Source organism: Lissotriton helveticus, chromosome 9, assembly GCF_964261635.1.
Source record: "Lissotriton helveticus chromosome 9, aLisHel1.1, whole genome shotgun sequence".
Lineage (NCBI taxonomy): Eukaryota > Metazoa > Chordata > Amphibia > Caudata > Salamandridae > Lissotriton > Lissotriton helveticus.
In genome coordinates, this window is record NC_136070.1 from 1,182,675,248 (window position 1) to 1,182,819,426 (window position 144,179).

A 144,179-nucleotide genomic window follows, 5' to 3' on the forward strand; every position below is an offset into this window, starting at 1 on the left:
GTGAACAAATTACGCAGGAATATCCAGCACATCTGTGGCAGTATTATCTTGCTATTTTGCCGTTTTAACACACAATGAAAGATCTCAAAGTAAAAGACAAAGGTTTCTTAAGAACATTACTTATGTTCATGCAATTCAGTTTACTTGTAGAAAATAATTTTATGCTTTATGGAAGAACAGGAACACGATTGTTTAGTCTATGGGCCCGATTCAGAAAGGTAAACTTGGGGCCTTGTGGCGGGAACTCATTACTGCAGTTATTCATTGCGGGGCCTCTGCCATGAGTTCTGGCCTCCTCAACATGACTGCAGGACCTCTGCCACAAATGCAGAGGCCCTTTATGAATCAGCCTCAGATTTCCAGTCTAAACCTAGGGCCCGATTCGTAGCTAGGAAGCCTATGTTTAGACCTGAAGCCTAAGTTTAGACCTAAAGTCTAACTTTAAGTCTAAAGTTAGGCTTCTGGTCTAAAGACAGACTTCAGGTCTAAAGTTAGATTTTGGGTCTAAAGTTAGACTTCAGGTCTAAAGTTAGACGATAGGTCTAAACTTGGACTTCAGGTCTAGGTTTACATTTGTCAGGGCCACTGGAATTATGCAGCAGAAGAGGGACAAATAATGTGGCATGGTTGAGTAAATTATGTGGCAAGAAAAACTAAGTTATGCAGCATTATGCAGTATATTTTGTAATAGTCTTGCTTCATTAGATTGTGATTTTTAACTTGGTAACACTCTCTGAGCATTGGTTGCATCTCATTAGTACCAGTTTAACATCCAAGTATAGAAATAAGCAACAGAAAGGGGACTAGTCCAGCTTTCCAAAGGGCCTTTCACTGCACAGCAACAAGCATTGTCGCATTTTTAGTAACTTTGGAACTGTTTGAGCTTCAAACAAATATTTATTCTGAAGATTATGTGGCAGATGATGGATATTTTTTTGCAAATGTGGCAAACCTATAATTAGGCAAAAACCACTGAGGCTGCACAATCACAAAATTCCAGTGGCCCGACCTTTGTGAATCGGGTCCAAGTCTAGAGTTAGACTTCAGGTTTAAACTTCTACTTGAAGTCCACATTTTGACTTAAGACCTAAATTTAGACTTCAGATCTAAACCTAGACTTCAATTCTAAGTTTACTTTTGTGAATTAGGTCCTCAGTCTTTAAATTACTGCTGTAAAATAGCTTTTGGAGCATATTTTAGACATTTAAGGTAAACTTGCAGACTAAGTGTTCTTTTCAACACTTCATATAATAAAAAGGCTTTCTTCCTGTATTTAATGTATCCTGCTTATATTTTAGAACAAGTATTTACCTTTAGGTGTAGTTTACTCTGTGTCCACAATATAGGCAGCACCTAAGTCTATTAAGAAATTACTGTGAAGAACAGAATTTTAAATTGCACACATCCATATAAAAGACGTGTCTCACTAGAAGGTGCTGAAGATTCAAGATCTTAAATTAAAAACAGTTAGATGTTTTCCATGTATCTACACTCTCGGTGCCCTCAACCAATAATTTCTGTTTTGAGAGCATTGCCTTTTCTATAACATATAGTGGGAGAAATAAATGTCCCTTCAGCAGTTGCTAATACGAAGGATGTGGCGGCATCTCTGCAACTACACACTGTAGCAACCCCTTTAACTGCAGCGCCGAACTGTATTAAGAACTCAGTTTTAGAGATTGAGGAAGAAAATAAATCCATCTCTGGTCCTAAAGAGGTTCATGACCTATTTCCCATCTTTACGTCCGAGAATAGAAAAGACGCGAATGTTCCTAAACATGAGGTAAAAGTAAAAATCAGCAAACAAGGAAAAAATAAAGGGAATAAAAAGAAACCAATTCGAAAATATAGGAAGAAAAGGCAGCGTCGAATAATTTTCCAAAATTGTTCGGCCGAAGTGGAGAATGAAGTAGTTGATTTGGAACTCGGCTCATTATCCGCAAAGGCGGATGCTGAGTTGAACTCCTTCATTCCCTCACCTTTAGAGGGTGAAAGCGAACCATGTCCCGTAACATCTCAGGAAGTTTTGTCACAAATAGGGGGTCATTTTCCAAGTCAGTCTCTACCGCCTGTGAGTGGAGATCTAAATTTTTTTTCCATCTGGGCCTCTTAATCCCCTGGCCCCCCCTTTCTCTATAGCTCTAGAGACGGATGAGGGCCCTATAGCGGATTACCCCCAAATAACATTAAAAGCTCCAGTGAACACTCTTGTCTTAGACTTTCTACCTCTATTTGATGTGGATCTTCCCTTAAACAGAGCCTGGCTACTTAAGCGCTTCAGTGAGAGTGAAAGTCTTCATCATATCCAAACCAGGGACATTGAGTTGGTCACCCTGTTTGGTGAAGTCAAGGTCTCTAGTATAAGGGTTACATTTTATTCACCTATTATTGTAAACCTGATATTGCAGCAAGCCGAGATCTTTCAACGCACAGGTATTGATATTCTACCGATTTTTAACCTGGGCAATATTAATCACTCCATTGGGGAGGTACCTGGAAGAGATAAGATTAAGGGGGTAGCCTCTTCCCTTGGGGATCTGAAGATTCGGGTCTCTAAGGGAAAACGCTCGGTCCTGCAAGTGAAGCCACTTCCGCTAACGCAGACTTCCTCTCTTAAAGAGGATAATGATCGGTGGAACTGGCTGCATAGTGCCTTAATTACAAAAACTAAAGATAACCCCAGATTGTTTCAGCATCTTTAACACCTCGCTGAAAATTATTTCCTGGAACGCGTCAGGGATTCATAGCAGCCCAGAGAAATTTGGATTCCTTTTTTCGTTAGGAGCTAATGTGATTTGTTTACAGGAAACTTGGTGTGTCAATACGTTGAATGTTTCTAAGGACTATTATGTCTTGGAAGTACCTGCTGCCCCTTCCAAGAAAGGGCACGCCAGGGGGGGAATCGCCTGTTTATTATCTAACAAATTGCAATGGAGATTCTCCCATTATATTGATTCCAGTAAACTCTTCCATGCTATAACTATTGAAAACCTGTTTAATGTTGGCATAAAGGTCCCCACTGTGATTTTAAATGTGTATATTCCTCCAGAAGAGTGTTTTAATGTGTTATTGAAGCAGGTTTTTCGTTATGTAGATCAAATTAAAAATGTTCCATCTCCCCCGGAAGTTATGATTGTGGGCGATTTGAATTGCAAGATTTCTAACGTTAGTCTGGAGCTCTTTAGGAATAAATCTAAAGAAGAGGCGTTTTTTGTTCCTCAAGCTCTCTTCCCGGAAAAGTCAGTGACAAATAAAAGAGGGAAGATCCTGCTAAAAGAATTAGTGGCCGCCGACGGGCTTATATTAAATGGTAGATTCCCGTCGGACGTCCCTGCAAAATTCACTCATAAGTCTCCCTTTGGGTCTTCCATCTTGGACTATGTCATTACTGACTATGGCCTGTTTCCATTTATCCTTGACCTTAAGACTATACCTACCCCTCTGAGCGATCATACTATATTATTTGTAACTATTTCCTTAAATTCCTCGCCTACCGCACCTTGGTCCCTCAATGGCAGCGACGCTGCCTTTCATGTTTCTTCGGGAAGGTGCTATTGGAATTCCTCAGCCATCAATGGGGTGCAGGACCTTTTATCCGATACCCTTTTAGTTCTTAATGAGTGGCGCGGAAACGAAATAGTATACTTTGAAGAATTCTTGCGGAAGATCATCTCTTGCGCTAATAAATCTTCAAGATTGAGAAGAGGGGCTGTAGTTCCCAGTACACTGTGTATCCTAAACAAGGAAATTAATAATCTAGTTCGGGAACAATATTTAGATAGAGGCATGGAACGTGGAAAAGAGATTTCCAGGCTAAAAAGAAAGAGAAGTAGACTTAGGTTAAAAATAAAAAAGGTTGAGGAAGACAATGTCTGGATTGACTTAAGGGAATCTGTTGTTCACGGTAGGATTAGAGATTTCTGGGCAATAATTGGTAAGGGGTGTGGGTCTAGATTAAGCCCCTCCCCTATCCCTATAGCGGAAGAGGTATGGACCACTTATATTCGGGATCTTTATGCAGGGAATTGTACATCTGATACTATCACCTCTGATGTTACTTCAGGTGATGATATCACTATTGGTCTGAGTGCGGATGGCCTTATGAACTATCCTTCAGAAAAGGAAATTGAAACGGCCATAAAAAACATGCGTGTCTCCGGGGCTATGGGCCCAGATGAACTCCCCATGACGGTCCTTAAACAGGATCCTGTAAAGTGGAGTAAAATTCTGTACCCCGTGTACAGGGCCTGTTTTACGTCTAAAATGGTACCTGCCTCTTGGAGGGGAAGTATCCTGGTCCCCATTTTTAAGAAGGGAACTAGGGATTGCCCAAGTAACTATCGTTTGATTGCTCTCCTCGACTCAATCGGAAAGGTTTTTGCAAAATGTCTTCTAGGATCCCTCTCCGCTTGGGTCGAGGAGAACAACATCCTGCCGCCGGAACAGACTGGCTTCCGCAGGAACCATGGAACGTTAGACAATCTTACCGCTCTTCATGTGGTCACGGATAAATATGTACAGGTGAGACGGGGGGCAGTGTATGCAGCTTTTATAGATTTCTCCACCGCATTCGACAAAGTGGATCGCGGAATGCTGTGGAGAAAATTGGCTGCGCTTGGTCTCCCGTCTTATCTGTTGGAGTTGGTGCGGGCTCTCCATACAGAGACTTGGTGTAGGGTCTTGCTGGGGGGTGAAAGGGGGCTATCGGATCCAATTCCATCGGGTAATGGCCTCAAACAAGGTTGTTTATTGGCCCCCCTTTTGTTCTCCTTATACACGGCTGACCTGCCCGCCGCTTTGTCTGCCACAGAGGGCATCGCCCCTTTAGTGGGGGGGGCCCCAATATCTTGCCTGATGTATGCCGATGATGTCCTTATTCTTGATCTAACCCCTAAAGGACTCTCAAATCGGCTACATGCTCTCCATAGTTATGCTGTGGCTCATTGCATGAAGATTAACATAACCAAAAGTAAAGTCATGTGTATAGTAGGCAAGAAGAGGTGTCGAGCCGAAGATTTTGGTTGGTTTATCGGGGGGCAAAAATTGGAGGTTGTAAAGTCTTATATTTTTCTGGGGAAAATTGTTACGGCCAATTTAAGTGAGAAGCTCCATATAGAGCATTGCTCTCGCAAAGCTCTTGCCCATGGCAGAGGTTTAAACTCACTATACCATGCTACGGGGAAACGGCACTTTCCAATTTTATTGGAAGTGTACAGATCTAAAATCCCCGCAACAATTCTTTATGGCATTGAGTTAATAGAGGTGAAAAAGTGGGACTTCTGCCATAAGATTGAGGGGAAACTCTTAAGATCTCTCTCTTCCCTTAATACTGCCTGCTCTCTGGCCGCCTGTAGGCTTGACTTTGGCCTAAGGAGTAGTTGGGTACAGGGACTATGTGCACTAGTAAGATGGGTGGCCTGTCTTGCGAGAGCGGAAGTTGGGACATTGAGAGCTCTCCTTAAAAGTGAATTATTGGGTAATTTTAATGAGTTCTCTCAACTTGTTCGTAATTTTAGAAAAGCCGTAACCTTATTAAAATTAGATGAAAGTACTCTTTTTGTCTATTCCCCTTTGCAATTAAAACTTGTTTTAAAAGCTGCCTCTTGGGACCTCTGCTTTCAATCGGATAAAAAGTTAATTTGTGGAAAAAGGAATGCAGATATCCTTTTTGACACCTATCTGATGAAGCATCCACAACCTTATGTGCGATGGTCCCTCCCACACGGTATTCGTAGATTTTGGTTCCTTCTACGTTACGACCTAATACCCGTAAATCTTTTGTTATCTAAATGGTATGGCTCCTCTTCTCTGTGTAATTTATGTAATTTGTACATTCAGGACTGTATGCATGTTTTACTGATTTGCCCGGCGCTATGTAAATTGCGCTTTAGATGGATAAAAGTTATTTGTCTCCGTCTTGGCATTGTCACTTTGAATGACTTTCTTCATGCACTTTATTATCCCCCTAATGAAATGTTCTGCTTCCACATTTTTAACTTTTTTAAAGGTTTTTTAGCTATTTATTAATAATCCTTGGAGATGCTTTTTGAACTGCCAATATTCTACAGTTTTGTTTTGTAGGTCAGTTTGTATTTAATCTATGTATTCTATCGGGCAGACATTGTTTGTATAAATGCATTTTATTGTCTGTATTTCTGTATATTTTATGTGGCCCTCTGCTGAGAGCCAAAACATAATAAAATAAAATTGAATTATAACATATATTTACAGGAAGAATGAAGTGAGGTCAGCAGTTACCAGCCCCATTGTGTCATCATCGGTCATTCACCTCTGGTGTTTTTGGGCTTCTGTGCCATGGATTCGTCAAACTGGGAACCAAGTACTCTTTCAGCATGTGACTGCTAGGGTAGTGAGGCAGAGCAGCCGAAGGCGGTGCAGTCAGTTAGAAATTCAGCATTAATCAATACACAAAATAGCACTCAATAAATAATAGTCAAGGTCAGAGTACAACATCACTAAAACATATTGGCAAGCCATTGGCGAGACCTATTGGCTATGCCAATGCTTGTTTTGTGTTACTAGTGAAAAACAGAAAAGTCCTTTATCCTGGGTGGAATGCAACCTGCGCCAAAAAACAGTGGTTTGTGTGTAACAGATGCTAGTATCTTGAATTGCACCACTCACTTTTTGAGGGTTATTCAATGCTTTGCGATCTGAAAAAGGTAGTGAAAAATGGCTTCTAACAGGCACCCGCAGTACAGAATTCAGAATACTGCTGAAAGGAGCTTGTTTTACAAGACCATCTCAAGTGTGAACACTCCACTGTCTACTTGATTGACAGAAAAGTGACAAGGCACATTAATCATTGCAGCCACAGCAGCTAAGCATCCTGGAAAGCAGTTAATTGTCTGTGTTTTTTGGTATACCACCTTGGGGAAGCATCAACAATTCACTATCTCAATGAATGCCATCTAAATAAACAACGAGGCGGTACCTGAAACTTACAGATAAAGGGCTTTCATAGCCTGGGTGTTAAGGGGCGAAGCTTTCGCTTAATCAGCAGAAACGCTTCTGTGATATCAGGTAACTAAGTCACAAAGTTAAGCAGGAACATCACTAGAAAGGCAGTGAACTGCCATTGTGTTCTTAATTCATCCTGCTCTCCTCCCCTGGACACAACCTGTAATAATCAAATATGAAGCACGAACACCCTAACAGCTTATCTATTATTCGACATAGAGCTGACCCGAGGTAAAGTACCATTCAAAACATTCATCTGACCTCAGCAGCAGGTTGATTTCCAAACATACTTACCCAAGCACACATTGGGCATGTTGCAGTTGAAGTGGCCAGCCACACTTTACCATGGTCTTTATGAGAGGTCTGAGAGGGACCTGGCAGGAGTTGCTGAGATGTCTGCTGGTTTACCAGGCTTGAGAGACACAACTGCGACCTGTTAGTAACAGAAGTGGAGAAATGGGAGACCTTCAGGCATATGATACCGCAGCTGCACATTCTTTTATGGTGTCCCTGTTATGCTTACAAATACTACAACCTGTTTCTTCACATTACCCCCAGTTTCCGCGTCTGAATCTCTGCTGCATTTCTAAGTACCATCCCTACTGTGGTGGTGTTGTGATACCTTTAGGGCCTCATTTTTGAGGTTCTTGCAGCCGCAGTGCATGCAGGTAACAGCGGTAGAGCATTAGGGCCGGGTAAGGTTTTTTTTTGAGGGTCGATGCTGAGGGAAAATTAATTATTTATTTCATTTTCCCTCTGCATGGTCCCTCGAAATCCCCCATTACCCGGCCCCACCGCCCTACCGTTGTTACCTGCCCGTACCGCAGCTGGGTTCTTGTAATAGGGCAGTCTTGCAGGCCTTTGTGCGACGCGGCCCTACGGCAAAAGAAAGAGGCAGGAATGCTCCGTATCAATCCGATACAGCGCATTCCTGTCCTTTTCCCCTGTGCCAGTGCACAATGGGCTGCCGTACGCCAACACAGGCACCTTTGCGCAAGGGTGCCTGCATTGCGGGGATGATTATTTTTCTGCAGGAAGGCAAACCTTCCTTTACAAAAAACAATCACAAGAGGCTTTTTCCTCTTTCTATGTTTACAGTAGAATATAGCACACAATGAAAAAGGAAAAACGAGGAGAAATAAAGATATTTCTCCTCGTTGTGCCTCACTTACTCCTTGCCTGGGGAGGCGTATGTTTTTGGCGCTGCCTCAGATTTACGATTTCTTGCAAATCTGGGTCAGTGTCAAAAAGCCATGGATGTTGCAGGGAATGCCCCCAGCAACACCCATTGCACACCCCTTTCATGTAGAAAACTGCTTCAAAGGGAACAATATTTACGAGGCAGCATTAAGCCAAAAAAAGTGGCTTAGTGCTGCCTCGTAAATAGGGAGCAGGCTCTTGCGTCATGGATCATCACAAAATGTGACATTCCAGCAGCCCAAGGGGCCTCATAAATGAGGCCCTTTGGTGGAGATTTACTACTTTTTCACACAGGGCAGTGAAGCAGCCGTAAAAGTTGCACTGCATGAAAAGGAGGGAGGAGGAGAGTGCCAAATTTCCTAAAATAAGGCACTCTCCTCCCCTCTCTCTAGCGCCGGTGCTGAAATCAGCTGCCGCGCGCCACGGAGACACCTTTGCGCCATGGTGCAAGGGTGTCTCCGCGAGTCTAGCCTAGGTTTTGTACTGGAAGGGTCTATGCTGAGACTTACTTGAAGCCTTTTCCCTCTTTGTATGCATGCTGTACAGTGTAGCACACATGCAAAGTTGGAAAAGGAAGGAGAAATGAAAGGATTTCACCTTTGTGGTGCCTACTTTGAAAGGGTGCAGTTTTCTGACGCTAAACCCAGTCTACTTTGTTTAGTTAATTGGGTTTAGTGTTGGAGACCTTGGGTGGTTGCATGGGAAAGCCCATGCTGCAACCATGGTACGCCCCCTTGGCATTAAGTAATGCAATGCAGCATCATGCTCTGCTTTCATTAATTTCATGTTACTTACAGCACTTAAGAAGTTTAGGTCTAAAAAGTAAATTGTGAAAAAAGATTTGTACCGATTTTCGCCACTTTTGTGATGCAAACATGGCGTAACAACTTAGTAAATCTTCGCTTTGTTTTTTTTTGTGAATTTCATTTTTTTATCCTATTTCAAATGGACCTGTGTTTTTTGCACCTCAACATCTGTTTATAGATAGCCATCACTGCCTGCAGAGTTGGGATAGGGAATGGCTGCAGCCCCTATACACTACTTGTAAAAGGCAACTTACTTCTAAACACATACTTTAAACATGGGAAGCAGGGTTTGCCTGCAAAGCAGGACCTACCGCAAGGCTCTATATCCTACTAGTTCATTCTAGAGCCTCTAATTGTGAATAAACTCCACTGCAAAAAGCAGCAGTGCATAGTAGGGTGAGTATCCTCAACCGATGGCATTCTCACCCTCTGAGGTCAAGTGACCACACAACTGCACATGACAGTAGGGCTGGCAGCAAGGTCTATCCTCCAACCACACCTTTTGGCTCAATGCAGCAGATGTTGTTCATTGGGCCTAGCCTTGACAAAAAACATGTGAATAACATGGCACAGTAGTCATACTGCAAAACAACTTGTTGATAAGTAGCCTCCATCATTATTTCCATAATATTTCATGAATTATATACTTGAGGAGAGATGAATGACTGATTGCATGAAAATACGCGGATGTACGATGTTACAACGCATACTTTTACAACGCCTACCTTTACATCGCAAGTTTTACAACGCATACAATTACAACGCATAATGCTTTTGGGCGCTGGATAGTGAATAGTTTAATTTACTATTCCAACTCCAGTCCCCGTGGATAGTAGGGAAGGTGTTGGATAGTACATTAAACCTATTCCCTATTCTAGAGCGCCCCCCAGCGCTATGCGTTGTAATAGTTTGCGTTGTAAAAGTTGCGTTGTAATGGTAGTTCGTTGTAAAAGTTTTGTTGTAAAGGTTGTATACCAAATACGCAAGTGAGGAAGAGGGATTGTACTGCAGAGGTTGCAAGCATAGCCTGCTTTCTAACCAAACACTGCATCTCATGCACAACAGGTGACAGTCCTTGATGTGCGTTGTGAGAAATTGGATTGCTGGTTGAGGGGGGTGAAACCCTACTCAAGTCACTGCCACAATCGTTGCCAGGGTGAACCACAAAAATTAACTAAGTTAATCTGTGTTTGGCCCTCTGCAATCAAGCATAATTCAGACTGGCTGCGATAGAGCACAGACCAGACACAGGTCCAAGTATGGCCTGCTGAGAATTGTAGTTTATAGCCTTGGCTTGCAGCCTGCGCAGCATTGCTTTGCGAGGGGTTGCATCGTCTGATGTCTGTTCTGATGAGAAGCTGTGAGGGCTGTGATTCTAGAGTGGGTCTGAGGGTTCCCATTTTATACCTGATGCCCACTTTGAAGTGGAAGAAGCTTTTTCAATTTTCACCCCAAAGAGGTGTCTAGAATGTCCTGCCTCCCTGTCATAGTCCCAGTCTGCATTGGGGCATAATACGCTGGTGTGAAGTCCCTTGTGTGGGAGCCCGGCCAGTGCCTTTGAAAAGCAAGTGAAGTAGGTGACAGCTCCCCCCACTCCATCCTCCCAAAGATGCCCCATCCTGCCAACACTCAAACTCTCTGCTAGAAATGGGTGTCTATAGTTGGCACAGGTATGCACATTTGTCCAAGTAGAGAAACTTGCTTCTAGTCAGTGTAAGGGAATTACACACTTTAGATAACCCCTGCTCACCCCTTGGTAGCTTGGCATGACAGGCTTATCCCACAAGCAATGTGTAAAGTATTTGCACACTAACATAGTGTAAACACCACAAATGGACACCACGCCAGTTTAGAAAAATAAAGTATCTTTTATCTAAACCAAACAAGCCCAAAAGACAATTATCCAACTGCAGGTATCAAGATATCACTTTTAGAATAGTTATTTCAAACATAGAACTTGTAGAAACAAAAGAGCTCAACCTGAGGCTTCAGACGACATTGTGATAGGCATAAATCCAAAGTACGGTGCCAATCACAAGGTGCGTGGCGTCGTGCATGGAATCACAAGGACCGCCAAACAACCGTCCACTGGAAACGAAGTCTATAAACGAATCATGTCATCATGGAGGTGAGGCATCGGTGCAAAGGTTGAGCCCAGTTCTCTGGTTGCCACAGGGGAGGGGAGGCATTGAGTCCATGAGGAGGGGAGGCATCAAATCCATGACAGGGAAAGTTAGGCAGCGTCGGCGGTGAGGCGTCATTTCCAGTGAGGCGATGAGCAGTTGAAGAGTTTGTGAAGTCACCCTCATCAGTTATTGGCTGCACCATGCTGACGCCAGCGGTAACAGCATCTGTGCGAGTGCTGGCGATAGGAAGGCCGATAACTGGAGGCGTCGGAGCTGCGGTGCAGGCGGGGCGTTGCGTCATGCACTTCATGAGCATGACCCCAGCCTTGGTGCAGGTCGCCGCATCACTGGCGGCAGAGCTGATGGTGTCAGAGTTGTTTTTCTTGCTTTGCAGCACCAACCACACAATTATCAGGGCCTAGGATTTGGAATTGGAGCCCTTTGAATGCACGAGTCCACACAGGAGTCCAGGTGCTGGTCAGTGGGTTGCAGGTGAATTATGAATGTCCCTGAGACTTCAGAACAGGAGGCCAGCACACACAAGCCCTTGGAGATTCCTCCTCAAGCAGGTTCACAGCACAGTTTCAGTCTCTGTCCTCTCCTTGGCAGAAGCAGCAACTGCAGGCCAACCCAGCAAGGCACACACAGCACAGCGCTCCTCCTTACAGCCCTCCAGCTCCTCTCCTTGGCAGAGGTACCTCTTGAGTCAAGAAGTGATCTTGTTCACTGGGGTTTAAGGTCCGATACTTATACCCCATCTGCTCATTGTTCTCTTAGTGGCAAGGGTCTCTGAGCCCAGCTCAAACCAGTTCTGCTCTCTCTGGAGGTAGAGACAGCATAGTGCAGAAGAGACACTGCCTATTCAGGTGCTAGTGAAAACTCCTCCCACCACTCTAAATGCAGACCAGGACCATTCAGCCCAAGAAATGCAGAACACACCTTATCCCCCCGTTGTAGCTGTCTGCAGTGAAGGCACATCTCCAGCCATGCCAAAACCAGACAGTCAGTTCACAAAACAGCAGAGGCACACAGAATGTTTTTATTTATTTATTTATTTATTTATGTATTTAAATCTTTTTATTGATGTTTCATCAAAATGAACACAGTACATCCAGTCAATAGAACTAAGGCCAGCACACTTCTGCATTCATCATCCATGTGTTTTCGTTACATACACAGCATATAAGATAGAGTCAACCAAGGTATAATACATAAAGGTCGGTCACAATGTAATAAAGGATAGAGACATCGTCACTTACAGTATTGCATTCATGTCATTATCCTGCAGAAAAGCGGTAAGGTACCTCCAAAAGTCTTTTGGTCGTGATCTGGCAGGCAGTTCCTCTTCGTACATTAGTAATCTTTCCCTGCAACAAGTCATGTCCCGCAACCATTGTTTAATACTAGATGTCGTCGTACCGCACCAACATTGAGATATTTGACGTTTGGCTATTAGGAGCGCAATAACACAAAATGTACGTTTCTCAGCTCTCACTGTTGACAAAAGTCCCAATAGACATGTTTTTATAGAGCATTCAATCTCCGCCCCCACCATATCTGTAAGCAAGGCAGTTATTTCCCCCCAGTACTCATGTATTTTCACACAATACCAAGCCAGATGTATAAAATCAGCCTCCTGTATCCCGCACCTTCTACAGTGCGTGTCATCTCGTAACCCATACTTATGAAGTCTCACAGGGGTGTGATATGTTTGGTGGATATATTTGAAGTGTAAGATTCGTAAGTTGCCATTTGGTGTGAGCAGTTTAATTAACCCGCAAGTGTTGTACCACTCTTTCGCGGTTAACGGGTCCATGAGTACCCCATTCCACCTTGCAATTGCTCTAGAAGTGGTGTATGGGATCTCGTTTTGAGCCACTGCATATAGTCGCGATACTAAGTGTGTAGTATTTGAGGATGTCAATATAAGCTGAAACGTATCTAAGCCTGCTGGTTCCGCAGGATAGTCTGGGTATAATTCCTGAATAGCCCTTTGCAGTCTGTAATACGTGAATCGGAATAACGTGGTCTGATTACTTATACAAGTTAGTTCGTCTAGTTGGCAAAACCGACCGTCGTGATATAGATCTCCAAATGTGTCAATTCCTACCTGTGTTAAGAGATCCATGCCTACCTTTTCCCTAGTAACTGATAGCTCAGGGTGATGGTGTACAGGCAGTGCCGGGGCATAAAGCAGGAACTTGTGAGCCAGCTGGCCTAGTTTTCTCCAAGCGTGTACGGTGGTGTCAATTGTGTTGATATCTTCAAAATGTAGGGGCGGCCTTTGGTGTGTGAGTATGGCCGTCAATGGTCACTGCAGTGTGCGTTAAGTAAGGTATCTTATGAAACCAGGATGCGGCATATTGTGCCTGTGCACTAATACAAGAAGAAGTCCGGGAGACAATAACCCCCTTTTTCGTAGAGTAATGTCAATGTTCTGAGTTCTATATGTGCCTGTTTGCCCGCCCAAATTAGTTTCAGGACTAAGGACGTTATGTTTTTAAAAACTGCATTCGGAGGTGGGATAGGGAAATTATTAAACAGGCAAAGGAATTTAGGTAGGATGTTCATTTTCACAATTGCAATCCAGTCTGCCAAAGAGAGCGGTTGATGTAGCCATCTATTTATCTTTTCCTCTAGCCTGGCTATCACTTTCCCATAATTGGTACGTATGACCTCTTCCGGGTTTCTGCTATACCACACCCCTAAATATCTGATTAGATCAGTTTGCCAATCTAAAGGGAATTCCGTGGTATGTGGTTTAGTGAGTATCAGTTAGTGGGATAATTGAGGATTTATTCCAATTTATCTGCAGACCAGAGTTTTGTCCAAATTGTGTGTACTCCCTTAATAATGGGTCTAGATTTTGTTCTGGATTCTGGACATATAAAAGCATGTCTTCCGCATATAAGGATATGTGTAACGGGCGTCCTGGAAAGTGTAAGGCGGAATGATTGTGTGTTTGTCTGATGATACAGGCCAACGGTTCCAGGGCGAGCGCGAAGAGCAGTGGTGAGAGAGGGCACCCCTGTCGTGTGCCCCTCTCCACAGGGAAGGCGTCCAAGATATATCCATTCACTCGTACCCTGGCTGGCGGGTTCGTGTATAACAGTCTCACCCACTGTACGAATATCGGGGGGAATCCCATCCGTTCCAGTATCGTGAGGAGATAGGGTCATTCTATTGAATCGAAAGCCTTGGCGGCATCCAGCATGACCGCCTTGGCCCTAGTGTTTGGTGTTAAATAGTGGGCAAAAAGTGTTCTGGTGTTGTGAGATGTGGCCCTCGAGGGTATGAAACCTGCTTGATCCGGTAGGATCAGGTTTGTCATAAGAGGCTTTAACCCAACCGCCAGGAGTTTGGCCAGTATCTTAGAGTCAACGTTAATCAGTGACAGCGGTCTGTACGACTCACATACTTCAGGATCTTTATTTGGCTTCAGGAGGGCGATTATCACTAGCTCCCGCAGCGACGGAGGTAGTATTGCCTGATCGAAGGCGTTGCCATACATAGCAACTAAATGGGGGCTAGAATATCAACGTATGTTTTATAGAATTCGCCATTAAACCCATCAGGGCCCGGTGCCTTCCCATTAGGTAGTGTTTGAATAATTTCTGTAACTTCCTCCACCGTTACTGGCAGCGACAACTATTCCCGCTGATTGTCTGATAGCAATGCAATGGCTGTATCGTTTAGGTAACAGAATATTTCCTCTGGGGGTGCTGTTTGTTTGGATTCATACAATTTGCCATAGTTATGTACAAAACTGCATAGGATACCCTCCATATGCGTGATCAAAGTGCCTTCCTTGTCTCGTATTTGTAAAATTGTTTGTGGGCCTTTCCCTTCGCAAATCTTGGCAGCAAGGACTTTACCTGGCCTGCCTTCCCCAAATTGTCTGGCTGCCGGTCTTTTGGAGACATATTTGAGCTCATCGAATGTGTGCATTTGGTGTTCTATGTATACCTGCCTCAATTCCCCCAATAAAGCCGTGTTTTGTGTTTGCTCATATACAGTTTCAAGTTCTTTCATTCAGGTTTCACATCTAGTGATTTGTCCCCTGATATCCCTCAGAATACCTACTGTGGTACACATGCATGTCCCTCTTAGTGTTGCTTTAAATGCCTCCCATAGAGTGCCTGGGTCGTCGACAGTGCATACATTAAGCTGGAAATAATCTTTTATGGCTGCGGCTATGGTGTCCGCATATATCGGGTCTGTGAGCGCTTTGGCATTAAATCTCCAGCTAAAGGGAGGAGGGGTATAATGTGGTATTTGGAGTGTCAACAATATCGGATTGTGATCTGAGAGGGTTCTAGGTAGTGTTTTCAGTATCTCTGCCCATAGTAAAACGTTGTCTGATCCTAACCAATAATCTATATGGGACCAGCTACTATGTGCCATATTAATGTGTGTCGCCCCTGTTACGTCTGGATTTCTGGCCCTCCAGAGATCCTTAAGTGGAAGTTCCTCCATAATATCCAACATTTTTGCCCGGGCCTGCCTATGTGGTTCCATAGATGCTGTTGATCGATCCAGGCAATCACTTAACGCTACATTAAAATCTCCACCCCATATAATGTTGGTGTCAGTGAATTCATGCATATGATACCAAAGTTCCTGGAAGAAATCGGGGGAGTCTACATTTGGACCGTATATGTTGGCTAGTGTCATACGTTGTCCCCTCAGCATCCCTGTCAAGATAACATACCTCCCATTTGGATCTAGTATCGTTCGATTTATTTTAAAATGTACACCTATCCTGATTAATGTCATCACCCCTCTTGAATATGAAGAGTAGTTAGCAGCGTGTGTGGATTCTGCCCATCTCGCCCCAATTTTCTTGTTCATAGTTGGTGCTATGTGAGTTTCTTGTAATAAAGCTATATCTATGTCCCATCTATCGAGACATGCAAATATCTGTCGTATTTTCCTTGGATTCGTGAACCCTCGCACATTCCAAGTGAGGAGGTTCAGACTCTTTTTACCTAAGGCGCCTTTTCCCTACAGCATCATACACATGATAACACTGTCTTTGTAAGCCTGTGTCAACAATGTCTACTCCCTTACCCTTAGTTGACCCTTTGCATAGTAACCAGATTAACACATGAATATCAGCAATGCATCTTAAATGCCCTGGCCCATTCATAAGAACAAAACCGCAACTCCACCCAACCCCACCCACTTCGGCAACCCATTCCTGCCGAAGCCATATCCCCCAAGTAACATCATCAGATAACATAACTGTTTGGGGATCACCCATGTAGAGGTTCACCGGGGGTACACCACACCACCCAACTGAATGGATGGGGGCAGACTCTATGCAGTTAAACAGATATGTCGTTGTAGAAAAACATCCAAGTGTACAAACTCGATACTTTAAAGTTCATATCATATCATGAGCCTAAAAAAAACATTAACCCATATTGCTCTGTCTTCGCGTCTCATCCAGCATTCCTTAAGTTTGACAATTTAGGTGAGTGCAATTTCAACCAACATTTGCATGCCTAATACCATATCATGTATAACTTGATACATATTGCAATTATGGAGGCAGTCATCTAGACATCACTAATATTTGTCCCAATTAACTCGTAACTGCCGACTGGACTATTGTTCGTGCGCCCTGCCGCCATAGTCTGTTGATAGAGGCAGCTTGACCTTACTCAGCTTGCCCTTTTGTCTGCTATTGTCACCTCGCGTAACAGGCCATCAACATCCACCTTAGTAGTCCCAATGCAGTACCAACGTCCAACTGCTGTTACCTTTGTGGATGATAAATCTGCGATGTGTACGCACAACCTCCTTGTGCATCATGTTGTGTAATCGTTTTGTCTACTGTTGTATTCATCCACACGTAAAACAAATGGTCAGAATCAGTCATGGAATTACAGAGTACTCTTCAATCGACTACCAACCATTCTCACCCATGACCTATATAGTTGGTCATCGTACTACACAGTTGGAGGTCGTCGCCGCCATCTCATTCAGTCAGTGTTCCAGTACCTTAACGTCAATCAGAGTCCTGTTGCCTTTCCTTTCTGTTCGGTTTCTTGCCTGTACCTGCCACTTTGTTAGTGAATTCTAGTGAAGCTTTAGGAGTGGTGAGAATAACCGTTTTTTCTTCCCAGGTCACCTTTAGACGAGCGGGATAGAGCAGGGCGTAGGGTATTTGTAAGTCAAGTAATTTACCTTTTACTGTGGTGAATTCTCATCTTGCCTGCTGTGCTGCTACAGTATAGTCCGGATAAAATTCTAGCTTATTCCCTTGATAATGGATCACTCCCTTTTCTCGTGCCAGTTGGAGGATGTTGTCACAATCCCTATAGTTCAAGACACGGGCTACTATGGGCCTTGGCGCCGCACCTGGTGGAGGTTTTCGGTGCTAGGGATCGATGTGCCCTCTCGATTATGAAAATCGGTGACATTGCGCCTTCACCAAAGATGTCCTTGCATAGCTGCTCAATGTACGATTCCATACGGCCTGTATTTGTTGATTCAGGTAGTCCCGCTATTCGCACATTATTCCGGCGGGAACGTGCCTCCATGCCTGTACATTTGGTTGCTGTTGAATGCGCTTCATCTTCCACCGCCGAGATGCGTTTTTCAGCGGTTTCCAAGCGCTCCCCTTGTTTATCCATTTTTGCAGCCATGATGTCCATCCGCCCTGTTAGTTGGTCGAGTTTTCAATTTATATTGTGTAGGTTGGTCTGTATTGCTTTGAGGATGCTTTCCATACTGTTCTCCGCTGTGGTTTCTGTCTCAGAGTTGTCCTCTACCGGTCCGGGCTGGCCCTTTCGCGCTCTCCGAGCTTCAAAAGTGAGCTTCGGTTGCTGCTTGTCTGGCTTACCCATTTTGTGTTGTTTTGTAGAGCACTATAACTGACCGTCCAGTAGTAGCCCCTTCCCTTCGCCTAAGTAACAAGTACTTACAATCACGTATAAGCTACCCCAAGCCCAGATCACAGGTGTGGTCAATGGTATGGCCCCTCTTCTGTATCTTATGGCTGGAACATCCCGTCCACGACGCATACGCGGTATATTGGCAGTTTGTGCTTGTCGGTTGCGTTTCACCAAGTATGGCAGTCCCACCTCAGAACAGTGCATTCAATGTGTCTTGTGTAGTCAAGCCTGCCGCTGTCGGTTAGTTGTGACTTGCAGTTGCACTCTCTCATCTAATCACTCCCCACGTGTATAGCTCAAGGTACCGCACCTCCTGTTGTAAATGGTAGCAATATGGCGTCGCGACTGCTCCAACGCTGTTTCTCCACCTACATCTGCACCCCTCTTATAGTTAGGCGCTATGTCGGGCTATGTCCTCAGTGCACATTGGGGTCGATGGGCTAAACAATAACCAACAGATGCCCGCATGTATATTGTTCCTGCCACGTCAGGGTGCCAGTACCTGCAGCATGATATAACCTGGTCGCTGGTACTCCACGCTTTGTTTAAGGAGGTGTTAGCATGTGAACTAAAACTCTAGCTTTGCGCTTTTATTCCTCACCTCCGATGACCGCTACAGCTTTCTGAACCGCCACTGCCCACCATCTTACGCACACAATGCACCGGCAGCTCTTGCATACAGTCCGGCGGCGTCCTCTATGTGTGTTATTCCATACCCTTGCTTCTGTCTCAGTACTTTGCCCTCCGCTGCACAGGGGACGTATTGTACCCGCGTTGGTAGGGTTATTTCAGGAGGCAAGGATCTTTCGTACCATACGCGCTGTGTCTCAGCAGCGGGTCTGGGACATTGGCGCCGCCATTTTGCACATCGCAACCCGCCAGCGCTCGTGACCAATATCGGGCGTGTTTTTTTAACTTCACCACTTACTTGGACGCCAGAGTCTAACCTGTGGAGGCGTAATGTCCGAATTCAATGCTTTAGAGCAGCCGGAGGGAGCAGGTGTATCGCGTGCCCAGTGCAGCTGGTCAGTCCCTTGAGAGTAGCTCCGTTATCCGCCATCTTGCCACTCTTCTGACTCAGGGTGCTGCGGCTTGTTTTCCACCAGTATTCACGGCTATCGAAGCAGTTTAAACTCCGCTTTCATTCCTGGATGATTCCCATCACTTATTCTGCGCTCGGAATACCCTTTGAGATCCATTTGAGATCTTAAAACACGCCAGGCTGTAGTCTGCCCAGCGGAGCTGTCGGATCAGGCAGCCATCCTGCTGTGCGCCCCCTAGCGCCTCCGCACACAGAATGGTTAAACAAGAAAAGGCCTACTTTCTAAAAGGGGCATTTTCATACACACAATTAAAACAAGCATTAGAAATGCAATAGGTCTCGCAGCATTAGAGTTAGTGCTTTTAGAATTGTTAATGGTTTTTTTTGTAAATCTTTAGCATGAGGTTGAGGGTGAGTGAGGGTGAGTGAGGGTGAGGGTGAGGGGTTGAGGGTGAGTGAGGGTGAGGCTGAGGGTGAGGGTGAGTGAGGGTGGGTGAGGGGTTGAGGGTGAGGGGTTGAGGGTGAGGGGTTGAGGGTGGGTGAGGGGTTGAGGGTGAGTGAGGGTGAGGGGTTGTTCCTGTTGGGCCAGCCCTGCTGCTGGCTGGGGGAGGGCTGGTGAGACTGGTGGAGGGAGTTGATGGAGAAGGGGTCGAGGTGTGAGTAGGGGTCTGCCGACTGGGAATACGACAGGGGCTGGTAGGGGGGCGGGAAGTACGGAGGCTGAAAGTCAGACGAGCCAGAATGAGAGAGAGGAGGGGCCGGGCTGTACAGGTGCTGGCTCATGGCCGAAAGGTGAGGTAACCTCGGGTTCCCGTTGCTGCTGCCATCATGTCGGTCCAGAGGAGAGAGGAAAAACACAAGATGTAGGTAATTGAGAAAGAAAAAGGACTCAAAATCCGCGCGCATGCTTCGTATATTCAGTTTTGCGCTTTTCACTTCAATTATCGAGTTTTAAAAAAAAGAAATTATATAGCTATATTTAACAGATTAATCGTAAGTCAAAATCGCTGGGAAAAAATATGCATCAATAAAATCAATTATCCATCTAAAAATGCACTATGGAATGGACTCCTTGCGTTTTTTTAGCGCCGGATACTTCCTATCCAATACCTGCGCACTATTGGAAGTTCGTAGAATAAAGACAGAAACACGATTTGCCCAGGATCACACAATTTTTATGGCGCTGGAAAACATTGTAAAACTCTGGACTCAGGATTGCGTAAACTACAATGTAGCCTTGATCACATGTATGACAGCTCGTTCCATGTGCATTAATGCTCAAACAGTGCTTCTCCAACACAAATGACATCCCCAGCTCACGGTAATCACCACAGGCACGCCACATCAGTCAAACAGAGCACGTACCCGAGATTTTAAAGGCATTTGAGCACCAGTTTCCGGGTGAAAAGAATCAATTAATGACAGCGAGATATGTATGAGGAAAAACACATTTGGCAAGCAATGCAATTCAGCGGTGTGCTTTGTATATTAGAAGAAGTACGGGGAAAGCTGCAAAGTGTGTTTTTTTTGTTTTGTTTTTTAGGGGTGAGGGGTCCCACTGCGGAAAAATACATAGATGTTTTTGAAAACGATTGCTGAATTTTAAAACATAGACGGGTTGCCTAAAGCAAAACGTGAGTCACCAGTGGCACAGCCTGTCATCCGAGGGCAAGGCGCTTCCAGTGCGAAGAAAAACAGATTAACATATTTTCTCACAGAAAGAAACTGTGCCGTGATTTTACCGCTCCATGCTTGCTGGAATTACACAAATACTTAATTAAAGATAGTCGCACACATACTGCCGTTACGACGCTTGAAAACGACCGTTTCTAAATTCGTTTTACGCAAGCACCAACCAGCTGACTAACAGCTCCGCGACGAAGAAATCGCAGTTTTGTGCACCCACTGGCGTCCCCGCGTTACACTGTTCATGTGGTTCAAAAGCAGCTGACATAAGCAAAGTTCTGCGTTTAGATTCCACCCTGACAAGCACATTTATCAAGTTAATGCAAATTGTTATAGTGCGTGCCAGTTTTTAAGTGCGGCTGCGAGTGAAGTGGGCTTTATGTTAATAAATAAAAGTATTTGCGGCCGTGCACATTCTAGGTATTGTGTGGCTGTGAATATTATAGGTATTGCAAGGCTCTTAATAAAGCGGGCGCCATGTTAATAAATAAAAGTTTTCAGCAGCCATGCATATTATAGGTATTGCAGGGCTGTGAATAAAGCGGGCATCATGTTAATAAAATAAAAGTATTCGGCGACCGTGCACACTGTAGGTATTGCGTGGCTGAGAACATTATAGGTATTCACTCAGCATGGTGCCCTTGTTCACATTGCCCTGAAACTGCGCTTTAGATCTTGTTTAATTTTACATACACAGGCTGATCAAAATTATTTGAATAAACAACTTACCTCTGGTTAACTGTGCAGTTGTGCATTTATTTCATGTAACACAGTTTTAACCAGTCTTTTTTAAAAGCAAATAAACCATTGAAACAGGGCTGTCTACGGGATAACATGATTAGTCTACATCATACAGTGTGTTTGAAATATGCGTTACAGCAGTTTATCTAAGTACTGCCTTGTGAAAAACTAACTACAGAACCACTGAGAGCTTTATATTGTCCAGCATTTAAATCCGGCCGTCATCCATAATGCTTGGTAGCAGGCTCTGCACTCTGATTACAGAACGCCGGTGTCATTAAGTGAGCAAATTAAAGACGTGAATAATTCACTGGTGCGGCTGATTGTTGTGCTGTTTGCACGCAAGATATAAAAGAAGAGAGGGAAGTTGGGCGCGCCAGAGCTGGATGGGGCTAGGAACTTGTTCACTTCACAGGCGAGCATGTACGTCGGGCACAAACTGTGCAACTTCTATTGCCCGGCGGGTGTCTGTATGTTCCAGGCTTACCGGTACTTTTATTGCGTGGTGGAGCGGTGAGGCGCCCGCGAGCGGAGGGAGGAAGTTGGGCAGAGCAGCAAATGCTGCAGAGGGAAGTGTGTATTAAAGAAGCGTTGCAACCTTAAGGGAAAGATTGCATGTGTGCCAAGCGTGGGGGAAGAGAGGGGATTCAATGCGAAGGGCAGGGGAGCTTGAAGGAGCACGCCGCGGCGTATAAAACAAAAGAAAGGAGGCGCCTGCTTCATGCCGGGTGAAACTGCCACGCATTAATGCACACTGCCCGGGCGAAACTGCCACGCATTAATGCACACTGCCTGGGTGATACTGCCACGCATTAATGCACACTGTGAGAGCCATCTCCCTCCCTGGCTTCATTCCCATATGAAGAGAAGCACAGGGGAAGAGCAAATTAAGTTGTGCGAGCCGGCCTAAAAGACAAGACGGAGGGAAGAGAGGGGAGGGGGGAGGAGAAATGCGACACGGCGGGAAGGGGCAGGCAGGATGACTCAGGGGAGGGGGCGGAGCGGGGCAGAGCGGCATGTGGGTGTGAAGAAGCCGGGCCTTTGAAGTGAAGCTAAGCTTCACTTCAAAGGTGTCGGAGGAATGCGGGCGGCTGTGCACGCGCTTTTAAGCTCAATGCACATGCGCATTGAGCTTAAAAGTCACGGGCACTGCAAGGAATCGCCACGATTCCTTGCAAGTTAGATAAAGAGTCGATGAGCCCCTATAGTCTCGCTTGCTCGATGCGCATGCGCATCGACAGGCGAGACCTAAAAAACCATCTTTGTTAAAAGATGTGTTATGAAATTCTGAGTTCAGAGAACCTAAATTTTATTTCCCCATCTGGTCCCAATGGAAAGTTAACTTGTAAGATTTTACAAAGTAACTTCAATGTTAGCCTATGGGAATGATAGCAATCAATAGTGACAAACTAAATACACAGTATTTCACTTTCAGGACACGTAACACACACCAGTACATGTCCTACCTTTCAAATACACTGCACTCTCCTCATGGGGTACTTTGGACCTACATGAGGTGTGCCATACATGTAAGAAAAGGAAAGGTTACTGCCTGACCAGTGTGTGCTCCTGCCAGGTCGACACGGCAGTTTAAAACAGTGCGTACAGACACTTTGCAGGTTTGAGACACATTTACAGTGCTACTTATGTGGGTGGCACAATCAGTTCTGCAGGCCTACTAGTAGCATTTGATTTACAGGCCCTGGGAACACACAGTGCACTCTACTAGGGAGTTATCAGTGAATCAAATATACCCATCATGGATAACAAATCATAGTAACAATTTGCACTGGGAGCACTTGCACTTTGACACTGACCAGCAGTGTCAAAGTGCCCAAAGCATCTAAGCCAGTAAAAAAGAAATCCAGCATACCATAAAAAATACTGGAGGTAGAGGCACAAAGTCAGCAGATGCCAAGGATTCCAAGTCTAACACACTCTATTGTAGTGATATCTGAAAGTAATCCACAAAGGCCAACTGCCAACTACAGTTAGTCATGTGAAACAGGAACAGGCTGCAAGCACCAAATGGTTAGGACAGGAAAATGCCTACTTTCTAATAGCGCAAAACCAACAGTTGATGGACAGAATGCAGAACATTGTCATACATTCACCCCAGTACAGAGATCTGGGCCTAAATCCATCGGTTTTTTTGCACTGCACACCACCCCAGTTCAGACATGGCCATATGCAAATCAGCCTTGACCCTGTGCCTCATGGGAACAGTCCAGCCCGAACTGCCAAGCCACGTCTGAGGATACCCATCCCACTCTGGGTGACAAATGCAAAACCAACAGTTGATGGACAGAATGCAGAACAATGTCATACATTCACCCCAGTACAGAGATCTGGGCCTAAATCCATAGTTTTTTTGCACTCCACACCACCCCAGTCCAGACATGGCCATATGCAAATCAGCCTTGACCCTGTGCCTCATGGGAACAGTCCAGCCCGAACTGCCAAGCCATGTCTTTCCTGGACCGGAATCAAGCATCCTAGGACCGGTTTCTGGCTATCAGCCGTCTTCAGCCAGGATAGCTTGACTCCAGTGGTGTGGAGAGCATGGGACACAAGTCTGAGCATACCCATCCCACTCGGGGTGACAAATGCAAAACCCACAGTTGATGGACAGAATGCAGAACAATGTCATACATTCACCCCAGTACAGAGATCTGGGCCTAAATCCATTGTTTTTTTGCACTCTACACCACCCCAGTTCAGACATGGCCATATGCAAATCAGCCTTGACCCTGTGCCTCATGGGAACAGTCTAGCCCGAACTGCCAAGCCATGTCTTTCCTGGACCAGAATTAAGCATCCTAGGACTGGTTTCTGGCTATCAGCCGTCTTCAGCCAGGATAGCTTGACTCCAGTGGTGTGGAGAGCATGGGACTCACGTCTGAGCATACCCATCCCACTCGGGGTGACAAATGCAAAACCAACAGTTGATGGACAGAATGCAGAACAATGTCATACATTCACCCCAGTACAGAGATCTGGGCCTAAATCCATCGTTTTTTTGCACTCCACACCACCCCAGTTCAGACATGGCCGTATGCAAGTCAGCCTTGACCCTGTGCCTCATGGGAACAGTCCAGCCCGAACAGCCAAGCCATGTCTTTCCTGGACCGGAATCAAGCATCCTAGGACCGGTTTCTGGCTATCAGCCGTCTTCAGCCAGGATAGCTTGACTCCAGTGGTGTGGAGAGCATGGGACTCACGTCTGAGCATACCCATCCCACTCGGGGTGACAAATGCAAAACCAACAGTTGATGGACAGAATGCAGAACAATGTCATACATTCACCCAAGTACAGAGATCTGGGCCTAAATCCATCGTTTTTTTGCACTCCACACCACCCCAGTTCAGACATGGCCATATGCAAGTCAGCCTTGACCCTGCGCCTCATGGGAACAGTCCAGCCCAAACTGCCAAGCCATGTCTTTCCTGGACCGGAATCAAGCATCCTAGGACCGGTTTCTGGCTATCAGCCGTCTTCAGCCAGGATAGCTTGACTCCAGTGGTGTGGAGAGCATGGGACTCACGTCTGGAGTCAAGCTATCCTGGCTGAAGACCGCTGATAGCCAGAAACCGGTCCTAGGATGCTTGATTCCAGTCCAGGAAAGACATGGCTTGGCAGTTCGGACTGAACTGTTCCCATGAGGCACAGGGTCAAGGCTGATTTGCATATGGCCATATCTGAACTGGGGTGGTGTGGAGTGCAAAAAAATGATGGATTTAGGCCCAGATCTCTGTACTGGGGTGAATGTATGACATTGTTCTGCATTCTGTCCATCAACTGTTGTTTTTGTACTTTCTAATAGTAGCAGAGAGACAACAGTTCATGTATATATTTTCCTCCTCCCGCTATGGAAAAAACCCAGAGGGGATCCAGCGGATCAGGCTAATTATAGGCCCATCTCCCTGTTACCAGCTCCGGTTAAGACGCTGGAAAAACTGGTGCAGCGGCAGCTGACATGTTTTATTGAAAGGGAGGGTCTTTTACATCAATCGGGTTTTAGGGCCGATTTTGTTACAGAGACAGCTCTCCTGGAGGTGGCTGAGCTGGTCAGACAGGTGGCTGACTCAGGGGCATACACGATGCTGGTACTCCTGGATTTGTCAGCGGCATTCGACACCGCCAACCATTCCCTGCTGGCTGGGAGATTGCAGGAATTGGGCATTGGTGGTACGGTATTGGCCTGGCTGAAATCCTTTTTGTGTAACCGCACACAGAAGGTTGCTCTCCAACCATTTCTGTCCAATCCAAAACAGCTCTGGTGCAGAGTTCCCAAGGGGTCAGCCCTGAACCCCCTTCTGTTCAATCTGTACCTGGCCCCTTTGTTCTCTTTGATAGCCAACTGGAGGGTCAGAGCGATCTCCTGCGCAGATGACACCTAGTTGATCTTCACTTTCAAGGAGCAGACCGAGGCCGCTTTTGAGAATATAAGGGGATGCTTAAGGGATATTGCATTATGGATGAATAGCAATATACTTAAGCTAAATGCGGGTAAGTCACAGGTGCTGTTCTTTGGTAAGGAACCTCCCCCTGCTCCAGGCCTCTGGTGGCCTACAGAAATGAGCCCTCCCTCTTCCCTGGGAATTGTATAAAAAACTTGGAGTGAAGTGGGAGGCTGACCTCTCATTCTCGGCACAGATATGCCAGGTGACAGATACCTGCTTTTGCAAATTGAGGAATTTGAAGAAATTTGTTCATCTGCTGTCAGAGGAATGCCGGAAAAGCATAGTTCGTGCCTTAGTGATATCTATGCTGGACTATGCCAATGGCCTCTATTTGGGTCAACTTCAGTATTTGATTAGGCGCCTTCAGATGGTGCAAAATGCGGCTGCGAGGCTGATCAGGCGAGTACCATTTTGTGAACTTGTCTCTCCGCATCTAAAAGCACTACACTGGCTTCCAATAGCCAGTAGAATTGAATTCAAGGCCTTGACACTGGCATTCTGAGCTTTGCATGGAACATGCCTGAATTATCTAAAACAAAGATTATGTGGTTATAAGCAGGCTAGATCCCTGAGGTCCAACTCACAATTGTTACTGTGTATTCCCCGCTTCAAGAAAGCACACTTAATGGGCAGGTCTTTCACGCTTGAAGCAGAAAAACTGTGGAACTCTCTGCCCTATAACTTCCGCTCCATGGAAACTGAGACCCTTTCAGGAAAATGGTTAAATCCTGGCTCTTTGAGGCGAACTAGGGACCGAGATCTGGTCGCTCTTCCCTTCTGCCGCTGCAATACTGATCTCTTCAGCGCCGGGGCACCTCTGTTTGAGGTAGCTGTTGCGCTTTACAAGTGTCCGTATTATTATTATTATTATTATTATTATTATTATTATTATTATTATTATTATTATTATTATGTACAGGATACTTCATACTAACTGTGCACAATGGCAGTTACTATTGGTATCCGAATGCTGAAAGAGGAGACCAATTACACCGACCATATTATAGGGGCCAATTATTGTTAGTGCAAATAGTATATTTATATTGTAATACTGCTGAAAATGTGTTCAGTGTCTCAAGTGAACTTAGAACCTATACAATCGGAGTGACAAATTGTAACATATATTGAAGTTTCATAACCCACAAAAACGGCCATTATTCAATATATAATTGTTGTTTATAGCCTTCAAGAACCTTAGTGACGGCTAAGAAAAGGGTTGTTTGCATGTGTTTCCATGGCGTTTTGACTCTACATCCAATGAGGGATACCTGAAAAATAATGACAAATGACTAAGCAAGTTGATCAAAAACTATAATAGCAACCCAGGAATGTTCCACATGTTTGAAATATGTTACATTGAGTAAAAAAAGTAATGAAGTGTCAGAATTGTATTGTGCGCACCAATCACGTGAGAGAAAAAAGAAGGTGATTACTCACATGGGGCCCAGCTGGGCATTGTCAGGAATGAGGTAAAACAAAGGAGGACATTAAAACCATAGCTCTACATAGATTGATTAGGTATACTGCGATACATTGCAAAAATGGACTACTTACCCCTGTTAGGGGAAGAAGGAGCTGACAGTCCCTATGGCATATGTAGCAGATGCACACTGGCAAAATATAGATAGAGATAAGAGCACTTTTAAATGCATCTCATCATGTCACTAGAATACCAAACAATATAAAGAAAATATAAATAAATGATCTGTATATAAAAAAAAGACTCCCAAGAGTTGGAATTTATGTTTCTAACCTCCTACCTAACCATAAAAAAGGGTTTCAAATTATATTTCTTGAGACACCAAACATGACTTTACATCCTGCTCCCAATCAAATGTTATCACTTTTAATAAGGTATCCCAATGTTATCCTACGGGAAGTTTAGTCTTGCAATAGTAAATATTAATTTAGAAGTTTTACACTACCACGGCATGTAAAACTTTGAAACAAATGTCTAACTTTAAAAATACAATGCACCCTGCCATATGAGAAGTTTAGGTCCTACCATAAGGGTGGCTTGTATGTATTAACAAGCATTTGCAATGCACTAGGTCTTGCATTCGCAAGAGTTTGCAAGAGTTTGAACAATTGGCATTGAAAATTACAATGCATTTTATTTATGTGTTTTGAAAACCTGCAAGCTGGGCGTAAACACCCTCTTTGTAGTTATAGTCCTTGCTTACGAAAAGCAAGGCTGGCAGTAAAAGAGGCACAGTTAGTGCCAGCCTTGCTTCTCGTAAGCAACAACGGTGAGTAAAAAGTACATGTTTATGCACCACTTTTTCAAAACACAGAAATAAAATGCATTGCAATTATAATGCAATTTGCTCAAACTCTCGCAAATGCGATATCTATTGCATTGCAACTGCTTGCATTGTTTCTTGCACTGTACAGTAGCCCATAGACCACATTTCTCTATATTGTTTTCCCTAGTAGTGAGATTTATGAGAATTTTGTCTGCAGAAAGAAGCGGTCCACAATGATGAATTCTCTAGTGTGAAGCAGTTCAGCAGTCCGTTGAGCAAAGAGACAGCCCCTGATTTACCTGCTAAAAAGAAGGGTTTCCTACACCACTGATTAGAGTACACACTGTAATCAAATCATCAATAACAAAAGAGCATCTAACTGACTTTAGGGAGGTGACTAAGGCACCTCAACATTACATGGCACAATAAGTTGAATAGCAGACTACCAAGTTATGCTTAAGTCATGGGTTAACCACTAAAATCAGGCAAAAAGGAGTCATGGTGCAAAGAATGGTTGAACAAAAAGAAGGTATTTGAAATAAAGCTTAGTTTAAGACATTTGCTAAATCAGTTCCTGTGAGCAGTTGAAGCATGCGGGGGTGTTTTTCAGGATTTTCATGCTTGTGGCACATTCCACAGGGGATCAGAGTTTACCCGGGTTAGAAACAGCCGGAGCTTTTAGCTGGTCACTTGATTTGCCCTATTGTATTGCAGGAGGCATAGGTAGGCCCAGTATAGTGTTTGAGGCAGGGTGCAGGAGCTGAGCTGTGTGGAAGCAGCAGTTTGGTTATTTTAGCCACGGGGGAGAGAAAGCGATGTCAGAAACGGTCATTAGGAGAGGGGTTTAGAGAATGTGATGAGCGTCATCCGTGCTGCTGCTGTAACCAACACTGATACTTTAATTGACTAAATCGATGTTGTTGAGGCAGGCAAGCTTGTTAAGTGGACCCAACACCTTGTTGTTTGTAGCTGATGTGTGTAAGGATCACAGGGGGGTCAATAAGCAAATTATGCCCCCTGAGCTGTTTGAGCGGGTGGCACTCTCCAACCTGAAACGTAACGTTTCAAACTTACCAAAACCATTACAATAATTAATTGCCATACTACGCAACCATACATGGTACGTACATTTTGCAAGGTGGGGTAAACTTGTAAGCCTAAGAAAATGCAGAGATCGCCAGTGATTTCATGCAATCGGCTAAAAAACATTTTTTTTGTGGAAAAAAACACTTGGTTTTCTGTTGAATGCATGAAACTACTCTTCTCGGCATTTTCTTTTGGCTTACAGGTTTACCCAATCTTTCAGTTATTTTTGTTACTATGTATGGTGGCATAATGCAATGATCATTTCCATGGCCGGACTGGGATTACAGAAACCGTCCCTAGCACACTGCTCAGCCCCCCCCCCTGGGGTGAGGGGGAGTGCAGCCGAGAAGTTTGCGAGGGGCGGTTTTGCACAATTTTATTACAGGAGGCCGATATTGTCAACCCCCAGTAACAACAACGGCCCGCAAGGGTCAAAATCTGGCCTCCAACCTAGCGGCCCAACGGGGAAACGCCCGGTGCCCGCTATGGCCAGACCGGCCCTGATCATTCCGAAGCATTATTTTATACATGTCAACCCACCCGATTCAGGTGGGAGACTACCGATTTGAAGGCTAGTCACCCACCTCCCGATTCGAGTGGAAAGTAATAATTAAAAAAATTATTCTGGGTGGAGTTGCCAATAGAAGTCTGTGATGGACAGAAAGCAACATTTAAAAAACATAATGGCACACATGTAGCCAAGCAACTTCAAACACGATCCCAACAAACATTGTCCCGAGCTGATTTGAAAGTGAAAGCGCTAATGGCGCTGCAAGTCCTGCCTGCAGGACCAGAAACTCATTAAAAAAAATAGTGCTCAAAGTAAAAAATAAACATACTATGTTGCAACTGAAATAAAAGGGCCAATCGCCATGCGAGGTGTTGAATGAAGACCAGGCGGTACTAAGGAGGGACTGACAAGGCAATTAAAGAATCAAGTAGCCAACATTTACAAAGGACAATGAAAAATATGGGCAGAGAGTGGGCGGGGCTTCAAATCCCTAAATCAATACAGCATGCCTCGCAGCGCATGTGCTGCCTAGGCTTGAACTAAAAATGAGAGCAGGGAAAGAAGTTTAAAACTTGATTGATTGGTTTGTGTTTTTTTAAAGTGCACAATTACCCTACAGGGTGTCCTGGTACTAAGCAGGAGAAGACACTAAAACAGGACAACAATAAGAGTACCATAGAATACTAGCTGCCCCATGCATCAAGCAAAATTGTCCTTGCTAAATTAGAGAATCTGTAAAATAGACCGTTAGCGAACGCCAAACAACAGATTCCAATGCATCAACCTCAATACTGAAAAAACTACAGAATCGCTAAAAAACCCATTAAATTACTGAATCGCAAAATAATTAATCGGAAATAGCGAAAAAAACTATTGCGCTTGCCAATAGTGATTAGCAAACAAAGAATCACAAATGAATGCATCAAAAATGGCTAATACCGAAAATCATCAAAATCGCTATTTAGCATAAGCAGAATAAGGGAAATCACAACCAGAAGGTAAAGTTGCTGTAACACAAAAAAAAGTAAGGTTTTTCACAGGTGTAATGAATCAGACACCCTTCAATAATGGCACTGGAGACCACGTATGTTTTCCAAAATGGCAGTCCTCTACGTGCTTGCAAGGAGGATGAGAATAAATGCAGCAGCACAGTGCAGGAGGAGGATCCAGGAGAGGGTATTCAGAGTGTGTATCACATTGCTGGGCCAAAATGAGGATGAAGTATATGAAAAGAACCGTCTGAATCGTGCCATGTTAATGCGCCTAATTGCTGACCTTGAACCACTACTGCAGCACCAGTCCTGTAGGACCAATGCCATTCCTATGCACGTCCAGGTCCTATGCAGCCTGCACCTACTGATGTCTGGAAGTTTCAGGGGGTCGTAGCAGTAGGGGAAGGCGTCTCACAAAGCGCACTTTCACGCTTCTTCCGTAAATTCATTGATGCCATGCTGACAATGATACATACCCACATCACCTTCCCCAGGACCCCACAGCAGTTGAACCAGACCAAACAGGACTTCTACCAGGTGGCCCAAATCCCCCATGTCATAGGATGCATTGACTGCATGCATGTCCCCATCTGTCCCCCCTCAGCCAACGAGTACATCTTCCATAACAGGAAGTCCTATCACTCGATCAACGTCCAGGTTGTGTGCAATGCCAAGCATAGTGGCACAATTTCCAGGGAGCACACACAACTCATATATATTCCGGCACAGTGGCATCCACAGTCATCTGCCCAACAGTGAATTTGGAGAGGGACACCTACATGATACCTACATATATCTATTTGTTACATCATTATCCCATGTATAATTACATTACTGACAGTGCATACGCCTTGCGGGAATATATCCTCACCACCTACCTCAGCCCAGCAACACCACAGGAGCAACGCTACAATGCGGCACATATTAACACCAGAAATGTGGTTGAGAGAACATTTGGGATCCTGAAAAGTCGCTTCAGGATCTTACATAAGACTGGTGGTGCATTGCAATATAACCCCGAGACCTGCTGCAGGATTGTAGCAGTATGTCCCGTGCTGCACAACATTGCAACCAGAAGGGGGATACCCATTGAAATGGATGGAAATGACAACAATCGGGATGACCAACCACCCGCACAACACCGACAGTCACACGTGCCAAACACAGCTGAAGGTCAAAGGAGGAGGACATACATCACACAACATCACTTCAGAGCCAGGTAAGAATGAGCCATCACAAAATATTGTTGAGTGCAAATGTTTAATTCACATGAGCACTTGTCAAAGTAAATACTCATATTTAGTAAACATGACGGTGATTGAACACATTGTGAAAAGAAACATATCCGTTAACAGCACGGGAGTGCAATCACAATATTTAAGTGGCCCTTGGTTACACCGCCATGGACAAATAGGCGGAACTGCATGTCCAGCGCCTCTTTCCACGTACCCCCACCCACCTGTCGCATGGCTCCTCAACATCACCACGATGTGTGTCTGTGGCTGTAGAGCTGCGTGACCTGCGCCTCCTGCTACTGGTCTCCGGCACGGAGACGCTACTCACGCTCGATGCTGCCTCACTGCCCTCCTCCCCTCCCAAGTTGCTAGCATTAAATGTGACAGACTGTAGATGTTCCACTGCAGTGGTCACCTGGCCTAAGGCCTTCGCTACATCACCGCAGTAATGTCCTAGGTTTATCTGCAGTGACACGCAGATGCATGACAAGACAGCAGTGCTGTTGCAGAGCTTGGTGATGGCTCTAGTAGACGCAGAAGAACGAAGCAAGCTCTGCCGATGCCTCCTGCGCTCACTGTGTTGTCCTGCTAGGACGGCATGGGTGAGCTCCTCTAAGGTCTTGTTGATTTCATGATTCCCCTCTGCTACAACTGTGGTCATGTGACGCACAGCGTCTGTCATCGTGCACATGTGTTTAGCCAGTATTGAGATGTTGAGGTTCTTTGTGCCCATATGTCTTCCCTGCAGGCGCTGAACACGCAGCATCTGGGACTTTACCCCACCATAGACATTTGGAGCCTGTTCGGATCCCGTAGCAATACTGCCCATGGACCTGCGCCACTGTCTAACTCGGCCACGTGCTCGCGTTGGAGCTGATGGAGTGACACTTGTCTGGCTGGGAACCCTTGTGGGTGCTGGGCTCAGCTCTGTTTCCATTACCTGCAGGGCGGGGACATGTGCCCTGCATCTTGGTGGTGGTGGTGGTGATGGTGTTGTCGGTGGTGGCAGTGGTGGTAGTCGTGTGGATTGATGGTCCAGCGGAGTCTCTCCATCTGTCTCTGCCGGTGTTTCCGAAATGATGAGGCGCTCGCTGTCATCTGAGTCCACCAGAGATGCATCTCTGTGTGAAACAGTGCATTGTTATTTTATTTTGTTACTTTATCTGTTTATCATTTAGCCTACATTTAACATAATAAATACCATATTTAGACACACTGTTGGACCTGTACTGCTGATCTCATTTCTTGCACATTAGTGATCATACATGCACACTTGGCTAACATGACTACAACTCCCATGATGCAATTCGTATGTGGGGGTATATGTGTAATGCACTTCTTCCTGCACTCTGTGATTAGCCTGGGGAGATGTGCATGGGTATACAATACACAGCGTATCAGCGCAGGCATGAATCTTACCTTGTTCTGTGGTTGCTGCGCCAGAAGGGTCCATTAGGGTGACTCCCACGACTGCCTCTGGCTCAATAGTCCCCTCAACAAGGTCCTCCAGGGCTATGTTGGCAGGTACTCTGGATGGCCCCCCTCCTGTGCCAGCTGCTTCCTTCACCCTTTCTGCTATGCGCTCCTTCGCCCTTTTCCTGAGGTCATACCACCTCTTCTTCAGGTCGTCAATGCTGCGGTGCGTGACTCCCACAGCATTTACCCTCTCCTTTATGCGCAGCCATATCTTGCGCTTCTCAGCTTCTGGGACCTTGAGGGACAACTTTCCAAAAAGTTTGTCGTGCTTGCTGCTCATCCCCTCAATCAAGTGTTCAAGTTCCCTATCAAAGAACTTTCTCTTCCTCTTCCTGGGCATGGCAGATGGATTTGACACATTGTTGTCCATCCTGGATAGCTGTTGTGTAGCTGGGCTGTGAGGGTGAAGTCGCTCAGCTCAGCTTCTGTGCTCTGCCTCCTCTTCTGTGGTCCTCAGGGCACTGAATGAAGCACGGGCTGGATGACTTCCTGGTTGTGATGTCATCAGCCTGCTTCCAGTGCGACCCGTTTTTTGCAAAATCGCTATTACCGAAATCGCTAATACCGATTTCGGTAATAGCAAATTTTAATTTTAAGGGATAGCTATCGTGTATTCATTTTTTTTAGCGATTTTTACCGATTCGCTAATAATTACCTAATTTGTTCATGCATCCCGAAAAACAAATCTTGGATACCAGAAGAAAGTTAGCAGTAGAGAAGTGTTTTTAGTGCAGGAATGTATCTCTTGAGTTTCTGTTGAATGTAGGTGGTGCTTGTGGTATAAAAGATTTGATGACAAAAGCAGAGGGCTTTAAAGGCACTTTGTGCGCCAGTGAAGCTCAGCTAAGAGGGGCAAAACTGAAGAAAAGTGGCCCGGAACACTGTTTTCTAACAGAATGACGAGTGCCTGAGCAAACACTGAAGAGCACAAGATTTGGCCAACTGGAAATTTTTTATTAACCCCTTCGCTGCTAGGCCTTTTCCCCCTCCTGTGCTAAGGCTTTTTTTGGTGTTTTGGGGTAGTGCGCGCTTAGGCCCTTGTAACTTTTTGACCACATAAGGGATCCGCGCCAAATTTGCGTCCTTTTCTTCCAACATCATGGGGATTCTAAAGGCGCCCAGGGTTTGTGGATTCCCTTGGAGGGGTCCCAGAAATTAACCAAAATATAGTGTTTTTTTTGTTTTTTTCAGAAAAATGGGAAAAACCGGCTGCAAATGAAAGCCTCTGGCTTTTTCCCTGAATATGGTATCAAAAAAGGGTTTGTGGGGCTGAATTCTCCATTTTCTCAGCTTTTAGGGAATGACAGTGTTTTGTCAGAGAACCGAAATTTTTCACTCAGTTTTGGCATTTTTCTGGGACATAGCCTATTTTTGCTATTTTTAGAGCTTTCCACCTCCTTCCAGTTAATGGTAGAAATGAGTTTGAAAGCAATAATGGATCCTGGAAAGCTTTACATTTCCGAAAAATAGACAAAATTCTGAATTCAGAAAGGGGTCATTTGTCTAAATCCATGAAGGGTTCGTTATAGAAACTAACAGTTAGATATTGGAATATTTGAAAATTTGTTGAAAACAACGGCCTTTTGTCTCAACGTTTTCACCTATAACTTTCTCTAATTTTGACAGCTCTTGGAAAGCAATATACCGTTACATCCGTTAGACCTTCCTGGTTGTGGGGATATATGGGACTTGTAGTTTCACCAAGAACCCGACGAACCCAGATCCAAAAACTGAGCAGCAACTTGCAATGGTTTTTTTTCATTTACTGGGTATAGTGCACTTTGTCTTGGAAAATGTACACATGGAATAATCTGCATGAAAGACACCTATGTATGTATGAATTGGGTACAAATTATAGAGTTCAGAAACAGTATATAATTGCACATTTTCAAAGTTGGGAATACTCATACTAGCATGAGAATTATTGGTCATTTTTCATAAAGTTTTTTTTTCTACACAATATCTTTCATTCAAAGGGAGAAATGCAAGAAAGCTCAATTGGTAATAACAGTTGATTTACAAATCTGAATTACCCCAAGTGTCCCGATAAAAACGGTACCTCACTTGTGTGGGTCGGCCTTGTGCCTGCGACAGGAAACGGCGCAAAATGCAACGTGGTCACACCTAAATTTTGCAGTTACAAATTGACCCTTTTTTGGCAAAGTGCCTACCTGTAGTTTTTGCACCCTAGTTCTTCCGGCACCTAGGGAAACCTAGCAAACCTATACATTTTTGAAAAGTAGACACCCAGGGGAATTCAGGATGGGATGACTCGACTGCCTACCACCAGGTTTTGTTACCCAGAATCCCTTGCAAAGCTCAGATTTTGAAAAAAAAAACACATTTTCCTCACATTTCTGTGGTGGAAAGTTCTGGAATCTGCGTGGATCAACAAATTTCCACCCACCCAGCGTGCCCCCAGGTCTCCCGAAAAAAATGGTACCTCACTTGTGTGGGTCGGCCTTGTGCCTACCACGGGAAACGGCACAAAATGCAACGTGGTCGCTCCTCAATTTCCCAGTGAAATCTTAAGCTCTTTGGACAAAGAGACTACCTTTTGTTTTTGAGCCGTAGCTCAACCAGCACCTAGGGAAACCTAGCAAACCTATACATTTTTGAAAACTAGACACCCAGGGCAATTCAGGATGGGGTGACTCGTCTGCCTACCCCCAGGTTTTGTTACCCAGAATCCCTTGCAAACATAAATATTTGACCAAAAAAACACATTTTCCTCACATTTCTGTGGTGGAAAGTTCTGGAATCTGCGTGGATCAACAAATTTGCACCCACCCAGCGTGCCCCTAGGTCTCCCGAAAAAAATGGTACCTCACTTGCGTGGGTAGGCATAGTGGCTGCGACATGAAACCGCGCAAAACGCAGCATGGTCGCATCTCAATTTCCCAGTGAAATTTAGCACGATTCGGACAAAAAGACTACCTTTTGTTTTTACGCCGTAGCTCTGCCAGCACCTAGGGAAACCTAGCAACCCTATACATTTTTGAAAACTAGACAACCAGGGCAATTCAGGATGGGGTGACTCGTCTGCCTACCCCCAGGTTTTGTTACCCAGAATCCCTTTCAAACAAAAAAATTTGACCAAAAAAACACATTTTCCTCACATTTCTGTGGGGGAAAGTTCTGGAATCTGCGTGGATCAACAAATTTCTACCCACCCAGCGTGCCCCCAGGTCTCCCGAAAAAAATGGTACCCCACTTGCGTGGGTAGGCATAGTGGCTGCGACATGAAACAGCGCAAAACGCAGCATGGTCGCACCTCAATTTCCCAGTGAAATTTTGCACGATTCGGACAAAAAGACTACCTTTTGTTTTTGCGCCGTAGCTCTGCCAGCACCTAGGGAAACCTAGCAAACCTATACATTTCTGAAAACTAGACACCCAGGGCAATTCAGGATGGGGTGACTCGTCTGCCTACCCCCAGGTTTTGTCACCCAGAATCCCTTTCAAACAAAACAATTTAACCAAAAAAACACATTTTCCTCACATTTCTGTGGTGGAAAGTTCTGGAATCTGCGTGGATCAACAAATTTCCATCCACCCAGTGTGCCCCCAGGTCTCCCGAAAAAAATGGTACCTCACTTGCGTGGGTAGGCATAGTGGCTGCGACATGAAACAGCGCAAAACGCAGCATGGTCGCACCTCAATTTCCCAGTGAAATTTTGCACGATTCGGACAAAAAGACTACCTTTTGTTTTTGCGCCGTAGCTCTGCCAGCACCTAGGGAAACCTAGCAAACCTATACATTTCTGAAAACTAGACACCCAGGGCAATTCAGGATGGGGTGACTCGTCTGCCTACCCCCAGGTTTTGTTACCCAGAATCCCTTTCAAACAAAAAAATTTGACCAAAAAACCACATTTTCCTCACATTTCTGTAGGGGAAAGTTCTGGAATCTGCGTGGATCAACAAATTTCCATCCACCCAGTGTGCCCCCAGGTCTCCCGAAAAAAATGGTACCTCACTTGCGTGGGTAGGCATAGTGGCTGCAACATGAAACAGCGCAAAACGCAGCATGGTCGCACCTCAATTTCCCAGTGAAATTTTGCACGATTCGGACAAAAAGACTACCTTTTGTTTTTGCGCCGTAGCTCTGCCAGCACCTAGGGAAACCTAGCAAACCTATACATTTCTGAAAACTAGACACCCAGGGCAATTCAGGATGGGGTGACTCGTCTGCCTACCCCCAGGTTTTGTTACCCAGAATCCCTTTCAAACAAAAAAATTTGACCAAAAAACCACATTTTCCTCACATTTCTGTGGGGGAAAGTTCTGGAATCTGCGTGGATCAACAAATTTCCATCCACCCAGTGTGCCCCCAGGTCTCCCGAAAAAAATGGTACCTCACTTGCGTGGGTAGGCATAGTGGCTGCAACATGAAACAGCGCAAAACGCAGCATGGTCGCACCTCAATTTCCCAGTGAAATTTTGCACGATTCGGACAAAAAGACTACCTTTTGTTTTTGCGCCGTAGCTCTGCCAGCACCTAGGGAAACCTAGCAAACCTATACATTTCTGAAAACTAGACACCCAGGGCAATTCAGGATGGGGTGACTCGTCTGCCTACCCCCAGGTTTTGTTACCCAGAATCCCTTTCAAACAAAAAAATTTGACCAAAAAAACACATTTTCCTCACATTTCTGTGGTGGAAAGTTCTGGAATCTGCGTGGATCATCAAATTTCCATGCACCCAGTGTGCCCCCAGGTCTCCCGAAAAAAATGGTACCTCACTTGCGTGGGTAGGCATAGTGGCTGCGACATGAAACAGCGCAAAACGCAGCATGGTCGCACCTCAATTTCCCAGTGAAATTTAGCACGATTCGGACAAAAAGACTACCTTTTGTTTTTACGCCGTAGCTCTGCCAGCACCTAGGGAAACCTAGCAAACCTATACATTTCTGAAAACTAGACACCCAGGGCAATTCAGGATGGGGTGACTCGTCTGCCTACCCCCAGGTTTTGTTACCCAGAATCCCTTTCAAACAAACAAATTTGACCAAAAAAACACATTTTCCTCACATTTCTGTGGTGGAAAGTTCTGGAATCTGCGTGGATCAACAAATTTCCACCCACCCAGCGTGCCCCCAGGTCTCCCGAAAAAAATGGTACCTCACTTGCGTGGGTAGGCATAGTGGCTGCGACATGAAACCGCGCAAAACGCAGCATGGTCGCACCTCAATTTCCCAGTGAAATTTAGCACGATTCGGACAAAAAGACTACCTTTTGTTTTTACGCCATAGCTCTGCCAGCACCTAGGGAAAACTAGCAAACCTATACATTTCTGAAAACTAGACACCCAGGGCAATTCAGGATGGGGTGACTCGTCTGCCTACCCCCAGGTTTTGTTACCCAGAATCCCTTACAAACATAAAAATTTGACCAAAAAAACACATTTTCCTCACATTTCTGTGGTGGAAAGTTCTGGAATCTGCGTGGATCAACAAATTTCCACCCACCCAGCGTGCCCCCAGGTCTCCCGAAAAAAATGATACCTCACTTGCGTGGGTAGGCATAGTGGCTGCGACATGAAACAGCGCAAAACGCAGCATGGTCGCACCTCAATTTCCCAGTGAAATTTTGCACAATTCTGACAAAAAGACTACCTTTTGTTTTTGCGCCGTAGCTCTGCCAGCACCTAGGGAAAACTAGCAAACCTATACATTTCTGAAAACTAGACACCCAGGGCAATTCAGGATGGGGTGACTCGTCTGCCTACCCCCAGGTTTTGTTACCCAGAATCCCTTACAAACATAAAAATGTGACCAAAAAAACACATTTTCCTCACATTTCTGTGGTGGAAAGTTCTGGAATCTGCGTGGATCAACAAATTTCCACCCACCCAGCGTGCCCCCAGGTCTCCCGAAAAAAATGGTACCTCACTTGCGTGGGTAGGCATAGTGGCTGCGACATGAAACAGCGCAAAACGCAGCATGGTCGCACCTCAATTTCCCAGTGAAATTTTGCACTATTCGGACAAAAAGACTACCTTTTGTTTTTGCGCCGTAGCTCTGCCAGCACCTAAGGAAACCTAGCAAACCTATACATTTTTGAAAACTAGACACCCAGGGCAATTCAGGATGGGGTGACTCGTCTGCCTACCCCCAGGTTTTGTTACCCAGAATCCCTTGAAAACATAAATATTTGTCCAAAAAAACACATTTTCCTCACATTTCTGTGGTGGAAAGTTCTGGAATCTGCGTGGATCAACAAATTTCCACTCACCCAGCGTGCCCCCAGGTCTCCCGAAAAAAATGGTACCTCACTTGCGTGGGTAGGCATAGTGGCTGCGACATAAAACAGCGCAAAACGCAGCATGGTCGCACCTCAATTTCCCAGTGAAATTTAGCACGATTCGGACAAAAAGACTACCTTTTGTTTTTGCGCCGTAGCTCTGCCAGCACCTAGGGAAAACTAGCAAACCTATACATTTCTGAAAACTAGACACCCAGGGCAATTCAGGATGGGGTGACTCGTCTGCCTACCCCCAGGTTTTGTTACCCAGAATCCCTTACAAACATAAAAATGTGACCAAAAAAACACATTTTCCTCACATTTCTGTGGTGGAAAGTTCTGGAATCTGCGTGGATCAACAAATTTCCACCCACCCAGCGTGCCCCCAGGTCTCCCGAAAAAAATGGTACCTCACTTGCGTGGGTAGGCATAGTGGCTGCGACATGAAACAGCGCAAAACGCAGCATGGTCGCACCTCAATTTCCCAGTGAAATTTTGCACGATTCGGACAAAAAGACTACCTTTTGTTTTTGCGCCGTAGCTCTGCCAGCACCTAAGGAAACCTAGCAAACCTATACATTTTTGAAAACTAGACACCCAGGGGAATTCAGGATGGGGTGACTCGTCTGCCTACCCCCAGGTTTTGTTACCCAGAATCCCTTGAAAACATAAATATTTGACCAAAAAAACACATTTTCCTCACATTTCTGTGGTGGAAAGTTCTGGAATCTGCGTGGATCAACAAATTTCCACTCACCCAGCGTGCCCCCAGGTCTCCCGAAAAAAACGGTACCTCACTTGCGTGGGTAGACATAGTGGCTGAAACAGGAAACGGTTCAAATCGTACCGTGGTGAATTTACATTACCTTATTGCAAAACTACCTTGATTTTGGGGGGGGGGATCTGAATTTGTGGCCCGGGGCTCGGTGGTATTCTTTGCAAAGTAGCAAACCTAAACAGTTCTGAAAACTAGACACCCGGGGGAGTCCAGGGAGGTATGGCATGCATGGGTCCCCCAATGTTTTCCTACCCAGAACTCTCTGCAAACCTTAAAATTTGGTAAAAATTGCACTTTTCCAAACTTTTTGGCGTGGGATCGCCGTGCCGGCAAAAAAGTCGTACCACCCTGCGTTCCCCTTGTTCTCCCGAGTAAAAGGATACCTCACTTGTGTGGGTGCCCCAAAGCAGAACACCCCAAAAATGAATTTTGAAAAAAGTAGTTTTTACTCATATTTACGTTTTACAAATTAAGCACCCCAGCCTAAGTCACTTGCCTTTGGCCCACCCACACAAGTGAGGTATCATTTTACTCGGGAGAACAAGGGAAACGCTGGGTGGTAGGACATTTGTTCCGGCAGCGAGATCCCACCCAAAAAAGTATGGAAAAGTTGGTTTTTGGACCAAAATTTCAGGTTTGCAGGGGTTTCTGGGTAGGAAAACATTGGGGGACCCACGCATGCCATGCCACCCTGGACTCCCCCGGGTGTCTAGTTCTCAGAACTGTTTGGGTTTGGTAGTTTCCAAAGATGCCTGCCAAGCCCCGGGCCAAAAGCTCAGGTGACCCCCTCAAAAAATAAGATTATTTGGCTAAAGGTAATGTTTTCGTCTCCACAGTATGAATTGGGCCTTTTCCTAAAGCAGCCGCTATGCCTACCCACGCAAGTGAGGTACCATTTTTATCGGGAGACCTTGGGGAACGCTGGGTGGGAGGTAATTTGTGTGAGCCCAGTGATGCCACGCTTTCCCACACTAAAACGTGTGAAAAAAAAAGATTTTTTCCAAGCAAAAAATGAGGTTTGCAAGGGATTCTGGGTAAAGGAACGTTGGAGGATCCACGCAAGCCATACCTCCTTGGAAGCCCCCGGGTGTCTACTTTTCAGAAATGTGTGGGTTTGGTAGGTTTCCCTAGATGGCTGTCTCGCACGGGGCCAAAAACCCGGGTAACCCCTCTTGCAAAAGCTGGTGGACATGAATTCTCCAGCTTTTGCAAGAGGGGTTACCTGGGTTTCTGGCCCCGTGCGAGACAGCCATCTAGGGAAACCTACCAAACCCACACATTTCTGAAAAGTAGACACCCGGGGGAGTCCAGGGAGGTATGGCATGCGTGGGTCCCCCAATGTTTTCCTACCCAGAACTCCTTGAAAACATAAAAATGTGACCAAAAAAACACATTTTCCTCACATTTCTGTGGTGGAAAGTTCTGGAATCTGCGTGGATCAACAAATTTCCACCCACCCAGCGTGCCCCCAGGTCTCCCGAAAAAAACGGTACCTCACTTGCGTGGGTAGACATAGTGGCTGCAACAGGAAACGGTTCAAATCGTACGGTGGTGAATTTACATTACCTTATTGCAAAACTACCTTGATTTTGGGGGGGGGGGATCTGAATTTGTGGCCCGGGGCTCGGTGGTATTCTTTGCAAAGTAGCAAACCCAAACAGTTCTGAAAACTAGACACCTGGGGGAGTCCAGGGAGGTATGGCATGCATGGGTCCCCCAATGTTTTCGTACCCAGAACTCTCTGCAAACCTTAAAATTAGGTAAAAATTGCACTTTTCCAAACTTTTTGGCGTGGGATCGCCGTGCCGGCAAAAAAGTCGTACCACCCTGCGTTCCCCTTGTTCTCCCGAGTAAAAGGATACCTCACTTGTGTGGGTGCCCCAAAGTAGAACACCCCAAAAATGAATTTTGAAAAAGGTAGTTTTTACTCATATTTACGTTCTACAAATTAAGCACCCCAGCCTAAGTCACTTGCCTTTGGCCCACCCACACAAGTGAGGTATCATTTTACTCGGGAGAACAAGGGAAACGCTGGGTGGTAGGACATTTGTTCCGGCAGCGAGATCCCACCCAAAAAAGTATGGAAAAGTTGGTTTTTGGACCAAAATTTCAGGTTTGCAGGGGTTTCTGTGTAGGAAAACATTGGGGGACCCACGCATGCCATACCACCCTGGACTCCCCCGGGTGTCTAGTTCTCAGAACTGTTTGGGTTTGGTAGTTTCCAAAGATGCCTGCCAAGCCCCGGGCCAAAAGCTCAGGTGACCCCCTCAAAAAATAAGATTATTTGGCTAAAGGTAATGTTTTTGTCTCCACAGTATGAATTGGGCCTTTTCCTAAAGCAGCCGCTATGCCTACCCACGCAAGTGAGGTACCATTTTTATCGGGAGACCTTGGGGAACGCTGGGTGGGAGGTAATTTGTGTGAGCCCAGTGATGCCACGCTTTCCCACACTAAAACGTGTGAAAAAAAATGATTATTTCCAAGCAAAAAATGAGGTTTGCAAGGGATTCTGGGTAAAGGAACGTTGGAGGATCCACGCAAGCCATACCTCCTTGGAAGCCCCCGGGTGTCTACTTTTCAGAAATGTGTGGGTTTGGTAGGTTTCCCTAGATGGCTGTCTCGCACGGGGCCAAAAACCCGGGTAACCCCTCTTGCAAAAGCTGGTGGACATGAATTCTCCAGCTTTTGCAAGAGGGGTTACCTGGGTTTCTGGCCCCGTGCAAGACAGCCATCTAGGGAAACCTACCAAACCCACACATTTCTGAAAAGTAGACACCCGGGGGAGTCCAGGGAGGTATGGCATGCGTGGGTCCCCCAATGTTTTCCTACCCAGAACTCCTTGCAAACCTTAATTAGGTAAAAATAGCACTTTTACAAAAATTTTGCCGTGGGATCGCCGTGCCGGCAAAAATGTCCTACCACCCAGCGTTCCCCTTGTTCTCCCGAGTAAAAGGGTACCTCACCTTAACAGAGTTACTCAAAAGACAAACAATCAAGCACGGCTATCTATTCCTCAAAGACACACACATACAGGTTGGATTTGGCACGAGGGCGAGTGATGGTTCAGTATATAAAATTTTATTAACAAGATATTTCAAAAAAATGAAATGCTCTGTCAATAAATAAATGCATAAAAACCGAACTAGTGACTCGCAACTCGTGAGCTGTAAAGCCACGACAAGGCACCAACCGTTTTACAGGCCATTCACGCACCTTTCATACCTGATACAAACAAGACCACTGACACCATCTGGAATAAAAGCAACACATTACAACAATCACAATAAGGGACAAGGTACACCCTAATGCAGAAAGAGAAAAAAAACAATTATTACTGCACACCCATCTAATCCGCAAGCACACACACATACTGGTTGGATTTGGCACGAGGGTGAGTGATGATTCAGTACATACAATTGTATACGCAAGTAATTTCACAAAAATGAAATACACTGTGTATAATTGCAAGTATGATAAACTGAACCACTGACTCACAGCTCGTGAGCTGTAAAGCCACGTCAAGGCACCAACCTCTTTACAGGCCATTCATACACCTTTCGTACATGTGACACATTCAAAACATTCACACCGCCAGCCGCGGACCCATCACATTTCAACACTCACACCAGCAAACAGCGCCATTCAAGGGCCCATCACTTTCACACGCCCACATTTCTGACACTGGAACTACACAAATTGATGGACTGCGTGGAGTGTCACTCAACAAGCAGTGTGTGCAGTGACCAACAGAAAGTAACTACTCACACACCGCCAGCCGAGCGCCAGTCCACCCACACCACCAGCCAAGCACCAGACCATGCACACCGCCAGCCAAACACTCAGCGCACACCACCAGCCAAGCGCCTCTCCACGCACACCGCCAGCCAAGCACCACTCCGTGCACAGACAGCTAAACACCGCTCCACGCACACCCTCCAGCCAAGTACCACTCCGCAAACACCACCAGCCAAGCGCCACTCCACACACACTGCCAGCCAAGCACCATTCCACACACACTGCCAGCAAAGCACCATTCCACACACACTGCCAGCCAAGCACCACTCCACACACACCGCCAGCCAAGCAGCACTCCACACACACCGCCAGCCAAGCACCACTCCACACACACCGCCAGCCAAGCACCACTCCACACACACCGCCAGCCAAGCACCACTCCACACACACCGCCAGCCAAGCACCAGTCCACACACACCGCCAGCCAAGCACCACTCCACGAACACCACCAGCCAAGCGCCACTCCACACACACCGCCAGCAAAGCACCACTCCGTGCACAGACAGCCAAGCACCACTCCACACACACCGCCAGCCAAGCACCACTCCACACACACCGCCAGCCAAGCACCACTCCACACACACCGCCAGCCAAGCGCAACTCCACACACACCGCCAGCCAAGCACCAGCCGGCACACACCACAAACACATTTAGAATTCTTTTTTTGAAAATGACACTAAACAAATGGAAATACCTACAAATCAGGTAACACAAATTCTTAAAATAAAAACTTTGCACTAATGCCAATCCTTGAAACAAACTAAAAATGTTTTACAGAATGCAGACCAAGCAATTCACTTTACAGCTCAATCAAACTCCCAATAGTTCTTTTGCGTGTGGTACGATTTAAAACAAGCTGTCATACACAATGCAGGCTTAGAAGGACAGTCAGGACAGTATATACGAGACTCCTTCCGCACGCCTCTTCGCCAACAGACTCTGCATCTTCTAGTCGGAAAGTCTCTAGCAGTAGTGGAAGGAATAGATTCAGGAAAGTGGCGATCTTGCAATCTAGCCACTTCCTCCACCACTCCAAATCTAGGAACACTTGCCTGCTGCACAAGTACAAGGCTGCCTATTATAGACTCCTGAAACTTAAGAAAAGTCATCTTCGTCCCAGAACAAGACTTCTGGTACACAACGAAAGCATTAAATGATGCCAAGTGGAACAGATGGATAGCCAACTTCTTGTACCAAACGTAAGCCTTTCGAAGAGCAGCATAAGGTTCCAACCTCTGATCTACTCTGTCAACACCACCCATGAACTTATTGTAAGCTAGAATGCACACAGGTTTGCGCACTTCAGCACCCTGACCCCAAACAGGCACAGGGACAGTACTTTCATCGTGGATAGTAGTCAGCATGTACACATCTCTCTTGTCTGAATACTTCACAGCTAAAAGCTCCCCACATCGCAATGCCGTAGACTGTCCCCGCACAAGCCTTTTGCAAACAAGTTCCTTTGGGAAACCTTTACGGTTACTGCGCATTGTGCCACAAGCAACAGTGCCCACTTTGGCCAACTCCTTGAACAACTGCACACCAGTGTAGAAGTTATCTACATATAAATGATGGCCTTTGTTAAATAATCCTCTACCTAGTTCCCACACAATTTTCTCAGTTACTCCAAAAGTAGAAGGACAACCGGGAGGGTTAATGCGGGACTCCTTACCAGTGTACACCCTGAAATTGTAGACATATCCAGTCTCACTGTCACACAGCATATACAGTTTGATTCCATAGCGTGACCTCTTACTAGGAATGTATTGCCTAAAAACCAAGCGGCCCTTGAACAACACCAAAGACTCATCCACTGCAATTTCTTTACCAGGGACAAAAATCTCAGAAAAACGATCAACAAAGTGATCAAGGACAGGCCGAATTTTAAACAAACGGTCACAATCAGGGTGATCGCGTGACAACGCTAAACTATTATCAGCAAAATGCATCATCCGAAGAAGAAGCGTATACCGATCACGACTTATGACTGCTGGAAATACAGCTGTTACCATCAAGGGACTAGTGGACCAATATGAAGTAATTGATGACTTCCTTATCAAGCCCATCAAAAAAGTTAATCCCAGAAACTTCTTCATCTCTTCAACATTGGTGGGAGTCCACCGGATTGCTCTACAATAGGGCTTAAGGCTGGCACTGTTGGCCCTCAAATATTGTTCTGCATATAAATTGGTTTGCTCAACAATCTTTTGCAAAAACACATCGTCAAAAAACAACTGAAAAAAATTAATTGGCAGAAAATTCTCTGTATTCACTCTACACCCAGGAACACCAGTGAACTCTGGCAATGCCGGCTGCACCAAGCCAGGGGGAACCCAGAGGCCATCCCTATCAACGGGGGGAGCAGCCACCCCAGCCTGCAGCACCGAAACATCTTGCTGCTGTTCTCCAACGGGAAGCCTAACAGCCACAGATACTTCTGGCTGCACAACACCAACAGAAGACGTAGCATCCCCAGAGGGCTCTTCCTGCACTACACCAACGGGAAGCCCAGCAGCCTGAGATGCTTCTTGCTGCACTACACCACCGGGAAACCCAGCAGGCCCAGATGCCTCTTGCCGCTCTACACCAATGGGAAGCCTAACAGCCCCAGATGCCTCTTGCTGCACTACACGAGCAGGAAGACGAAAAGCACCAGATGCCCCTTTGCGCACCACAGCAATGTGAAGCCTTTTGGGTGCAGGCTCCAGCCCACATGCCTCTTGCCGACGTAAAAAGAAAGGAAACCTTGCGGCCCTAGGCAGCAGCACAGGTGCCTCTTGGCCCACTACCGGCAACACAATGTCCTCCTGTACCATAGGCCCTTCATCAGCACTAGAAGAAGAGTCATCATCCGATGATGATGATTCCATGCAAAGAGAAAACTCACTGCCTGAATCTTCTGCCACTTCCTGGGAGTCCGAATCGGACTCAGACTCTGAACCATGGTCCGAGGAAGACTCAAAAAGCAAACCAAGAACCTGCTGAGCAGTAATCCTGCGACTAGCCATTATCCTTACAAAGCAAGAAGACTGCACACACAAGTGAACAACAACCTACACTGTGCAAAGTAAGAAGTAAACAAGGTAAGGCTTTCACTAAAAGATAAATACAATCCAAAACAATTTCACTCTTACAAAATATAGCTACACTCACCAGCACCTACTCTGTTGAGACACAGCGAAAAGAAATGAAATCCCACTAGAAAGAAAAAAAGAAATGACATTAGAAAACAAAGTGCACATCAAACACTAATCCTGAAAAAAAAAACACAGAGCCACACAAACTGCTAGAGGTACAACCTTTTTCAAAAAGACAAACATCAAGGAGAAGTAGTACAAAATACATTCACTTACCAAGCACAAGCAACTACACAAGCTGCAAACAGACACGCAACCTACAACAATCCAAACAGCAAAAGCCTGGAACAAGACAAAAATAGAGAAGAAAAAAAAATTACTACCACATTTCACAAACAATATAACAATTAAAAAAACAACACACAAATTTGCCCCCCAAATTAAAATTCGGCCAAATGGGCCATCAATTAGGGCTTAGACCAAATGAGATTAGATGAGTTTTAACATCAAGACACTGGATAATTTTTTGAATTTTTGTAAAGTGCCTGACCACTTTGGTGCCAGTCAGTCTTTTGCTACTACCAGTACCCATATCACACAGGGGCAGTAAGGACATTCATACACCTTTTGTACGTGTGACACATACAAAACATTCACACCGCCAGCCGCCCATCACTTTCACACGCCCACATATCTGACATAGCAACTACAGAAAATGATGGACTGCGTAGAGTGTCACTCAACTAGCAGTGTGTGTAGTGACCAACAGAAAGTAACTACTCACACACCGCCAGCAGAGTTCCAGTCCACCCACACCACCATCCAAGCACCAGACCATGCACACCGCCAGCCAAACCCCACTCAGCGCACACCGACAGCCAAGTACCACTCCACGCACACCATCCAGCCAAGTACCACTCCCCACACACCGCCAGCCAAACACCACTCCCCACACACCGCCAGCCAAACACCACTCCACACACACCGCCAGCCAAGCAGCACTCCGTGCACAGACAGCAAAGTAGCACTCCAGCACACCACCAGCCAAGCGCCACTCCACACACACCGCCAGCCAAGCAGCACTCCGTGCACAGACAGCAAAGTAGCACTCCACGCACACCACCAGCCAAGCGCCACTCCACACACACCGCCAGCCAAGCAGCACTCCGTGCACAGACAGCAAAGTAGCACTCCACGCACGCCACCAGCCAAGCGCCACTCAACACACACCTCCAGCCAAGCAGCACTCCACGCACACCACCAGCCAAGCGCCACTCAACACACACCTCCAGCCAAGCAGCACTCCGTGCACAGACAGCAAAGTAGCACTCCACGCACACCACCAGCCAAGCGCCACTCCACACACACCGCCAGCCAAGCAGCACTCCGTGCACAGACAGCAAAGTAGCACTCCACGCACACCACCAGCCAAGCGCCACTCCACACACACCGCCAGCCAAGCAGCACTCCACACACACCGCCAGCCAAGCAGCACTCCGTGCAGACAGCAAAGTAGCACTCCACGCACACCACCAGCCAAGCGCCACTCCACACACACCGCCAGCCAAGCAGCACTCCGTGCACAGACAGCAAAGTAGCACTCCACGCACACCACCAGCCAAGCGCCACTCCACACACACCGCCAGCCAAGCAGCACTCCGTGCACAGACAGCAAAGTAGCACTCCACGCACACTAACAGCCAAGCGCCACTCCACACACACCGCCAGCAAAGCACCACTCCGTGCACAGACAGCAAAGTAGCACTCCACGCACACCACCTGCCAAGCGCCACTCCACAAGCACCACCAGCCAAGCACCACTCACCGCCAGCCAAGCACCATCCAGCCAAGCGCCACTCCACACACACCGCCAGCCAAGCGCCACTCCACACACACCGCCAGCCAAGCAGCACTCCGTGCACAGACAGCAAAGTAGCACTCCACGCACACCACCAGCCAAGCGCCACTCCACACACACCGCCAGCCAAGCAGCACTCCGTGCACAGACAGCAAAGTAGCACTCCACGCACACCACCAGCCAAGCGCCACTCCACACACACCGCCAGCCAAGCAGCACTCCGTGCACAGACAGCAAAGTAGCACTCCACGCACAACACCAGCCAAGCGCCACTCCACACACACCACCAGCCAAGCAGCACTCCGTGCACAGACAGCAAAGTAGCACTCCACGCACACCACCAGCCAAGCGCCACTCCACACACACCACCAGCCAAGCAGCACTCCGTGCACAGACAGCAAAGTAGCACTCCACGCACACCACCAGCCAAGCGCCACTCCACACACACCGCCAGCCAAGCACCACTCCGTGCACAGACAGCCAAGTACCACTCTACACACACCACCAGCCAAGCGCCACTCCACAAACACCGCCAGCCAAGCACCACTCTGTGCATAGATAGCCAAGTACCCCTCCACGCACACCGCCAGCCAAACACCACTCAGCGCACACCGACAGCCAAGTACCACTCCACACACACCGCCAGCCAAGCACCGCTCCACGCACGCCATCCAGCCAAGTACCACTCCCCACACACACCACCAGCAAACATGCCCAAGGGGTCGCTTCCTAAAAACTTTGTGTTAGTGGGCATTTTCCGCCCCCCCTGGGGGCAAAACGGCAAAAAAAACAGGCCGATTTGCCCCCAGGGTGGACAGAAAAACAAAAACACAATCATGTCCACCTGGAAGCGACCCTTACCCAAGGGGTCGCTTCCCAAAACAAACACATTGCCCCAACAAAAATCCCTGGTTCTAGTGGGTAATTTCTGCCCCCCCTGGGGGCAAAACGGCCGAAAAACGGGCCGATTTCCCCCCAGGGGGGGCAGAAAAACGAAAACATACTCAGACCCCACCTGGAAGCGACCCTTGCCCAAGGGGTCGCTTCCTAAAAACTAAAATTACATCCCTGGTGTCTAGTGGGCATTTTCTGTCCCCCCTGGGGGCAAAACGGCAAAAAAAAACGGGCCGATTTGCCCCCAGGGGGGACAGAAAAACGTAAACAAAATAAATGGCCGCCATCTTTGTACAAATCTATATCCCTGGTGCTAGTGGGGAATTTCTGCCCCCCCTGGGGGCAAAACGGCCGAAAAAACGGGCCGATTTCCCCCCAGGGGGGGCAGAAAAACGAAAACATATTGCCAGCCAGCCTGGAAGTGACCCTTGCCCAAGGGGTCACTTCCTAAAAACTAAAAGTATATCCCTGGTGTCTAGTGGGGGCATTTCCGCCGCACAATCGCGACGCTGTGCGCGATCGTGAGGCAGAAATGCCCTGCAAAGAGACATCAGGGGAAAGGAAAATCTCTTTCCTCTCCCCTGATGCCTCTTCGCTGCCCCAAACCCCCGCCGGAGTCCCAAAACCTACCTTCTTCTGAAGCGCGCAGGAAGCAAATGGCTTCCCGAGCGCTGGGAATCCCTGATGATGTCAGCGCGCGCTGTGCGCGCTGACGTCATCAGGGATTACCATGGGGGGGGGGCGGGGGCGGCAGCGGAAGCTCTTCCACTGCCGCCCCCAGCAAAACAATGACGATCGGAGAGCCAAGGGGGGAGCGCCAGCGCTTCCCCCGAGGGTGGGGCTGATGACGAGCTGGCCTTGTCATCCGCGCAGGACAGGTAAGCGCGATGACGAGCCCAGCTCGTCATTAGCCCCGAAGGGGTTAAAAAACATTTATTCTTGTTCCATAGTTTCCAGCTAGCCCACTAGAACATTACTAAGGTATGAGTGATACTGATAGCCAGGCCATGGACTACTCTGCCCAGGGAAATGTCACTGTACTGTGGGCCCTCCTGAGATTCACAGTACAGTGCTTCCATCCAATGTGGTTTGGTAAAGTGATAAAGCTGAAGTTAAATCTCAAGTCTACCTAGGTCTATTGCTAAAACGTACCAGCTGGACCACTAATGGTGGTGTATTCTCCATTCCACTGAATTACCCACCATGGTAAGGATCTTGTCAAACCAATTGTTATATAGCACTCGCTGGCAGTATTCTGCATACGTCTAAGCTCCTATAATATTTTAATATAATTGAAAACTGGCAGGTGTAGATTATGAGACCTTCTCCTAAAGTCCTGGAGTAAACAGGTTGTCACTGGGCAGTATCCATGGTGGACACAGTTGTTTACCATCAATTATTAGATAAGACTCTTTTCACTCTATTTGCACAACAGTGTCATTCATTTGTAAACTTGTCTGGGGGTCAATAGGAAGCAATCAAGGCTTACTCCAGGGGTGGTAATGGCATTAAGCCTCAAATGTAGTACAACACAGTCATCCTACCGAATAGATCATTATCCAGCTATGTTATCTTTTAAAAGGATCTAATAGATGGTTAGGGAATAAAACCTCAAAAGTGTGCTCTGTGACGCATAGTCACATTGCCCTTCAACAGACGTCTTGTGTTGTACCCCCATAAAACGTGTCCTGCATAGAGATGATGGAAAGCTGGCCACCCTACCTCTATCCTTCCTTGCTGCCAGGCCATGTGAGACTAGAGCAGCACATACTTCCACCCATCTCTGCAATGGCAGGTGTTTGGCCGGGCAGTGGGGAGGCTGTCAAATGATTGGCGGGCTACACAATACCACCTTGTAATCGAAGGACAGCTAGCAGAGCCTCGGCTGAGGGAGCTCCTCCGCGTTGATATTAAAAGGTGCCTTAGTGCATCACTGAGACCAATGAATGAAGCTTTGTACATTACACGTCTGACCTGTATGAAGTGTAGTTTGGAAGGGGCGCCAGCGAGCATAAAAGCGCTAAGCCTGTGTCGTTTGAAGAGGGGGGCTGCACATGGCAGAAATGTTCATGGTTTTCAATTTCTTTTCTTTCTTACACATAACACGTATTTAGAGATGTCCACTTGCATTCAAAAGTCTAGTCGCCTTTTCACCTACGCTGTACCGGAGTATTCTTGTCCAAAACTGATTTTTAGGCCATGCTGACAGACTACCAGACTCATATCCTTAGGCAAGATGTAGCTGATAAAGCAGCCTCTAATAATAATGAAAAGAATACTCCTGCTGCCATTGTGATTTAGGTAGCACCCGCAACAACTGATACCTGGGCGGAAAACAGTGCTGTGGTGCAGCCGGTGTCAGCAAACACAGCTCGTAAGAAAAGGGAGTCTACTTCCCTATTTTCTGGTGCTCCTCGCTGCTGTCGTTAGATGAGAAAATTCCCAATAGCATGCTGTTTTTAAATACTAAGGGCCTCATTTACGAGAAGTGGCACATCGCTGCGTGAAAGCAGCGATGCGCCACTTCTCCGTGCGCCCTCCTTGTGACACCAAAGATGCGTCATATTTATAATATGACTCATCATGTCACAAGGAAGGACAGATACACCAGTATAACTGACGTATCTGCCAGCGCAAAAAGTGGCGCATTGCTGGAGTTGTGTCAGAAGCCTGATGCAACTCCAGCAATGTTCCTTTCACAGGGGGCAATCTCAATGTGAAAGAGGGCCTGCTTCACCCTTACGCCTGCCATGAGGCAGGCATAAGATTTTGACGCATTGGCGTCCTAGAAGTGACACAGCGAAATCTCATTGATTTCGCTGCGCCACTCCTACGACCCTTTCTTACGGGGGTACGCCCACCCTGCATACATTATACCTGACCCAGGTGTAATGTAGCGCAGGGGTTTATGAAGTGACGCATCTACCTAGATGCGTCACTTCGTAAATATGGTGCAAAATGGCGCATTTTTTTACGTCACTGGTGCGTCACAAAAAGTGACGCACCAGTGGCGCAAAAGTGACGCAGGGGCTCATAAATAAGCTCCTAAGTGCTCCTCTACTTGGCAGTGCAAGTCTTGTGGGGGTGGATGGCTCTTCTTGGGTAATAGTGGTGGGGCGGGAGCCTCTTGATTGGGAAAGACAAGTCCGAGCCACAGCATCAACCCTGCAAAATGTATTGACAAAGCATGTGCACAATAAATAAGCATGAAGAGAGAACTGTATGCTGGCTGTTCTCAGAGGGAGAGGTTGTAGTTCAGCGGTGTTCATGCCTTGGCGTCGGCTCAACATCTGTAATTATTAGCAAATCCGGATCTAGCACTTTTAATTAAAAAAATCAAAAAAATAAACAGCATCTCGGAAGGGAAGGGGTGGGAGAAATATAAAACAAATGAGGGACTGCTTGGAAAGTGAAAGCATGCATCGCGTGCTGAAAGCATATGGTGCCTGTAGGAGGAAGAACGCACTAAAGAAAGTAGTGCTTACAGATTAAATAACATGTACCGTGTAACAACAGAAGTGAAAGGGCCAGTGGCCATGGGAGGCTACAAATGATGACAAGGCCGTACTAAGGAGGGACTAACCAGCAGATAAATGAATCAGAAGCCAGAATTTTTGAAGGACAAAGGCGCAAGCCAATGAAAAATATAGTCAGAGAGTGTACAGGGCTTCTCTTCCATACTCCAGTACAGCAAGTCTCGCAGAGCAGCGCCTGTGTGCTGACTCTAGACTTGACCTAAAAATGAGGGTTTAGGCCTATCAAAAGGTTTATTTTGCCAGATCGAAAACACTGTTTAAAACTGCACACATTTGGCTGCAATGGCAGACTTCAGACATGTTTAAAAAGGTTACTTAAGTGGGTAGCACAATGAGTGTTGCAGGCCCACTAGAAGCATGTAATTTGTAGGCCCTGGGTACATATAGTACCTCTTTACTAGGCACTTACAAGTACATTAAAGTGCTAATTGGGTGTAAGTCAATTTCACCTTGTTTAAAGGAGAGAGCACCAGCATTTTTGCACTAGTTAGCAGTGGTAAAGTCAGCAGAGTCATAAGGCCAAAACGAGTCAACCAAACAGGAGAAGTGAAGGCAAAATGCTTGGGAGAAGACCACCCTAAGGCTGACAGGTTCAACATGTATGTCCTATGGCTGTGTGCAGTAGGTGATGCCTAGCCATGCTCTGTGCACCACCATTACAGATGGCTGACCCTCCAATGTACATGGCATGAAGCTGTGTGCAGCGGGAGCGGTCTGCAGGCACCTGACTCTCACAATACCTAGAACACCACCCGTCACAGGCACACAATGCGTGCTATGCACAACCTTCAGTCATGTATAGTAGGGATGGACTGCAGAGCTTGGCAGTCTCTGTATGTATCCTACCCCTACTGCACATGTCCTCTGGCCGTGTCCTAACCTCCCCCCAGACCCTGTGTCCCACCTCCCACAGGCAATCAAATCCTGCTGAACAAGTCTGAGTGGGGTGCAGGGCCTGGCTGCAGTATGCAGGAAACATCACAGCATTTTCCTGACAGGTCTGGGTTTGTGTAGATCTTCCATGTGTAGGATATATTTCCAGTGCTAAGCAGTTGGCCAACCGTCCACTTACAATCAGTTCCAGTGGAGTCACCTAGCTGCATATTATCAAGAACGGCGTTAAAATTATCGCCACTTTAGCGGCAGAAAACTGCTGCTAAAGCGGCGATAATGGGCTTGATCATATGCCCTTGAGAATTCCAATAGAAGCCCATGTTCACACCAGAACATGGACTTCTATTGGAATTCTCAAGGGCATATTATCATGCCCATTATCGCTGCTTTAGCGGCAGTTTTCTTTTGCCGCTAAAGCGGCAATAATTTTTAACGCTGTTCTTGATAATATGCCCCCTAGTTCGTACTTCTCATGAATCGGATTGGGGCAGTTTACATCATTCCTAAGAGTGGACCTGTGCCCATATTCATGAGGACACTCAAAGACACTTTGATTACCTTCCTAGAGATCTTCAATTGTGCAGATTTCTGCTTTCAAGGCTGGTGTTCTGTGCCATGGCCTGCATGTTTCCAGGGTACCACCGTTAAAATTCATGAAACCAAGCATCCAACAAATTTTAGGGTGAGTTAAAACTACACGATGTGATCACAAAGATTTACACAGGCCTACTTGTATCTCATGCATGGAAAACAATGTCACCCACAAAGGCAGAAATGACCCAGATACACATTATGATATGTTATCTATCTGTACTGGATGAATTCAAAAGTTTATATCAGTTTCTTATTCGTAAATACTCCCGAGATGTTTAAAGGTGGGCAGAGTTATGGTCAAGTTACTATATTGCAAATGGTGTGGGAAAACGGTAACTAATTGGGTTCTTAATAACATTTGGAAATTATCTAAGCTTCTACCTCACAGCTGAACTATCCAAGTACTGTGGAGAATGGAGGAAAGTGATTGAAGGCCACATTTTCTCAGCATGTGTGTAAGTAGGAAACACATCTGAAGGAAAAGTATTGCCCTTGAATAGAAAGAAAAAAATATTCTAGAAAGATCACAGTTTGTCTAACAATGCACAACCACACAATGCTGGCACAGTACAGGTAGCATCAGGTAAAACAGGTAAAAAGTAAGACCGTACTTGGATCAAAAACATTTACATGGATTGTATGAATACTGAATATTGTACTCGCTTCCACCTGGAAGTTTCAGGCCTCCTGTAACATGTCAAACATCTCTGCAATGCGTTGGTATGCACAGCTCATTTTGGCATTTACAACTTTCTTTGTGACTCGAACTCACAATGTCTTGTGGCCAAGGGGAATACATTGCCACATTGGTGCCAACATGGGGCTGCGATAACAAACGATCCTTCGGCATTATAACCAGAGGAAATGGATGTTGCTGCTCCTCTGGGCTTAGCTGTGTGTGTTTTATAACCGGCAAGGGAATTAATGACCTAGTTGTAAACAAAGAGAGCAGTTCTTGAAGAGAAAACGAGGCATCAGAGCAGACCGGACTACTTACAATCTGCGATGACTCAAATGCGTCACCGCCTGCAACAGCAGGAGGAAGTCAGGGACATCCTGTACAGGTCTCCCTTTCAGGGTCGCAGACATAGGCGTAGTTACCATGTGTGCAGCAGGTGCAGTGACACCGGGTTCCATTGATCCTTTATTATTGCTCTACTTTACGACCAAAACAGCAGTAAAAGGGACCATTTTCCTTGATTGCACCAGTGCACATGACGCCACGCAACTAGTTACAGCGATAGATTATTAGCATGTTACAGGTAACTTAAGTAAAATTCCATGTCTCAAGGCTAGTCTGAAGTGAAAGATGTAAAAAGAGGAATGTCCGGTCAATTCCCAACGAAAAGTAGGATATACATAGAAATGCTGAAATTGTACGCGGTGTTAGCATTTCCAGAGAAATTAAAATTCAACACTTCCTGCCTTAATGTGCTGATAACGTCATTGATTTATATGGTAGCACGTTTTCTAATCAATGACCATTAAGAAAAAATACTGTCCAAAAAGCAGAGCACCTTGCCATGTAGTTATGCCCACGTGCACTCTCTGGGGTGATGGCCAGCTGAATCTGGCTCACTATAAAATATATATTATTGGGTATTTCTACGAGAGCTTTGTGTCATGCTTGCACCACGCAATGTGAAACTTGCACGAAATCTCCACATCATACTTATCCACTTTGCATGGCTTTGAATGGACTCATACATATGGAGTAATGCAACTCAGCGCAAATCACTGTGTTGCATTACTCTGCGGAAGGGAGGCATCCAATGGAGGCTGCGGTGGATGGTCCCATGCAAATCCCATGGTTTTGGGTGCATTACTAAACCTCCTCAGTTTTTCCTCTATTTATTTATTTATACACGTAGAAAGAGGAGAACACCTCTATAGATTCTTTTCATGCAGGAAGGTGCCCCTTTATGCACAAAAACAATACTGCCTACAACACTGGCACCCTTGCCCTATGGTGCAAGGGCGCTTGCGTTTGCGCTAGGCTGCTGAAATGACACCAACACAGACGAAAAGGACAGGAATCCACCATATTGTATAAATATGATACATTCCTGCCCATTCCTTGTGACGCAGGGCACCAGATGAAGGTAATTGCCGCACTGCGCCACAATTCTGGTAAATATTCCCTTATGTGTATGTGCATACATATATAAATTAACCAAAAGAGGTGCTGATCCTTTAGGAAGAAAGAAAAGACAGAAGGCTGGAACTTATAAGTTCGGAGAGAACCGTTATGATCAAGAATTGAAGCACTCGCACACCTGAGTGCGAGTCATACGTCATCATAGTGCCAGCTCCTCGTCGGGCCGGCGCTGAAATGCCCAACGGGCCCTTCAAGAGGGCTCTTTCTCAGATATCTTTTTGATTATTTGCCATAATGATGGATGGGAGTATGTACTTTGTGTAGGGTGGGACAAGTGAAAAAAAGGGGGATTATCAAGTGAGTTAAAACTGTCTAAGGGGTACCTAATTAGTTTTAATATAATGGTCCCCTTGGCAGAGATAAAAACCAGAAAGAAGAGTGCTACCATATGAGCTCAATGGATCCAGGTAGCATTAATATGATTCATGTAGGGTTGACATGTTTCACGCTTATTTGTCCACCCAGATCCTTAGTACTTTTTCAGGGCCAGGCAAATATCTACCCTACACCGAGATGGGTTATGTGATAGTAGGTGTTCCCCTTACCGAAAGAATGAAGTATAGTCCAACCTAGAAAAGATCAATGAAATGTCAGCCTATATGCTCTCTGGGGTGACACCTGAATGATATTGTTCATTTATTTCATTTATCTTTTCTAGGTTGGACTATACTTCATGACGCGAACCGCCATGTTGGAGGAGTCAATTCACCCTGGGGCGGTCTCTGGGCGTAGGGAGGAGTCCTGACTAATGAGAGACTGGGTCGGTGAAAACGCAAATACGCGTGTGTCCACCCGGGAAAGAAAAAGAGTCATAGGAATAAGAAGAGCCAGTCGCCATATTGAGAGTATCACGAACAGAGACCAGTCCATATGTCCTTAAAAAAAATATGGAGTTTGAGAGGTCATTCCTGCCTGAAAATATCATATGTCCACGCATATCCAATCTTACTTGAGCCATATTTTATGAAGGCGTAAGGACCGGTTTCTACTCGGGTTACACTCAATATTCTGACTGGCATCTTTCATTCATATGACTTTTTTCTTTCCCGGGTGGAAGCATGTGTATTTGCGCATTCGCAGACCCAGTCTCACATTAGCCGGACCTCCTCCCTGTGCGGCTGAGACCTCCCCAGGGATGACAGACTCCTCCAACATGGTGTCTCCTATCATGCAGATGTTTGAGCTTGCACCTATTCTGATTACAGGATTGCCCCTTCTATTTCTACCATATCACTCTCTTTCACTATTTACTTCCAAGCAAGCAGAGTCGGGGTAGGTCTCTGGCACTCTCCGTGCAGGACCTAGGTATCCCTTTGGCCACCAACCATAGGCCACAGAGGCAGGCCCCTAAATTTGCATTCAAAAAGCCTTTCCGTGTCAGAAAGGCCGGCTGGGAAAGGCTGTCGGAATCCGACATCATAATCCCCATGGCAGATTACTATGCGGGCCTGACTCACCCGCAGACTCTGAGAGCTGATCGGAACTGCGTCAGAATAACCGGCCAGTTTACTCTCCGACCGCCAACATCATAATTTGGCATCGGACCTCAAACCAACCATATTGGTCAGAAAGCCTCCGACCTTCCTCGGAAAGCTTCCGGCTAGCAGTCAGAGGCTTTCCGACCAACATCATAATTAGCCCCTTAGTATTAAACACACTACAAAAAATTACAGACAAAATAACACAGACAATAGTACATACAACAATGTTTTTTAAGTTGACATTTTTCTAAACAATATTAAAAACAGTACCTGAAGTGATATTTTCACCTTCAGTATTCCTGTTGATGATATCTTTGACATCCCAATATTCTTGACATAATAGTTTTGTATCAGGATATTTTTTATTCAATACTTGTTCAAAACCTAAGGAGAGACGGTATATATGGTTATATTTATTTTTTTAGGAGGATTATTCAAAATAGAATATAATACTTTAGGCAGTTGATTCTAGCCTCAATGCATCATTAAGAACATAATAGTAAACTTGGATGACATAATGTGTTACAATACATATTTGGTGTGCAATTGACTGATACTTTAAAAAGACAGAAACATACAATTAACGACATATGCTGTTGAATACCTGATTTTAGGATCCATCAACTATCTGATTTAATTATGCCCATACTAGCAGCCCATCAGCAATTTAAGTTTGAAAGCTAGTTGTAGAATGCGGGGCCAGATCTTAAACCTTCTCCTCACATTTGTAAAGGCTGTCCTCCATATAATAGTTGGATAAGTAGTCGGATAGTCATTGCCAAAACAAATGTGAGTCTGCCCGTAGCCAGTCTATAGCAATACAGATTCTTGCCACAACCATGGTTACAAATAAGGGATAACAAATGGCTGTATCAGAGAAAGTCCAGTCGTCTATCCCAAGTAGACTAAGTTGTTGGGTCCTTGTTATCTGCATGCGAGTGACAGTTTCTATCATTGAGCAAATCTATGAACAATCCCTGTTTCAACAACACCACAGAGAGGACAATGTGGGTATCAATCAATCATGGATTTATACTGCATAGCAAGTCACCAGTGAGGGTTTCAAAGAGGTGGAGTAGATAACTGCTACGTGGTGATTGTTTATTTGAATAGCCAGGTCTTGAGTCCTTTCCTGAGTCCCTGAGTGATGGGGTGGTCCTGAGGTACAGGGAAAGGGCATTCCAAGATGTCCACCAGATGTGAGTAAGAGCATCCTCCGCTTTTGCTTCAGCGAGTCCGGGAGATGTCTGCGAGGAAGAAGGAGGCAGAACATAGGTGTCTGAGTGATTGGTGTAAGGTCATGTGTTTGTTGGTGTATTCTGGTCTTTCTTTGTGCAGGGCTTTGTATGCATGAGTCAACATCTTGTACTGGCATCTCTTCTGGATTGGGAGCCATTCTAGCTTCTTGAAGAGCGGTGTGAAGTGGGTCTTTCTGGGGAGGTCGAGGATGAGTCTTGCTGCTGAATTTTGTATTGTCTGCAGTCTATTCAGGAGCCATGTGGTGACTCCTATGTAGAGTGTGTTCCCATAGTCCAGCCTGCTGATGATGAGGGCCGGCGTGATTGTCCTACTGGTGCTGAGGTGGAGCCACATGAAGATCTTGTGGAGCATGTATAGGGTATAGAAGCAGGCAGATGAGAGTGCACTTACCTGTTTCTTCAAAGATAGCTTGCTGTCCAGGAAGATGCCGAGGTTGTGAGCGTGGTCGGTCGGGTTGGGCAATGAGACAGGTTCAACATGCCTCATTCCATGGTAAGGAATTGTTCCTAAACATGAGGTCTTCCGTCTTGTCTGTGTTGAGTTTGAGACAGTTGTCCTTCATTCAGACAGTGACATTCTTCATACATCTGTGGAGGTTGGCTCTGGTGGTGGAGCAGGTCTTCTGACAGTGAGAAGATGACCTGGATATCGTTGGCGTAGGAGATGATGTTGAGCTAGTGCAATATGATTGTGTCAGGGAGGGGGGTGGGGGGGTCATGTATGAGTTGAAAAGGGAGGGGATGGGACGATCCGTGGGGGATGCCGTAGATGTTCTTCTTGCATTCCGAGGTGAATGGTGGGGGACGGATTTTCTGGGTTCGTCCAGTGGGGTATGATGTGATCCATTTGAGGGCATCTTTCTGTTTTCCGATGAGATGGAACCTGTTGATCAATATGTGATGGGAGACATTGTTGAAGACGACCAACAGGTCCAGGAGTATGAGGGCTGCCATTTTTCCATGTTCCAGGATGGCCCTGATGTCATCAGTGGCCAGCGATCAGGGCTGTCTAAGTGCTGTAGTTGACATGGGACCTGGAGTGAGGGGGTCCAGGAGGTTTTTGTATTCCAGGTCCGTAATTTGCTGGTTAATTGCCTTCTCGAGAACCTTCACTGGAAAGGAGAGCAGGGAGATGGGTTGAGGTTCTTTGGTCCTGCTAGGTCAGCTAAAGGTTTCTTTAGGAGGGGTCGCACTTTGGCATGTTTCCAGTCCTCAGGGAAGGAGGTCGAAGTGATGGGGGTGTTCAGGTCTTTCTTGAGCTCATTGACAATTTTCTTGCTTTGGAGGTTGAACAGGTGGTGGGGAAAGGTGTCCGATGGAGTTCCCTAGTGCATGGAGTTCATGATGGAGATTGTGGCTTGAGTTGTGAGAGGGACCCACTGGGTAAGCAGGTGTTTGTGTTCATGGAGGCAAGCAGGCTGATGCTGTAGGTGGTGTGGGGTTGAGCTTTGAGGTTTTTGTAGAAGACTGGGATCTTGTGGAAGAAGTCCACCAGGGTGTTGTAGAGTTCTTGTAAGGGTGTGACATTGTCCTCTGCAGCTGCAGTGTTGAAGAGCTCCTTGATACGCTTTGTGCTGACTTTTATGTGGTCTGCTAGGGCATTCTTCTTTGTTTCTTTCAGGAGGCGATGGCACCAGTTGAGTGCTTTCTTGAAGGTGGTGTGGTTTCCTGTCTCTTTGCTGGTGCATCCTTTCTAGTTGCCTGTAGTTGCATTTGGTAGATTTCAGCTCTGTGTTAAACCAGCCAGCAGGTCCTTTGGATTGAGCTGGCTTGGTGGGACAAATGTGTTGGAGCATTCTGTGATCCACCGGGAGAAGTTCTTTGCAGCCTTTTCTGGGTTGCATGTTGTGTCAGGGAGATGGGAGTTGAGAGTATCGTTCTGCTGATCTTCTGCAGTTTCTGCATGTGGAGCTGGGGGGAATGGAGCCAGTGTTGGTAGGTCCTGAGGTGATGAAGTGGATGCTGTTGTGGTCGGTCCAGATGAGCTGTGGGACATGGCTGTACTTGACTCTGTCGCTGGACGTGAAGATAGGGTCAAGCCTGTGTCTTGTGATGTGAGTAGGGTTTATGACAAGTTGCTTGAGGCCAATGTTGCTGAAGCCTTCCACAAAGTCGGTTGTGTTGATTTCGCTGGGGTCATCGAGGTGGAAGTTGAGATCCCTTAGGAAGATGTTGTGCTCGAAGACGATAAGGATTGGGGTGATGAGGTCAGGGATGGCAATGCACAAGCTGGGGCATGATCCCAGTGGACTGTAGGCTTACAAGCTCCGGTGCATTATTGGACTATCGCTGCATCATCGTGCAGCTCCTGCGTGCATATTTTAAAAATCCCCGTTTTGTCTAATAAGTTGAATTTTATTTCCATATTTCCCTGTTTTTAAACTGGCCTTCGCACACTCGCATCTCTGACCCGCTTACCTGCATTTTAATCGGGAAGAACACCGCACTTTGCGGGTCCCTCGCCCTGTCTTGTTTGGCGGCCATCTTGAGTGGGGCACACGCCCGGCGGCGCTTCATGCTCCCAGCAGTCTAGTTGTCGCTAGGAGGCTAGACCAGCACAAAAGCTAGCCATGCTGATGCGCAGCGGGATCGCCGGATTTCCGCCGGAGTTACGCCTGAGTTTAGCCCGTCTGCGCCCGTCCGCGCTGAGGACGGGCTGCATATTGACATCTCGCACTCCAGCTCAGGTTGGTTAACTCACGATCTCTCTACCAATCGTTTAACGTATTCTGCTTTTACTCTAAGATCTTTGCGACCCCGTATACCCATCTCCTGTATCTCCTGTACTTTGCCTACCCATTATTTTACCTGTGCTGGTTGCGGCTTTTCTACCGGCAAAATGTTGCTCTCTAAGACACAAACAACCAAGGGGCATTACCGAGGCAAAAGGAAGTCCACTAAGAGACTCCTGACTTCCCTTCCTCTCCAATTTTGGAGTAATAATTGTAGATCGCTCCCCAAAAATAAATTCAATTTATTTGATTTTATAAATGATGAGTCGCCAGACGCATTGTTTTTGACTGAGACCTGGCTCCACGAAAGCTCTGGACCTGACATTGCCATAGCCGTTCCCAACAACTACGTGATGGTACGTCAGGACAGGGCTTCCGGGAAGGGTGGGGGAATTGCTATTATCTTTAAAACCATCTACCAATGCAAGTTGGAGTTGTTTCCCCTCCCTGGATGTGAGGCCGCACTATTTAAATTAATGATTGGCACTCAACTAACGCTTTCCGGTCTTTTGATATATCGCCCTCCGGGCAATGCTGGCCCTTGGATATCTTCATTGGCTGATATTATATCCCCCGTACTACTTAAAACGGCTAATTTCACCATTCTTGGTGACCTTAACATCCATCTTGAAGATGTTGAAGGTACTCTCAGTCAGTCGTTATTATCTGACCTCGAAGTTTTTAATCTTTTACTTCGCAACTCGGGGGCTACTCACTCGGCCGGTCACTTGCTAGACCCTATTATTTCTAATCTACCTTACGACAGCTCCCAAAGGGCCCGCCCACTAGATCAGACCATTTTGCGGTACACTTCATGTTACCTCTCTCTTCACCCAATTCTAAGCCCTGTGTCGGTAAGAGCAAGCCTTCCTATTGGTGGGACAAGCTTAATATGGTGGCATTCAATCAACATCTTACTGAATCTACTACGATTCTGGAAAGCTCTGGATCAGAATCTAATGCTGTAGTTTCCCAGTGGTTAATGGATGCTGTAACTGCACTCCTTCCTCCTATACTTAATAACCACAGATCCCTTCATCCTCCTGCACCTTGGTTCTCTGAAGATTTAAAATTACAACGAGCCAAGTGCAAGGCTCTGGAAAGAAAATGGAGGCTTTCTTATTCAACCCCTAGTAAGGTGGCTTATAAAGAAGCATTAAAGAGCTATCATGCTAACTGTAAATTGGCCAAGGCCACTTTTACGGCATCCACGATTACTCAGGCACAGAACTGTCCGCGGACTCTTTTTGCAGTGGTGAAGAAGCTAACGGGAGCAGACACGGTACCTTCTCCTCCGGCTTTGGATAAACCACAGTGTGATGCCATCGCCGATTTCTTTATCTCTAAGGTGGAGCGTATTCATGAATCCTTGATTACTCCTCCGCCATCTGCTGATTTCCTACCGGCGGCTACTTTTAGCAGTCCTCTTCCCCTTCCCTCAATGCACATCTACGACTGGCTATTGTTTGATGACATCACTTTCTCATCGTGTTTGAACAGTATCAGGTCAGGCTCCCCTCAGGACCCTGTTCCTATGAAAATCCTAAAACTGTTGGACCTCGAGCCACGGAGAGTCCTAATGAGACTTCTGAATACATCTCTTACAGAGTCTATGGTGGCACAGGAGTGGAAGCATGCCATGGTCGTTCCCTTGCTGAAAAAGACCGGCGCGGACATCACTAACTTAGCCAATTTCAGGCCCATATCCCTGCTGCCTGCTTGTTCTAAAATATTGGAACGACATGTGAACACTCAGCTTAATTCGTTTGTCGAGAACGTGGGATATCTACATCCGTCCCAATCCGGGTTTCGCGCACATTACTCCACTGAATCCGCACTCCTCGGGGTGATGGAGAGGCTTCGGCACGGTATCGATCGCGGGGAGACCTTTGCACTCATCCTTTTGGATTTGAGTGCAGCGTTCGATACCGTGTCTCATTCCATTCTTCTTGATTCTCTCCGCTCCCTTGGTGTTGCTGGATCTGCGCTGGCCTGGATTGCCTCCTTTTTAAGTGAGCGCACCTTTCAGGTGTTTTCGACAGAAGCTGAATCTGCTGTCTATTCATCGGCATATGGCGTCCCCCAGGGGTCGATTCTCAGCCCTCTGCTGTTTAACATCTATGTCAGACCCCTTGCTACCATCGTGGAGGACGCCGGTTTAACAATCTATTCGTATGCCGATGACAAGCAGATCGTGTTCTCTCTCTCCAGCAGTGAGGGCCATGAGTTCTCTGCCTTGAAATCTGGCCTGTCACGCGTTGCTGCTTGGATGCATGATCATCTGCTCAAGCTCAACGGTGACAAGACCGAGGTTGTTATTTTGGGCAAGAATAAAGATCTGTGGGGCCCTCGGCATTGGCCCTGTGATATGGGTCCTCTGCCGAATCCAGCCCCCGTAGCCCTCAACCTCGGGTTCCTCATCGACGATAGGCTCTCCATGAGACAGCAGGTAACAAGGGTCGCTGCAATCTGTTTTTCCACCTTAAGATGGTTGCAGAAGATCCTATGGATGCTACCTTGCTCTACTCGGAGAACTGTCGTCCAGGCTCTTGTGATCTCCCGCATCGACTATGGGAATGTGCTTTATCTTGGGGCCGATAAGGCCACTATAAATAAGCTTCAGGTGGTGCAAAACTCGTCAGCTCGTTTATTGTGCAATGTACCCCGGAGATCTTCCGCAGTTCAAGCTCTGCGTGACCTTCATTGGCTTAAGGTCCCGAACCGTGTAAAATTTAAAACCTTATGCCTTCTCTTTAAAATCAGGCAGGGTTCTGCCTCTAAATACCTGCAGAACCTGGTTCAAGTCTATAAGCCTTGTCGTACTTTAAGATCTTCCACTAGTGGCGATTTCTCTGTTCCCAGAATTAAACTGGCCAAAATGGGCGGCCGCTCGTTTTCTTATCTTGGCCCAAAGATGTGGAATGCTCTTCCGCCCGCCTTGAAAGCCGAGACTGATCTCCTCCCTTTTCGTAAAAAACTGAAGACCCTTCTGTTCAATTAATTCCTCTGCACTGTTTGTTCTGTCTTGGGCCTTTTGCTTGTTTTTCTTTCTTTTATCTATCCCTGGCGCCGGGAAACCCATTGAGGGTAGCTGTGCGCAATATAAGTTCAAATAAATAAATAAAATAAATAAATAATAGGCAAGGGTGCCTTTGGTGGTTCTTTTTACGTCTGTGTGAAGTTGTAAGTTGAGATGCTCCATTATTGGGGTGGACTCATCTGAGGAGGATGTGTAGCGGATGGTGTCCTTGTAGATGAAGGCAATTCCACCTCTGTGTTTGTTTGATTCAGTCTTCGTGTGTTATCTTGAAACTTTTGGGGATAGCAATGGAGATGTCCATCACAGAGGCAGGGTTCAGTCCGGTCTCTGGGCAGAAGATGATATCTGGGGTGAGGGATGAAATCATGTCCCAGATCCTTGTGGCATGTTAGCCGAGTGATCATGCGTTAAATAGAATGCATTGGAGTTTTGTTGTGGTGGTCTCGTTAAGCATGTTGGACATAGTCGTATTTGCAGTGTCTCCAGTGTTGTTGGTTGATTCGGTGTTGTAGGTGAAGCAGCAGCGCTGTCAGGAAAATGGTCCTCTGGTAGAGCGTGGAGATGTGCAGCAGTTGTTGTTGTCGATGCATCCGAGTTTCAGGGCTCAGAGGTCTGCGGTGGATCACCTGGGCAAATTAGTAGAACCAGAGTTCCTGACACTGGTCACGGTCCAGGCAAGGACAGGTGCAGAAGGCTGATCACGGCAGCAGCATGACTGCGCTGTGGCCTCCATTAAGTAGGATGAGAGGAGGGAGGGGGCAGAGGGGATGGGTGGGGCAGCAGGAGGCACGAGGGAATAAACAGCAGGAGAAAATGGTGGCAATGAGCAAAGCAACACCATTCACAAAAAACAACCTCAGTCAACAAAAACACAAAAAAAAAGTTTACATATAAACAGTATGCAGGCAAATACCATAGCGAGTGCAATATGAAATAGACAGTGTCTAAGAAAAACAGGTTACAGGATTGGCAGTGGCAAGCTAGAATACTGGATGTCAGGGCAAGCGAAAGGCTGCTTGCACTGGGGAGTCGGTCACAAGGAGCCTGCTCAGTGGAGCAGGTCTGCTGCTTCCATTTAGTAGGATGGGAGGAGGGAGGGGCACAGAGGCAGTGGGCGGGGTGAGGGGAGGGGAAACAAATGGCGAGAGAAAACTGCAGCAATGAGCAGGGCAACAACAGTCCTGAAAAACAAGTGAGAGTCAACAAAAAGAACAACAAATAAAATTGACAAATAAACTGTAGGCAGGAAGATACATCACAAAGTGCAATATACAAATAACAGTGTGTAAGAAAAACAGTTTCTTACACACTGGGGAGCCGGTTACAAGAAACCCGCTTTGACCGTCTCTCCCAATTAAATATAATGTCTTAGTGGTATAATAGAGATTGTATATTTTTTTTTACATTTTGCACCTTCAATTTGATAGTAATAGTGCCATATGGCCTATGGTTAAGCAGTTCTGAAAAAATACTATGGGGCTTATTTGCAAACCCATTGTGCTGCTTGTGCGTCACTTCTATTTATGCTGAGGCAGCATAATGGGCTTCCCCATATTTACAAGGCCTTGTAAAGTCACACTGCATGACTTTTTATGGCCTTGTAAATATGTTTACCTTTTCACATAACTCTGCATGAAAGGGGCATTCCATGGTTGTTGCTGTTCGTGTTCCCACACAACATCCATGGATCTTGGTGCATTTCCAGAATTACAACATTTTGTAAACCTGGGAATGTGTCAGAATACTATGTCTCCCCAGGGGAGGGGTAAGGATGCGCAATGAGGAAAAATACTTTTATTTCTCCTCGCGTTTTCCTCTTTCCATGCGTGCTGCATTCTGCAGAATGCATAGAAAGAGGAAAATGCCTTTAATGATTGGTTTTGTGCAGGAAAGTGTCCCTTCCTGCACCAAAACAATCATCCCCTCAGCGCAGATACCCTTGCAAAATGATGTAAGGGTGTCTGCGCTGGCGCACAGCAGCTGTTTGGCCGGTGACGCAGGGGAGAAGGACAGGAAAGCGCTGTGGATTGTAGATACAGCGCATTCCTATCCTTTTAGTTTGATGCACAGCATCGCAGAAGGATGGCTTGCTACACTACCGTGCTTCAAAATATTGTAAATGAGGCCCCATATTTTCATCTATCACTGATCTTTTTTGCCCACCAGGTTGTCTGTCCATCAATATCGTCCTGATCTTGATGAGTCAAAAAGCAATATGAGGTTTCAATCTTAGCATCTCTCCCAGAATGTTAGGGACTGTAATTTGGTATCCTTAGGAGTAAACTTGATTGCAGTTTCAAGAAGACATTTCTTATTTGGAAATACTTCAAGAAATTCAGCTTTTTGAGGTTGGATCTGCCAATCTACCAATACCTCACCATTGTTATTGACTCCTCTCCACCCCAATATTTGACAGTACCTGGAGTAAAAAAAAAGGAGGGAAAAGCGGTGAGTGCCAAAAGGCGCTATAGTGATTTTACTTAGAACATAGTGGCTATTCTCATTCATATTTTTTATAGCTGCTGACACTGTCCTAAATCTAACTTTTTGGAGTAACTTTGCTTCATGAATTGCAATAAGAATTAGGAGATATCCTTTAACTGGCTTAGTACATATATTTCAGGAATCCTCTTGGAATCAGGTACTTGAACCCTGTGGCTTGTAATCATGTGGCTCAAATATTGAAGCATTTCAGCATAATAGAAATACCCAAAGTTCAGGTATGCTCAGCCTCGTCTTTCTAGAGGCAGACACAGATACTTAAGGGCTCTCCTTGTCCTTCAAAATTACCAAAGGAAGCTAGTGCTAATAGCACCAGTTAGCGGGAAGAGTTATAAGCCCCTTGCGCCGCCAGTGTGTCACGCTGCATGATATTTACAAGCACACGGGGAAGCACAGAGATGCAACATATTGTTGTAAATATGTTGCATCCCTGTGCTTCAAACCTTATGCAGCGCGGCACAGCAAAATAACTTGCAGAACCGTGCTGCATTTGTTTCTTTGAAATCTGACCTTTTGTGCCAATTTTTAGTAGAATTACATTGCGCGATTTTAGTATTTTAGGGTATATGGTTATTTTATCATTAATTTGCAGCGCATTATAATTGTTAAATGCAGGTTGCTCATATATTTGAGATCTCTCATAATCTTACTGAATAATGGATTGTAATTTAATGTAGTAATTTGGCCTGCTAAAGGAAGTATTTTAACCCGGAGATAAATGGCTCTGTCGAACTTTCTATTTTCTTCAAACTGGATGGTGCTTTTGCAGACTATCTTTGTCTTCCTTTTATTTACAAAATAGTTGCTTCCAGCTCCACTTTATTAAATTATGTCTGTAGTCATTAGTGGAATTTTGTTAGCAAATGCCACCAATTTGGTTATATATCCTTTGAACACAGGTGGTCTAATCCAATTATTCCTCAGTGTTCTCTGTATATAGGGTTCGAGACAGTGAGCAAATAACAGAGGGGAAAAGGGGTATCCCTATAGTATACCCTGAGTAAGTATGATACTGATACATTCCAATCCCGTAATCTGCATTCGAGCTATAGGGTTTATACATAAGATCTGTATTGCTTTTATGATTGTGGCCCAAATCTCTTCCTTACCATGGTCCCCCTTAGATGCACCCATATTTCTAAATCGAATGTTTTCCCAGTTTTGAGCAGGATCATCACCAAGGGTGGGCCACTAATCTCGGAAATATCAAATAAAGTGATTGCTGGAATGATGTGATCCACTTTTCTGCCTGGTACAAATTAATGTTGCCATAGAGAGACTAGAGTGGCAATGGTACTGCTTAAATGTATTGCTATAATTTCTAAATTAATTTTGGCATCAGTGTTGATAAACGAGATTGGTCAATACGATGCTGGATTTGTTAGGGATTTGTCCTTTTTTAAGAAGATAACTATATTTGTGGATTGCCAAGAATCCAGCAAAACCTTGCTTTCTTGCACTGCCCTGAAGATTCTTACAATTCCACCTGATAATGAAGAATATAACTGGCTATCGAACTCCAAATGGATCACTTTCCCTACATAGAGAGTTTCTACGGCTTTCTTAATTTTTGACATTGGCACGCAGTATCCTAACTCCTCCCTATCTTCATCAGAAAGCGACTCCAGAATGATCTCATGAAGAAAAGTGTCAATAATATTCTGAGAAAGTGTGTTGTCTTCTTCCTATGGTATCTGATAATAATGAGGAATTGTAATTGGCAGTAGCCTAATTAACCGAAATTACACCAGGAGTGTAACCTTGCATTTAGTATTATTTTCTTAGTGCTAAATGCACAATTGCGTCCAAAATGAACATGATGATGCATTTTGCGCAAAGAAAATAGTGTTAAATACAAGTAATTCCTTGCCATACATTTCAGACTATTCATACCACCGTTGCTAGTACCATTTCTGAAACATCTAAACTTGCCAAGATTTGATTTAACTGAATCAGAAGATTTCTCAAATTTGTTATTCTCCTTGCCAGAATTATTATTATTATTATTAAATCGGTTTTCTACAGCGCGCGGTTACCCTGGAGCATCCCGGCGCTTTGCCAAACAGAAAATTACTAAGACAGGGGGCAAAGAAGATTAGCAGAAAAGGAAGGTTTTCAACTGTTTTCGAAAACGCAAAAGGCATGGTTCCGCGCGTAGACCTAAGGGGAGAGCATTCCAAAGGGCCGCGACATTAACAGAGAATCTCCTTCCTCCTGATCGAGCCTTTTTTACTCTGGGGAAAGCGATCAGATGTTGCTGGTCCGAGCGTAGGGTTCTGACGGCTTTATACAGGACCACCATCTTTTGAAGGACTGGGGGACCTTTGCCTTGCAAGATTTTGTGCGCAAGGCAGAGGGATTTAAATTTCACCCTTTCCCGTATGGGCAACCAATGAAGCGCCCTCAGAGCTGGTTTGGCCGAGCGAGACATGGGGATGTTATATAGCATTCGTGCGGCAGCGTTCTGAACTTGTTGGAGTTTGTTCAGAGTGATCTCAGGGGCACCGAGGTAGATCGCGTTGCGAAAGTCTAACCTGGACATGATCAGACCCTGGATTAGGAGTTTCCGAGATAGAGGAGGAATCAGGGGCAGTATTTTGCGTACCAAACGGAGGAGGCCAAAACAGACACCAGCTAATTTAGAGGCCTGGGTCCTAAAAGAAAGGTCTTGTTCCAACCAAATACCCAGGCTCTTGATCTCAGCCTTGGGTTCGGGAGGAGATCCTAGGCAACTAGGCCAGGCCGAGCAGGGAAGAGAGGGAGTTTTAAGTCCCATCAGCATTATCTCCGTTTTAGACCCATTCAATTTTAGTGCTGAGTCCCCCATCCAAGAATGGACTTTTGAGAGGCACGCATGAAGTGTCTGAGCGTTATCCGTGGATTGGGAGAGGGCGAACACCAGTTGGGTGTCGTCGGCGTAGCTCATGATCATGATGTTAAAAGGAGCCACCACATCCTCCAGAGGGGCCATGTACACGTTAAATAGTGTGGGACTCAGGGATAATCTTTTACCTTACATTTCTCAGATTTAACATTACTATCACTCTTCATTTCCATCACCCATTCAGAGATATGTTCCATCTCTTCAATAATAGCAATTGCTTCCTTCATGTCAAGATTTCTAATAAGTAATTTCTCTTTTACTCTTTTGTTGTTTGTGCAATGCACTAGCTGGTTCCTGATCAGCAAGTAAGTAAAGTCATTAATTTGCATTTTAAGGCCAAATTTCTCAAAGATGGAACATAGTTTCCAAAGCTTTAATTCTTGGCTTGCTGGCGAAACAATATTTTATGTCTTTCTAAAGCAACAGCAATGTGTTTGCCAAAATGCAATTCAAGCAATTCAAAGATCTGCTTTGCAGTCCTGAAATGGCTGAAAAAAATCATCTGGATGTCCCCTTTTTCAGTCATTCAGGCCTTGATTTTATCAAGACTGGATTATGGAAACATCCTCTACTTAGTGGCAGACAAGGTCTCTATCAGAAGCCTACAAAATAGTTCAGAACTCTGTCGCCAAGATTCTGTATTATCTTACTAAACATGTCTCTGTGTCATGTCTCCTTCCCAAGCTTCCCAGGCTCATGGTGGGCTAACGGATACAGTTCAAAGCAATATGCTATATGCACAAAGGTAGATCGAGCACTGATGCACTACAAGAACTGGTGATGGTACCTTACCAACCTACTCGCTCCCTTCGATTGATCAACTGGTACCTCTGTGCGGTTCCTAGAGTCAAACTGGCTCGCATGGACGGTCGCTCCTTCTCATACTTGGGCCACAAGCTGCGGAACACCTTGCCCGAGTCCCTGAGAAACTGCGCCTCACTGACCATCTTATGCAAAAATCTGAAAACCTGGATGTTCTAATCTTGCCTTATTCTGCTAACCCCTACCTTGTTGCCAAAGCACAGTGCAACCCTATTTGTTTAGCTGCCCTAGGCAAGATTTTATAATAATATAATATTAATTAATGAACATCTAAAAAATGTCATGTGGTACATCATCTCTAAGTCCCACAGGAACTTTTTAAAGACCTTTGTATATGTGTCTTCCGTATTCCCGAATTATTCAATAAAACACCCTCTATCCTCCTGGTGAGTATTCTACCCATTCAGCGGCCACTAGGAATGGAAAAGCTTATGGAAAGAGAGGCACCCCAGCCTCATTTAAGAATGGGGGAGATTGAGACAAGTTAGTCACTGGCATCCTTGCAAGACTTGACAAAGCAATGAATTAATAGAAAAAGAAAAATCAACAAATACAATAAATAAATACACCATACAAGTGTCCTCTCAATAATGTTGACTTATGTAGAAAATCCACTTCAACTACTACTTTAACGACATTTCAGAGATCCACCCATTCTGAAGGTGAAAGATCCAATATCACTAAACATATTATAAAGTTGATCAAATCCGAAATTGAATATTGTTAAGAAATAGTGGAACCCTGTTCAAAATGGCTGCCAATGTGACTCTCCTCATGCAAGGATAATGTGCATTTGTGGCGCACCGCAGAATGCACAGGGGCCTAAGAGGAATGAAGAGACACAGAAGCTCTCCTTGCCTATGAATGCTCTAGAAATTCAAAGCTTCAAGAATAATCTATATTCATAGGCCCACAACGGTAAGAGCTCACACTGCTCTGTCCGTTCCACAGACTGAAGATTACTAGTATCCTCTGTTATTAAAATGACTGGCAAATGAAACAAATAGGATTGGCAAGAAGTAGACAGGTTCAAAGATATGATGGTACCTTCAAAATCTCTGGGGTGCTTTGGAAACCTGAACCCCGCACAGGATCCTGGTTGCCAAAAATGTGAGGTTTTGCTTGCAATAAAGTATTCTTCCTGCTTACAAGGTTAATCGATTGCAAGTACACAGTACTGATGGCAAGCAGTACAACAATCTCCCACTGGTCTGGCACCTCCAGTCTGGTCTTATGTTGATGCTGTACTAAGCCGAATGACGCTTCATGATTTCTGTTCATGGAATGTTCCACTTCGATAACATCACCAGATTAAACGCAACATGAGTGTTTCCTCCTAGGAGATATTTTTCCCCTTGTTTACACCTTTTACCAGGCTTGAGCAGAGGCTGGGTGCTGGCAGAGATGTATGCTAATCAGCCTTTGGAGAGATCAGTTAAGTAAAGGGTAACTTTCTAAAAATTACTTTTCCTTAATATTTATTAAAAATTAAATTTCACCATTGAATTTGATTTTTAATAACAACTAAAAATAGTGGTTTCATTAATTGTATAGCTTGTCGCATATCCAAGAGAGCAGTTTTAGTATTTTAATTTGTATTCTGATATTCTACATAGAACAGCTAAAACAAGCACAGTGGCAATGCTTAATTTGAGCATGTGGTTTCCGGTGCTCAGCATTGGCACTAAATTGTCAGCACCAATGCTTATGACAGTCTGCCACAAGCTGGCATTGTCTGGCCAATTTAGAGATGACCACAACAACAGTTAATTATGAATTCAATACACATCAATAATTACTATTACCTGCCACCCAAGTCATTGGTATAGCTTTGGGGGGCCTGAAATATCCCACATTGTTGGATTTCTAGGACTGTGATTGTTAGTAATTGTGTTGTTACTAACATTGGCAGGGCTGGCAGTAACAATCTGTGGTGAAAGCTGCAGTAGCCTCCAGACAAGAGCCCTGGCAAGTAAGCACTGCATAGTGAAATTCGATTTTAGTGCCTTATCAATGTAGGGACATGGTAGCAATAATTTTCTGCATGTACTATTTTCATATATTGTGCACTCTACCTTGTGGACTATAAGGCTTACATATGGTTGAGTTACAATATTTTATTAGAAGGTTTTCACCAGTCAAAAACGGGTTATTTTAATAGTACACACAGCAGGTTTTACTCTGCAGCTGTCAGGTTAAAATGATAGACCTGAAGCCATGTTTACCTTTGTCACACTAGTGGATGGCAAAATAGGTGCTGCAGTCCACAGGTGACATTTATCTTTTCATAACAAATAAGAATTGCCTCTGACACCATTGATTACACACATGATTTTGTCCAATGTCCTAATTTATTGACATTGTCAGCAATATATACTTTTGCATTTTCTTCAAAACTATTCAATGGTACACATTTGGGTGTTAGCACATTGTTTGATATCATCTCCTTTGATAAAAAACATTCAACATGTATCAAAAAATGATAATAAATTCATAACATAAACATTTGTCAACACAACATTTGACATTACTCTACATAACACTTGACAATACTCTACATAAATACAAAACATTAAAGGGACCTATTTTGCTAGTGTTTTTGCTCCTAAACACACAAAGTCTTTCAAATTAGCTATTCTTCCAAGTTGGCTAAAGAAAGAAAGAAGGGTCCTACTTAAGATCGATTAGCTAGCTTTGGGATATGGATACTTTTCCACAAAAGAGCAATAAATGTAGTCCTGTATAAGGTCGGAGAGTTCTTTTTAAAAAAAAAAGGTTTTAGCCGTAGCGTGAGATACTTCTCTCACTATATGTCCTGTTGATTTGCTAGGTCATAAGGCATACACTTCTCCTGACCTGAATGATAAGCCTACGCGTTTCGACCTTCTATGAGATGACAGGAGATAAGTTGGGAAAGGTCTTCATCAGGGCTCACTGCTGTTGTGGTAGGACATCATGCTACACCTATAGGGGTGTAAGGGGCAGGTTTTAGTTCGAGGTAAGGAATCTTATATACAATTTCTAGACTAGTTGTAGGTACTGTTAAGAAAAAAGTGTGAGGGTCACGTACCCTTGTGGTAGAAAGAAGGTTCCTCTGGTATTATTCGTATCTTTATCTTTTCATAGCAGACACGAGGAGATGAAGGACGGAGCACTGAATCTTTACAGACACTCACCCTCAGTCACAGATCTGGGTTTAATCCATCATCATTCTTTAGCTCACTTCCCCACCCCAGTTCAGAGACAGCTATATGCAAATCTCTCTTGACCCTGTGCCTCATGGGAACAGTCCAGCCCGAACTGCCAAGCCATGTATTCCCTGGACCGGAGACAAGCATCCTGATAATAATAATAACAATAGGTAATTCGGATAGCGCCTGGCTACCCCAAAAGGTGTGTCCCCGCGCTAGAAGCACATCAGCAAGAGTGAGAGAGATAAATTGGACTAAAGTTTGTAAAGTCAGGTTTTCAGTCCTCTTTGAAAGACTGGTTAAGGTTTCTCTGCGGGAAACCAGAAAGGGAGTGTGTGCAGTTCCTGGCAGCTAGATATCCAAAAGAGCAGGCGCCCATCGTAGCTTTCCTTATCCTAGGGATCTTAAGTAGCTGCGCTCCTGTCGATCTTAGCTGCCGGATAGGGTTATACGGGGTGAGGAAATCGTGCAGATAGGATAGCTGGGGCCTTTCCCCTGTAGGCTCTTATGACAAAAACACATGGCTTTAAAGAGAATTCTATTACTGATAGGCAACCAGTGGAGAGAATCCACAGCTTTTGTCATTGAGGATCGGCTCGGTAAATTAAGAACAAGGCGTACCACTGCATTTTGAATATGCTGGAGGTGTTTCACGCAGTCCTTAGGTACACCCAGATAGAGGACATTCCCATAATCAAGTGTGGACTAGGGTTTTCATTTCTGATACAGGAAGGATGTCTAGGTTTTTTTTAAGCATCTTAAGGGTGCCAAAACATCTACCTACCACCTTTCTGGTTTGAGACTCGAAAGAAAGTTAAGGATCGAGCCATACTCCCAGGATTTTTACCTCATTTTGGGCTCAGGAGTAGGCCCTAGTATCTGGGGCAACCAAGCTGTGCCCCAGATAGAAGGAGATTTGCCAACAATCATAACTTCTGCCTTGCTCCCATTTAATTTGAGGCAGATGACTGAGACAAGAAGAAAACTGTGATGCTGACTCACCGGAGTCTTGTGCCAGGGTCACCACATGTTGTGTGTCGTCGGTGTGCGACACCATAAAGATCTTATAGTTGTCCATAATCCTAGCCAGTGGTCCAATATACAGATTAAAGAGGGTGGTTCTTAGAATAGATCCCTGGGACTAGTTTTGGGCTTGAAGCCCTCATCAGCCAGGCTAGCTTGAATCCCACGGTGAAGTGAGCAAGGGACCCACATCTGGGCATACCCTGCCAACTTATGGCGAACAAAGCAAACACAAGGAGATGATGGATGGAGCACTGAAACTGATAGCCTAAAACCGGTCCCAGAATGCTTGTTTCCGGTTCAGGGAAGACATGGCTTGACAGCTTGGGCTGGACTGTTCCCATGAGGCACAGGGTCAAGACTGATTTGCATACAGCTGTGTCTGAGTGTGTGGCAGGTGTGGTGAGTTCTGGATTGAGGTGTGAAGGGAATGGAGGGAGAGCACCTGCTGGTAGGTGAACAGCCATCCTATATTTTATTTCACCTATTTTACTTTATTTTTATTTCTGCCATGAGATGTTTCCATTTCTCTTCTTGTTTTAGTCTTTTGACATCTTCCACACATGCCACATTCATAAACACTGCTGTTGGATGTGTGATTCTGTCAAACAGCATGGAATTAGACAAGAGGAGAGTGCAACAGTGAGAGGTGTGTATACATGAACTATCTACTACAAGTGTGTAAAACATTTAATTTGATCGTTCCTATAAAGAAACGTCTGGTGTCTCACCCGTGTGCAATGTGAGGGAACAGAAACCTGATGAGTAGAGAAGTGTAGGACACATGGGCCAGTATAAGCGCACATTGAATCTACCCTTCTGATGCCAGAGAATGGCTGTACATTTAATGCCCTCTGCCTAATATACTGCACATTCATGCTAACTCATTGTTGCATATCAATGTTTAAACATTATATAGAGAAAGGTTCAGTGATGAGTACTGCTAAATTGTAGTACAAACATAGTACTGAAATAATAATTTGACTACAACTGCGAGTGAGCAGTCTTGTGCAATTCTGACATCGTGCGGAAATAAAGTATGCATTGGCATTTCGGAGCACTGTAGATTAAGGGCCAGATGTAGGTAAATACCATTTACCGATTCTAAAATACCAAATTTTACCGATTCGGTATTTTAGAATGGGTAAATGTTATGTAGGTATTAATTCGGTAATTTTGACTGAATCTGTAACATTCCAGGCCCATAGGAATGAATGGGGAATACTGATTCGGTAAATACCAAATCGGTAAGGAGGGAAGACCTACAAGGGTGGCAGGGTGTCACATTGACACCATGTTGCTCCCCTGAATAGTGCATGGGTGCACATGTGGCACACATGCATGCCCTAAGGGCATGTATGTCTGCCACATGGCACCGTTAAAAAAGCACAAAATTGCTTTTTTAACGTTTTTTGTTATTTACCACCAACTTGTAGTTGGTGGTAAATAACGAATCCTTACAGGTGAAAAGCACTCACTTGAGTGCTTCCTACATTTCAGATTCGGTAATTTACCGAATTCTTAAATACCGATTCGGTAAATTACCGAATCTGAAATGTAGCCACCTAGGGCCAGATGTAGGTAATTTTCATTTACCACCTCTTAAATACCGATTCATACCGAATCGGTATTTAAGAGGTGGTAAAATAGAGGGGGGGAGATGTAGGTATTTCAGAATCGGTAAATACCGAATCGTTAAGATTCGGTATTTACCGATTCTGTAAATACCGATTCGGTATTGCCCATTGATTCCTATGGGCCTTGCAGCCCATAGGAATCAATGGGCAATACCGAATCTGTTTTTACAGAATCGGTAAATACCGATTTTAGCAAGGGTGCAGGGGGTGTCAATTTGACACCCTCTGGCACCCCAAAAATAGGCATGTGCGCCATGTGGCACACAGACATGCCCTAAGGGCATGTCTGTGTGTCACAAGCCACAGGTGTGCATGCACACATGTGCATGCACACCTGGATTCGGTATTTTACCACCCAATTGGATTGGGTGGTAAAATACCAATTCTTAGAGCCCTGTGGCACTCTGACATGTGCCAGCTACATCTGCATTTACAGAATCGGTATTTTACCGAATCTGTATTTACCGATTCGGTAATTTTACCAAATCTGTAAATACAGAATCGGTAAAATACCGATTCTGTAAATGCATGCCCTACATCTCAAAATCCAATTACCGGTCGGTAACGGCCGAATTCGGCCGTTACCGACCGGTAATTGGCCACCTACATCTGGCCCCTACATCCCAAATGCCTAATACCGGTCGGTAACGGCCGAAATTCAGTAATTTCGGCCGTTACCGACCGATATTAGGGTTCCTACATCTGGCCCTTACTCTTCTCTAGAGAGTGAATGAAATCCCAATTCCAATATGACCACTGTGCAATCTTTAGTCCCATTTCTATGAGTGTGCTGGCTTGGTATTCTGAGTGTGTACTCCTAGTTTGCCAGGGTTCACTGCTAGATCCCCACATTTGCAGCTTGCTTGAAAAGCATTACTACCTACCCATACAGAAGCACTCTGAAGGCTCCTATATGTCATGTCCCTATGTGCTTTACCATGGGCTTCTCACTACAGTAACACTCAGATAGGGTGCCTTGTCAGCGGCATACAATGTTAGGGAAATGGTATTCTATCTACAGAGCCTAGTGAAAGGCCAGAGGAAGAAAACATTAAAACAATATTTGCTTTTGATCACAAAAAAGTTATTGTGCTATAAAACTGGACGAAGTAAGACTAGGACTTTGCAGCAGGGCAACACATAAATCCAATTAGAATTGAAAGAGAACCTTAATTAGCAAAGCGCTGTTAGTACATTTGGAATTAAATAGAAGCTAAAAATAGGTACCAAAATGATAATGTAATAAATTGGACGAAGTAGAAATTAACAGACCCTTGATAATGAATTAATGCAAATTAACCTTAAGTTAATGCAAATTAGTAGCAGTATTCAAGCATCCCAGAAATGTGGGTAATGGAAGCAGCATGTTTGTAGAAGGCATTATAAAATGTAGCATACAGCTGTTACTCCGAGAATGTGCAAATTGGTAAAATGGGACTTTTGGCATGGTGTATCGACACAGTCACCAAGGAGGCTAATAGGTCTTGCTTGTCAATGGTGTTTGTACACCTATGTTGTAACTGTGTGGGCACATTTTTCCATTCATGAATGTAAACTCAGAGATTCTCAAAGCGAATGTGAAGATTTGGAGGGGTGAGCAGGACTCCAACGCCCATACTGCCCTCTTCCTTGTCTACTGGATGAAGCGGGCTCTGCTGCAGTGCTTTCATTTCCAACCTGCAGCACGGGAAACGTGTGGGATGTGCCATGACCCATAAGAGACCTAAAATAAAGGTTAGTGCAACAATGTTCTTCTTCTTCTCCCTATTTCATTATAACAAAGACTACAATGAAATCCGTGCCCAATGGTAAAGAGAACGCCTCTCCAAATGTATTGCTATATATCTAAAAAATGTCGTGGGAGCTATTGACCAGTAACTTGTATCGGTTGAGGAATGTTTGAGCTTAGTAAAAAGATCTGTGATTCCAAGTGGGAAGGGGAAACATGACCAACTGGTCAATAAGGTTGCCAATTGGTTTAATGGGAGTATGGACAGATGTGGTTATCTATACGATCAAATAATCATGGTGTGGAGAATCTTGTAGGTGGGGAACAGGCCAGAACCTGATGATAATGATTGTATTGCTATCTGTTTTAAGAATTAATTTGTTGTGTGCAGTTTTTTTACAGGTTCAAACAACCTCCCTAGGTGACTGGTAGGGTAGATGCTCTACTGCTAGGGACTTTCTTTTACAGACTGAATGGGCTCCCAGTGAATTGCCACAAGCAACATCAACAGTATGGCGAGATACATTAAACCAAACACGTATTACGTGCTTCAGAGTAAGCAGATGCAAAGCACATGAGCAGGTAGTGTCACACTGATGACGTGCAGTTCCACCCCCTCACGGAGTACATGATGTTCATACGGAATGCATTTCATCTAGGGGTGGGCGGAAAGGTCTGCCACACAGTTGTTGGCAGAGTTTTTGCTGCGCTCCACTTGAAGCAAGGAGTCGGCAAAACTCAGGAAACTCTGCCACAGTAGTGGAGTTTACAACCTACTCCCAAGTAAGGCATTTTATTTTGAGAAGTCAGGGAATGGATTTGCCAAATAAAACTAATTTTGTTGAGCGCGCTGCATCACAGTTGGCAATGCAGTGCACACAACGAAATTAGGTTTATTTATTTGTTTGTGTACTTACTTCTGTGTGGCCGTATTCAGGAATTTACAACCCCCCAACCTGTCCCTCTCCAGCCCCACGTCAGCGCCCTGCAGCATTCCACCACTAGTCGCTACTGAGGGGGGCTCCCATCTGGCTGGCGATCAAGGAAGTAGGGACTGGCCTGGGTCCTGTGACATCTGTTTTCCTGCCTTTGAAGTCCAGCGTATCTCCTCAGCCCTCTCCCTGGCTTCTCCAGGAAGCAAATCTCCTACCACCAAATAGCTGTATTGTTTCAGATCCAGCACTATTAACCCTAATCAGGGAGAAGCTTGGCACATGCTGTCAAAGGCTGGCCAATCAGAAGGTGCTGCTACCGGTCTGTTTTAGGTAACTTCAGGATAGTAAGTTCTAATACTACTGTCCTGTAAGGGGTATAATAAATTTACAAGTTGTTGGATTTATTGTAACCATTGTTTTGATACTTTGAATCAAATTCTAGCTAACTCCAGCCAAAACCTAGACTTTATTCAAGTTTAATAAAGCCTTCCCATTTTAGCCTATGGAGCTAGCAGCACTATAGCGGGGAAAAATTACTTTGGCTGCTTTTCCCTACCAGGGCATATAAAACATCTTTTATATTGTGCCTGCTGTTTATAACAATGCACTCTACCCTTAGGGCACCTAGGGAAGATCTTAGGGGGTGACATATCTACAATAACATTTTATTTTGAACTTTGGAAGTACTTTTAATTGGAAATTCGAATTTAAACATCATTTTTTTAAACAAACATGCAAGGCAGGTGTGGCTTTACACCTGCTCCGCACACAAACACGCCGTCGAGCTCTGGGACCTGCTCGACACATCATCCCCGGACGTCGCCTTCTAACTGAGATCTGGATGAACGACTCCTCCGCACCCGACATTGCCATAGCCATCCCAGATGGCTACAAGATCACCCGCAGAGACCACACCAACTGAGTCGGCGGAGGAATCGCCATTGTCCACAAGAACAGCATTAGGGTCTCGACCAGCACCGACGACACTCTCAGCCATGCCAAACACATGCATTTCCAGATCCACACAGACCCCAACTCCACCCTCAGAGGCACCCTCATCTACAGACCCCCCGGACCCTGACCCCAGTTCAGTGACTCCATCGCCGACTTCATCAGCATGCACGTCCTGACCTCCACCGACTACATCCTCCTCTCACCTGGAGAACAACACAGCAACTTGACAACCCTGATCGATAACCTCGCCAACCTCGGAATGAGGCAACGCGTCACAATGCCTACTCACTCTGCAGCCCACACACTTGACCCCATCTTCTCCGCAAGCCCCCATGTCGCCTTCAGCCACACCACCGAACACCTCAGGACTGACCACTGCTGCATCCACTTCTCCTTCCAGAAACCCACCACATACAACCGCACCCAAGAGATCCCTCGCTGCTGCTGGTGAAAAATCACCGAAGACCAACTACACGCAAATCTCGCTCTCAGCCCACCCACCGAACCCTCCAACACCGACGACACTGCCCACAGCCTCAGGCGCTTGATCAACGACGGCCCCAACACCTTCGCCCCGCTGAAGAAAGCCCCCACAGAGACACCAGCAGGAGGGCCAGCTTGTTGACCCTAGAACTCCTAGCATCCAAGCGAGCCTGCCGGAAACTAGAGAAGAAATGACACAGCGAACAAACTCCGGACAGCCACGCAGCCCACAAGGACACCACCCGCAACCACCATCAACTCATCAGGGCCGCCAAGAAGACCTCCTTCAAAGACCGCCTTGACAACAACGCACACAATATCAAGGATCTCTTCAACATCGTGAAGGAACTCTCCAACCCCAGGTCCAACACCAATGACATCCCGCCGTCGCAAGCCCTGTGCGACTCCCTCGCCACCTTCTTCCACCACAAGATAGCAGACATCCATGACAGCTTCAACACCCAGACAGTCCCAACAGTCTGCAACACAACAGACTCTCCGCACACCATCGACCATGACCCACTGCTAGCCTGGACCAGCATGAGCATCGATGACACCATCAAGACCATGAGAACAATCCACTCCGGCCCCCCGTCAGACCCATTCCCGCACCACATCTTCAACAAAGCCAGCAGCTCCATCGCACCCCACCTGCGCAACGTCATCAATCTCTCCCTCGAGACCGCAATCTTCCCAGAGAGCTGGAAACACGCCAAGATCAATGCCCTACTCAAAAACCTAAGGCAGACTCTAAACACCCCAAGAACTTCTGGCCCATCTCACTGCTCCCGTTCACGGCCAAGGTCATCAAGAAGATCATCAACAGACAGCTAACCTGATACCTCGAAGAAAACAGAATCCTGGACCCTTCCCAGTCAGGGTTCTGCAGCAACCACAGCACCGTGACCGCCCTCATCGCCGCCACCGACAACATCAGAACACTGCTTGACAACGGTGGGACCGCAGCCCTCATCCTCCTGGACCTCTCCTCCGCCTTCGACACCGTCTTCCACCGCACACTATGAGCACGCCTCCAAGCCATAGGGATCCGAGACAAAGCCCTGGAATGGACCACCTCCTTCCTATCTGGCAGAACCCAGAGCGTCCGCCTCCCCCCATTCAGATCCGAAGCCTCCGAGATCATCTGCAGCGTACCCCAGGGTTCCTCCCTCAGCCCAGCGCTGTTCAACATTTACATGGCCCCGCTCGCACACGTCGTCCGACAGCAAGACCTCAACATAATCTCCTATGCCAATGACACTCAACTGATCCTCTCCCTCACAAAGGACCCCATCACCGCCAAAGCCAATCTCCACAAAGGAATGAAGACCATCGCTGACTTGATGAAGACTAGCAAACTGAAAATGAACACGGACAAAACGGAGATCCTCATCCAACCCTTCAGCCTGGGACGCCTCCTGGTGGCCGACGGCACTGGGGGCAGCCCCGACACCCACCGACCACGCACGCAACCTGGGAATCATCCTCGACTCAACGCTCTCCATGACCAAGCAGGTCAATGCCGTCTCCTCCGCATGCTCCGCAAGATCTACAGGTTGATCCCAACAGATATAAGAAGAACAGTCAGCCAGGCCCTAGTCAGTAGCAGACTCGACTACGGAAACGTCCTCTACGCAGGAGCCCCGACCAAGCTCATCAAATGAATGCAACGCATCCAAAACGTTTCGGCACAACTGATCCTCGATGTACCACGCCACGGCCACATCATCCCCAACCTGAGAAACCTGCACTGGCTGTCCGTCAACAAGAGGAAATCCTTCAAGCTCCTCATCCACGCACACAAGGCACTCCACAAGACCGGCAGGGCCTACCTCAACAAACGACTTTCCTTCTACAGCCCCAAATGCCAGCTCCGCTCCACCGACCTCGCTCTCGCCACCGTCCCGCGCATCTGAAGAACTACCACCGGTGGGAGGTCCTGCTCCCACCTCGCCACCAAGACCTGGAACACCCTCCCACTGAGCCTACAACAGACCCAAGAACTGCTGTCCTTCAGGAGGCTTCTCAAGACCTGGCTGTTCGATCAGTAGCGCCCCCCCCCCCCACCCCCAGCGCCTTGAGACCCTCACGGGTATGTAGTGCACTCTACAAATGTTTGATTGGTTGATTGATTGATAGATTGATTGACAATGAATCCAGACATCACAGCAGCACACACTTAAGGGCCTTAAGTCCACTGAGGTATCTAAAACGGTGCACAGACATAATATCGACTCCAAAATATCGTTTGGACAGAATATCGAGTCAAAAATATCGTTTGGACAAAATATCGACAGGACAGAATATAGACAGCCAAAATATCGTTTTTAAGGTAAGTGAAGTAATATCGACTGTAAATAATATAGAAAGTTAAAATATGTAAGTATATAATATAGATAGTAAAAAAAATCGTTTTTATTTTTAGGGTTCAGGGTCAGTTTTGGGTTTTTGGGTAAAGGGGTATTTTTAGGGTTCAGGGTCAGTTTTGGGTTTTTGGGTAAAGGGGTATTTTTAGGGTTCAGGGTCAGTTTTCAGTTTTTGGGTAAAGGGGTATTTTTAGGGTTCAGGGTCAGTTTTCAGTTTTTGGGTAAAGGGGTATTTTTAGGGTTTAGGGTCAGTTTTCAGTTTTTGGGTAAAGGGGTATTTTTAGGGTTCAGGGTCAGTTTTGGGTTTTTGGGTAAAGGGGTATTTTTAGGGTTCAGGGTCAGTTTTCAGTTTTTGGGTATTATTTTATTATATTTTGTTACTATATATATATGTTTTAATAAATATGAAATAAAAAAATATTTATTTAACTTTCAATAATTATTTAATTATTATAAGTTAATTTAAGTAATTTTAAGTATATTTTAGTAATTAATTATTAATATTAATTTAATTTAACACTGTTTTTAGTAAATACGATATTTTTTTACAACTATATTTTTGTAAACGATATTTTTAACTCGATATTTTTGTACTTACCTGTTTGTAGATAGAAACTCGATATTTTGACTGTCGATATTTTGTCAACGATATTTTTGATGGTCGATATTCTGTCCCTCGATATTATTTCAGTGATCCATCTAAACCTACATACCCTAACATAAACTAGGGACTTCCGGGTAGGTTGTCTTGGCCAATTAGAATTATACCAATCAGCATATAGCTTTTAAGGACAAAGCACTGGCCCTGGACCTGTTTTAGCAAAACTCAGGGCACTTTCAGAGTCAGTACCCACAAGTAGCAATGAATCAATGCGGGTGAGGGAGGCAAAAAGGATCACTTTCCTACAATTTCCACTGTTCACCTGGGGAATTTGAGGCTTTTTAAAATAATCATTGTGTCCCCATATCTTTGGTATGGCTGGAGGATAATAATATCCACTATCGTCATTTATCATGCTGCTTCTCATGATGTTTCAACTCCTTTTTGCTTTTGATTCTTTTTCAAATCCCCCAGTTCTGACGTCAACATTCACTGGAAGAGCACTTTCTAGCCTAAATGATTTTATCTTGTTTTCAACAGATCTTCAAGGGTGGTTTATGGACTACATAGTCTCAGAAAACATGTCTAGTGATCATAATTGTTTATTAATTATTTTATTTTGTTCTTTTACTAACTTGGTGATGTCAATTAATTCACTGCCTCTTTTTTCCACCAAAAACAAAGGTGGGTTGCTGAGGTGGGACCGCATACACAAGGACATACTCCTTACCATTCTTATTGTTTATAATAAAGTTAAGCTTTAAAAATGTCTGAATACAAAAGCTGCAGCTGAAGTTATTATTAATTAAGTTTGCACATTGTGCAAGGCTGTCATGAAACTTTATACTATCCCTTCAAAGTCTCACAAAACAAAATCAGCTAGAGTGTGACTCGCACTAATCAAGAGCACAAAACAATGTTTTGACTACCCTTAAAATGACACTCCGGGATCCTGATATTGTTCGCTGCAGTATGGTGTACAAGAATGCTTTAGATAGTAAAAAAAAGCAGCCAACACTCTTAAAGATAGTAGAGCTCTCTGGGAAGTAATCGATCAGCCCTATTTTCATGACTCTACTAAGTCTGGTTTAGATGCCGCGACTCTGACTAACAAATGGATAATGCATTTTACTGGCCGATCTTCAACTGATTCTTACAATGCTTCATTGCCTATATTGAATGTTCTACATGCAGGTTTTGATATATCACTTAAACATGTGGTATATGCCCTAGTGGCAAGGCCCCACAACCTGATGAGGTACCAATTGACTTTATTAAGGACAGCACTGCCATATTGGCCCCTCTACTGACCAAGGAGCTAAAGGCTGTCATGTGGTCTGGCCTGCCAAAAAGCTAGGTACATACAACTATCTTACCCATTAATAAAAAGGTCTGTAAAGCTGATCCTCGATGTTACTACCCAATATCCCTTATTCATTTGACTGCCAAGATCATGGGCAGGATTGTTTTAGAGTGATTGGAATCATGGGCTAATGATAATCACATTCTCTCCGACAAGCACTTTGGTTTTCAAACGGGTCTTGGCATGGTTGGGCTGTGTCTCAATCTTTATCCACGAGTATACTATACCAAAGGACTGGAGCGTTTATTTAGCATTCATGGACCTTAGCTCGGCATTTGATTTTGTGAACTACTCCAAACTCTGGAACATTATGCTCGACATGGGAGTTGAGGGCAACATCATCAGTTTTCTCAAGAACTCCACTCAGAGGTGACAACCAGTGTCAGATGATGTCCTGATGGTGAAACCACGCAGGAGTCCAGAGATGTGCCTCAGTGGTGTGTAGGTACATCATTACTGAATGTAAATGGTCTGGAGAAGCACTTGGCTAGTCAAAACATTGACACAGTGTTGGTGTTCTCCCTGTATCGGCCTTACTTTAAGTGGATGCCGCAGTACTTCTCTCCCAGACTCCTATAGCCATATGGAGAAGCGTGGCTCAGTGGTTAGAGGCGGCAGACCCGGAAGCTGAGATCAACCGTGGACCAGGGTTCGATTCCCGGCCTCGGCGGGTCTCGGGCTCAAAAATTCCACGGACTTGACAATTCTCGCTCCGGTGCCTACTCGAATCACGGGGTCACACTCTGCAACTCTGGGCAATAGCTTGCTTAATCTCCACTACGGCCCCTCGCAGTGGGATGCCTGGCTTTCACCTTGTGGACACCCTGCCGGGGTTTCTCACAGGGGAATACCAGGATGGGTTCCCTAAGCAAGCGCCAGGATGCCCTTTGGGTGACAGGTTTGCGCTATATAAGTACACCTACATTTACATTTACATATAGGGATTGCTTGACCAATTGTATACTTTTATGGCCAATGTAGGCCTGACAGTAAACCAGGCGATGATGCACATTATGGTTTACTGATCACATAAGAACAAACCCATAACATTTTCTGGTAATAATGAAAGAAATAATGCCATACCATCATTTTCTTAATTGTGAGAATTATTTGGCAACGCTCCTACATTGAGTCACCAGGGGTGGGCTAAATCTGTAGCCTTTGATGGTAGTGTCTCTAAACTTGAATTCAAATTTCTTAAAGAATTGGTTGTGGTGTAGGATGCTAAGTGCCGGTCAATCTCCTCTTGTGGTTCTGGCCTGCGGGGGGGTTGAAGATTATATAGCAATACAGAGGATTGAGAATAGGCTTATAAATTGACTGCTGACTTTGCCCCTGAGCACATCTACTTACTTTTGTCACTCAGAGATAGGACTCAGCAATATTAGTGATTGTATTAAGCTTCAACCAATTTTACTATGGGTCAATGTCTGGACAAGGAAGGAAACTACTTTCAATGATATAGTTCTGGCAGATTGTATTCAACTTGACAAAGTGTCAAAGTATCAAAAACTCTATGGCATTGTACATAAAAGAAGTTAATGGCCAATGACGCCCACCATCTAGAAATCAATCATAACAATAAAAGAAAACAAAATATACCATAATAATAGTTGTAAAACATTCACTGCTAGCACTGCCTCTGCCCATAACTCGAAAAGGATGGAGAAAAAGAAGAAATGTGCTCCACACTACCCAGCTCCCTCGCCAACCCCCACTCAGATCGGCCCTCAGGATATAATTGCTCTGATTTCGTCATCCAGGGATCTCCCCAGCTGAGGACACGGTTCCAAACGTATCCCATGGTAATCCACCAAGCACTCCCAATTTCTTTTACATTCCTTGAGGCAGCCCCTGGCAATGTCGGGACCTAGACAACGATCCAAAAACTCCCTCCAGACATGCAAAGCGGGAGCCAGAGCCTCCTTCTAGGGCCTTTCAATATACCATGGCAAGGCTCAACCACAGGAGCGCCCGCCTGTACATGTTTCCATCTATGCCATCAGAGATGTGTAATAAGGCACACGTCGGGGATCATGGTAGGGAGAGGCCCAACTCTACCTCCAAACAAATAAATAACCTGTTCCGAAAGGCGGCGAGTAGAGTATTGTACAGCTGCAGATTGTATGCACAAAGTCTCCTAGCTCATTCTGACACCGCAGACAATCAGTGAATAGAATAAAGCCTCTCCTCCACAAGCTTTCCCTGAGCAGCTGAATGAGAAGGTACTGAGAGGCGATTGCCACCTCACATGGAGAAGCCAACGCTCCTCTCCAATAATCATTGTCTAGGGGGCATGGGTCTTGGAACCAGGCAGCAAGGTGTCTGCAGTGTTGAGCACCAGGGAGGGATAGATGACTGCAATTTTGTGTTGAGGGATATTGGTCAGTAATATTGTGGCATCCAGGGTACTGAATTCGGGGATATCCTCTGTGTGAGCTAGATAGTGCATAAGCGCATGCCTGAGCTGCAGGTATTTGCAAAATTGAGTCTGATGAAGCTGAAACTCATCTTGAAGGGCGGCAAAGAATGTATCCTGTCACTATCAAGAACATCTCTAAGCCTGAAGATTTCAATTAACTTCCAGCATCGGAACCCCTGCAGCTAAGCTACCTGACCCAAAACAGTGCCCTCCAAAAAGGGGGTCTCCCTTGTGAGGCATCTACCCCACCCTATGGACCACTACGATTTTTTTTCTCATTCTTTGCACTTCATACTGCATTGAGGAAAGCTCCTCGCTCCACCTCTGCTATGTGGTTGCAACTTACATACACAGAGCTATACGTCAGAGGGCGTTTTGCAAACAATTATTTTAGAAGATTTCTCAGATGTATATTTTGGTAAATATTATCTGTTTCAAAACAACTATGTTAGGTCGTATCCTGCACAATTGTATTAATTGAGCATTAACTGCACTCTGAAGATTTGCATGATATACAGCCATCTGTTTTAACTCTTTTGGACTTCATTCTTCACTAAATGAATTGTATCTTTCTTTTATTTTTTATTATGTGTGTTGGTACGCACGTCTGATCAAATAAGAGAGTGTGAGGTTCCGAGAATAAGGAGAACAATTCACCTCCCCCACAATATATACTGTGGCCCTCAGACAACTAGTGAAGTTCCGAGGATAAGGAGAACAATTCACCTCCCCCAAAATATATACTGTGGCCCTCAACTTGTCTTATTCATAATATTACATGTGCAGGCAACATGGTTGCGGAGCACAAGGCCTCACCCACCTAGCAGTAGCATACTGTGCTTCTCATTGGGCCAGCGCTGCAATGTCCAATGGGCCCCACAAGGAGCCTCTCTGCCAGAGATCTGTTTCCAAAAAGCCAACAGAAGCCAGGTATTTCTAACCTCAGTATTGTCAGGTAGATTGGCCAACAGAAGTTTGAAAAATAAAATTAAAATTAGCTCAAGATAACCAGGGAAAATCGTTTTAATTGTGGGAATCTTTGTTAAGGTCAAAAATAAATTGCGGCCTTTTTTGATGTCAATGTTGCTAAAGGTCTAAAAATGGTTGACATGTTTCTTGCCTCAAGCTGTCCCTAAAGAATAAATGGCAATTTATCGGGACAGAGTAAAGGCTACCTAAACTTACATAGAGATTCCCTGTCTTTAAAATGTGAGGGTAGCTAAGTGAATGATATGTTGTTGAAAGTATAAGTCACACCAAATTTCAGTTGGTTTTCACCCCTATTGAGGATACTGACATGTGCACCCATATTGGTTTGAGAGATGACCTCTTGGGATCCGGTCAAACCATACTCCCTTCTTTGTAGCGTTTAGGATTCTAGTAAGTTAGTTTACCCATACACCATGGTCCTGGAGAATCGCATAACCTTGTGACTTTAGTATTCTCTGGACCGCACTTAGCACTTTCTATTAGTATTGGGCCTGCTGACTTGCATGTTCTTATTTTTTAATATGGTTATATGTATATCTTTTTCTCCTTATGTTGAATGGATTTGCATTTGCTTTTATTTTGCATCCATACTAATATTATAAAGAGAGAGCCCAAACCTTTCAGGCGGGTGATCTCAGTAACCACAGCACCAATCACAACACCCAATACAGCGTTGGAAAGGGCAGTTGCAGCAGAAGGACATATGCTATGCAGACAGCCACCATTTAAAAAAAAAATTTTGCAGAGTTTTATATAGCGCGAATTTGACCCAAACTGAATCAGGTATCAGAGTGCTTTACATAGCACCAGTTACATTACATGAGGACACACATTCATTTTTGTTCGGCACGGGGAGATTAAGTGATTTGCCCAGAATCACAGGATGTTTGACGTCGTTACCAAGACTTGAACCTAGATCCCCAGGTCCGAGGTCGAGCGCCTTAGCCGTTAGGCCAACTCCTCTATACATTTAAAAGGTAAAAGAACCGTGCCAGCAAAGTAGTCCCTTGTGGGCGTGTCTGTGCTGTGGGCGTGGGCTGGGGGCGTGACTAACACTGGGGGTGTGTGGTACGGCCATCACATCGTGGGCTGTGGGCATGTGCTGGGGGCGTGAGAAACGCTGGGGGTGTGACAAACGCTGGGGGCGTGTGTCCGCCCTTCATGCCATGTGAGTCGTACATACAAGCGCCAATTACGTTGCTGCGCAGCATCAAGGGGCACGCTGGGGCTGTGACATGCTGGGGGCATGAGAAACGCTGGGGGCGTGTGTCCGGCCTTCATGCCATGTGAACGCAATTGCACCGCATCAAGGGGCACGCTGGGGGCGTGAGAAACGCTGGGGTCGTGTGCTACGTTCCGCCCTTCATGCCATGTGGGTCGTACATTAATCAGAAGATCGTCTGCTGTGGCCGTGTGCTGGGGGCGTGACAAACGCATTCACTTGCAGGCCTGGTAAGTAACGTTACTGCAGCTTCTCCTGCCGAACTCTCTCATTCAACGAAATTACACGCGCCACCTACCATCAACCAGGGCTCTAGCCGGGCTCAGGCGGCGGATCAGTACACTAATTACACGCGCCTGATAACATCAACCAAGTCAAGTCAAGTCATACAATTTATATAGCGCACTACATACCCAGAGGGTTTCAAGGCGCTTAGGAAGGGGAGGAGGATTATATGTCAAATATCCACGTTTTAAGCTGCTTTCTGAACGCTAGGTGATTCTGGGTGAGGCGAAGGTAAGCGGGGAGTGAGTTCCATGTTTTGGCAGCCAGGTAAGAGAAGGATCTGCCTCCCATGGTGGTCTTGTTGATGTGGGGTACAGTGGCGAAGGCTTGGTTGGAGGATCGAAGTAGGCGGGGGGGGGAGTAGAAGGACAGTCGGGAGTTGAGGCAGTCTGGTCCGATGTCGTAGAGTGATTTGTGTGCGTGGATGAGCAGTCGGAAAGTAATCCTCTTATTGACGGGTAGCCAGTGGAGATCTTTAAGGTGACCAGAGATGTGTTCGTTGCCAGGGCTGCAGCTGGGCCTCAAGCGAGGAAACACGCGCCTGCTAACATCAAACAGGCCTGCATCTGGGCCTCAAGCGGGGAAACACGCAAATGAGCATGTCTTCGGGGACAATTACTGCAGCCTCTCCTACTCGCTGTCACTCAACTCTCTCATTAAACGGATTTACCCGCGTCTGATAACTCTCCCATTCAACGACATTACACGTGCCTGCTAACATCAACCAGGGCTGTAGCCGGGCTAAGGCGGCGGATCACTACACCAATTACACGCGCCTGCTAACATCAACCAAGCCTGCAGCTGGGCCTTCTCCATCCCTATTCTAATGAAACAAAAAATGTTGTCTATCGCGAGATTTTAAAATAAATTGCCCTTGCCAAATACACACATTACACACATTCTATTTCATACCCGGAGAACGTTGGGGTGGGCTGCTAGTTGCTTATAAAGAGAGTCATGATTCTTTTATCTTTTTGGTATGTACTATATCTATTATGGCCACTCGGACCCGATGAAATGAAATGAAATGAAATGAAATTTGATTTATAAAGCGCATGGCTGCCCAAAAGCGTCCCAGCGCTAACAAAATAGAAACAGAGAGGAAACTGAAGAGGGTACCGATAATTAGGAGTCCTTGGGATAAAGAAATGATTTAAGGGCCTTTTCGACATTTAAAATAGCAGGGTTCGGTACGAATCCGACTGGGGAGAGAGTTCTAGTTTTTTGCCGCATTTACAGAGAAGCGGAGACCCCCTGTGCATACCTTTCTAACTCTGGGAACCTTGGCTAGGCTTCCGAGGTCCGACCGGAGAGCCCGAGATGATTTTTAGGGGCAGATCAGGCTCCTGAGGACAGGAGGTCCTTTACCCTGAAGAGCCTTATGGGTGATGCATAGCGATTTAAAGATGACTCTTTCGCGTATTGGCAGCCAGTGAAGTGCTCTCAAGACCGGTCTAGCCGAAGATCTTCTTGAGGCACCCGCAAGCATCCTGGCTGCAGCATTCTGCACCCGTTGTAGGATATTGATGGTAGCTTCAGGAGCTGCTAAAAACAGGGTGTTACTATAATCCAGTCTGGATAATATTAACCCCTGAATCAGTAGTGTCCTGGACTGGGGAGGCAGGAGAGGGACAACTTTCCGTACTGATCGTAGTAGGCCAAAACAAATGCCTGTAACTTTCTGAACTTTCTGTGCCTGTGTCTTAAAAGTTAGGTCGGGCTCAAACCACACCCCTAAGCTTTTAATTTTATCTTTCGGTAAAGATGAATTGATTGATTGCATGTGAATTTACAGTTATAAATGTATGAACTCACGTGTTATAATACACAACCATCAGTCAGTAACTTTTGAGGCTAGTTTTGTACCTGCTGCTCAGCCAGTGTGAGTGTGGTGTGAAATGTTGGTGTGGATTATGCTTTGGAATGTTGGATGAGTGAGACTGTCAGTTGGAGAATGGGCTGAGCAGCAGGAAGGCTACTCCTGGTGGGGTTTCCTGTACCTTTTATCTTGAACTTGTTATCATAATAAATACAACCTTAAGTTTACCTGGAACTGGATTTTCTTTTCATAACAACATTTTTCTACAGGTATCTCGGAGTTCTCTGAGAATTCCTACATTATCTGGAATTAAACCCCAAAATAGTCAAAATATATACAGCCTTCCAATTTGTTTTGAGGAAGTTAACTCTTTCACTTGAAGAGGGCATGCTATTTAGCAAATCTACTGTTCTTATAAAATAAAAATAAAAAACGGTATATTTTATGGCTAATAATTCAAACATAGTGGATGAAAGGTGTAAAATATTAGCAATGGTTTTAAATAGACCTATTGGTATTCAGATAACAGTGGAGACTGCATTCCTAGTGAGAGTTATTGAGATTTTATTCTATTAAGTTTCATAAATTGCTCCCATGGGGCAGTACTCATTGTGAGATCTGTTAAATGTATTTTTTCGTCTTCATGGTACAAATTTATCTGGAATCTCCGACTTCTGGGAAGGATTACGATAACGTATATCTCCAAAGTAAAACAATAAGCATTGACCATAACAATAGGTTTAGTGTTGGCTTTTAACTTTTTGACTTCACTATTTCTTGTTTTCCCAAGGCTTTTGTAAGACTTTACTTTTGAGGGAGCAGCCAGGACATCATCAATATATGAAGAAAAGCGCTGGCTAAAAGCAAAAATATTTTTGAGCATCAAAAAGTATATATTGCCATAGTACACCCTTGCGGTGGCGAGAACTATCTTATGATGTGCTCCTGTCAGACTGCTGCAACTCACATTGAAGACAGATAATGGCTGAAGTGGACTGAGACTTGGTTCTATTCTGTAGGATGTAGTGGGCAGAGCAAAATGGGAATGACACTACAATAGAAGATTCGATGAACGCCCTTATAATTATGTATATAATACAAATCAGTTTAGTAAGATGAAAAGGTCTTGGCTAACATAAGGCCTAAAAAACGGCACTTCTCAATCGAGGTAGTTCCATTAGGGAATATGAAGGAAAAATAAGGTGTGTTCTTGCTTTTGAAAGAAATATTTAGGAAAATATGAATTCTTCTTTCTGACACTGCCAAGTCAAATTCAAACGTTTGTTTATCACGATTGTAATAAAATGTCATAAAAACAAATTTTGCAATTAATGGAGTGTGCATTAAATGTCAAAATATACTATTTTAATTTCAGATTATGCACACAACATGAAAGTTAATGATTTAATAAACATATTGAAGAGGCTGCAATTAAAAACATCACCAATCTTTAAAAGAATACTTGATTTTGCAATGCAGTTAGGTAAACATACACAGGCCTTCATCATTTTAAAGCTTACATTTCTTAAAAACTGATTTTAAAGTGCTTCATTGGCTGTTATGACATTTGCGAAAAAGAACAAGTGGATATAGATTTGTGGTCCTTTTTTTCACACATAGGAGCTCCCATCTTTCAAAACTAGTGTCTGCGGACTGCTGCACTGTGCTGTTGGTATAGCCCCAAACACAAAATCCATACATTGCACCTCCAACAAACCTTGCTCTGTAAATGACGGCACGCATGTGTGTGATTGTTTTTCCACCAAAACTCCTTGCAAATGTGAAAATGCCATTCCCGTCTGCCCTGGAAGCCTGCAGTTGTGTGTCGTTGTAGCAATGTAATCTCTATCCGCGAATAACCCCTGTTTTGCGCCTTTGGGACCCTTGTTTTCGACCTCTGCTGGAAAGTGAGAATGCCAAATGGAGACTCATTCGTTGTAAAGCTTGTGAATTGGTTTTGAGCTGCAACCTCCATTGCTCAACAAAGTCCTGTGCACATGTTTTGAATATAGTGGGGTTCTGGAATCAGAACCAAATGTTCATAAGTTTGTCCATAAATAAAAGACGAATGTCAACATCATCTTTCCTTGTTGAAAAGTGTTTATGTTTCAAAATTGATCAGTACAAGAAGACAAACCAGCCGACACGTGTTTCGTCACACCGTGCGAGGATGGGACTCTTCAGGGCTGTCGATGAGTAGAACTATAAGCAATCGCATGTGCCGGTGGAATTACATCCGGACAAACAGCGATGGGAAAACTGCGAGTAAAAAGGACAAACACTGGTGCCTTAGGTAAGGAGACACTAAGTGAAAGCGTAAGGACGGGTACATCCAAACGAGAGACCTGGGGCCTCATTTATGAGGCCGAGCGTGAGTTTTGCGCTTCCGATGCGTCACTTTTTGTGATGCATCGGCGGCATAAAACATGCCTCCTGATGCGCACTATTTACAAAGTGACGCATCTAAGCAGATGCGTCACTTTGTAAACCCCTGCGCTACATTATACCTGCGTCAGGTATAATGTATGCAGAGGGGGCGTTCACCCGCAAAAAGCCTCGTAATAGTGACGCACTGAAATCTATGAGATTTCACTGCGTCACATTTAGGATGCTGTTGCGTCAAAATCTTGCGCCTGCCTCACAGCAGGCGTAAAACTGACGCAAGCCCTTTCACATGGGGCTTTCCCCATGTTAAAGGAAGCATTGCTGGAATTGCGTCACTTCTGTGACACACTCCAGCAATGCGTCACTTTTGCGCCTACAGATACTTCAGAAATACTGACGTATCTGTAACTCCTTGCGACATGATGCGTCATATTATAAATATGACGCATCAATCATGTCGCAGGGAGAGCGCAGTGAAAAGTGACGCTTCGCTGTTTTCACGCAGCGATGCGTCACTTTTCATAAATGAGGCCCCTGGTCTCTGGGTGCAAAAAACAAAAGCGCTTCACGTATGGTCGATACAAGCTTATGAACATTTGGTTCTGATTCAAGAACCCCACTATATTCAAAACGTGTGCACAGGACTTTGTTCAGTTTATGTTGTGTGGATCTTGATCTACACTCTTGCCGGGGTTGTTTCTTGCCTGGGTTTTTTCCTCCGGACCTGTCGTCACCGTAATCTTTTCGAACATATGACACCCAACCCTCATAACGTAGATGCTTGAGCGCCATTCTTCTTGCACCCAATCCAAACCCAACACAGTTTCGTAACCTCCATTGCTCACCTTTTAATATCAGGGCAGTTGCATAAAGACAGCTCGGGCGAGGGACTCTGTGGGTTGTATGTGACACCTATAAACACATATGTACACATACAGGAGAGTGACTCAACCTGTAATCTGCTCATAGGTAGCTCTGCAACAGAGGAGGTCAATTTTAAACTGTGACTTGACACACAGTGATGATAAGGCCTAGGAATTGATTTGCATACTTTAATGAAGTTAATTATTAACTGAGGTGGATGGAAGTACACCACAATTAATACATTCACTAACCTGTTAGGTCCAGTCAAAGGTTTCAGAAATTGAAACCTGAGCTCATTCCCTGCTGGCTATGACACAGTGCAGACAGGATTACATTAAAGAAAATGTGTGAAGCATTTAGAATTACCTAAAATAGCTAAAAAGCCAAAACCTCAACACAATTAAAATCCCACTTCAAATTATGAAGATAAGATTATAATAAGCAAAATGATCAAAAAGACAAAAATATAATAAGGAGAACTGGAGATATTGATATTGGAAAATGTAAGTCGAAAAGTGCTAAGAAAAAGTAAAACACCATTGCTAGTATATGATCGCGGTATACCGGTACCTGAGTGCAATTTCAGCCTGACCGCAAAGGAGCAAGGGTTGGATACACCAAGTAGGTTTGTCCAAGTTGGGGATTTCACTTTGGGAATTAAGGGCCATATGTATCAAGCAAATTGGCCTTAAGGAATCGCAAATTACCACCAACTTCAAGTTGGTGGTAATTTGCGAATTCCTTGAAAAATGCACTTTTTTGCATTTTTCAAAGTGCACTGTGAAGCACATACATGCCCTTAGGGCATGTATGTGCACCATTTGTGCACCCATGCTAATTTCAGGGGTGCAACAGAGTGTCCTTTGGACACCCCTGCACCCTTGAAATTATTCTCAATTTGCGATTCTCAAATTGCAAATCGCAAATTGAGAATAACTTCCCATTCATCCCTATGGGCCTCCTGGCAAATAAAATCGATTTTCTACATACATACCAATTTGCAAATCTCAAATAGCGATTTCTAAAAAAACACGATTTGAGATTCGCAAATGGGTACCTTCATACATATGGCCCTAGGTTCTGAAATGGACAGCAACATCCTCCAGCAGGGCAAAGTTGCAGGCTGTATCCAGTAAGAGCCCCACATTCCAGGATAACCATTGGATGAGGTCCCTCCAAAACAGTTTTTTGGACAGGAAAAGTTCAGAGTGGGAAAATATTAAATTCATGCCCACTGAAGTTCTCTCGTCTGCTTGCTACTTTTCTACATTCTGACTCTTTTGAAGCTCAGAATCCTCCAGTGAGATAAAGTTTCAGGCTGTATCTCACAATGAGTTGCACAAGACCAGATACCTGTAAAGGGCCAGCTACCTTCTCGTGGAGGACCCACTAAAATGGATTTTCTTCTGCAGAGAAACTCCAAGCAGAAAAACCTGTTTCTTTAGCCAAGCAAAGTCGCGCTTTGGCCTGATTGGCTACGGTGGTTGGTCCCGGCCCTCTGAAAGTCTGGAAGTCAAAACACTTTCTACTTTTCTAAGGCACACGTTTTCAGAGGTGTTCAGGAAAGTCCAGTTAAACACAGCCAAGGATCCCAGGACCTCGGGAACAGCACTTGGGATGTCAACACTCACTCCATCAAATGCCAATAGCAGGGTCCAGTCCAGGTCCAATTGCCACTGGTCAGCTGGGCACTTCCAGAAAAGGCCTCTTGATGCTCGCTGTGTCATTGAAGTCACACAGGAATGCACCCAACAGACCCCTTGATTCCACTCCCTTGTCCTGGGGACAAGTGGGAGCAGGTCCAGCATTTCAGATCTCCTCACACATTACAAACAGCAGGTGAAGTCCTCTTTTATTCTTCAGCAAGTCCAGAAGGTGTTCTGAGGAGGGTGTCTTGGGTGCCACATTTATGCTGGCACCAGTTAGTGACATATTGTTCCTCCTTGACAAATGAGGTTAAAGTTCTCAGGGGCAATCCTACCAACTTTTGCAGCAATTCATATGCTCTGTTCTGCACACATTTCAACAGTGCACCTTGCTACCAAAATTCAAGGAGAAGCATGTCTCCCCTTGTGCAGAGTCTGTGTGCCCATCCAGAAGTGAGGTCAAGGTAATAAGTAGTTGCCTCCTCTGTACTCACTCAAAATCGATTCTGGGGTTAGCCCTCTTTCTGCTGGTTTTGTTGCCAGCCTGAATAGGGGTACAAAGGCTGACCCTCCCCAGGTGTCACCTGACATATTTTTGTGACAGGACCTGCTTTGAACTTAATTAAGGTCCTGGGTCCACCCCACCTGATGTTTCTGGCATGGGAGGGAAAATACACCTCCATACACCAAGGCCATTGTCCCTTCACTGGGAACAGTTTTCACACCTCAGTAAGGCCAAGTAGATGCTGTGCAGCTGTTGCAGATCTAATGCAAACTAGCATTCAGGAACTTCAGGCAGGGAAAGGTAACTTTCTAAAAGGTACTCTTCTCAAACATTTATTAAACATCTGAGTTCATTATTGAATTGGGATATCAATAAATATTACAAATAGTAGTTGAACTATATTTCTAGCTGGTTCCCAGCCTGAGATAGCAGAATTTGATATTTTACTCTGCACTCTAGATTTCCCTATAGGACAGCCAGACCCTTCCTCAATGAAGTTACCTTTTGGGTCACTGCCACTGTAGGGACAAGGTAACATTAATTTCCTACATGTTTCCGTTTTAAGTAACATAACCCTACTTTATGGGATACAAGGCCTACATAGGGGTGACCTAGTCATACTTGAAAGGGTGGTTTGTCTTCATCAAAAATTCTTTTTTGACAGATTAGACTGCAGGTTTAAACTGCAGCAGTCAGGCTATACTGGTAGGTCCCAAGTCATGTTTTCTCTGTCACTAGTGGATTGTACAATACATGTTGCAGGACACTTGTGACATTTAAGTTGTCATGCATTGAATTGTTCCTATACCATATACTATGTCCTTAAAGGAAAGCTAAATGTGCCTAAAAACATATTTTAGGGGTCAGAGCACATACACTGGACACTCGCCAGCAGTCTAAATACCAGCAATAAATTCAGGAAAAATTAGGGTTGATGATGCAAACAGGGGCATTTTTTTACAACTGATGCACCATCACGTTTGGATAAAGTGTGCGATTCGTGTTGTTTTCACGCTGTGAACCTTTACTTTACATCTTTGTTAAATTGAAACATTTGATTGACATATAATACAAGTTCCAGAATATAGCCCCTATGTGCAATTTCCTAGTTCTAACCCTAGGCTGGTGATTTTTTAAATTTGTGAATCACATATATTTTTTGAGTCTCCCACTAATGAAATTTGCTCTGGTGCTCCTTTGTTGGCTGGAGATAATTACGCTTTTCAACTGACAACAGATCCGAATTTCCTTAGAGCAAGTCAGCAATTCCTGTAGAAATTTCTTTTTTTCTGCAGGAGAAAGAGGGTGGGACTGTACATTTCTGGAGCTATTAGCTGCAACCCCCTACAAATTAGGACAAGGAAAGACCCCAGCCTGAATAATGAGGAGCGGGCAGACTTCAGTCTCCAGTTCTCATTAGGAGGCCCCTTTCATGTTTGAAAGGGAAAAAGGCTTGTATGTGTGGAGAAAAGAACCGAAAGATGAAGTAACATTATTTTGTTATGTTATGTTAAGGCCGTACTTTTAGAGCGCACGGCTACCCAAAGGGGTGTCCCGGCACTTTGGCAAAGAGACCTGAAACCTGAATCCATTTTTTGGATGATTTTTAAGCTTCAAAGTTTCACATCATTCTGTTTATACGTAGAACAATCAAAAGGTGGCTCTTGCTGTGGTGTTGGTTGATGGTACAGAAATATGGTCGCAACTATAGATTTTTTTTGGGGGGGGGGGTCCCAAAAATGACAGAAATCTGCAAGCCAGGAGCTAGTTAGTAATTTGTGTTCCTTCATTTTGCCGTCGGTAACTTACAAGTATAATATATGATTTTTGAAATAGGGTATTACAGCCAGAGAGTGATTACAAGCTACGAGGAATCTGGAATAAATAAAAAAGCTTGATCCATGACATGATGAATTAAAATAGATGTGGTGAGTACAATGATAAGTGGTTATTAATGGATGGATTGTAATATTTAGCTGTAAATAGTACTTGTACTCATAGGTGTGATACTATCTTCATATAGTTTACTTATGCCGGAATACAGTGGGCCTTGAAATACTAAGAACAATAAAGGAATGTTATTTATAGCTGTCTGAGGTGAGATGGACATACAAGAGAATTTTAGCTATCTTTTGGTGGTTTTATATATTCACGCTGCACTGCATGTTTGCTTGTCCCTTCTTCCTTGGTTTTTGAATTCAGAAGATAACATTATTATTCGGATGGAAATAATCTGATTATGAATCGTTTGATTGCCTTTAGCGTGATCGGTGGTTGGGTTCTTATCATTCACAAAACAATTTTGGGTGATTTCTGTCTATTCTTGATTTCTGCTCTCATCCCTTTTTCTCATGGCGGAGGTTAGGCCTAGCCTCATACTGAGAAAAATCAGTGATGTGTATTTATTTATTTACAGCCCTGAGGAAGTCTTTAGAAATAATATTCCATTGACGAAACACACGTGCTGGCTGTTTTGGCAGTGGTAACGGCTGCACTGTATGAAATTGGACATGTGCTTTAACAAGTCTTCGTTGTGAAATCTGAAGAATACGGAAATAAAAAACTACCGATTGGATTTGGACTATATTGAACACCTGACTTTGGATAATTATTGAAACATTTTATAGATTTACTAATATTTTGTTAATGCTCTGGGAATCCGACCAAAATCTTTGACTTTTTAGCAATTGGTAGGAATTGTGAATCAACAGCACGGGGTGGTGGCTGTTTTGGGTTCCCTTGGTAGCAAACCTGATTATAACTCAAAAAATATATATGCCTCAGACTCTGTGCAGTTAAAACATCACTACCCAATTGTAGAAACAAAAAAAACAAAAAAAATCCTTCATTTTGTGCCTTCCTTAACATGCTGACGCTTCACAAAATGTTGAAGAAATTTGTGATTCATCTAAGTGTCCATAAAAAAGGTTACCTTATTTATCTAATTGACATCATGCTAAAGGTACATGATTGTCAGTTTCTAAGCCTGTACATGCAATTAACACTCCATCTGCTGCATCATTTAGGATTTATTGTCGATCTTGAAAATTCCATACTTTTGCATTGTAGTACATTCTCTCTCTACAACTCTTTAGCTCTAATACTTCATGATTGCACTAATCAAAAAATAACTGGCCATTTTCCTTACCTTTTTCCACATTCTATCCAGCATCTTTCACACTTTATACTGTTTCCAGGAATAATTGTGTCACCTATGATTTGACTGTTGGTAGCCTAGACCTTTCTGAATATTGTCGTTTTCCTTAGTGTTTCTTTTTCAATCCTTTCAGGGTTCATTAAAAGAAGATACATTTTTCCATATCTCCTATTGATGATACCTGCCTCATTGGACTCGCTGATGTGAGGAATCTCTTCAAGTATTTTTAAATACGTGAAGCGAGGGCAATCCAGGAAGGAGTGGATTGAAAGAATCACACTAATCTATCTTTTGTAGTGTACCCTGGAAAATGAAACTAGAACTATAAAACACACAATACCCTCAGTATATCTATGTGACATAGCTGGAGTATGGAGGCCCAGGGTCTGGCAACACCCAGGAACTCTACCAATTCCAAGGAGTTCGTAAAGTTAAAGACCCAAGGAATTCCTTGGAACTGTGGCTTGCTTGGATCCCATAACTTTTCATCCACAGAGTGCCAAACAAATGTCTTCATATGTATATTTCCAAATATCTCATGGAACATATATGGGTGGGTACTCTCAATGGACAAGAAGGGATCAGAACTTTAAAGACAGTGTGGATATGAACCTTACTTAATCGTAGTCACTCCAGGGGGAAAAAAACATACATCTATATCCTGTTTAGATTGTTCATGCTACCAACCAATGACTCTGCTGCGACCTGAGAAGATGTCAGAGATTAGAAGGGGCTTTCAGGATAAGACAAGAGAAACAATCATGCACATCATAAATTTTTAAAGAAACTATTGAATTGAGAAGGAATTAATGAGTCCCTTAATTAAAACACTGAAAGGTAAATTTAGCTAGCCCAGCTACAGCTCCGAGCAGCTATTTACCTAAAATGTTAATCAAATACTCAGTGGCTTGATTCATAGGCATGGCTTGGGTACGCACATGTAAGAGGAGGGAGACAACTTTGAATGATTAATGTGACATTATAATGTGAAGAGATGAAAGGGCCTTGGTACACTTCTTATGATATGGACATAAGATACTGCTAATATTGGAATATTGTCCTACATTATGTTTAAGCAATATGGTTGTACTTAATATATCAAGAATGTGTTGTAAACATTTTCATATAAGCTATTAAATGTGTTTAAACAGCCTCAGAAAGGAATTCAATGGAGAGCATAAATCTGGGTTTTCTTTAACTTTTGTCACTATTGTGAGATATTTTTCTCTATCGCCTCTTTTCGCTTACATTCAATGTGTACATTGAATTCTTTTGTGACCTATTCATTAGTTAAGATGTAGTGGCAATATCATGAACTTTTGTTCCTGAATTTACCACAAATAATTGCAGGAAATAGTGTTGGTACGTACCCAACAAAGATCTTAATTCTTCAGTTTATGATTTTGTTATTCAATTGCATTTTGCAATGCCTCTTTTATATCATTATTAACCCATTCAGCAATGGTTCTTAAAATGTATATTCTAACACATTGAGAGCATTAACTTGTTTTTCTACCAGCAACTTTATACATTATTCTAGGTAACTACCACCCCCCCCGCCCACTTATCATTCTTCAACCTATTTTTGTACACAAGTGCACCATAATGGTCACTAAAATACTAGGCCCAATTTTCAAGACGATCAGTATCATTTTCATACATTATCCTACTATTATCTTTTTAAAAGTATTTCCTTATTTCTTTTTCCACAGTTGTTTTATAATATCATAATTCAACTGAGAACTATGATTACATGTTATGACAACGTGTTCAGAACCCCTTCACTTCTTTAATAATTATTTTTCTGATGTTTAAAAGCCAAAGAAGCAGACATAAAAATATCGCCATATAAACAACAGGGTGCTAACATGCAAAATCGCATGTTAGCACCCTTTTTCACTATGCTTACCTTTGCATCTCTAATGAGATGCAAAGTGGGCGTTCCAGAGCAAAATAATAGGAGAAATGTAGCTAAACGACATTTCGCCTATTATCAAGCTTCACCCTAACCCTGTTAGAGACAAAAAAAGCAGCGCTAACAACGGTTAACGCTGCTTTCTTACGTCTGCTAATTTTCAGACTTAGCCATGTAATCCAATGGGAGGTCCATTACATGGCTAAGTCCACCATGGCTATCAACAAGGATATCCCTATCCTTGTTATAACCTCCCAAAATGCCGCTATCGCTGGATTTTTTATCGACTAGGCGGTTAGCGTTGTGAATAAGGCGATAACCAGGCGATATTATCCAGCGATAGCAGGCGTTAAAAAAATTAACGCTAAGCGCCCTTAGCGTTAATTCCTGTTCCTTGTTAATATGCCCCTGAGTCCCTTCAGTTTCATTCCAGGGAAATTGGAGATAGGTTATTTAGCTCAATCTGTAGTCAGAGATAAAAATTCTGTTTTTCTTGCACTGAGTCTTACGAAAAGGACACATCTCTTTAATGTCAGCTCTGCTTTCTATTTATAATTAATTTTTAACTGTTGTCTTTTTCTCCATATTCACATCTGCGAGTGTCATATTTAATGGTGTGGAAACCAAAACCTCTTACTGATTTAGCCTTACACATGTAGATTCACACTATAAGCTTCTGCCGATGAATTGGTTTCAAAGTTGCATAGCTGACTAGATATTTGTACCTGGATGCACTGATTCCGATTTTTATTTCAACCACTTCCATATGGTGAAACACGCCAAGTAGTTTTTTCGTTTGTCACGAAATAATCCATTGTTAATTATTTTCCTTGAATTGAGAGTCCACCACCTCCAGAAAATGATCTATATTATAAGCCTGTATAAGATTTGCTGCAATTTGTCATGTGTGTTTCTGCATTTATGAGACACGTAATTTCATAAAAAGGTCTTGAATTTAATTGTTATGTATGTCTCTCCCAGAGAGCCTCTAAGATTAACTCCTGCTTCTGGAAATCATAACTCCTAGATATGACATCACAACAGTTGGTAACAAAACTGATTACCAACTATTTGAACCGATCTTGGCCTGCAGGTGTTCCCACGAGAAGAGGTCCCCCTCATAACAGAGGTCTCCCCAAACTTCCAACCCAGCCTCTCTCAAAGGAATAGCTAGACTCTCTTCAAGCCAAGCAGGACTTTCAGGTAGCCCCCACAACGGTGTTTTTTCACAGAGGTAACCTTGCTTTATAGATTTTATAAGTTCGGCCCATGTTTTTGCAAGACCTTGTAGAACCTTTTGTTTAATTTTTTAAAGAATTCTGATTACCAAATTTAAAAAGAAAGCCCGAGCGATTCACACTCTCCCCATCCAGCATAGCTGCAAACATTGGGCCCGCCCCAGAATCTATGGGCATTTTCAGCAACATTCGGGAATGGGATGGTTGGAAGGCCCAGGCATACATCTTCAAGTCTGGAGCCGCCAGCCCCCCCTTATCCCTTCACCGTCGTAGTTTTTTCCTTGCTATTTTTGGGAGCTTGTTATTCCAAATGAAAGATGTAATGTTAGACTGAAACCTAGTTAAAATAGCTTGATCAAAATATAAGGGAATGGTATTAAATAAAAAAGAAATTTTGGGTAGGATCGACATTTTGATAAGATTGGCCCTTCCTAATAATGAGAGTGGAAGGTGTGACCATGATTGAAGCAGCTTACGGCATTCTTTAACAACTGCTGATAAATTAACCCGGGCAAGTTTATTATTATCCTTCACAATCGTCAAGCCCAAGTATCGCAGTGAAGTGCCTGCCTGCAACTCTGTCACACAGTCATCATCATTCCAAATCAGCATTTCGGTCTTTGCCGCATTGATCTCATATCCTGACATCTGTCCAAATATATGAGCCAATCTCAGGATAGCCGGGAGTGCGGTGGTAACATCTGATGTCAAAACAAGCACATCATCGGCATATAGTGCTACCTTCCTCATCCACCCCTGATAGATAAATGGTTTGATGGTAACCTCCTCCCTCAGTTATTGCGCGAAGGGTTTGATATAAAAGTCTAAAAGCAGGGGGGAGAGCGGGCAACCCTGTCTGGTACCCCTAGATATAGAGAAAGGGTCAGACAGGTCTCCATTAACTAGTAGACGTGCAGATGGGTTATTATACAGCAAGGTCACTGCCCGGTGAAACCCCTCACCCACGCCGAATTTGGCCAAGGCCTCCGACAGGTACACCCAGTTAACTCTGTCGAAGGCCTTGGTTGCATCCAGCGTGAGGACGGCCAACGGAAGATTGCCAGCTGTTGCCATATTCATTGCGCCAATTAAATCATATGTCAATTCATTGAGTTGTCTTCCCTTCAGGAAGCCCTTCTGATCAGAATGAAGAACCGAAGGGGCAATAGAGGCCAGCCTAGTTGACAGAACTGTGGTAAAGATTTTATAGTCCACATTTAATATAGAGATAGGCCTATACGACCCACAAGCCTCCTTAGGTTTACCAGGTTTTAAAATAAGGGAAATAGAGGCATTGTTCCACGACACTGGAGGTGACAGTCCTTCAAGAAGGATTTGATTAAAAAGGATAGTGAGGAAGGGAACAACTTCTGATTCCAAGGCCCTGTATAACTCAGCCGGCAACCCATCGGGTCCGGACGCCTTCCCCTTCTTTCCCTTCCTAATGGCTGACCTTACCTCATCCTCCGTGATAATACTATCCAGATATTGAGACTGCTCAGAGGAGAAAGAGGGAAGATCGATGTTACTCAACCAGCCTACAATAGACTCTTTTGGAATTACCTTGTCCTCTTGGTATATTACTTGAAAGAACTCCCTGCAGGCCCCCCTGATTTCCTCATCCGACGAAAAGGTGTTATTTTCAACTGTGATCGCAGGTATATTATTGCGGACCTGATCTATTTTGGTCTTCCACGCCAATAGTTTCCCTGCACCCTCACCGTATTCGAAATGTGCCAATTTGCTGGCCTCCCATCTCTGTTGGACTCTAAGGTTCAAGACCGAAGCAAGACTACCTTTTAAGACCAACAATTGATTCTGAAGAGGGTCTAAAACAGACCCTGAGGCTGTGCGATTGATATCTATATCCTGTTGGAGTTGGGCTATATCTGCTTCAATAGAAGAAATCTCCTCTCTGTATTGCTTCCTACGATAGGCGACTTTACTCGTAATAAGCTCCCTCAAGGTAGCCTTGAATGAGTCCCAAATAATTCTATTTGTTGCGGAGCCACTATTAGATATAACAAAATTGTGAGTCTCCGATTTTAGACATAGAATATCCTCAGAATGGGAAAGACAAGAGCGGTCAAAAGACCACGTACCGGGGGGCTTCTTAGTATGAAGGACCAATTCCATCTCAACCGCCGAGTGATCTGAGAGGTGAGATGGAAGATAGTCAATGGTCCTAACAGAATCTACCAGTCTCTGACTAATTAGAATAAAGTCAATCCTTGACTGGTGATGATATTTAAAGTTACGGAAAGAGACCCCTTGTTGTTGTCCGGATCTCTGTCGCCAGATATCCACATAGCCATATTGTCTCATAGCATCCAGTAGGAAGGATCTAGTCTTAGACAAAACAAGGGAGCGACTTCTCGGAGATCTGTCCAAGGTAGGATCCAGCACAATGTTAAAATCACCGGCCAATATTGTGGGGCCAGAAAAGGAAAGCAACTGCGAGAAAACAGACTCCAGAACTGAAGGATCGTCCTGGTTAGGGCATAATAGCCCAGAACTGTACTTTGAGATCCAGCTATAATGACTGACGCAATGGCCCATCTGCCACAAGGATCCACGACTTGTGAGACCAACCTAGCTTTGGCACCTTTTTAAAAAATAATCGATACACCCCTGGTGTGCGTTGTTTGGGTAGTGGACACCGCAAAGTCGATCCACCTGTTTTTCCTGATGAGGGTGAGCATTTCACTATGAGTCAAGTGAGTCTCCTGCAACACAATGACATGCACATCCAAGTCACGCAAATATTGCAAAATTCTGTTAGCTCGGGGCTTGGTGCGGAGGCCATTGACATTCCAGGAGATAAACCTCATGCTACTCATCCCGCAACCAGGAAGAACCAGAATGTTGTACTGAGTGCGACAGATGTACGTTATCATCCTTCTCAACTTTGCCCCAAAAATATCTGTTACCATCCCTTATGTCATTATTTAGGTTATTGAGGACTTTTTTTTATATTTTTGCCACCCCCCACCCCCTTCCCTCCTCACTCACAGCCCCATGAAAAATCCTTGCAATATCTAACCGGAACAATGTCCAGTAGATAGTGCCCCACCGAGAACTCCCAGTAAAACCCCCCCCACTACTGTTAAAAGAGGATATAAAGGAGAAAAGAAAAAAAAGAAAAAGAAAAAAGCTTATACTATAAGAATACTCCATTCCGCAAGTCAGCAAGAGAAATGAATGAAGGACCTACATCAAAATGTAGTAAGAAGGGGATACCATTAATGAGATATGATATAAATATGCTCTATTTGCAAATGGCTAGCTGGACTCAAGCTTACAAAACCTCTTCTGCTAATAGGAGCAAGCCCAGAATTGGAGGTCATCCAAGTGGTATAATTTTATACTGGATGAGTCGGATGGTGACTTCGTTCTGCCGGAGTCGCTGTGGGGCTCCTCACTGACGGACCACAACTTACAGGATCTTTGGTCGGCATCATTTGGACTCTTGTGGAACATCGTGAAGCCTTCTTGGCTGCGCAGAAACAACATCTTCACCCTGCATAGGGCATATTATTCCCCTCTTAGGCTGTCTAAATTTTCCGAAGGCAATTCAGTGTCTTGTGCCAAGTGCGGGCTTGTTTCAGCATCAGATGAACATATGTTTTTTTAATGCCCTCGCTGAGCCACATTTTGGGAGGAGATTGGCAATTCCCTCACAGCATCATTGGGAGCCTCCATCCGCATAGACTTAGCTCTTGTGATATTTGGCATCCTGGAGGGTGTTCAGAGTTCAGCCAAAAGCCTAGTGTTTTTTGCAATGTTGTTAGCAAGAAGGGAGATCTGCAGGAAATGGAAGGATTCTTCATCTCCTACCTTTAGGGACTGGCAAACTTCAGTCCTGCAGACCTCACGCATTGATTTGGCCAGGTCGGGCAACCAGAGCAAAAGGGCTTTCTGACATCTATTATCATGGGTCCACTGAAATGACCGTTTTTTTTTTTTCCGGGTCCAATGATTGATCTGCCATGGTGCCCCTGTTGCATGCACCATTGGTGCAGCCGATACCCGGTCTTGGTCCAGCCCGACTTGGCTGTTACTTACACCGAGGTTTACCGTAGCTGGGTAAATGGTGGACTCCGTGCCTCTCCGGAACGCTGATGACAGCTGAGGGTTGGATGGCCCCCACTATGTTTGTGTCCCTTCCAGTTTTCTGATAAACTGAGACAGCTGATCTCTGTCAATCCGTTCAGGCATTACGTCTACATGGTGGTTATGAGGACAAAAAAAAAACTGATTATCAACTGTTGTGATATCCTAAAGGCCTTCCAGGCCAGGTAACAGGGCTGTCTGATAACCTTTCAGACCAGCTCTGCTTGTCTGTTTTGACATTAAGCAGAAAACAAAGTTGCAGGAAGGGGAAGAAAGGTTGGGAAGGTAGTTGGTTTAGGGTAAGGATAGCAGGTAAGATTTTGTTTGCACATTTGCATCATGGAAGAGAGAGCATGTTATTTATAGCTCTCCCATTATCCTCTGCCCCTATGGTGTATTGGAAGGCAGGGGCAGGTGGTTTTGGGGGCCATACATAACAGAAATCTATAGATAGGTAAAAAGTGAATTAAGGAAAGTTTCACTTCGGAGTTCAGAGTAACATGATCGGCAACTCAAGCTTCTCTCTCGTTGTCTATTTGATGTCACTCGACACACCTCAGTGAAAAACATCCTGGTAAATCACTGTTACCCATCTATAATTCTATATATATATACTTTCTGGTAACTGAGATGTTAGATATGTCCCCACAACATTACGTCCTTTTGGTCAGTAAATATTGTGTTCTGGTTGGCAATTTACTATAAAAGAGTAGGGTCTTCTCAAAACCCAGTTACTTAATTGCCATCTAGAGGAATTCTGATCAATAAAGTCTTGACTCAATAATTTCCATCCATCATATTTTCCTTGTCTCAGTGATTACAAACTGTAGAGCACAGAATGCTAATATCTTGTTTTGTACTGCCAGTGTTCCAGCTCTGAAGTGCATTCATCATGAGTCTAATGAAGAGCAAAATAAGTTTAACTGATACTGCCAGGGAGTGAGCACATCGAAAGTGATGAGTTATCAGAAAATGTGGTTGGAGGCCACCTAACGGGCTACATTTATTGGTTGAGAGGAGCTATTACAAATATTTCATAACCAAGCAAACAAGGCCAAACAATCAGTCATTTAAGAAGGAACCATGCAAATGACACCAAACTAAAATGTCCAGTCACTGGCAAAGCACAGCATGGACACAGATGGGCTAAAGGAGGAGAAATTCTAATTCTTTGAGCTGGCAAAGTCCTGGGTTCCACACAAACTCAGACAGAGAAAAGTTGCGAATCCCCACAGAACATGGAAGGGGAGATTGTGTGGTGGTCATCAGGACCCCAAACACTCCTTTGCAGTTCATGTAACGCCTTTCTCCGAAAATGGAAAATTACATACAGAGATTAGTTCGACACGCAACACTAATAGCAAGAGATCACTCAAAAGTAACACTTCAATTGATCACATCTTTTTTACTAGTGTAGTCTAGACATGGTCACTGAGTAAATGACTGTGTAAATGATTGTGTTTATATGGGTTTTATTCGGGACAACCTGCATAAATTAAAGAATGAACACATTCTCCACCTGATTGCTAAAGCATGATTGCCTTTAAACTGTATCCATAAACAGAGAGGACCGAATAACTTTCATGATGAATTGTAAAATGACACTCACTGTAACTGATTTAGCATAGGCTCCACATAGGCATCTTCACAGGCACATTTCAGTCAACCCATGGAATGTTTTGATGACATTATTGAGCCCTCCCTTGATAGAGTCAGGCAGAGAGCAAAAGGTTTAAAGGTTCTGGCCTCCTCTCATTTACGGACATGAGCACATCATCTCCTGAGTTAAACGCTCTCACATGCTAATGAGAACGTTGCTAGGCAACAGTCAAATTATCACACAGGTATGTCTGATCAATAATCTCCCACACATGTAAGAGACAAAGATTTTCAATGAAACGTTGATGAAATCATCAAAAATGGACATGAGTCACACACTGTTAAAGTCCGAATCAACCCAGAGGCCAGGCGCAGTTTGACTCAAGAATTTTCTTTCGACAGCGGGTGCTTAATTCCTAAAAAGTACCAAAAATTACGAATGTAAGTGGGGCTTTTCACGAGACATTTACAGAGAAAATTCCCTTTACTTTGCTGCAGTTATTCTGGTAACATTTTACAGCTATGAAGAAGTTTTTAAGTACTAGTGTTGTTTTCTGAAATTCTGAAAATCTGCGCAGGGATTTTCTGAGAAAAAAAGGCACACTGAGGTGAATTTATATTTTCTTTTTTTATTTACTTCTGGGGCGTAATTATAAGACACAAATGGGAGCTACAAAGCGTTGCCTTTTTCTTACTTGCCTGTGCGTCACACTGAAGTAAGAAACACACATTGGGAGGAGCTCAGCAGGTTAGCATTGGCAAACAGTGGGTTGGCATTTAAGTACAGATGCAAATTGTGCACCAACTAATGTCGGGTAGCGCAAAAAGCGCAAATTAATTAATACGCAAATTGCACGTTTGACACCCTGGTATGGCAAATTATGCACCAACGCTGCATGATAGTTCCCGTTTCCAGGTGCGCAAAAAGCGTATGGGTCAAATTTGCTCTCACAAATTATTTACAGTGGGGAGCAGGAACCCCGTATTCATTCCCGAACAGCAGTTCTTGGCGTTTTCACCCAAAATAAATTATAGGCGCAAGTCTGCCAGTATGACAAAACAAGTATATATTCTTGAGTGTATGTCACAGGACAGCGTTGAAGGCACTCACCCATTGCCTAGCACTTTAACGCAGGATACGGATTATAGGGACACTTGTGACAAAGGCAGTATATGGTATTCTATTTGGTTTGCTAGAAATGTGGAATAACACGCACAAACAGCTTCTCTGCCTCTTTTGCATATTATTACTCATAGCACACAGTTTTGGTCAGATTGTTTCCACCAGACAGGAGGGCAAGTTGGTAAATGCCAACGTAAAACACAGGAATGAGTGGTATTTGTGCTCATCTCAAAATGAATGAAGTGCAAAAATGGAAGCAAAATAGTTAAACATTGAGGTGCATCATCCTTAGCTGCTCGATTAGAATCTGATGCCCCATGCACAATTCAAAGAGTGTCTGCTTGTGTGTGTTTCTATATTAGAATCCTCTCACTGGTAGCAAGGATTCCTAAAGGACCCCATTCAGCCGGAGGGATTTCAGTGTCAACCATGTCGCTGCCATCGCACCTCATCCAACAACACGTCTTCCTGTGCAATTAGCAGAGGATCATGTCTCAGGTAGAAATATTCCTCTGCGACTAGCTGCAGGGTTAGAGCTGGACGTGTGTCTTGAGACTCTGCACTAATTGCAAAACACTTGGTAGTCCCTGCTGGTGTGAGCAAGACATCCTCATAAATCACCCTTTAATTTGTCATCTTTGCCTTTAGGAGCGCAGACTCTTAGACATATCTTAGGTTTTCACACCTGGAGCAGGGTTCATTGCCTGTTGTAAAGTTTCTATGTTGCATCTTGATGGACAAACAAACCAGAAAGAAAATGTGGTAATGGACCTATGTATGCCTCTGGGGAGCTCCACATTCATTGTGGTTGCAGTATTGATATTTCTCTATCAATGTTGCCTTTCTCGTTCATCCTTCGGTGAACATTTATGTCACCTTCTTCACTGTCGTTACTCTGCTCTTATTAGTTGATGGTATGTTTCTTGAGTCAAAGCTGTAACTCAAGTGCAGAGTGTGTAAGTGCTCACACAGAACTGAAGGACACTGTTATGATTCAACATTGGACTAATCTGAAGAGAGGGCATTATCAGCTGGACTGGCCATATCGCACAAAGGGAAATACCCGGTAGCGACCTCCTTTTAAGAGTCGATGAACAGAGAGTTTGTCACCTTTCCTTCTCTGCAAACATCCCAGTGGGTATACAACATTTACAACGCAACTTTTACAACGCACTACCATTACAACAAAACTTTTACAACGCAACATCCATTACAACGCATACATTTACAACGCAGTCATTACAACGCATGACACTACAACGCACACCACTACAACGCATACCATTACAACGCAGTCATTACAACGCATACCATTACAATGCAAAACTTACCATCCAACACTTACCCTACTGTTGCACCCCCTGGAGTTAGAATAGTAATTTTAACCCCTACACTATCCAAAACTTTCCCTACTGTTGCACCCCCTGGAGTTAGAATACTAATTTTAACCCCTACACTATCCAACACTTACCTTATATGCAATATAAAGTAATGCGTTGTAATGGTATGCGTTGTAAATGTAGTATGCTTTGTAGTGGAATGTTATGTTATGTTATGCGAATTTATTAAGCGCACAGATGCTCCAGCGAAGGAGCGTCCTGGCGCCCGACAAGGTAGCAGCATAACACAACTAAACAGCACAGGATAAAAAGAGAGCACTAAGGGAACAGAAAAGTTTTAACCGCACGGCGGAAGGAGAACAAGTCCCCAAGGGCGCGAATCGCCGGGGGAAGGGTATTCCAGAGCAGTGCAGCGCGGACTTGAAAAGAGCGTCCACCAGCCCTGCAAAGCTTAAAACGAGGAACGACCGCCAGTTCAAGGTCGGAGGATCTTAAAGACCGAACGGGAACATAGCGAGACATAAGTTTAGACAAGATCGCGGCAGGGGATCCCTTAAGGATTTTATAGGCAACACAGAGGACTTTAAACTGAATCCTCTGTGCCATCGGGAGCCAATGCAGCGCACGCAGGGTGTTAGTGGTGGAGCAGAATCTAGGCAATCCCACCACCGCTCTCGCTGCCGCATTCTGAATACGCTGGAGGTGTCTAATTTCCGCTTGATTCAGACCCACTAAGAGGGAGCTGGCGTAATCCAGCCTAGAGATCACTGTAGCTTGGATCACGAGTTGCCTAGTAGTGGCATCAAAAAACTTGAGCACGGGACGAAGTCCACGCAAGATGCCAAAACAACAGGCCGCCGTGCGTTTGGTATGGCAGACGAAGGTAAGGGTAGGATCCAGCCAGACCCCAAGGTTTTTGAGCTCAAAGACCGGGGTTGGTGTAAGGCCTAGATCCGTTGGCCACCACCTGTCTCCCCAGAGTTCCGTTTGTTTGCCAAAAATCATCACCTCGGTCTTACTAGCGTTCAGCTGGAGACAGTTGGACGTCATCCAGCAGGCCACGGCCCGAAGTCCTTGTTGGAATCTGGGGGCATCCACGTCCGCGTTGTAAAGGTATTTTTTAAGAATTCGTTGTAATGGTATGCGTTGTAATGGTGTGCGTTGTAATGGATGTTGCGGTGTAAAAAATGCGTTGTAAAGGTATGCGTTGTAAAAGTGTGCGTTGTAACGTCATACATCCATCCCAGTGAGAATGCTCACAATTTTCTGTTAGGCACGTTTTATATATAATTCCTCCTCACCCCTACAAATTCTGCAGGAGATGGGTGGACCCACTTCCTACACTCCCCTAACTGTACTCTATACTGGGCTGATAATAACACATTCCCAGGGATGCTTTTAGCTGTTAGTTCCCTTACTGGTTACCATGAATATGTAACAGATACGAATTGTTGTTGTTTCCCCCGAGGCAGATGTAAACATTTACATGTAAATGCCTATAATAACCTCCATCTATTTCATGGTATTGTTTTGTGGGGAATTTCAAAGTGTTTTCACATTTGCATTACACAGATTTAAAAAACATGAGATAAAATATCCTTTTGTAGTGTCTACCATTCATCTAATGAAGTCTCTAGATGCTAGTGACAGACAACAGGTATTTATTGTTACCTAACTCAATGGTACTTGTTTTATTGACCTCAGAAGGAAGAAAGGCAGAGTGGGTCACAATAATTCAAAGCTGTGACAATGGGGTCAAACATTGCTCACAAAAGCTTGCTGATTTCAAGAGATCGTTCACTAATAAATACAAATATTTCAAGACTGGAATTGAAAAACAGATAAGAACCATTAGAATGTATTGGCAAAATAAAGAGGTAGAAGCCAAGGGTTGCTTAAAACAAAATGCATGGAACAGTCGTGATAAATGAATTAAATGAAAATAATCCATTGTCAGGTTCCTCAAATGTCTTCCTAATGGAAAGAGCAAACAATCAATATCTTGTATGTAGAAGGCTTTATTTTGATAACATTTTATCTTAAAAGCATCACAATAAAAACAATCTCACAATACAAATTCCACAAGATAAAACAAATAAGGAATGGTCATACACAGTATACCATCCAGTTATAAAAATTTGGATAACACATTAGGGTTAAGATCTGATTAAACATTTTTATCATTTGTCTTAAGCCTTCTTGCTCTAATAATCCATACCCAGCTAAGAAATTTGGAGATGGCACAAGCGTATATTAGCCGAGTATCTGACATGAGGATTCGTAAGGCCATAGAGTGTGACCTGGTACCCATATTCCTGCACACTGGTTTCAGCCACCTAGATCTCTGAAGTTTATATGCAGTGCATTCAAATAAGATATGGGGCACTGTTTCCAAGATCAGCGGACAGAATGGGCATGAGCTAAGGCTACTTGGGGACACGCTCCAGCGTGCTGTAAACTCACCAAGAGGAAGGGTGCCAATCCTAAATTTAAAATAAAACATGCGATCCCGCGGTTTGGTAATAAAATCAAAATTGGGCTCTAACGAGGGTACATCCTTTAAAAGAAGATAGTTGGAAACAATCCTGCCATTGTTTGGGTTTGAATATTTTTTATTATACACCCAGCTCCAGGAAACCTGCTTCAATTGGGATTTTGGCACAGCAGATCGAGTTGTCCATGCCTCCCCCAGCCCAAGCTCAACAAGTAAGGATTTTACATTACGCAGCCAACTAATTTTTGTCCAGCCAGACATAGACAGAATTTCTGCCAGCCCTTCCGCATAATGAGCAAGTTCCGGGACTCGCCATAGTCGTGACCAGAGTAACAATGGGCGGAGCTGGGCCTGGTCCTTTATTGGACAATTCCCCAAATCATACAGTACCGGAATCATAGGTGTACTTTGGGGAAGGGACAAAAATGACCTAAAAAATGTATTCTCTGACTGGGTAGCTGGGCAATGTTACAGGCACCCCATAATTCTGCCCCATACAGGGACCCACTAACTGCTCTTGCATTGTAGATCTCTACAATGGGGGAGATGAGTTTTGTAGTAGAACTGCGCTATTCTTTGAGAAGTGTGCCTGTTACCCTTTTAAGAGAGAGGACCATTTTGTTAATATGAGGGCCCCAGTGCATTCGATCGGAGAGTCTGATGCCCAAATAATCAAATTCCGCCACCCTATCCAGCTGCACACCGTTCAGGTTTGGCGGGATTCCCATTTTTTTTGCCGGATTTAATACTGGGTATTTGGTTTTACTGGTGTTAATTACCAGTCCCCTAAGTGTACAGAACACATAGAAGCTATCAAGTAGCTTCTGCAAGCCCACTGGGGACTTCGAGATGAGGAGGGTGTCGTCCGCGAATAGCAGGGTCGGGATGCGTTTACCCGCCAGGGAGGGAGCATCTGCAGGTGTATTTAGCAGATGCTCCACCACTCCTTTAACATTAAGTGAAAATAGAATGGGGGCTAGCACACAACCCTGGCGGACGCCCCTACTCACAGCTATTCTAGATGTTTTTTGGCCCTGACTACCCCACCTCACCTGGGCGAAGTTTCCCTTGTGAAGCTTGATTAGGATACTCAAAATGTATGTGGGCATACCCAAATCCTGGAGAACCCCCCATAGACTCTGCCTCGGCACTAGGTCGAAGGCAGTCTTCAGGTCTATAAAAGCCAAATAAAGACTGCCCCCGCCCAGTATAGCAGATGTAGTCGGAAAGCTTGCTCGATTGTTCCCGTTCCAGGACGGAAGCCTGCCTGTAGGTCGGACAGAATTTTGTTGTCTTCGACCCACTGAAGGATTCTGCCTAATACTGCCTTCCCTATAACCTTTTGCGTGGAGTCTATTAGGCTAATAGGGCGGTAGTTTGCGGGGTCGTCCCTCGAGCCCTTCTTAAAAATAGGGACCATCTCCGCCCCTCTCCATGACTCCGGGATTGGCGCACCCTTCATGATGGCATTAAGGAGACCTGCCAAGATCCTCCCCCACTCTAGATAGTTTAAGCGCAACAGGTCTCCTGGAACCCCATCGGGGCCTGCTGCTTTACGCGGAACCAGGGAGCGAATAATCGCTTCAACCTCTTTTGCCGTAAATCCGATGGCCTCCTCTTCGGACAGCTCAAGGCTATCCAAGGGCTGGGCTTGTTCGCCGAGGAAGTCAACTGTATACAGGGAAGAAAAGTGGGCAAACCAACTGTCACCAGTGATGTTACAGGTAATCAGGGAACTATCCGGTCTATTCCTTGATCTGACTAGATCCCAGAAACCTCGTGCGTTCTTCCCCGCACTGGCCATCTTGGGGTCATGCCAAAACTTATCGTCCCAGTCCCTCTTTGCTTTCTTAATGGCCAAATTATAATTGTGTCTTGCTACTTTAATCAGAGACGTCTGCTTGCCCTTAATTGCCTGGATGAGTAATGATTTATTTACTCTACAGTTCTTAGAGTACCAGCCTGGTTGGTCTCTGCGTTTCTGGCTCCCCTTGGAGTTATTATTACCTTTAGTCAAGAATAAGTCTCCTAAAGCTTTAATTGTGCCACAAAATGTAGTTGAAATAGTAGCCGGATTTAAGCCACCAAGTTCTACTTTACTTTGGTAGGAAGCCAAAATGGAGCCAATGAGCTGAATCTTCCCCTCATCAAGCAGAACTCTGGGCCAATTAAGCCGTCTGCCACAATTTGAAGGGCACACCTCTGCCGAGGAGAGATATTCGAGGGGGGCCATAGTCGGTAGAGAGCTCATCCATAAGGGATGCAGGGTCAGGGAAAGCGGGTTATGGTCACTAAGGACAGTGGATACAACCACCATATCCTCCACACACTTCCATAACTGGAAGTCTGGGAGGATATAATCTATGCGCGACGAATGACCAACTCTATTGTAAGTATCCGCCCCCACCATGTCCGACACTGTCCTTCCATTTACTGCTCTTAAATCAAATTCCACTGCCAAAGCATTAAGTTGGACTACTCTGGAAGACCACCTTTTAACAGAGGGAATTGACAGCTGCGGAATACCCCTCCTGCCATCATCTTCCATGATGTTAAGAAAATCTTCAGACGCAAGAGGCTCGAAAGTACAGTTCAGATCGCCCGCCACCAAGACTAGTGAGCCTTGCGTCTGAATCCTAAGCTCCTCCTCGAGCTTGGTGACAGTGGACGATGGTAAGCTGCCCCTCGACCCCCTGGTGTAGATATTAAAAATAGTTAATGATTCCCCTCTCCTTGGTCCATACAGAATCACTTTTTGTAAGTCAGGGGAATTAGTTTCAATTTGGACAACACGGAGTCCTAGGGCAAATCCACCCAGATAAGTAGTCCTCCTGCAGGCCGGCCCCGCCCTGAACAAGAAGCAACTGCTGGAACATGATAAGTCAAGTAACCTACTTTATGGCAGGGAACAAGACTCCACGTTTCTTGGAAAATACATATATTATATGACCCAATAATTGAGTTCCAATCTGGGAGATCGAGCTTCCTACCAATCCCGGCCAAATTCCAGCTAATGATTTTAAGATTCGACCGATCTGATGGAAGAACCGGGGAAGCCAACTCGAGGAGATCACATCCAATAGCAGGACTGGGGGGTAAAAGAGGAAGAACGGGTGGTACATACACAATGTCAATACTTGGTAGGTGCGAGGACAGTTCTCCTAAGACAGGAATACAAGATCTTCTGTCACAGTTTGGTGTTACTGGAGCATGCAATCCCAGTGCTAGCCCCAAAACCTCATTATATCAATAGCCACTAGGCCATCCTGGGACACCCCTGCCTCTAGATGGGGGAAAGCAAGGGCTGTAGGGAAAAATAGGTGGACGATAAAACCCTCCAGGCTCAGTTCCCCTAAGTTCATAACCCACAAAATAGGGGGTAAAATTTGCGGATGAAAATAGCTTAAGTCGAAAGTGCCAATCCCCGTGCTTCCATGTTTGGGTTGCTGGTTACATATGTGGCTAACTGCCCCAGGATCACCAAAATTGACCAAAATACAATCGCCACTTATATCCTTCCTACGGTCGCCCACCCAACTTGCTCTTCTTACATTTAAAATGTTCCCATCATGGTGTTTTAGAATAGGCCTGTTTGTATTTAACCAGAGCATGGTTTTATTTTTCAATTCCTGGTAAGATTCATATTTACCCTCCTTAAGTTTAGGGACCCCTGTTAGGACCACTACATAGGGGAGGCATGCTGGGGGCAGACTAAGATGAACTAAGCCCGTGGTTGCCTCAGCTATGGGATCTTCAGGGGCAACTGATGAAGGACAATTAGGGGCCAAGGGCCTACTGCTGATGCCATTAGAGTTGGAACCCAAGTATGTTATGGGTGTAATATCTGTACCCGAGTCCTGAGAGTTACTCCCTCCTGTGTGGGATGCTAAATTTTTGGGGCATCTACTTTTGGCTAAGTCATTGGAAGCCTTAAATAAGGCTTTCCCTGCCGAGGGCCCCTCGCCAGCACTCCCCCGATTTTGTGTTGCTTGCTCAAGTACTCCCCTCGAGTTGTTGTCAGATGAATTAGCTAACTCCTTGTTTTTAGCCTGGAATTTTATTAAAGTTTTTAAAATGTGGAAATTGTCCAGGGAGGTTTGTTCTAGCCTATCGACCCTTCCCTTTAAACATTCCAAACTCTCAATAATGGGTAGTAGCAGGGATTTCATGAGTTTCTCTAAATAAATCGAGTTAGGCTCTCGAGTAGAGGGACCAGGGGAGGTAACATCACTAGGACTTACAGTAGCCAGAGTTGCAGGCATATGACGTGCTTGAGTATTAACTACGCCAACTGCCACATCCTTTACCCCACCCCCTACTCTATGACTTTCCCTCGGTTTTTTGGCCTTCTTGGTGGATTTTATACTCCCATCCCCTACACCACTAACAGCTCTTTTCCTTTTGATGGACAGCCCTCGTACTCTTAGTTTTACTACTGCCGCTGGTTGCACCTGTAGGTTCTCTGTATCTACAGCCAAAGTAGTAGGGGCACGAGCTCCAGCAAAAGCGGAACTCCCAGCAGATACAGCTGCTGGGCCAGGGGTCTTGTCTACCACAACAGGTGCACTGCCATCTTGGGCCCCCTCTGAAATAGCTATAGAGTTGCAAGTAGCAGATGGTATCACCACAGGAGTTACCAGCGGTGGGGCGATAGGGGGAGGAGAAAGAGAAGGGGAGAGAGAGGAAAATCTATTACCACAGGACTGTCTCTTCCTAGAGAGACTCTCCGCTCATTATTTATTTTATTGACTATTTTTACCAAGTAATTGTCCATAGTGGCCCCCCCAGATGGAATTTTGTCAACCTTCAGTTTGGACATGCTCTAAGCAATATGCAGAGGGAGGATGCTTATCCCAGAACGAGTATCAGATAATGCGTCGCCTGTACCCTAAACAAGATCTTTATCAGTGGCAGCGCAACAGACTTAACACACATAAAAGGGGAACTTTAACCTGATTATTTTGCCAGGGGTCGTAGTCCAGTCCAGACTCCTCAGGCCTCTGAGGGCCGCAGAGGCCCTGCCCTTTGCCCGGGCTTAGCCCCGGGCGCTCCCGCTCGCTCCCGCAACACGGGGGTGACGCGACCTTTATGCGCCGCCTGGCGCGATCTTCGTTGCGTCTCCCGCTGCTGTGCAGGGCGGGAAACGTAGTCCAGAGCCCCCTCTCGGCGGCCGCTGTCGGTGTCGGTTGCGGCGGCGGGAGGGGGACTGAGGCAGGCACCAGGTTCCAGGGGCGGAGAAGGTGGGTATCAAACAGTTACTATTATCAGGACCTGGGAGTTGCTGCAGGGATTTTCAATACGGCGTCACCGACGTGACAATCAATATCAACAAAGGGCCTGATGTGCAAATTATTGCAGTCGCAGAACCTGGAATTTGGAAATTCACAAGGTTTGTGACTGAAAAATGTTTTTTAATAGTTTTGAAACTTTGTGTTGGTCAAATATTCCTTTGAGACTCAAAAAAGAGCTTTCAGAGTCGTCATAAATAATTGTATTTAGGAGTGGTGGGGAGGGGGTGAACTGTTCAACCCCTGCTATTAGCAATTCGTAATGGAATGTATACATTATTTGCATCTATCATTGCAGTTGCATGCCATTGTTTAGACACTGTATTTGTATCTATCATTGCAGTTGCAAGCCATTGATCAGACACTGTATTTGTATCTATCATTGCAGTTGCAAGCCATTGGTCAGCACTGGCTCCCAAGTTTGGATTGTACTTGAGTCGCAAAGAGGAAGCTCTAGGCATGTGACAGTTTCACCATGGGAATCACACCAGGCATCCTCAGGGTGAGAAGGCAGGGACCTAGTGGACAAGTATCTGCTCCCTAGAGGTATTCCCAAATAGGAAATATTTTATTGTATCACTAGCTGCACCAGTTCCTTTAATGGATATGGGCTGCTCTAAAAAAAGTTTCCTTTTTTGTTAATCTGAATGCATGCAGGGCAAGAGGTCTGCTGCTCTTGCAAGCTACCATCCCTGTGTTCTTATCATAGGGCATAATTCGCAAACAGCAACCTGCCTAATTAATAGTTATTAGGCAAGTAATATTGCGTTTCAGTGTGGATGTACATTTTCTTTTGCCACTTATAGGAATCTAAATAGCATTGCAGATAACAGACCAGTTGCAAAAATTCGGTGCACAATTTGCTCCCACTATTCACCACCCGCCTAAATAGACATTCGTCACCTAAGATGTTTCGGACCTTTATATGTCTCTCCCAACAAGAGCAATATTGAAAGAATTCAGTAGAGAGTTTGCATCTTTGGAAATTTCTGCAGAGGGAACTTGCATCCTCTGTGGATTACTATATGCTCCTCTGACTGTCAAATTAATTTCTCAAAATTGTGGGTGTGATATATTTGAACCCTAAAGACACAACATGTGCCAATACTTAGAAACACATATTCGTGATTACCACCCGAGCTGAGTTCATTATAAAGTCCATCAAAGAAGAGATTAAGGGGCCCATTAGGATGGCGGGCGGATTGCCCCCGCCAGGCTGGCGGTAGCCACCGCCGGCCTGGCGGGGCAATCCGCCCGCCATCCTCTCCCAAATGTCCCCCGCCATATTAGTATGGCGGGGGGGACCGCGGTGGACGGAAAGACCATCCGCCGCTTTTCCGCCCCGGTCGCCTTGCGGCTGGGGCAGAAAAGGATTAATATGGTAGCGGTGTCTAATAGATACCGCCAGCCATATTATGATGGGCCAAATCGGATGCCTTTCTGTGGCGGCATCGGCATGCGGTCTTCACTGTGGGGGCCCCCTACGGGCCCCCAGAGTGAAGGAGGGGTGGGGGGTGCACATGGGGGGTACCTATGGTACCCCCCAGCATTTGCATAAACAAAGCGGCAGGCAACACGCGGTGCCTGCCGCTTTGTTTATGCAAATGCACGCATAATTTTTTTTTTTTTTAATAATATTTTTATTGAAATTTTTGTAGACACAATATACATATAAATACAAACACTTATGGCATTTCTTGCGCATAGAACCCCGCGACAGTACATTGCATAGCGTAGTTAGGTGAGAGTCCTATGCGTCGTTTTCCTTTATTGGGCGATTAGTACAAGTCCTCCTTTGTTGATCCTACTTGTATACATGACGGTGGACTGACTTTGTTGGCGCAATGCTTGTTATTGATATATAACATGAAACATGTAACATATAGGTGTTGGCTGGTGGTGTCAGATTGGCGTATTAGAGCATGAAAATTCAGTAGTTTGCATAAAGGTGGTCCTGGGGAAATAAAGTGCGCTGTGGGAAATACGTCATACAAAATTACTACAATTTAATGCAAATTATACATATAATTAGTGTACCATGTTTGACTAATCCCTCTAGCTTGGTCTGTTTTACAAAGTCACTCCCAACTCGACCGTATCCAAGCTATGGTTAGGCCTGGGCAATAAATTCTGTGCCGCTCGCGGAATTTGTGGAATTTGGGAAATTTAGCGTTTCGTGGAGATTGCGAAATTGCCAAAAAGTCCGGGATCCGCGGCTTTACGGAATCTTTTGCTTGTTCGCGCCTTCAAAATGCGTGTTCACAAGATATTTCTCTCCGAGCACGCATACAGCGCTCGCAAACAGGAAAAAAAGCATTGCGAATGGGCAGAACAAGCAATTCCGCGTGTATGCTGAACTTTTGCGTGCTCGCTGAGATTTTTTACCATTTCGCGGAGCTAGCTATGGTCAGTTTTGCCCACTGATGTTTGTACTGTCCCTGTCAAGAAGCCAAGAAAGATTTCCCTCTTTGCCTAGCTTTGTTATGAATTTGTTTGGTGAAGCCAGGAAGGTAGAGGTTCCCAGATAACTAGCCCTTTCTTTTTGGTCCGGATCGCCCTTTTTTTAATATATAGCTTTTTCAAGGGTGAATAGTGAGTATAGCCGGGCAAGCCTCTGTGAGAAAGAGTGGAGATCGGGATCTATCCAGTCTGAGGTTATACATAGCCTGTAAATTGCCATTGTGACAAATATAAGGGCCCCCCATTCTTTCTATCAACTGTATCTTGTACTCCCAGCAGAATAGCCTCAGGGGTTAATAAGATGTTTCGAGATAAAAAAAAGGACTATTTCCAATTATTCCTTTCTTTTGAATTATTATTATTTAAGTAGATTAGCAGATACAGGTTCAACAACAGGGCAGTGCCACTCATTCCCAATTAGTTGGTAGCGTTAGCTCGTATCATATTAAATTAATTTAAATATATCTTTCTGGTATACAATTTAGTTGTCAACCTTCAATGAATAACTCATGTTTTTTTTCTTTCTCTGAGCCAAGGCTCTTATGAATGAGCCACGTTGCGCTTTTCTTATGATCCTAGTCACTCGAAGGTTCTTGGTTTTAGGGTACATCACTTTTTGACATTTTCTAAATTTATCGTGGGATTTATTTTGTTCCATAAGAAAACATGCAGCTATTATTTTTCCATATTGCAGATATGAAAATTGTAGTCTGGTGCTTAGGTGCCTGTATTACTTCAGCTCGACATTTTCAAAAGCATACATAAGTTATTGCAGGTTTGTTAAATACACATTTTGATGTTTATTTAAATTCTATAACAATTTATCTCAAAGGTATATACCAACTGAAAGGTTTGAGCTCATGTTCAAGTTATTGCAATATTCTCATAACACGCCGAGCTACCTCCCACAGCACATCAGCATGCAGAGGAACAGTTCATGGGGGAGAAGGTCGTCTTGCTAACCCTGGTCATATTATTTCAAGTATATATTCCTCAAAAAGATCACAAGCCCTTCTACTTATGAAGATTATTATTATTTTTGTTGTAAATTAAGTCACTCCTAATCGACCACCTTCTGTAGGGAAAACGCAAATTGAGTTACCTAAGAGCTCAGAGCAGAGAAAGGGGTCGTAGTCAAACAGAAAGTGAAAGGGAGAATGGCTTGAAATGACTGCAGAACTAAGTTACATTGAAAGGTACCTACTATTGTGTTTACATACTAAGACCCAAATTTAGAAAGATGTCCCAGAATGCAGTGCAGCACCCAAAGTTGCGGCGCTGCGCTACACTGTGTTGGGTGACAGGGAAAGAGAAGGAAAGTGCACTTTCACAAAGAGAGAGTACTAGCCTGCTTCCTCCCTAGCGCCGGCACACAATCATGCTGCACACCCTACAGTGCAACACACATGCAAAGCAGGAAAAGTTAGGAGAAATGAAAGCATTTCTCCTTTAAGCGCCTGTTTTGAAGTGGTGTTTTTTGGAACAAATCCATGTCTACTACTTTTAGTAGATAGAATTTTTTATCAATACCATGGTGGTGGGGACGTGCTCTGGAAAAGCAGGAAGATGGCCCCCTGAAGCGCGAGCTCCTCTGCGGGATGGACCCCTGAGGAGGACAGTTCTCTTCTCTACATTTGCAGAGCTTCTTTTTCTCTCACAAGTGCCATTTAGTGACATGCATGCAAGTTTGGCTGGCTCTCCGGCAGACACAAGTGAAGAATTTCTGGAGTTCTGCGCTGGTGAGGTGCTTGCAAAGGCCTTGGTCTGCTTAGCACTCCTCGCGTACAGTGTCTGCTGAGGCCGCGCCTCCTCTCATTAACAAGGATGCACCCCTTACATTGCCAAGGGTGTGCCTCCTGTCACAGCCTGGGCCGTGCCTCTTCTCACTGCTGAGGCCATGCCTCCTCTTACCTCCAAGGCCCCATCTCTTGATATTATCGAGGCCGCGCCTCCTGTCACTGTTTAGGCCGCATTTCTCTTCATTGCTGAGGCCACGCCTCCTGACACCACCAAAGCCACACCTCCCGTCCTTTCAGAGGCTGCACCTCCTGTCATCGCCAAGGCCACACCTCTCTTCACTACAGGGACAGCGCCTCCTGTTATCTTCAATTCCGCAACTCTTGTAATTGCTTAGACCACGCCTTCTCTCACTACGGAAGCTGCGCCTCTTGTTGACATGCCGCAGTATTTCCCTTGGTGTGAGAAGTTGGCCTGGTATGTGATGTTCACTATTCTAGTGAGCACCTTGCACCAGTCCAAACAACCCTTATGGTGATTGGTTGTAAGTCAACCTTATAGACCAGCTATCCTAGGTGTAGCATGGACAAAAGCAGTCCTAGGCTAAACTCAAGAGGGCATGTGAAGCCAGCTGTTTTACCATAATCAATCCTTTTAATACCAAATAAAAGGACACCACGCAAGTTATATATTATAAAAATATATGTATTTATGTATTTATTACTAGAATAATCCTCTGTACTCTTTATAAGGGCAGAAGCACAAGCGTTAGACAAAATAACTTAATATCATACAATAAGCTGCAGAATTATGGATAGGCCCTGGTGGCCCGTAAAACCATATATTAAAATAGTGGTATAAGAACCACATCACGAACAATGGTAACGAACAATGGTAAGGCCTAGGGCCTTGGAAATCGCTGGGTCTACACTGGGCTAACAGCAGTTAGGACGTGGGGGGCCCACAGGATGCAGGGTGCAGTGTCTAAATGCACACGCGTGCACCAATAGAAGTCAATGGTGCGTAAAAGTTAGAAAGTTGCAGATTTGGAAGTCTTCCGACTGGACTAGAACTTAACCACTTAAAACTAGGACACTAGGGATGTAAATCTATACAGGAGCACTGTGATACTCGTGTTACCTCACCCACAGGAAGCGGGTGCATAGGTGTCAAAGTGTGCCTGGTTTTGTCGTGGAGTTCTATGGAGCCTTGGAGAAAAGATGCTGCAGGCGACAAGGAGAGAAGAGTCCGGTTGGATCCAAGGGCAGATCGAAGATGTAGAGTACCTGAAAGCAGAGGGGACAGAGTCTAGGTCACTAGCCAGTGACCAGAGTGGAACCAGGAAGGAACCCGGCGATGTTGGGCGCAATCAGGTGGTTGTCACAAAGCTTGTCTCTGCTGCCACGTGGACCAGGAGGCATCTACGATGGCCAGGATCTGGGCACGGACTGTCCCACAAAGGCTCTCGTTGTCGGCAGTGTCGGCTTCCAGATTGGAGTCAACAAGCCTTGGCAAAGGCAACCCATGCAGGAACTGAAGAGGGCTTCTTACTCAGGCCAGCAAGGACTGAGGGACTTCTCCTTTGCAGGGAAACAAGGGCTAGTCTGGAGCAACCAGACCAGCAGTGTAGATTTTGGGTTTTGTTGTCACAGAGGCCACTAGCCAATGGGCAATTGACCGGACAGAAGCGTCAAGCAGGAAAATGCAAAAGGGCCCCACGCAGCACTCAGTGAGTGTGGAGGGATGATCGTCGGTGCAGTTGATGCTCGGGGCTGGGGATTCTCAATCCTAAATGCACAGCTTCGAGGGTGCCTCGGGTGCTGCACAGAAAGTGTCTCGCAGTCTTTTCAAGATGGCTGGTCCCACGTTACACATCACATCCACGGGTCTCAGCTTTGCTGTGGCTGTGGATCGGGCTGAAGGAAGCCTGGAAGTCTGGGTCTTGTCAGGCTCTGTGGTCGGGCTCCGGCGGGAGCTTCGGACAAAGCAAGTCGTTGAGCGATTGATGGTGCCTGCTTGCGCAGGATGGCCACTCCTTGGCCACAAGGGAGTTTCTTCAGTATCTTCTTGTAAAGTAAATGGTAGAAGGTCCAGAGTTCTGTTTCCAAGTTTCAGTCAGGATAATCTGATGTCTTAGGACGCAGCACCCACCTTTATTACAAATCAAGGGGCTGGATTAACTGCTAGGTCCCTCCTATGGGTGGGACCAGGGAAGGGGGTGGTTACACCCCTTTCCCATTGTCCAGTTTCGTGCCAAAGCTGGGGCTGGCGTGCCCCAGCACCGGTTTGAACTGGTCTATGCATGGGGCACCTTGTGCGCCCCAGGCATGTCTCGTTTCTTTCATCCCTCCCTGCCTCAATCCACTATCTCCTGTCTGGGGTGGTGCTAGCACCTCCCTGTGACAGGAAACCTTTTGTCCAAGCCTCCCGTGCTGGAAGGGCTCCCAGCAGAAGGAGGTCAGACTTGTGTCTGTGGCAGCAGCATCCGTTCTGTGATGCTGGGGCTCCGGTTGATTTTAACCGCGTTTAAGGAAAGTAACATGTCTTCTCCCTCTAGAAGGGTGGAATGCTACCCCCGTCACCAGAACTGGCGAGGGGGTAGTATTCCAAAGTGTATGACACCTTACACTACATGTTTTGACAAAGCCAAACCAAAGTTAGCAATAACCGCGAGGATTATAATGCACTTAAGAGTATATGGTATGGCAATATCATAGAACAGCTATAAGGACATGGTTTCGAAAGCTGCAGACAGGCTCAGCTCAGGCTATAGCACCATCTCACATAAAACCAAGCACTCTGCCTTCAGAATTGTTAAGGCTTGCCATAGGAGTGACTTATAGGTGCATATGTGTCTATATGTAAAGGTAGATATAGGAATACTATATGTAAGCAAGAGGTGATTACACCACCTTGCCCCAGCTGAGTGATCAGCAAGTTGTGTGAAATTGGAAGGCCAGCCAGGGGTGGCAAAAGATATGCTGCAGCCCCTAGTAGGCTTTGGATGCACATATGCCGTGGGTGCCTATGGCACACTATACAGGGGCTGATAAGGTGACCCAAATACCAATTGGAGATGCACCTAGAGTACATGGAGTCCATTTTACAGAGAGAGCAGATACCCTGGGGTCCTGATTAGCAGGATCCCAGGCCAACTAAGTCAAAAACCAGCTAAACACTAGGCAAAAATCTGGGGTAACCATAGTCAGATATCCATCCTCCTACACAACCCCCCCCCCCAAACGAAAGGAGATAAGGCTATCCTTGACCGGTAAGCCTATATTGCCTGAGTGGCCATCTAAGGAGGAACCTGCACTGGCATGGTTACCCCCTGTCTCATGGTTCACTATGCAATCCCTCACCCTAGGGGTAACAGAGGGTCTCCACCATAGGGAATTACTACCTGTGGTGTGTTTTGGCAAAGTAAAAGGCTGGTGTTGAGAGGGAGTACTGTAGTGAGGCTCCACTAATGTAGGGCTCAACTTCCTCCAATCACTATCCACCATGGGTACCTTTTGTTCCATGACTGAGTTGCACTGTGCTCTCAGGGTCAACCTCTGGCTGCCTACAACTGGAGGTTGGATCCCTTTGGTTGGCTTACTGGAGGGACAGGTCAGGTTTGGGGCCTTTGGGTCCCATGTTTGGCTGTGCCCAACACTATCCATCTGGGGGAGGTTCCTAACTAGGGGTAAGGGAGATCCCTCAGGAGCTTCTGGAGTTTTCACCTTGCTAGGGCTGCTAGCTTTGGTGCCCCTAATCTGCTGATGGGGGTGTTCTATTGGACAGGGGGCCCTTTGGGGTCCACTGGCCTCCTTGACCTCTGCAGTCTTGAGCTGACTGAGGCAGGGTAGAGAGGGGCAGGTTACCTGCTTGTGAAAGGGCCAGGTCCCCTACCTCGTCGAAGTGGCTCCTTCCTTCAAGGACCCGGACCTCGCAATCTGATCCTGTGGCGTCCATAGCAACCCGGACTCCACCCCTCTCTCCTTCTTTGCAGGAGCCAATCGTGACAAGCGGAAATCCGGAAGGACTCTCCAGTAACCCCAGAAGATCCTCCCCCAACTCGGAGGCAGAGTGCGGAAAAGCCGGAACCGAAGACAGCAGTTGGTTCAAGCAGGTGGACTCGTGGCAGGAGACAGCGTGTGGAGAACCTGAGGAGAAGAGCGGTGAAGTGGAAGCGGAAGAAGAAGAAGTCTGGACCGAGGACTGGTGGAGTCCGGTGGAGGAGGCTGGAGAGCGGCCGCAACTCGCGGGAGAGTTGCGGCGGGGCATGTGAGTACCGATCTCCTTGTATATATTGAGAGTGTAACTAGCAGTGTATAAGGTAGTCACGCCCACACCTTGCACCCAGCACTGTATATTGTGTATAGTGCCCGTTTTCAGTCACGTACTCAACTGTATAGAAAACCCCCACACTCGCCCGTCACTCCGTCACCCTTCTACCCTCCTAATCTTCCTCTTTTCCCCTCTTGACCCGTCCCATGCTTTCCTCACGCTCACTTCAAGTCCCGCACCTCCTGGTGAAGGTATATGGCACCGGCCGATCCTAGCTAGTCGGACTAATGGCCCTTCTCTCTCTCTCCTTCCCATACCTCCGAGGAACCATCATCCCGGTGACCAGCCGACTAGATCCCTTCGGAGGAAGCCCTCAACGTGACTTCCGGCCAAACACCATCCCTTCCCGAGGAACCATCGTCTCGACGTCTGGTCAAGCACAACTTCATGACCCTCTTTCCTGCATTGTGCTGCTCTTTTTCTTCCCCCCAAACTATTACTGAACCCTGTGTATTGACAATAAAACCGGCTCAGAGATAGCTCAATATGTACGGCCTCCACGCCTGTTATTCCGATCCGCCTACACCCCACGATCACACTGCTCCAGACTGGGTCCCACCTTGGAAGGGTCCACTGACATCAGGGGCTCTGTCAGGCTAGACCTGACTACCTCTGGGACAGTTTCTTCACAAGGGGTTAGATCAGTTCCCTGAGGAGGCTGATCCTTTCCTAAAGTCTGGTGGGAGGGAGATTTCTCTTCCTCCTCAATGCTCTCTGTTTGTGTGGAGTGATCCTTAGTTTCAGGCTTCACAACACATCAGTCTGTTTGAGTTTGGGCTATGGCCATCACAGCCCCACCAACTTTTCAGGAAGGGACTCAGTTTGGGTATGGGCTGTTACCATCACAGCCCTGCCAACCTGTTCACGGAAGGAATGTGCTTGAGATTGGACTGAGACTGGCACCGCCCTAGCAACCTGTTCAGGGAGGACATCTTGGAATGGGGCTGTGGCTATCACAGCCCCACTAACCTTTCCATGGAGACCTACCATTTTGGAATGGGTTACTTGCTCTACCTTAGCCCAGGCTGAGATCTCTAAATCATTTCCCAGTAGACAATCTACAGGCACGTTTGTAGACATTGCCACTCTCTTTGGGCCAGTGACACCTCCCCAGCTGAGATTTACTACTGCAATGGGATGATTTGTCTGCACTCCATCAATATTAGTCACCTGGTATGTGGCTCTAGGGAAAAGTTGCCTTGAGGGGACTAGACTCTCAGTCACCATAGTGATGCTAGCCCCTGTGTCTCTATAGGCCTCAACTTTCTGACCATTGATGAGGGGCTCCTGTCTGTACTTGCTCAAAGTGTTTGGACAGCAGTGAAGTTGGCAAACCCCATGCCATTTTCACAGACAAGAGTAGCTATGGAAGGGGACCTGGTTAGGCCAGAGTCCACCTGAGTTCCAAAAGTAACCCCAGCCAAATTCTTGGGGGCACTCCCACCAAGGAGGTGTTGGAGTATTACTTTTAGGAACATTTTCCTTATTGTTGGCCCTTGGGCAACTGCTATCAGTCTTCCAGTGGCCAGGCTGTTTACAGACATGGCAATAAAGTTTCTTGACAGAGGAAGTGTTTTGGGACCCACCCCCACCATTGGAGTTTTGGGGCCCTGTGGAGGACTTGTCTTTTGATTTATCCCCACCCTTCTCTTGAGTCTTGGAATTATCTTTCTTTTGTTCACCACCCTGATTCTTAGGCATAATCCTGGTTCTGACCCATTTGTCTGCCCTCTTACCCAATTCTTGTGGAGAGGTTAGATCTGAGTCCTCCTGGTGTTGGTGTAAAAGCTGTTTTTGACAATTACGAAGGATCTGCTCCCTCATAATCAAATTATACAATCCTGTATAGTCATGTACTTTGCTGCCCAGTAACCAACCCTCCAGAGCCTTAGTAGCACAATCTACAAAATCAGTCCAGTCCTGAGTCTCAACTTTTTGGGTATCTCTGAACAACAACCTGTATTGCTCAGTGGTTAAGCCAAACCCATCAATAATAGCACTCTTCAGGACTGTGTAGTTTTTAGCATCCTCATGTCTAACTGTGAGGAGCTTGTCTCTTCCTTTTTCTGAAAAGGAAAAGCCACAAGATTGCTGCCCACTGACTTTGGGGAACCTGCTGTACCATGCAGGCCCTCTCCAAAGCAGTTATCCACTTGTGGATGTCATCCCCATCTTTGTAGGGGGGGCACAATCTTACTCAGGTTTCTATGATCATAGGACCTGTCTTTATCCTTAGGGATATTGCTGCCACCAGTGGAATCTAATCCACTTAATTTTTGTTCCCTTGCTAAAGCAAGTTTAGCTTGGGCCAGGGCTGTTTCCTCTTTCTCTATCAGAAGTTGGACAGCTCTCATCCTAGCCTCATGTTCTTTTCTCTGAGGGGAAATCATTCCCCTTTGAGAACCCCTTGAGGCATTAGAAAGGAGAGACTCCCTGGAAGGAGATCTTTCCCTTCTATTGCCTGGGAGAAGCCTACTATTAGGCCTCTCCATTCCCATGTAAGCTTAGGTTAGCTTGGCTAAGCCTTCTGACCTGAACCTGACCATTTCCTCCATCATCTGAATCATCCTCATCTACCTCTACAACTTCTGGGGTGATGGTATCATCATCTGTGGGGGGTACTCCTTCTCCTGCATTGCCTGAGGGGCCTGCTCCAGAAGCCTTCTCAAGATCAGCTGTCTCTAGGACTTGTAGGTTTATGACCCTTTTCAGCCTCTTTGAGGTACACAACGCAATAAATTCTCTGAAGCTGAGTTTTTCATAGCTGGAGGGTGCCCTGGGAGGGTCACTTTCCACAGGTAGAGAACTGGATTGTTCACCTGTGCCAGACATGACTAGTGAGGTGTGGTGTGTGCACCTACCTACACTAAGTGTTTACCTACTAGAACCTCTCTAGTAGTTGTAGTCAGGGTGTGCTAAGCCCTTTGTTCTACAACTACTAAGTTCAGTAGAACTTAACTATTTAAGCTTTGTTTATATGTACCTCTGGCACTTGATGTGATCTTTCAAATGATATTGTCAAAGATTACAATTGGTAAAACAACAGCAAGCTCAAATCCCAACCGCTGCACACCAATGTGAGAAGTTGGCCTGGTATGTGATGTTCACTATTCTAGTGAGCACTTTGCACCAGTCCAAACAACCCTTATGGTGATTGGTTGTAAGTCAACCTTATAGACCAGCTATCCTACTGGTAGCATGGACAAAAGCAGTCTTAGGCTAAACTCAAGAGGGCATGTGAAGCCAGCTGTTTTACCATATGCAATCCTTTTAATACCAAATGAAAGGACACCACACAAGTTATATATTATAAAAATATATGTATTTATTACTAGAATAATCCTCTATACTCTTTATGAGGGCAGAAGCACAAGCGTTAAACAAAAGAACTTAATATCATACAATAAGCTGCACAATTATGGATAGGCCCTGGTGGCCCGTAAAACCATATATTAAAATAGTGGTATAAGAACCACGTCACGAACAATGGTAAGGCCTAGGGCCTTAGAAATCACTGGGGCTACACTGGGCTAACAGCAGTTAGGACGTGGGAGGTCCACATGATGCGGGTGCAGTGTCTAAATGCACACACGTGCACCAATAGAAGTCAATGGTGCGTAAAAGTTAGAAAGTTGCAGATTTGGAAGTCTTCCGACTGGACTAGAACTTAATCACTTAAAGCTAGGACACAAGGGATGTAAATCTCTACAGGAGCACCAAGATATTCGTGTTACCTCACCCACAGGAAGCGGGTGCATAGGTGTCAAAGTGTGTCGGGTTTCGTCGCGAGTTCTATGGAGCCTTGGAGAAAAGATGCTGCAGGCGACCAGGAGAGAAGAGTCCGGTTGGATCCAAGGGTGGATTGAAGATGTAGAGTACCTGAAAGCAGAGGGGACAGAGTCTGGGTCACTAGCCAGTGACCAGAGTGGAACCAGGAAGGAACAAGGAGATGTCGGGCGCAATCAGGTGGTTCTTGCGGAGCTTGTCTCTGCTGCCACGTGGACCAGGAGGCATCGACAATAGCCAGGAGCTGTGCACGGCTGTCCCACAAAGGCTCTCGCTGTCGGCGGTGTCGGCTTCCAGATTGGAGTCAACAAGCCTTGGCAAAGGCAACCCACGCAGTAACTGAAGAGGGCTTCTTACTCAGGCCAGCAAGGACTGAGGGGCTTCTCCTTCACAGGGAAGCAAGGGCAAGTCTGGAGCAACCAGACCAGCAGTGTATATTTCGGGTTTCATTGTCACAGAGGCCACTAGCCAACGCGCAAGTGACCGGACAGACGCGTCGAGTAGGAAAATGCAAAAGAGCCCCACGCAGCACTCGGTGAGTATGGAGGGGTGATCTTCGGTGCAGTTGATGCTCGGGGCTGTGGCTTCTCAATTCCCAATGCACAGCTTCAAGGGTCCCTCGGGTGCTGCACAGGAAGCGTCTAGCAGTCTTTTCAAGATGGCCGGTCCCACGTTACACGTCGCTTCCACGGGTCTCAGCTTTGGTGTGGCTGTGGATCGGGCTAATCCAAGTCTGGAAGTCTAGGTCTTGTCAGGCTCTGTGGTCGGGCTCCGGCAGGAGCGTCGGACAAAGCAAGTCATTGAGCGCTTGATGGTGCCTGCTTGCGCAGGATGGCCACTCCTTGGCCACAAGGGAGATTCTTCAGTATCTTCTTGTAAAGTAGATGGTAGAAGGTCCAGAGTTCTGTTTCCAAGTTTCAGTCAGGGTAATCTGATGTCTTAGGACGCAGCTCCTATCTTTGTTCCAAATCAAGGGGCTGGATTACCTGCTAGGTCCCTCCTATGGGTGGGACCAGGGAAGGGGGTGGTTACACCCCTTTCCCTTTGTCCAGTTTCGTGCCAGAGCTGGGGCTGGCATGCCCCAGCACCGGTTTGAACTGGCCTATGCATGGGGCACCTTGTGCGCCCCAGGCAGGTCTCGTTTCTTTCATCCCTCCCTGCCTCAATCCACTATCTTCTGTCTGGGGAGGTGCTAGCACCTCTCTGTGACAGGAAACCTTTTGTCCAAGCCTCCCATGCTGAAAGGGCTCCCAGCAGCAGGAGGTCTGACTTGTGTCTGTGGCAGCAGCATCCATTTTGTGATGCTGGGGCTCTGGTTGATTTTAACCGCGTTTAAGGAAAGTAACATGTCTTCTCCCTCTAGAAGGGTGGAATGCTACCCCCATCGCCAGAACTGGCGAGGGGGTAGTATTCCAAAGTGTATGACACCTTATGCTACATGTTTTGATAAAGCCAAACCAAAGTTAGCAATAACCGCGAGGATTATAATGCACTTAAGAGTATATGGTATAGCAATATCATAGAACAGCTATAAGGACATGGTTCCGAAAGCTGCAGACAGGCTCAGCTCATGCTAGAGCACCATCTCACATAAAACCAAGCACTCTGCCTTCAGGATTGTTAAGGCCTGCCTTTGGAGTGACTTCTAGGTGCATATGTGTCTATATGTAAAGGTACATTTATGAATACAATATCTAAGCAAGGGGTGATTACACCACCTTGCCCCAGCTGAGTGATCAGCCAGTTGTGTCAAATTGGAAGGCCAGCCAGGGGTTGCAAAAGATATGCTGCAGCCCCTAGTAGGCTTTGGATGCACCTATGCCCTGGGTGCCTATGGCACACTATACAGGGGCTGATAAGGTGACCCAAATACCAATTGGAGACGTACCTAGAGTATATGGAGTCTATTTTACAGTGAGAGCAGATAGCCTGGGGTCCTGATTACCAGGATCCCAGGCCAACTAAGTCAAAAACCAGCTAAACACAAGGCAAAATTCTGGGGTAACCATAATCAGATATCCATCCTCCTACACCTGGGAATTGGAGTCCCAGGCTACCGCTTTCTTCACAGCATTGTTTTAGAAGTGGCAAATTTAAAGCACGTATTAGTTTTGGACTTGCCTCACTCCTTTTGAAAGTCTTACGCTTTTCCTCACATGGTGCCCATTGATTTAATATAGCATTTGGGACTACAGTAGTAGGCAAGCAATGATGTAATTAATTATTTACTTTCCCTCTTGTAAGCTCCCTCTGGGAATTGAAGTTGTCTACTGTCACTATCTCCCCAGCGTTCTTCTAGTGACGATGAATTTGCCATATGTGAGTACCTGACAGGAATATCCTCAACCTGCTGTTCTGTTCCCTCATATTGAACTTTCCTCATTCCTCTTTGACAGTCCCGGGCTTTTATTTACTTGGAGCTCATGATTTAATACAAAGCTTGGGACTTCAGGAAGAGGACTACATCAAATCTACCAAATTTGTCGCAGGGTAAAGAAAACGACTAATTGTAACCATATCACGATTGGAAATATCACCTTTACATCACATCAGAGTATTGATAAAAAGTAAGAGTCGAATGTCTGCTAATAAACACGGAAATAAGCCTCCTAAACAACTTCTCTTTACAGAGGTTCTTAAACAATCCAATGCCAGGCCTTTGAAAGGAGACACCCCCCCTGCAAATAGCTCATCACAGCATTCACCCCCTGCCATTGAACACATACCAGCTGATACCATGGAATGTATGCTACATGAAATTTCAGGGGTCATCCGTCGATTGGAAGGTATGGATGCCACCATAACCTCTTTGGCTGCAGAGACCAAGTCAATTAGGGCAGACATTGCAGGTTTTCATACTAGAGTTGAAGGGCTTGACTTTCAAATACTGATGCTGGAGCATCGCCTTGATGATTCATTACAAAGTAGAGACCAGGATCTCTTATTTCTTCGTAGTAAAATAGTTGATTTAGAAGATCGTAGTAGAAGAGACCACATTTGCTTCTTTAGATTTCTGGAAAATTTCGAAGCCAAAATACGAGAGCATTTCTTTGTGACATTCTCCCAAAACTGACTGGCATTTCTTTTACTCCACCTTTAGAAATCCATCGAGCTCACCAAATTGGTCCCTCACGCAAAGACCTTGCAGCTCATCCGAGATCGGTTATTGCATGCTTCCTCAGACATGAACAAACAAGACAATTGTTGGCTGCAGTTCGTTCACAAGGCTCCTTTTCATATGACTGTCACCTCATCCACATGGCAGCTGATTTTTTTAAGGAAACAAATGACCAGTGGAAAGCATTTCTTTCCCTGCGACCTCAACTCAACAACTAAATCTCAAGTATGGACTATTGGAACCTGCACGTTTTCGCATTACCAGAAACGGAGATTCTAAATATTTTTATGATCCATAAGATTTACAGAAATTCCTAGACTGTATGAAAATACAAGACATGGAGGTAAAGCATTCGCAACAAGATCAACCTCAACCTCTCACTTCTCTCAACAGTTATCGGATAACAGACGATGAAATCCCAGCAACTTCAGACACTGTGGCAAATACTTGGAAAGACCTAGTCGTTCTCAAGAAGACAGAAATTCAGTTCTGCAATCTGTATCTACTTTTATACAAGAACCACATAGAGACAAATCCAGGTCCCTTCCTAAATCCACCTTAGATGTGGATTGAAATGTTGTTACTCAATCTGCTGTTACTATTGTCAGCTGCAGGTAAAAGAAGGCCTCACACTAATTTCAGGTCCTTTCTCATTAGTATAAGTATTGTGACCAACTCGCATACTCTTGCATGAAATGTTGTTTATGTCCTGTTTAGTATGCCATAGTAGGTCATATTACTCTATTTTATTTTTATACAATTCTGTATGTATAATATTCTCTCCCCTCATGATCTTCACCTGCCACTCTTCCTGTATAATGCTATATGATATTCCTCTAGTTTACAGTATACTACCTTAATCTATATTATTCTATTTAATATGTATAACGTTGGTTAAAGAAGGTCTCAGACAAGTTTTGAGTCCTTTTCATCCAGATAAGTACTATGAACAAATTGCATGATACCACAGGAAATTGATGTTCAAGTCTTTTCAATCTGCTACAGTAGATTTTATTATTCTATTTTACATTTATACTGTTTTATCTCCTTAAGACTTGCATGTTACTCGTTTGGTTTTTGTTTGAAAAACTTTATTAGTTTCTTGTGAATCATAAAAGTACATAGTTACAATAATAAAACCGTACTTAAAGTTGATCAATATTACATTTTATGGTGTGGCTCACTGGTTAGAGGCGGCAGACCCGAAAGCAGAGAACGGCCCGGGACCAGGGTTCAATTCCCGACGCGGCAGGGTCGTGGACCAGGGTCAGCGGACTCGACAATTCTCACCTCAGCGCCTACTCTAACCAGGGATCACACTCGGCAACTCTGGGCATTAAGCTTGCCTCATCTCTACAACGGCCCCCCACAGACGCCAGGGATGCCTGGTTTCACCTTGGAGATACCCAGAAGGGACCATCTCACAGGGAAAGCCAGGACGGGTTCCCCAGCGGTCTTCAGCGCCGGGACGCTCACGGGCAGCTGTGCGCTTTACAAGTCCAAAACATTTACTTTTATATTTACATTTACACATACTAAATATGTCCAAAACAACATATACAATTTCATCACAGGGTTTTCCATAAAATACCATTTTCTTTGTATCAATCCAAGGGTGTAATAATAAATAGTTTATAAAAATTGCATAAGGCCCTATTTCCAAGTTTGCTTTTCACATTTCATATCTTTTCATGAATTGCAAAACAGTTATAATAAAATTTAGCACAGTGCAACATGTTATTGTATTGGACAAAGAACGTAAATATTTAAAACCTTCCTGATATGAACAAGGGGCAATGTCCCTCTGGATTGGCCTAATAAAACGAGTCCTTATGTCTTTATATACAGTGCAAAACAGCATAAGGTGCACTGTGATTTGTTCAGCTAGGTTATCACAAGGACAGGGAGTCAGTCTCTCACACCAGCTCAACTGATTGGGAAAAGCCACAAGAAAGTGCAATTTGGAGAGACGGAACCTGGTCAAAAGGAAGTGGGAATGTATATGGGTACTAAAGGATAAGTAGAATTGTTAGATATTTGGCGAACCATGGGATGGAGTCTCATCGACCAGGTTAGATGAGACTAACTTGTTATAATAGGCATTTTTAATCATTATTTTATTGTTATCTGTTACTCTTAATATAGTATACTATACTATATTGTTAAAAGCCTCACTAAGCTATATTAATTTACAGCATTCAATTTAATATTTCTAATGTTTCACCTACAATGACTTATATTTCTCATTTTTAAAATGCTTCTTATATTAATGCATACTTATGTATGGACATAATGTATATTAATTAAGTTTAGTTCATGAAAATAATATTTAGTTTTCCTTAATGTGACATACCTAATGTATCTAATATATTTTATTCTTATCCTTAACCACCCATATGTTATTTTTTTTTGTACTTCTGTAAATCTAACTAATATGTTATCATAGGTTTTCATCTTAATTCACTATGGCTATTTTCTTTGCTTTTCTTTATTATTAATATACACCACCAATATTACCTTCTGGGACACATCTGCTTCATTCTATACATGCCCTACTAATTACTCCATTCTTCTGATGGGGTCCTCCTCCGCGGCGATGCTCCAGTAAGCCCAGACCCGGGGTCAACAGTTTAGGACTTCTAGTATTGCTCCATAAATATTGCCTCCTTTCATTTTCAAATAATTTTATATCCTCACCTCCCCCCTCCTCCTTTTCCTTATTCTTTCCTTTTTACATACTTATTCCATTGTTTACACAATATTGTATATCTAATTTATTTTTTCCCTATTCTTGATTGCTCCTGCAAAGCCGAACTTTGATGTCTTTGTGGTGATTCAGGGTCTTTCCTTTCTATTTCGTCCTTCCTACTTGTCTACTTTCCAATCTTCTATTCCCTAAACCTTGGACAGAACATTGTGTACTGTATTTCTTTTTTTTAGTGACATTTCTTCAGCATGATAAATACCCATCCTCTATGCACGGTTTCATGGAATGTCCATGTTCTCACCCATTACATTAAAAGGAAAAAAGTGCTTTCTTATCTTCAATCCAAAAACGTTGACGTGGCCTTACTACAAGAAACTCATTTACATACAATTGAATCTGATCAACTCTGCAGAGAAAGGGTGGGGAAGGTCATTCATAGTAGTATTCGCAAGGGTAAATCCACAGAGGCTGACCCTATCTGCAAATGTGGAGTTGCAATCCTTATACGTAAATTTCTCTCAGTCACAGTCTTCAAAACATGGTCGGATTCTGATGGTCTTTATGCATTTGCCAAATTACGCATAGGATATGCTTACATTCGTGTAGGATCAATCTACGCTCCGACAGGAACCAAAAAATAACTTTTCCTTCAGTTAAACCGTTTATTAGCGGAGATAGATGTCTCACAGTATCTTATTGGTGGGGATTGGAATCTGCCACGAGTCCCAATTTTCGACAAAACGAGTCCATTAGATAAGGGAAATGCTGCAGACAGAGCTCTATGGATGACGTAGTACTGGACAATGGATTAGTTGACAATTGGAGTCTTAGCCATCCAACAAACACGGAATACACCTTCCTATCTCCCAGTAACGGCACATTCTCTCGCCTGGACTATTTTTTGACATTGCAGAAAGGGCTTCAATTGGTCACAGAATCTCACATTCTGGAAACAGCTCTCTCTGACCACTCGCCTGTCCTCTTATCTCTGGAACTAGGACTTTCTAGGCCAGGGCGCAAGCCCTGGTGCATGAACATTCAATAACACAGGACTCCCAAGGGTAAATCCCAGCTGCAATCACATCTTCAAGACTATCTTTCCACTAATCAGGGTTCTGTGACCTCTGGCAGGACTATTTGGGCTGCAGGTAAAGCCACTATCCGAGGACAGTTAATGCATGATGTATCACTTGCTAATAAACAGAATGCAGCACGGCAAACAGAATTAGAACATGACATACAATCTCTATCTCGTCCATACACATTAACCCCAACCTTGCAGAATCGTAAGTCACTAGAGCAGGCATGTATGGCGTTAAATAGCCTTTTCACATCCAAAGCTGAGTACGCTTTGCAGAGAATGAAGGGAAAACATTATGAGCAAGGGAAAAAAGCATGGAGATTATTGGCTGCACAATTGCGCCAAAGAGAGGCAGCTATGGCCTATACTAGCTATTCAAACAATACAAGGTGATATGCTTATGAGAGCTAAAGATATTGACAATGAATTTGCCTCTGTTTATCAAAATCTTTACACTCCAGGTACTCAGATATATTTGGATAAGATGTCTAGTTTTCTTACAAGAGTGGACCTTCCCCGTCTCTCTGATGATGGCAGAGCTCTCCTTGAAGGTGAAATTAGTAAAGCTGAGATCTTCACAGAAATTGTTAATCTACCTTACCACAAAGCTCCTGGAAAAGATGGATTCCCTGCTGAATTCTATCGATGGACAGGACACAGTTATATTAATACATTACATGCTGCATTCCAAGAAGCAGATGGTGTGTTCTCATTGGGACCTCTTTCTAACAAAGTACTCATAGCTGTGCTACCCAAGCCTGGTGAAGATCCTTTGCTATGTAGTAGTTATCGTCCCATATCACTATTAAATTTTGATATTAAAATATTGGCCAGCATCCTAGCGTCCAGTCTTTAGAAAATCTTACCCTCCCTGATAAACCACACTCAAGTCGGCTTTGTCCCAGGATGTTCTTCTTGGAATCACCTTCGTAGGTTAGCCCATGCACTGTGGTCTGCCAAACTCCTCCCAGATGATGTGTTAGCCCTTTCACTTGATGCAGAAAAAGCCTTTGATCACATTGAAAGGGACTACCTTTTTACAGTAATGGAACTATTTGTAGTAGGTGATCAATTTATAACCAAGGTACGCTTATTATACTATAATCCATCTGCTCATGTAAACTGTGGTGATTTTCTATCTGACACATTCCTCATTCGGAGAGGAACATGTCCCCCCTTCCTTTCCTCTTAGTATGGAACCCCTAGCTGCCACTATTCGTCAATCAGCTGAAATTACAGGTATATCCTTTCCAATAGGATATTCTAAAATGTATTTTTATGCAGATGATATCCTACTCACCATTACAAACCTTGCCCTTCTCTCCTTCAAATCATCAATGACTTCTTTTCCTTCACAGGTTATAAAATTAATTGGGACAAGAGTGAGGCATTACCCATCTCTGATGGAACTACAATAGCAGCTATAAATGGTTTTCCTTTTCACTGGCAATCTTCACGCCTTAAGTACCTAGAAGTTTCAGTCAATAAAGGTTTGGGAAGCATGATTACTGATAATTTAAATAGTTTGATCTCTCAAATGCAACGAAACTTTGACAAATGGAAGGCTTTATTACTTTCTCTTTGGGGTAGAGTCCATGCTATTAAAATGTTTACTCTTCCACGTTTCATGTACATCCTGGGCATGCCCCCCTCCGGATCCCTTTCTCCACGCTTAGCTCAATAGATTCTAAGATAAAAACCTTCATATGGGGTTCGGCTAAGCCTCGTTTCGCTGTGGCAAAACTGAAGGCTCACCAACTATATGGAGGAATGAGTCTCCCATCAATTGAACATTTTGCCCTAGCATTATACATATCTCAAATATCTTATGTATTGTCAGGGATCAAGGATGCTCCACATTGGGTTCATATAGAATGTCATCTTTTATTCACAGACCCAGATCTTTCACTTCTATACAGAAGTGGAACGAATCGTCTTCATCCTAAAACCCGATTTTAACAGCTATGCATAAATCTTGGCAAAGGGCACATTGTTTATTAGATTCAAGCCTGTGTATCCACAACAAGGCTCCCCTGTGGATAATTAAGGCATATTATTAATGGTCGGACTTTATCTTGACCTTTATGGAAAACAGCGGGCATTCACTCTCCTAGCCAACTTCTTCATAATGGCGATTTTAAATCATTCTCACAACTAAGAGAAGAATTTAATCTTACCACACACCAATCTTTGAAATACATTCAACTCCAACAGTGTTTGAAGAAAAACTTGGGATCACCCCCTTGGACACTCCAAAACTCAATTTGATCATATTTAACTACACGGGGGAAACATGAAGGAGTAAATTCCGGTCTTTATGATACTCTTACCCTACACCTTCTTTCACAACCCATGTCCTGCAATCTTCGCCTTAAATGGCAGTCCCATTTATCAAACTCTTATACAGATAATGAGTGGGAACAGCTATTGGAGAATCTGCATAAAGGAACTCGTGAAACAAGTCTTACATTTAGTTTATTTAAAATCCTCCATGATTGGCATTGGTCACCAGTCAAATTACATAGAGCTGGTCTACTTTCACATACTAATTGTTGGAGATGCTCCAATTCTGGTTGTGACACAACTCATATTATTTGTGAATGCCCAAATATACAACCTTTTTGGAATTATGTTGGCAAGATTTTGTACTCCACAATGCCCCTATATCTTCCACTCACACCTGCCAATATTCTTTTACATGATTTACAAAACTCCCCAAAACTCTCTAAACCCTAACATCATCTTTTTCACACTGCATTGGCTACAGCTAAAATATGTATATTGCGTCATTGGGAATCATCGTCTCCACCCTCGCCAGAAAAGTGGTTGGTAGCCATGATACAAACAGCTTCCCATGAGCGAGTGATCTATAACCTTTGGGATCAAACTGACACATTCCTTCAGACCTGGTCACCTTTCCATAAATCCAAAGCTGATGATACTAATAATTCTTCCGTTACTCTCACTGAAACCAATTAAGGAAACTAATTCATTGTTCTTGCATCATTTGTCTATTATGTCTTTCCTATTATTGTTCCTTGGTCTCTTTCCACTTTTCGCATATTTATGTCATTTACGTAGATATTAATTCTTATCCTCTTTACACTCTCTTCTCCCTCCCTTCCCCTTCCCTGTCTTCTCTACACTTTTTCATACTTTTAACTATTTATCTATTTAATTATTTATTTGCAATATGCCTATTCATACCTTACATTCACAAATGTCTTGTATTTATCACCTTTTTTAATCTTTACAGAAAGACCCATTTTTTTTATTAATGCCTTTTTATAATTCCTCTCTTTCATTGTAAAATCAATACAAAATTTCAACCAAAAGCCATGGTGGTTGCATGCAAATACCTATGCACCTCACATGAAACACCCCCTTGATGCAATGTAATGCAAAGCAGAGCTTTACATTGCTTTCCGTTACTTTCAGGCATCTTTTCAGCACAAAATAAGTTTTGCAATGGAAAGTAAATTAAAAAAGAAAATTTTGCTCTGTTCTATGTCACTTTGTTTGTAATGCAAACCCAGCTCACAATATTTGTAAATCGGGCCCTAGTATCAATCTGCACAGCCACCGTCAAGGCACCTATATTTAATTTCTTTCATTTTTAATAAATAAATACCATGAGGATAAATATCAGTAAAAATGGAAACTGGAAATATAGTTAGAATTTTATATCATGGCATCAAAGACAAATGTCCAGTAACGGTGGTTGTTGACTAAGTACTATGGGGGTAATTTAGACTTCTGCCAAGTTGGAGCTCCGCCGTAAATTGGCAGACTTCCCTTTCCACCTCACTTATGGTTACTCTTCTCCAATTAGGGCCTAGAAAAGGCTGAGGTTCCAATGGTGGAGCCACTAGTTGCTTCACCAAAGGAACCCTTAGTGTGGCAGCCTGTCCACCACCGGGCCATCAGTTCCCAGGAGCAATTGCCCTTCCTTTTTTATAGTGGGGTGCATGCCATTGATGTTCCTGCTGGTTCTGAGAAGGAAAATGAAAACGTATTCCTCACGCAAATTAAGAACATGTTTCATGTTGAAATGGCCCTTTCTTTCTACATAGTCCCCCCAAGAAATGTTGCCTTCCTCATCCCCTTTTTGTTGAAATAGTTTTTGTTGACTTTGGGCACTTTACCACTACTAACCAGTGCTAAAGTGCATGTGCGCTCTGCTTTTAACATGGTAACTTTGGCTTATCCACAATTGCCATATTTAA